The sequence below is a fragment of the Polyodon spathula genome, chromosome 18, assembly GCF_017654505.1.
Source record: "Polyodon spathula isolate WHYD16114869_AA chromosome 18, ASM1765450v1, whole genome shotgun sequence".
In the NCBI taxonomy this organism is placed as follows: Eukaryota; Metazoa; Chordata; class Actinopteri; order Acipenseriformes; family Polyodontidae; genus Polyodon; species Polyodon spathula.
Genome location: NC_054551.1, coordinates 10,403,135 through 10,547,313, shown reverse-complemented (window position 1 = coordinate 10,547,313; position 144,179 = coordinate 10,403,135). Strand labels below are relative to the sequence as shown.

General features: G+C 40.3%; 1 protein-coding gene across 1 annotated transcript; it reads left to right on the top strand.

Annotated features, from left to right (window-relative positions):
* The first annotated feature begins 37,306 nt into the window (after positions 1 to 37,306).
* Positions 37,307 to 118,200, top strand: LOC121294164 (netrin-3-like). Its single transcript, XM_041217767.1, has 6 exons — positions 37,307 to 38,432; positions 75,165 to 75,353; positions 81,374 to 81,523; positions 95,647 to 95,703; positions 112,323 to 112,397; positions 113,392 to 118,200. The coding sequence occupies exons 1-6, from the start codon at positions 37,409 to 37,411 to the stop codon at positions 113,718 to 113,720; spliced, it is 1,824 nt and encodes a 607-aa protein (XP_041073701.1). The 5' UTR covers positions 37,307 to 37,408; the 3' UTR covers positions 113,721 to 118,200.
* Positions 118,201 to 144,179: the final 25,979 nt, after the last annotated feature.

Sequence of the window (144,179 nt, the reverse complement as noted above, 5' to 3'; positions counted from 1 at the left end):
CTGACTAGAGCTAGAACCGAGAGCTCTGTACTAAATGCAAGGCACGCTCATTTCGTGGAGTGGTTAACTACAGCCTAAGATACCGTAATACTTAATATGAACTCCAGCTAGACTCCTGAGTTCATTACAATTTCATCATCCTCTGTGGATTAAATAGAGTACTCCATGAACCGTCATGAAGTATCCTCTGTGTATTGTACAAACTGGTGCTGCTGCCTCTCTCCCTCAGTAGTAGATTGAATGAATGGGCATGAATGAGATCTGCAGCCCGAATACTACTCGGCAATAAAGTGATGCCACCAAAAAATAAAACAAGGCAACCTATTAAATTATTCCTGCAGGAGCCACTATTCTTTTTTCAACTATTGCATTTTTAAACACGATTCACTTGGATTTATTTAGTCATCCTTCCTTAACGTACGTGTTATTTCTATAAACAATGTTTTCACCTGACCTGATGAGAGCTCTCTCACCGAAGTACTGTCAGAAATTGCCACTGACATGCATATTCATGGGAGTAGGGAAGTGCTGCGTGTGCAACTCACAATAGACTCATTATACACTACAGCCAGATCACATAAGGGTGATGAATTTAGATACCAAAACAAATTTCACTTCATAACAATAACCTAACCGTAAACTTAAGGTTTGTGGGGTATTAATTCTCACATGGTATTCAGTATGCTCAATGTAGTGCACGCAGCACTACCCTATGTGAGCTCCATGCGAGAGCTGCACTGTGTTAGCCTTTGTTTTGTAATGATCTACTCTTGGAATTTAGGTATTTTTAATGCATCTTGATCTGAAAAGAAAAAAAAGTGGTAAACTTTTACAACGCGATTATCACGGTGTTGATCAGCAATGATTATAAAAGTCATATCTTTCATTGGATCCCACACTGCATAAAATGATACATGGTTGGTTGTGCTTAATTCCAAACCTGTACAGTAAGCCGCCCCCCCCCCCATCTTCTCTACATATACTGTAGTATAAAAACAATAAGTCAACATACTATTTCATATGCTTGAGGTACTACATTTCCAAAACATAATTTTTTCCCCCCCCACTGTGAGAAATAATGAAACTTGGCTGTTTTAAATGTTTGTTTCCAATACCATACAGTAACAAATCCCCAAATTATTTCTACATACAGTATAAATATTCTACTAAAAACAGAATCCAGTCAACGTGCTATTTAATATAGCAGATCTTGATCTTGCCTTAAATATATAGGGTTAGGAATATATACATACTGTACAGCAACACATACATTGACAGGTTTTGCAACACGCATACAAAGGGCAGAGCAGAGAGCAGGTGAGGTGACACATATTGATTTAACCACAAGCACTATGGCTACTAACAACACATCCACAGTTATCAACCAACACTACAGCAACCAGCACATCTACAGCTTTGCGAAATGGAAAGTCTTTGGGCAGGCTGGCCGGACAGTTCATTTCCAGGGTCGGGAAGTCGGTCAGCCTGGAAGAAGGAGAGACTCTGTTGCAGGAACATGTTGACCTGGAGGGTAAACAAGGTCGCAGCTGCAATTGTTTACCAAGAGGTCATGCGTGACAGCTTGGGTTTGTGGTTATAAACTGGAAGGACCATGTGAGACGCAGAGAAAAGCGTACTTGAAATATTCGTGAGTGTTTTGTTTGTTCGTGTCTGTTTAAGTAACTGTCTGTGTTTGTACATCACTAGACGGTTAAGCGCGTATCCGGAGCTATCGCCTTGGGCCAGCACTAAACCGGATTAACACTGCACTTCACTCACCGTTTAAAATTGTTAACGCCCAACACGAGCACTACAGCACGCACCACAGCACTCTTTACCTCGCTCCATTAAGGTTTCTCCTGTAATCAGTACTTTTGTTTTCTACATGTTAACCACTCCCTAATCCATGTGCATACATTTCCTTGAATCCCTACTTCGTTCGGTTTGAGAATTAATCTTATGCAGTACTTTGTCGAAAGCTTTCTGGAAATCTAAATAAATCATGTCATGTGCTTTGCGATTATCCATTGCCGATGTTGCATTGTCACAAAGATGGCTGCAGTGGGTGACGTCAGACCAGAAACAGGAAATAAACGACAGAGAGAGGTGGAGTTTGGTGGATCTGAGCGAATGGTTTCGCTCAGCATTTAATAAATGAACAGACAGCCAGAAAATAAACGGTTGAAACGAACACAAAAACACAGGACATGGCACATTTGCTAAAACGAGACAAACAAAATGGACTAACACTACACAAAACACGGTGAGCAGATATTTTAACTTTACGTTATTTTACTATTACCTCCGTCTCCAATCCCGTTCTCCACTCACCGAACACCCAACCCGAGTGGATGAAAACATGTAGCTTTTATGCAGCTGTACCGAGACTCTATTGCTAATCAATCATTCAATTGGAGTCTCGGTTCAACTGCACGTGAATTAATAAAGTGCAATTCCCCGTGCTCACATACGTTTTACTTGCACGTGAAGTGCTGTGAAATCCTCGTGCCTAAATACAAATATACATTTTAAACACTCATGTTACACAGACCCGTTTATATCCCGTGTACCAATGACTATCTCCCTTTCCTAAAACCATGCTGACTGTATCCAAGGATATTGATCCCAAAAGGATTTTTTTTTTCATTTTGGATCTTAGTTTCTGTTAGTTTAAATATAATAGAAGTCTTATTGGTCTGTACTTAACTGGTTCGATTTTGTTTCCCTTTTTGTGGATCGGCATTACGTTTGCAATTCTCCAGTGTGTCACTACAGCTACCAAACACTACAGCTATTAAAAAACACTATAGATACCAACAACACATCTACAGATGTTATGTATTTAACAATATGTAACAAAGCTTGCTTTTTTCAGATTGATGTATTATAGATTCATGAAATCATATTAATACTAGAGTAAAAATACAACAATCTTTAATAATTACTATAAAGAGATTACACCATAAACTATCAAATGTTTCAAACTTCTCTTCCAGTGTGTTGTTCTAATATATATTATATGCCGATTTCTATAAAATGCACAGAAAAAAAAAACAAAAAACAAAAAACTATGGTACAAATGGGAACACTTGATTTTGCTTAACTATTGTGCACAAAAATGAATATACACTGTGGAAATGATGAGTGGCTCACCTCTTACCAGTAACTGGTAACTTGCCGTCACTGAGGCTACAGACGGTGCAGCTGTTTCCACACCAGACAACCAATGTGAAGGCTCCCTGTCTGCTTGCAGGAATCACAAGCTTTCCTATTTGCTGAATGCACAGGATTTGAGGGCACCAGTAAACCACTCACTATCTGTAGCACCCAATCACAAAAAAAGTACAGACACATCTAGGATAGTAATATAAAAAAAAAAACATATATTATCCTTGATCTAGGGGAGGCTTTTCGGATTTTCCCCAGCCCACACCCCCATGGAACGTAGTTCCGCCCGGGATATTTACACTGCCTACTTCCTTACTGTCTTGCTAAGAATGTTTCCAGCTTGCTATTCATTGTTGTGGTATCTACTAGGGACGATGTGCAGTGAATCGCTAACTGAATAGCCAACTGGCTTTTTTGACTTATTTCCCCAACCAGCTAGAACGACCAAACTTGACATGTGATGTACTCGATGTCACCTACATTTTGGTACCATTCATAGAATGGTAAACTAATGAATGACTTAAAAGTTTTTACATTAAAATCCACTATCAAATCATTACATACAAGCACCTCTATGCTGGTTTTTTTTTTTTTTTTTTTTTTTTTTTTTAAATTCTTATATCAGAATAATGTGCCAGAGCCCTGGAGGAGAGGGGTATTGCAACAGTAACACAGGGACCCAGTTACCATGTGCATTACACACATGCAAGTACAATGTGGGGCAGTTACTTTGTTAAACCTCTTGACAATTTTAAATACCTTTATTAAGTCACATCTGGCTCTCTTCCTTTCTAGGCTCTGAAAGTTTCTGCATCTGTAATCTGTCTTCATATGACATGCCCTTCAATCCTGGAATTAATCGTGTTGTTCTCGTCTACTCTCTCCATTGCCTTAATATCTTTCTCATAATATGGAGACCACAACTGGTCACAATATTCTAGGCGTGGTCGTACCAGCGCATTGTATAATTTTAATATTACTTCTAGATTTGAATTCAACCGTCTTGAATGTATAACCTAGTATTCTATTTGCCTGTATTTATAGCTTCTTCCCACTGTCTAGTTGGCTTAAGAGGTTCATCCACTACTACCTCCAAATCTTTTTCATACATAGCCTTCTTTATTTCATTACTGTTCATGCTGTACTTGCCTATAATGTTTTTGCACCTGTAGCAGGGTGGTAGGTGCTATTTAAAGTTATTTGTTTATTTTAGAACAGGGTATCCCCCTCCGCCCCCGTCTTATTTTGTGTAGATTTTGTTTTTGCAGCGTGGATGGGAAGCCATCTTGCACTAACTATCATTCCCATGTCTGAACTGCTCTCCGAGGGCATGTGGGCCCAGTTTATGTTTGAGAAGTTAGTCTCCCATAATGAAAGTGCTCCCTTCCTTATCTTTTTTTTTTTTTGATGCTTGCATAGGAGTTTTCATTTAATGATTCATCAGAACTTAGGGAGCCTAACAGACTCCCACTATTAAGCCTATAGATTAGATTTTGTTTAAATTAATCCATATTGATTAATTTGTTACCACTAATTTGCAGTATTTCCCATTCCAAGTCATTTTAATGTATATTGCAACCAGACCCCCTCTTATGTCTATCTTTTCTAACTAACCTATAACCTACCATGTTAAACTTGTCTTCATTTGGAGTTAACCAGGATTCTGTTATCCCTATAATATCATAGCTATTCACATTGACTGCGGCTTTTAATGCTAGAAATTTATGTAATATACCGATTCCATAAATGTAATGCATAAGATTGGGCAAGTTTTTAGTTACGATCGTTCATGTAATTGAAACTCATTCTTAGTAGTTATCGTTTTTATTATTATTATTATTATTTGGCCGACGCCTTTATCCAAGGCAACTTACAAGTGTTACAGGGAAGTACAAGAACAATATTTAAATGCAGTAAGTTTACAACGTGCAAAGTATAAAATAAATACAAGCCAGTTAGCTATTCACTACAGCGTCCCTACAGCTGGCACAGCGATATGACTGGTACCAAACAGTAGGTGACGTCAAGTACATCTCACGTGCCAAGTTTGGAGGTTCAAGCTGGTCTGGAAATAGGTAAAAAACTTGTCTGAGGACGCAGTCATGGTATTGGTGCAAGGTTCCACCTTCAAAGGGATAAAGACCCAACCTGCCTGTCCAAAGCTTACAGGACAATGGACATGATGCTTAAAAAAAAAAAAAAAAAGAAAGTATACGCGTCGGCAGCTCTGTCGATGCGAGCAGTGAATGCCATGGCAATAATGGTACTCTACCAAAACCAGTTGGCAGAGAGGCTGCAGGACAGAGCTACAGAGGCAGACAAAGGGGAGCTCTAGGAGGTGGCTAAGGAGATGACTGACCTAATGGGGGAGTTAGGTTAGGCATCAGGGAGGTCACTGGTGGCGATGGTGGCCGCCCGCCAGCATTTGTGGCTGACACAACCCAAGATCGTGGAGACCGAGAAGGTGGCGCTGCTGGATGCCCCCATTACACCGGGGCAGACTTTTGGGGCAACCATTGATACGAGCCTTGAGAGGTTCCACAAGGCCACGGAGGTAGTCTCGAAGTTTTCGCACCTTCCGGCTTACAGTCACTGTCCAAGGTGGCATTCGCAGCTTGCTGGGGTAAAAGAGTCTAAATGTCACCCTGCACCAATTAGGCAAGCAGAGGCAGAGCCAGCGGCAGGGGACCACCGGAGTTGGGGATTACCAGTTTTCCGGCTGGAGACAGAGGGCGGGGCCCAAGAAAGACTCACCCCCTCCCAAGCCCAAAGGAGACCACCCCCAAGAGGCCCCGGCTGCCACCAAACCCCCCCACAACCGGACTGATCAAACGTAACAACCCATGACAAGGCTGCACCCAGGACACCTGGGTGCTATCGACAATGAGACACGTATACACTCTAAAATTCCGCTTAGGTCTGCCACCCTTCAAGGGTGTACTCCTCACCCCCAGAGCCAGCGAGGGCAATTCTCCTGTTGAAGGAGATCGCTAATCTTCAAAGGAAGAAAGTTGTATGCTTGGCAAGTCCAAGCAATGCCCTCAGTGGCTTTTAGTCCAGGTACTTCCTGGTGCACAAAAAGGACAACGGTTTCAGACCAATTATGAACCTCAGGGTCTTCAACTTGTTCCTCAAACAGAGGAAGTTCAACATGTTGACAACACAGTGTATCCGCCAGTCTGTCCAAGCAGGCGACTGGTTCACATTGATCAACCTGCAAGATGTCCAGATCAGTCCCACACAAATATCTGCACTTCGCCTTTCAAGGCAACGCGTATGAATTCTGTGTGCTGCCATTTGGCCTCTTGCTGGCGCCCCGCACATTTTCGAAGTGCATGGATGCAGCACTGGCTCCACTCAGGTTGGGGGGTATGCGGATCCTAAATTATCTGGACAATTGGTTAGTTTGCACACATTCCAAAACACACGCAGTGTGCACACAAAACAGGTCATAGATCATGTGGTAAAGTTAGGGCTCTCAGTACATCAACAGAAGAGCTACTTCATACTGTCTCAGTCCACAGTGTTCCTGTGATATAAAACTGAACTCTGAGCATGCTTGCCTCACTGTTGGAAGATGGGATTCGGCCACACACTCCCTATTCAGAGAAGACGCTCTCCTACAGGTCAAAGTATATCAAAAAGGTTGTTGGGGCCGATGGCAGCTGCCTCGAGAATCCTTCCTCTTGGGCTGCTGAGAATGCGCCCGCTTCAAGCCTGGGTGAATATGCTCAAGGTGCACCCAGGTCCGAGATAGGTACCGACTGGAGCAAATGTCCAGACAATGCCGGAAGACACTGGAGTGGTGGCTCCATCCCGGCAATCTGTGCCTTGGATCCCCTCACAGAATGGAAGTGATCACCACAGATGCCTCCAGCCTGAGCTGGGGAGTGGTCTGGAACGCAAGAAGAATAAGAGGCCAGTGGAAGGGACATTGGCAGCAAGCGCACATAAATGCGCAAGAGCTGCAAGCAGTGAGCCTGGCGTTATCCCATTTTCACCAGCAATCAGTGCACAAATATGTGCTGGCCCAGACGGACAATACCACAGTGGTAGCCTACATAAATCACCAAGGCGGCATACACTCACCGGGCCTTCACCATGCAGCGCACAGAAACTTGCGTTCCATCAGGGTAGTTCACTTCCCCGGTGTGGACAACAAGGCAGCAGATCTCCTGTCAAGAAGAGCTCCAGACAGTTCGGAGTGGAGGCTGTATCCTCAAGTGGTGAAACAGATTTGGGAGAGGTTTTGACTTATACGAGTTGACCTCTTTGCCACAGCTGTGTCCACTCACTGCCCGCTGTGGTTTTCCATGGAGAGAGACGGGGGTCCCCTGGGAGTAGACGTGCTAGCTCACCCCTGGCCACAGGGGCTATTGTGCGTGTTCCCTCCATTACCATTACTACCCCTGACAGAGAGGATCAGGGTGGAGAGAACACAGGTTTTGCTGGTTGCACCCAGATGGCCGATTCTCCCCTGGTTCTCTCTCCTCTCCGACATGTTGTCAGATCAGCCGTGGCAGCTCCCGCTGCGCAAGGACCTCCTGAGCCAAGTGAAGGGGCTATTATGGCACCAAAACCCAGCCCACCTCCAACTCTAGGTCTGGCCGTTGAACAGAGCCATCTATTCAGATGAACACTAGAACCCAATACACATAAATGGAAAGTTTTCCAAGAATGGTGACTTGCCCGATTGAGACAATGTTAACCTTCTTACAACACTTGTTTGACGCAGGAAAGTCAGTGTCCACTTTGAAGGTATACCTGGCAGCAAAATCAGTGTGCCATGAAAAAATTTACTCTGTATCCCCTAGGGCACATTTCCTGGCAGTGTAATTTCTTAAAGGGGCTGGGAGGATTCATCCTCCTATGAAAAGTATAGTCCCCAAGTGGGATCTAGAACTGGTACTGCGGGCCCTTATGGGTCCCCCATTTGAGCTAATGGTGTCAGCAGAATTGCGCCCTGTTTCACTGAAAGTGGCATTTAATAGCCATTACGTCTGCCAGACAAGTAAGTGAGCTCCATGCACTGTCCATCGATGACACATGTATGGCTTTCACTGGGAATGACTTGAGGGTAACATGTCCATCCTTTTTGCCAAATTCCATATTAACCAATCAATGTTTTTAGAAACTTTCAGACCTCCCCCACACAAATCAGAGGAGGACCGTAGAAAACACATGCTATGCCCAGTTCGGGCTCTGCACCGTTATTTGGATAGGAAGGCGTCCTGGAGACAGTCCAACCAGCTATTTGTCTGTTATGGGTCCCGCTTGAGAGGTCAGGCCCTATCGAAGCAACGTCTAGCGCATTGGGTGACAGATGCGATATGCTTGGCCTATGAACAGATACTCTGTTACCGGGGGACATTATGGCCCATTCTACCAGGGGCCAGGCAACTTCATGGGCTTTCCTTCATGACGCCTCCTTGGATGAGTTATGCAATGCTGCTACATGGACAGGTAGTCAGATGTTACGAACCGAACGAGACCCTCTAGGCTCCAAGGTGTTGCATGCAGCATGCCCTTAGGCATCATGAGGGCTCTGAAGCTTTCGCCGTGGGTCTGTACGGTCGGTAATCTGGAGCTACGACAACTTTGGAACAGCTTTCACATCCGGGAATGGTTGTCATTCGAATTGAAAGGGAACATTAGGTTATTACCATAACCCTGGTTCCCTGAAAGAGAATGACAACCATTACCCTTCAAGGTCGTGTCCCCAGCAGTTTTTGAAAGAAAACGGCAATGTGCTACTGTGAGGACGTCCCTCTTCAACAGAAGGTGGGAGGGACTGTCCCCTCCCAGCAGAGCCCTGATAAGGCAGCTTTTTTTTTTTTATATATATGCTCAATGATTGACGATCAGAGAGGCTCTTCTCGTTCGGTAATGGTTGTCATTCTCTTTCAGGGAACCAGGGTTATGGTAATAAGCTAACTTTAGCTATTCGGTTAGCTAGGCACTGCACAGCATCGCTAAATGCCAAAGCAATGAATAGCAAGCTTGAAAACTAATAGCTAATAATAACTAATAGGAAGTAGGCAGAGTAATTACCCCGGGCAGAACGATGTTCCATGAAAATAGGGCTGGGGAAAAATCAGAAAAACCTCCCCTTGATCAAGGATAATTATATGTTTTTATATTACGATCCTAGATGGGTCTACTTTTTTGTAATTGGGCCCCGCGAATCCTGTGCATTCAGCCAATAGCAAAGCTTGCGATTCCTGCAAGCAGACAGGGAGCCTTCCCATTGGTTGTCTGGTGTGGAAAGAGTTGTACGAGCTGCCAGGGAGCTGCACGGTCTGTAGCCTCAGAGACAGGCAAGTTACCAGATGAGATTGACTGGGAAGTAGTAAGAGGTGAGACAGATGCTCATTTCCACAATGTATATTTATTTTTGCGCACAATAATTGTAAACTTAAGCAAAATCAAGTGTTCTTGTTTGCACCATAGATTTTTATTTTTTTAACATGCGCTTTATACCCCCCCCCTCTTTTTAAAGTGGAAATCTGAAAATATTGTTTGTTCTTTTGAGTTCGTTTTCATCTACAGTTCGAAAATTTAAGAAAAAACAAACGTCAAACCGCGGTAAACTCCATTTAGGTTTTTTTGCAACAAAGCAAACAAAAAAAAAAAAAGTAGTAAACTGTAAAAAGCAATAGTAAGCTGTAGAAACGAATGACAAGCTGGAAAAGAAATAAATCGCAAATTAACGTGAGCTGCAATTGCGAACTGTGAACCGTTTGCTAACTTCACTAACGTGTTATTCCTGTGCCCGAGTCCCGCTGTGTTCTCCAGCACTACCACTGATATGTGCTGCAATTTGGAACAAATATTGAGAACAAGACAAAACTAATTCTATAGCAAAATAAAACAGCACATTTACACCACTGATTTTCGACAGTACACTCGGCCTCCTGCGTTGCTCAATACATGAAACCCTTGATTAAAAGTAACCTTTACGAAAGATTTTGCAACCCACACAGTTCGTTGCCCCTTTAAGACGTAGACCCAGGGTTGCAGTTTATGCACTGGCGCGCGCGCTATTTTTTTTAATAACAAAATAAACAAAACACAAAATAAAACACCTAGCTCTTTCTAAAGCCCTAACTAAATAAACAGGAACCTAAACTATAAAACAGGACAGCTAAGCTGTTTAGATGTAACCCAAATTAACAAAAACTAAATACCCCAACAAGGCTTTACACGATACCTTTTCTTCTTACTGTTAAACGCACCATCAATCGGGCTCGTCACACTGCAGCAACCCTGAACAGACTGGCTGCTTTCTTTAAATACCCTGCACCTGGCTCTAATTTACAATGATAGCCAGGTGCAGGGGATAATTAACAATTAAACAATTGCCAATTAAACAATTAACAAATTCATAGACCTAACTTTAAACAAAACGTGCGTTTGCATTTGTTTTCAGGCAGGGCGGAATCTGTTCTCTCCCTGCTACCTCACACCTTATAAAGCTGTATTTTTCTTTTAAAACACATTTTAATTTTATTACATGTAAATACTGTTCAGAAAAATCAAGCGTTCACGCACTATTGCGATCTTGACGTAGGCATCAAATCTAAGGGGATAGAGAATTCTATGGAATTACAGAAATTTGGGTAACACCGGCTTTCGTCGGCCACAAATAATAAACAGCAATGTTTATTCGTCCGTCCGCACAGAAATGCAATAATAATAATAATAATAATAATAATAATAATAATAATAATAATAATAATGTACGTTTATGTTTTCTATTGTAAAAGCAGCCGGAAAAATGTAATGCAAGTACAATCTTGGTCTCTTGCATTTTGTGATAATTCTGTATTACAAAATGCATCAAGTAGCGTACTTCTTATGTTCATATATCAACACCTGTAAAACCATCTTTCTGTTCCAGTTATAAGATGCAGAGTTCATGTTGTCATCAGGTTTCTGGTAAAAATCTGCGATGTCCCAGCCCTAAGAAAGTTTTATGAAACGCATTTTTTTTTTTTTATTTGTGAAGTGCATGCGATTGCGAATCGTCGCAAATTGCTTTTGTGAAGCGGGCCCCAGCGTCTTGCACTCACAGAAATAAAAATAATTCAGTGCCATCTCAACTCCGCCCCCTGGTGGATGTTTTCGACTCAACACTTCAAAAATAAATATTTAGTCACTTTTGCATGTTTCTATTAAATCAATATTAAAAATAATCTTAACTTAGTGTGCAATCAGTTATACATGGTTCTACTTTTGTGGTCCTTTTATTGAGGTAAGGATAGTTAATAAAAAACATGTTTTTGCCCTAAAATTAGTTTGACCTGGATTATAAATGCCAAAAGGCCCTTCAGGGCGAACGCATACGTCCAATATACAGACTTCTCGGGGGGCTGGGCACTCGACTTCGTCTCATGCCGCACACCGCCCTGAGGAGTCTGCATATTCAACCTATTCAGAATCCCTGTCGGGCCTTATTGCAAACGTAAATACAGTTGTAGTCAAAAGTTTACAAACCCCGGTGAAAATTTGTAATTTCTCAAAAATTCTTGAAAACAAAGAATTTTAGGAAAAAACTTTTGTAGCAAAAGTTTTGCTTTTGTGGATGAGGAAAAAAGTTACAAGAAATAGATGTCTGCAATTGTTTATTTCAGCACATTTTTAGCAAAACTGCAAAATTGCTCATTCAAAATTATTCATACCCTTTTATGCTATGATACTACTGTCTACAATGTACTATACAATTCAATATGATAATCTAGAAAAGTCCAGGAAATGCTGGATTGTAGGTGAACATTCTTAGAGAGAATTAAAGGGTTAGGCATTGGATGATTGCTGCCATTAACAATAAGACAAAATGGGGAAAAAGTGAAGAGCTATCTGAAGAACAAAACAAAATAGCAAAATAGTTATTTTACATTTGTAAATAGAAGTTACAATCAGAATGGTGGCATAGCAATAGGCTCAAAATTAGGTATGCATTTTGCAAGCAAGTATATGGGCAAATGAGAGGAAATGTTACTAAACTAGACAAGAAACCATTAGAATACATAAGAGAGGTGGATGACATATTTGGAATATGGATACATGGAGAAGAGTCTGTAGTACATTTTCATAAATTAGCAAATGTGCGCCACCCGCACATATGTAACTGAGATGGATTTACCAGTGAGCAGGAGGATGATGGGAAATTTAGTTGTGAGCGGTCCATGCAGGTACATGCAATTTAAAAGTTTAAAAAAGTGGTTAAAATGTGAAAAAAAAAATTAAAACAATACAGACAACTTACATAAACAGCTGTAGCAACACATGGGAACATGTAACACAATACAATAAAAAAAAGGTCCTTATGTACCCTTTAAGGGGCATTGAAACCTGTTAAAGCGTGTGTAAAATGTGCAAATATATTGGTAAGGATAAAGTGAAATTACAAATAAAGAAAATGAATATTAGTCTTAAGAAATGCATCATGCAAGGATAACAACGTTGTATATGTTACATTTCATGCAAAATATACCACAATAAAATATGTAAAAGAGACAGGTACATCATTATAAAAAATGAATGCAGAACTACCTATCAAATATAAGTAATAAAAAACAAACAAACAAATGAATCAATAGTTCAGCACTTTAAAGGAACAGACACCTCACGGATGACCTAAAGTTCGTGGTTTTAGAAAAAATAATTAGATAATGTACAAGACTGATGAATAATAAATGAAGGATAGATAGACAAGATTCCATGATGCCTGATGGTTTAAATAGAAAAGAACAGTAGATTGTTAGATCATTAGCTGTACTGTGAATGACATCATAAGACATTAGGTGGTGTGTATGCATCATACTGCCATTAGAGTGCGCACTTGTCACACAGAACAGCAGACAACAGAATTCCAAATGAATATCTAAAGAAATAATACTGAGATGAAAACGAGAATCAGCGGGTGGCATTTTCTTAAAAGTATCCTCCTCAGGGAGCCCGTGGGAGGATGCGAGACGCGTTCTCCTTAAAGGTGAAGAAGCATATGGTAAACAAGACAGATAGATAGATAGATACATAGATACCGCTTGGTAGATGTGCACAGTTATTTTTTGATAGATATATAGATACTGTAGATAGATGGATAGATATATAGATAGATAGATAATTAGTATATCTCATAGTAATTGAGATATACTAGCATAATCATAGAAACAAACATAGATAATAAGAAGAATAAGAATAATTGGCCAATGTCTCCTAAAGAGCTGAGCTACATTGCAAACTTTAACAACAAACCCTCTCATAAAAAATATTATAGTTATTCCACTAATTCCTTTATCCAGAGTTGCTGATTCAGCAATAATTGATAAAGGAATGTTGATCTTCTTAAGTTTAAATCCAGTGTCATGAGAAGCTAGATAGATTTCTGTAAAATAATTCTGCAACCAAACTGAATTCTGGTTAAGCTTTCTCTCACTCTAACCCTACAGTCATTGCAGTGAACACGACTGTGCAGTTTTGAAACACATGCAAATATGAATTCTGATTTTAAAACGTGGTATCTGGCTATTGGTAGTTTATGTGGTTTATTCACAAGTAGGATACTTGTGTCCAGATTAGCTGTTCACTGGACTCTGCTGGCTTTTACTATACTGTACTTAACAAGACATCAAGCCATCAGTAAGTTTTAAGTACATTTGGAAAATGTTGTGGTGATATGGTATTACTTCATCTGACCAGCAGGGGTCAGCATTACTTGTCACACCAGACACAACCTGTAAACTGAAGGCGGTCTAACCCCACTTTCCACTGCTGCATTGCAGTTTACAGTGACACAAAATTCAAAACACATGTTGAAGGTAGAACACTCTTTTCTGAAAATGACCCTGACAAAATGTATTACACAAGGGGCCTAACAATTATTCTATAATACATAAAATGTTCGCCTTTCTGTTGTAAGTCAGTTTATGTCACAATGTCACAATGACCATTTTTAAAGCTTTGAGTTTGATCATGAAAAAGGACTTGTAATTGCTGAATGTAATAATGGTTCTCTGCCAAACACTTACTTTTTACGTGCTAAACAAAAAGATCTTACATATCTGTACAGCTATGGCCACAAGTTTTGCTTTATAAAGTTGAATGAAACCACTGAATAATGTGACGTTAACATATTGAATTATCGCTTTTCTGTTTTCCATATATACTTAACGAAAAACTAAAATGAATTAAAATTAAAACTAGTAGACTAGTAGCTGGGGTATTCATTTCTAACATCTAAACTAGTAGAGTTCAGATAGCTTGGGTATTCATTTCTAATATCTAAACTAGTAGAGTTCAGATAGCTGGGGTATTCATTTCTAACATCTAAACTAGTAGAGTTCAGATAGCTGGGGTATTCATTTCTAACATCTAAACTAGTAGAGTTCAGATAGCTGGGGTATTCATTTCTAACATCTAAACTAGTAGAGTTCAGATAGCTGGGGTATTCATTTCTAACATCTAAACTAGTAGAGTTCAGATAGCTGGGGTATTCATTTCTAACATCTAAACTAGTAGAGTTCAGATAGCTGGGGTATTCATTTCTAACATCTAAACTAGTAGAGTTCAGATAGCTGGGGTATTCATTTCTAATATCTAAACTAGTAGAGTTCAGATAGCTGGGGTATTCATTTCTAATATCTAAACTAGTAGAGTTCAGATAGCTGGGGTATTCATTTCTAACATCTAAACTAGTAGAGTTCAGATAGCTGGGGTATTCATTTCTAACATCTAAACTAGTAGAGTTCAGATAGCTGGGGTATTCATTTCTAACATCTAAACTAGTAGAGTTCAGATAGCTGGGGTATTCATTTCTAACATTTAAACTAGTAGAGTTCAGATAGCTGGGGTATTCATTTCTAACATCTAAACTAGTAGAGTTCAGATAGCTGGGGTATTCATTTCTAATATCTAAACTAGTAGAGTTCAGATAGCTGGGGTATTCATTTCTAATATCTAAACTAGTAGAGTTCAGATAGCTGGGGTATTCATTTCTAACATCTAAACTAGTAGAGTTCAGATAGCTGGGGTATTCATTTCTAACATCTAAACTAGTAGAGTTCAGATAGCTGGGGTATTCATTTCTAACATCTAAACTAGTAGAGTTCAGATAGCTGGGGTATTCATTTCTAATATCTAAACTAGTAGAGTTCAGATAGCTTGGGTATTCATTTCTAATATCTAAACTAGTAGAGTTCAGATAGCTGGGGTATTCATTTCTAATATCTAAACTAGTAGAGTTCAGATAGCTGGGGTATTCATTTCTAATATCTAAACTAGTAGAGTTCAGATAGCTGGGGTATTCATTTCTAACATCTAAACTAGTAGAGTTCAGATAGCTGGGGTATTCATTTCTAACATTTAAACTAGTAGAGTTCAGATAGCTGGGGTATTCATTTCCAAACTCTAAACTAGTAGAGTTCAGATAGCTGGGGTATTCATTTCTAACATTAAACTAGTAGAGTTCAGATAGCTGGGGTATTCATTTATAACATCTAAACTAGTAGAGTTCAGATAGCTGGGGTATTCATTTCTATTATCTAAACTAGTAGAGTTCAGATAGCTGGGGTATTCATTTCTATTATCTAAACTAGTAGAGTTTAGATAGCTGGGGTATTCATTTCTAACATCTAAACTAGTAGAGTTCAGATAGCTGGGGTATTCATTTCTAATATCTAAACTAGTAGAGTTCAGATAGCTGGGGTATTCATTTCTAACATCTAAACTAGTAGAGTTCAGATAGCTGGGGTATTCATTTCTAACATCTAAACTAGTAGAGTTCAGATAGCTGGGGTATTCATTTCCCATATTTAAGTTGCTTTTTAAGTAGGTGGAAATCATTTGTAAGACTGGTGTGATTGATATAAAACAGTGTGATTTTAGCAGGTGCTGGTTCACTCCCATTATTTCTGGAGATTTCAGTGTGTTGATAACAAGTTAACATTACCAGTGATGTTAAACAGGTTTGACTGTATATATTTAGGTTAAAAAAAACAACAAAACAGGCTGCTAGCACTATGCTGTCAATGGGACCCTTTGTGACAGTTGTTTATCCACACTGTACTGTTAAGCTAGATTTGCGAAAGGGTCTATAGAAATAACAACCAGTGTCTTGAGTAATCTGACACTGCTGTGCACTAGATGGTGCTGGTGCTTACTAATATAAAGACACTTTGGATGATCTAAATCATCAAATCAATCAATGTTATATTGGATGCTAAATCCAATATAACAACAGGGAACGCATAGGAAACCTCAAAACTGCTGTGCAAATTAACCGTGGTAAACTATTAATACCTGGGAGATGTGGACAGTGCCGCCACAGCTGCATTCAACACTGGCTTGATAAAATACTTTACATATTCTTGAAAAGGAGACAGTTATCTTTTCAGAGTGAGAAAGGGGTCTGAGTAGAGTAAAACAGGGTACACATACCCAGTTTCTTCTGTTTACTTGTACTGTAGAATTATTTTATAATATTCATATTAAACAGTAAAGTGGGATTAGAGATAATAATTAGGGCCCTGCTTTTATGAAATTATTTGCTTAAAAGTGTACTGGTAAATTAAAACCTATAAATAATAATGTGTTCAACTTATCAGTTGTCAGAAATAATATTTTTTTAAAAATCATTTTGAAATCATGTTATATTAGGTAATCACAGAGTAAGGGTTACATAAATGTCAGTCGCCATCTACAGCTTTCTGATTATTGATCTGCTAATACATACTTTGCAATAATGGTTAACGTAATTGGATGATTGTTTAATGATTATTACGCGGCTTACTGTGGCGGATAGAACTACATCTTGTGACGGTAGGACTGTAAATTACAGGTTAAAAAAAGCAAGTGAAAAACGCAAGACCCTAATCATATATAACTATAAACAAGTAAACAAACATACTGAATACAATATAACAAATAAACAAACATACTGAAAACAAGACCAATTAATCACAGTTTAAAAAAATAACAACCAAAAAAAAAAAAAAAAAACCCACGTATGTCACTCTTCAGGCTTTAACTTAATCGCATTCAGGTTGGTGACGGTTAACGAACCGGGACGCTAGTACACTTATTTAATTTAAACTGGAATAAATAAATAAATAAATAACCGATTCAAGTCGTGTCAGATCGATCGTGTCCTTCGCGTGACAGAACTCCGCTGTAGTTCCACCTGACTTCGCTAGAATAATAAAAGGGTGTTATTTTACCCCAGGCTCACTGGTATTTATTTATTTATGAGCTCTGGCCCTTTTCTAAGGGTGTGAAATCGGGGAGCTTTTTGTTAACATTGCAACTCCCCGTCTCGTTTCCCAGAATAGGGTTGCTAATATAGCAGGGGGGTGTGGGTGCAAGTGTGTGTTGTGTGGGGTGACGTTTCCCCAGTCCTGGGATCTCTGGCTCGTTTTTGTCAGAACTTGGAGGGAGAAATAGGTTCGAAACACTTGACTCAACTTTTCTTTTCAATCTGTGTGGTTGAGAGTCCCAGCCAAGGGACTCTTGCTGCAATGTGATTCAGTGTTTTCAAAATCTGGAATTGATTTTCATGGGGAGTATCCCTTTCCTTCGCTCCAACCTATGGATTTATTGAAGCTTTCTTACTCGGCTTGAAGGCAGGAGCCGATCGCACTTTCTCACCTCATTGGTTTCTGCCCCTCTTGGAATTGCAATCTCTCCCTACTCCACTTGGCAGACAGTGGGAGGTTTTGTACCGGTGCCTGACAAGGGAAGTGGCCGCTTAATGTGCGCTTTGAGACGGATACAAGTCAAGACAAGACGGGCGGCGTATTTTGATTTGATTTATATATGCATTCATTCATTCATTAATTTGTTTATTTTTTAACAAAAGTTTTGGATTTCAGTCGCTGGAGCGTTACATTTTTTTCATTTATTTATTTTTTTTCATACGGATTTAACTCGGATTGGGTAAGTTTTAATTTTTAACGAGTTTCATTAAAAGTATTGCCTGTTTTGCGAAATTGATAGACATGTCAAGAAAAAAAGAAGTTGTCAAACGTGAGTTTGGGTTATTTTAACAGCTGAGGTCATTGATAACATGGTTTGCCTTTTATTGGTTTAGGTTGGTTGATTTACTTTTTAGAAATGTGCCAGTTTTTACTTTACGTTGAGGGTAATTGATACTTGTCTATCTTTCATTGCACATTGTTTGATAAAGCTGTTTCAGTTGCATATGCTGTCGTGTAATTACGGCAAAACAAATACATTTAAAATGTTTAACACTAGCCTATGTGGGTTCAATATCAATCAGCCACCTTGGGGAAGAAATCATTGCATCCCCTGCAGACAAAATGACACAAATATCCGTGCATATTGCGCAACGCTGCTCCTTTTTATTAGCCGCCTGTTATTTATTATTATTTCCAATAAGTACAAGTCATCGAGTAAGACCCGTGCTCATTATATGTCCATATTCTTGGTCGTAATGTTCGAGTCCGTCCTTGGTGAGTGCTGAGCGGCTTTCTCGTACAGTTGTCAAGGACAGGTGGCTATTGATCTCAGTCAGAGCCGCTAGAGACTCACTGTTCACAGGAGGGCTTGTCTGCTCACTTGCTCGGGGAGAGGTTCGGGTTGTGTCTGTTTTAGAAATGTACCACAAATTTGCTAGAGTACATTAGCCTTACATGACTTGTGACGCCCTATGAATGAAAATACAACTGTTAATATTACTAATATGTTGTACTGTTTTTTTTCACGTACTTATGCATATATGTTTGCAATTTGATAAACTACAGTGTGGCATTTTTTTTGCCAGTGCTATAGAATATTTGTGTAAGAACCCCGCCCAATTCAAAGTACAACGCTACCACAGCTCTCGAATAGCAGACATAGCATTTTTTCCACACCACAGACCCGCATACGCACAGCACCTTGAAATATCTGTGCTAGATTCCACCCTCCCTCCCTTGCAATGAGTGCTGCCCTACTCGCCCCTGGCTACCATCTCATTGAAAATGCGCACTCGTTCGAGAGCTTGTGGAAATATGCGGTAGAAGCTATGAAAGTGACTTTGCAGTGCGCGCCTGTCTAATCCCAAAGAGCGGTTCATTTTCACTTCACGTGATAAATAGCCTTCCACGACCCAAACTCATTATTTCATACCTTCATGCACTATGTAGGCTACTGCTTCGGTATTTAACATTCGAGACACAACATCTAAAATAAAATTCTCGAATCCTAGCTGTATATTGTTATTTAGCGGGACTGGTTATCATTTACTTTCATGTACGTTACTATACTGTATGGCAGACTAGTGTATGAGAAACTGCAGACCAAATTAAAGCGTTTGAGATAAACAGACTTGGGTTCAAAGTCAGTTTCTTAAGGGCACGATATAGGGCAGTGGTTCCCAATCCTGGTCAGGGAAACCCCTGTGTCTGCTGGTTTTTATTCCAACTGAGCTCTCAATGACTTAACTAGACCCTTAATTGAACTGATAATTACTAAATTAGACCTTTTTAATTGTTTTCAGCTCTTAAACAGTTGCAAACGCAGGGGGTCCCCAGGACCAGGGTTAAGAACCATAGGGTACCGTACTGGCAACAGCAATACTGGTGTGTGTGTGTGTGTGGTGTTGGGGTGTGGGTGTGGTGTGGTCTGCGTCATGTCTGTCCTGTCTGTCTTATCTATATCTGTCTGTCTGTCTATCTATCTATCTCTCTCTATCTATATATCTATATATATATATATATATATATATATATATATATATATTATATATATATTGCGAAGCATAACGGAGACCTGGCAAGTTGCCGTATTAGTCATTTCCGAACAGAGTAATTAAGGGCTTTAAGTAAAACAAACAAACAAACAAAAAAAAACACTGAGTGCTTCGCTTTAGACATCACAGTTAATGTATTTGACCAGCACAAGTACCATAAGCACATTGCATGCACATAACTACGTTGACTGTACCGTAAACAATGCCATGTCATATATTTGGTATATGTACTCTTTTGCCACACAGTCGCAGTTGACATGTTTATTTGTTTAACGTTATCTTTTTTCTCTATACCCTTTTAATAAATGCATTGTAATTAGTTTAAGTTGACCTATTCTTACATGTTTTAAATGACTGCAAAGGAATTACTTGAGAAAGTGTAGCAGTATCTCATTTTACTCATGAGTTATCAATGTGGATTCAAGAGCATGTTTTTCACGGGGAATTGGTCTCACAAGTGCAGTGGCACGACAGATGGGCTTTGTTATGTTAACCCCACACATACCTTTCTACGAAGGTGGTTGCCAAGTTTGGGACCACGTGATCCCAGGACAGGTTACCCTTGGGTGTTGCTCACAAAAAGGTCATGCGTAGGGATAACTAGTCGACTTTGTACTGTATTGCTGTTATTATTATTTTAATTACAATTGTTTTAAATTTGAAAAAATGTAAATAACATTTAATAAAATCCATCAGTTTATAATTCAATTAACGATTTATTATTGAATTGGCGTTTTAGTAATGTGAAATAATGCAATCATGTATATTAAACATTAGGGAATATTTGAACGGTTCACCGATATACACACAGTACAATTCATTTTCCATATAAACGAGTGAGAAACGTTTCATGAATTGAGAGCTAAATCATTTCGATAGGCCTATTGTATGCCAGTTAACTTTGCGTGTGGAACTCAGATTTTTGACTTGTGTTTTGCCAATTTTCCATTGTAATTATGCAATTAAAGGCAAATTCACAGAGAACAAACCAGTGATATGTTCAATTTAACTATGTAGTTTGTGCAATTATCAGATATAATTGAGTGGGAAAACACTGTGTGAACACAGAGGAGCGAGTCTGTGAATGTTTGAGACAGTAAGTGCTTTGATCAGTGCCGTTGTCACTATCCTAAGTACTATTGCGTTGCTTAATTACAAACTGACTGATTTTGCAAGCCAGCTATCATAAGACGGGTGGCATAATGCACAGTTAAGCCAATTGTTAGGCCTATGGTTTTTGAGACTATCCTATAGATCGTGCAAATTAAATGCAGTTAATTTAATTGCGTGATGTCAGCAGGTGGTGGCAAACAGGTGAAGCGCCCTCATGCTAAATAGACCGCAGAGCCAGCTGAATTGGTGGAATCCTTTAAGATCAGACTTGACAAAGGTTTGATATCAATCATCTACTTGGAACCAGACGAGCACTGAAGGAGCCGAACAGCCTCTTGCTTGTAAATTTCGTTATGGGCGCCAGTGGGGAAAAAAAAAAAAAAGAATGACAATCAAAGAGACATACCCTCTTCCCATGAGTAATGATAAGAGACACATACCCTCTTCCCAAGAGTAATGATAAGAGACACATACCCTCTTCCTAGGAGTAATGATAAGAGACACATACCCTTGTCCTAGGAGTAATGATAATCAAAAAGACATACCCTCTTCCAATGAGTAATGGCACATCTCAAAAGATTTATTGCAGCACTGTGGCTGGACACAAGGACATCAAGATACAATCAGTCATCACAGATCCCCGCGTTAGGCTGCTAATGCTGGCCAAGGAGAAGTGCCTGTACAGTGCTAATGGAAAGTGAACTGATGAATTCTGTGCCAAGACCTCACATGTCCGCACTGCAGATTTCCAGCAGATGCTCCTAAATTCAAGCTGTGTGAGATCGCTCATTTGTCTCAGTCACACATTCTTTGTTCCATACTTTATGGAGACCACAGGGAGGGCACTTGATTTAATGATTTAAACAGCGGTTTGTGGATGTTTCATATTTCAAGATGATCTTGCTTATAAATGACTGTGTTTTCAAGTGAAATCAGGTTTGGTTAAATGAGTTCAATCAGGATTGCACAACCACAAGGGTCAGTCATGCGGCCCCCATAAGCCCACCCTACAGGAATGCTTGGTTTTTGTTCAAAAGAAAAAGTTGGCAAATCAGGAATGAGGAAGACTGTCAAGTGCGAGGCAGTTAGAATTCTCCAGACACGCTCAAAGCAAGTTCAAAGCCAGAGTAAGACAGATATAGAGAAAAAGGGTAAAAACTCAATATTGGAGCAAAGAAGCCAGACCAACTAGAAATGATTGCAAACTCCATAAGAAGGGAAAGGGGAACAGTTAAAAATGACATTTGTGGCTGTAGTACATTTTTATCATTTCCCAATTGATGTGGTATTTGTTTTGTAAAATGGATTACACTAATGCCTACTGGGTCCTAGTTTGAGACCTGAGAAGCCATATTCGAACCCTGATCTCCAGAGGTTAATGAATATGCCTGCTGGATCAGCAAGCGTCGACAGGTCTTATTTATTGTTAAACCTGGAGCTATCCGCCCAGATATCAGTCTGTTGTTCATTCTCTGTGTTTTAACGTGAAATGTTTATTTTTGTTAATTCAGTATTGTTTTCTAAACAAGGAGTGACAATATTAAGCTATTTACATTACTTTATTCAGAACAAATTTAGTATTTCTTATTTTATACTAAGCTGTACAAACTTTTAATTTTCACCATACTGATAGCTCTAATTTTATATTTACAGACAGACTTATGTAAATTTGGTATTTGTGATGTATAGCTCTGGACAAGGGTTTTTGCCCTATAGAATTAACACATTCTGCTTCAGAAAGTCGAATAAAACCTACTGAATTTTGTTACGTTAACATATTGAATTACATACCATTTTGTAGTTTTCCATATACATAATGAAAAACTGACAAATTGAAAAATGTGACATTTCAAAATCTAACGTGAAATACTGTACTGCTATTATGGCTTCTGGTAGACTTTTGCGATATCATTTTGTAGTTTCTTTGATTACATGATGTTAAGTAAAAGTTCTACATTATGTTATATAGTTTTTTCAAAAATGTTTATTATGTCTAAAATACTAGTTGATGCTAAACTTTCGACCGTAGCTGTAGTTCTTGAAAATTCAAAACATACGTCATAACTAACCATAAAACATAATATAGCTAGTTATTAACATTTAGACCAAAAAAACAAAAAACTAAAGCCTCATGATTATAATCTTTCCTTAGTTTTTTGCAGCTTGGTTTAAATAACGAAACACACTGACGGACGCACAAGAAACAACACGGAGAGAGTTCTGCTTTAATGAGCCAAACCTGCTGGCTCTTTTGATGTGTGTGTCAGTATTTGAACACTTAATACAATTATTAGTGGTTTCTCCCAGGAGTTCAAAGAGGATTGCTGACTCTCTGACTGTCGGGAATGGAAAATGAACCTTTCTTGTTTGAGCCACCGCAGTAGCAGGATGAAAGACCTTCAGTCTATTATTCTATCACTGAGAAAACCAAGTCTTAAAATAAAATGCACCTCTTTTTAGCATAATGACCTTTATTGTATTTCTGTTGATCTGTTTCCAAATTTTATTTAGATTCACGCGACGTAGATTTTGCCTGACACAACACCACTCCCTGTGTAAAACAAAGTGTCTTCTGCCATCTGTCTCCACCTCTTTCCAACTGTTTCCTCTGTTCCTGGCTGTTGTGTTGTGCTTAAAGCATTATCCATGTGCTATTTTAAAAGTGAAACAAAAGAAGTCGAGAAGTCATTAGCAAAACCATGTTTAGAAAACAATACTGAATTAACAAAAATACAGTATTTACCCAAAAGTAAGTTGCTGCTTTATCCAAGTCCCAAATTAAGAAACAATTACCCTCAAAGCAAGTTGCATTCAGCTAATATCCACTGTTGTTGCTTAGAAGAGACATTCAAATAACCAGTTTAGTAAAAACACTAGTTTAATAACTAGAAAAAAAAAAAAAAAATGGGAAGAGAAAAGTAACATACAGGACTTTGTAGCAGTTTAGTTTAGGTGCCAAACTGGAAAAGGGTAAAATACTGCAGTTGTTGTTAGTTTTATATACAGCTCCATTATTCTAAATGAAGACTCCAACCCTGTTTAATGCAACTGATACAGACCTGTCGCTGACCTCAAGATGGCTGCCACAAACACCGCTCTGCGCACACAAATACAGTAGTTATTGTTATTTATATAACTAGTATAAGAAATCAGTCAAAATTCCAGTACATATTATTTTGTGTACAGGTATCATCCCGTGAATTGAACATAAAAACCAAGTTAAAAAAGAAAAAAAAAAACGCTTTTTATGATTAATAGTAGTTCCTGAGTAAAAACTTTGGATTTTGTGATTTGAAATAAACTAATATGTTATGTGTAGGGTGTCTCCCATTATTACAGGGATCATTACACAGTTTGAGCACCAAGAAACTGTTACTGCTTCACATCATTGACCACCTCAACAGGCTCTTACAGGTAAAGCATATTATTGGCTGCAAAGCATGTCAGTCACTAGAGGAAGCAGCTGGTTGGTTAATGACAGGGGTGAAGACATCGAAGGGGAGAACTACTAGTATGTATGTAACAGACTTTTTAAATACATGTTTGCTATAACCATTCCATTCTCACGCCTGCTTAGTACTATAGGTACTAAGGTGTAATGCCCTTATTTAGTATGTAAGGTAGTAAAATAGAGGCAATGTTGTTTCACTGCCATGGTATTGATCAAAAATGTGGTGTCATACCTTAAACATCAGTAGATGTCGCTATTACTAACACTACTTAGATTTAATTAAGTGATATTGTGAATTAAGTGATATTGTTCATGCAGTATGATTTTTATGGTACTAATTAGGCCTAACCCTAATTCTAACACCATCTTAGTTGTTATGTACAGTAACTATATCATGTGTATTAAATAATACATTATATACATGTTTTAGTTCCGCAGCATCTTAGTAGAATACATACTAAATAAGACGATTTCACTTTAGTATTTATTGTACTAAATAAGTGCAGAGTGTGTTGGCTATAACATGACGCAGACAGGGGGTGTTCAGGTCGGGATTGAGGTAGTCACTCTCACAGGCAGAGCTATGATGGGAAACTGCCTGTACCCAGTGCCACTGTCCCTCCGCTTTCATGAGTATTCATAAGCATCTGATGCTGCATATCAAATGATGCAGTTTATCAACAACTTCTGCCAACCAGGACTGAGTGCAGGACCAGTTCAATACATTACTCCTACTTCAGATTGGTTTCCCCAGGAAATTTGCATAGGGGATGTCTTTACTCTAAGCTCCCCACTGCTTCTCAATTACACATATTTTGAGTACATCCCCCGACATCTAAGGGTTATTTTCCGGGATAAGCGCTGTTACTACAGATTTCTATAATATCAATAAAGTAAAAGATTAAATACAATGACTAATAGTGGTTTCTGCTGCGGCGCATGTGGAAAAGGTGCCTGTCATGGGTTAGTGAGTGGTACAGACCCCCTCTAAGAGATGGAACTGTTCCAGGGTTTGACCCCGTGAACCTTATCCTGCTACCTGTGGAGCCTCAAGCTGGAGGGGCGGTGCAGCTGGGGGCCTGCTTGGCTGTTTATAGTTTTTTAACTGCATGCCACGCAAAAAAATAAAATAAATAAATAACTGAGCTTTTATTGAGATTTGAGTTCCACAAATAACTTCCTAACTGCAGGTGCGAGGGGGAGGGGAGAGAGAGGGTGAACGAGACAGAAATTGAGTCAGAAAGGTATAGACATTTCAAAGCCCCAATCTTATGTCCAATTGACAGCAAAGTAATTTCCTGTATTTCTCTTACTTTGTATGCTGTTTGCAATCATTCTGAGCAGTCCTGAGTTCTGGTCTCCAATATTGAGTTAAAATGTTTATTTACCTGGCTTTGAGTTTGTCTGGAGAATCCTAAATGCTAGGAATTAACTGCCTTCCTCATGCCATTCAAATCCTGTGACAATGTGACTTTTTCAATTCTGCCAGCCACTCAAGGTAAGGACAGATTCAGAAAAAAATACCGAACCACTCCAGACAATAGAATAATTGCAAACAGCATAAAATAGTAAGGGAAATGTAAAAAAAAAAAAAAGAAAATGAGAACTGAAACAACTTTCTTAATTCTGATAAAATTGACCTATCAGGTCAATAAATAAGAGTTGAATTTTAAGCAATAGGGAAGAGAGAGTGAAAGAGAGGGAGGGAATAGAGAGGGCAAGAAAAGAACTGAACCGAACTTGCTGTCTTTCTCAGCAGACTATTTTCCTGTGCTGGTTGTCCCCCCCTCTCCCCTCCCCCCTATCCATTGACTACCAGGAACCGGACATTGATGGGCAGAATGGCCTCCTCTCATTTGTAAATATTTGTATTATGTTTCTTTTTTCTCTGCACATAAATAAGAGAAAGAGAGAGGGCACCTCAATGCTGACTTAAACACCACCAGTCTACCAGTGTTGGGCTTCTGTCAAATAGTGTGAAATGATGTGCTGTTTTAGGATGTGGATGACACCATTGTCCACTGTCTGGCCTGAGCAGCAAGATTCAAACGAGCCTCTACAGGTAAAAGACATGAAAGCTTTGTAAATTAGCCTCCTGTCTGTGCCACCCCCCCCCCCCGGGGTTTTAAAATGGGAAATTCTTCAATAGTTCTAGTGCGGCCCTCCTGCTCTACCAAGTTTCACAGTTAAGGTCAATTGACTTGCTCCTGAGGTCAATGAATCACAAAGTGTTTAAGGGTAATTGGGATGTTGCTTTAGTGTTCCCCTCACATGCCAGAAGGACTGGTGAGAGTACACCCCAAGGGCATAAGCAAAGCAAAAGCCAGGCAGATAGATGACACAGGCCAGTAAAACACAGAAAAATTACTCCAATGACAAATATTACTGTCAGTGTAGAAATGTACCTTGTGGAATTGCTTTGGTGTAGAATGCAGCAGAACTATTTCAGATAAACAAATCTTTTTCCAGGTAAAATGGTTTATGTTGTTCTACATTTTACTGTTTGTACATAGCAGTGTCAATTAAAAGGTTTTTTCCCTACTAAGAATAAGCAGTATTGATTTGTTTTACAAGTCAAATTTGGGCTGGATAAATGCCAGATTGCCATTATTGCCTGTCAGCAGTACGGTTTTGGATGCTGTTGTGCTCAGCAAAAAAAAAAAAGTAAATAAAGGAATGAAGACATTGAAGGGGAGAACCACCAAGTGGTCATACTTTTACCAAGGGAGGCACTCGGGGGCCTCGTGGATAAGACTTAATATTTACTGATCATGTGCGCATTTTTCAGATTTTTGGATCGTCAGAAATCCTGGTTATATCTTTGCGATGCATGAAGTCAGTAGAATAAAACACCCAAGTGTGATCTTTGCTGTCTGTAAAGATCACGAGCAGCTGGAAACCATGGCAGTCAGAACATGGCCACAGAATGAGTTGAGATTGGTCAGATCTCCCACAAGAAAAAAAAATACACTACAATGCAGTTCCAGTCTGGATTTTCAAGGAGCCTATCTAAAATTAAAAGGTAAAGTAGTGGAGAAGAGGTTCTATGTTAACAGTGGGCAATACCAACAGTGTCTGAGAAGCCTGTGAAAAGACTTGGGATATGGTATGATGGGGACCTAAAGGACATAGTTTGTGTGGGAGAAGTGAGACAACAAGCAGTGGAAGGATTGAAGAGCATAGACAGCAGCGCTTTACTGGGCAAACTTAATAATAATAATCTTTCATAGTGGATCACCATCACAAAACGCTTTACAAGATACAAGACTAGGGTTTGTGAACGATGCATCAGCTGCAGAGTCACAAGAACGTCTTACAAGAAAGACGGAGCACAAGGAGGTAAGTGACTTGCTCGGGGTCACACAATAAGTCCGTGGCTGAGCTGGGATTTGAACCGGGTTCCTCCTGGTTACAAGGATCACTGGAAGAAAGTGGACGGCAAAGGAAGCTGTGGAAGATACAAACGCTGCCCTTTGTATCAGTGATATCATGGGGCTAGTACAGCATGGAAGAGAAAGCCTTGGTTCAGTTCCTCCTACATGGTACAAAGCAGCCCCAGCTCAACAGAGGAAGCTGGTAGTTAATGGAGGTGCAAAAGCAGGAGGAGAGGATGAGGTGCGTAAAGGCAATTTCCCAGGCCAAGCAGGGTGAATGGAGGAGATGGGAGAGTGTAGAGCAACGCAAGATTGGCTTGCGAGATCTAAGGACAATGGAACAGAGCAGGATTAGTTTCCTCAAAATATGATGTTCTTCCATTACCACAGAACCTTAATCTATGGGCAGGAGAGGATCAGTGGTGTGATGACCAGGTGCTGCGATGTATGATCTCAACATTGAAAGACAAGCACAGCATGACCAACAGGTTGACACCAATTCTAGTAATATATCACACAAGGAGAACAACATTCCTTCATCCAGGGAAGCAACCACCAAGAAAAGGTATTAAAACCCAAACTTGTCTAGGACATCTGGAAGCTTCTAACCAGACATTGTCTTGTGGTCTGGATAAGCACGCCTTGTTCATCTGGTAGAGTTAACACTGCCATGGGAGGACACTGTGGATGAAAAGGAAGAAACTTTGGTATGCTCAACTACAGTAGCTGCTGAAGCAGAAGAGTGAGGATGGAGAGTTCAGGTTTACCTGGTGGAGGTGGGTTGTCGAGGATTTGTGGCGCACTCCACAACCTGGTTTCTCAGAGACATCGGATCCAGTGGTCAAGAGTTGCAATGCATAGTGAAAAACTTATCTGAAGCAGCAGAGAGGAGCAGCAACTGGTTCTGGTTGAGACGAAAAAGATTCTGGTTGGGGACCTCAAGCACATTAGAAAGAAAGCAACGTCGATGGAAAGGAAGGTCAGTAATCTGGGCTTAGCTGAGTGAGGGTCGGAGAGGAGTGATGCTGGGATTCCAGAATCACTGTCGAGTCCTCTTAAGGTGTCGTTGGCCAGTCGACAAAACACCAAAGATGTAAGGTGCCCACTTGAGGACCCCAAAGAAGTACCCTACTCAGCTCAGTCCAGACAGTTGTCATGCTGATGCGCTAGGGAGGCCACACTGTGGTTGATCCCTGAAGCCAGCATTACACTTCAGCCATCAGCACCAGTCAGAAGAATATCTACATCATCAGATGTAAGAAAACGCAGCTGGATCACATTAGTTTACAGTAAAAGAAGCTATGTCTTAGTTGGTGCTTATCTTGGCAAGTGATGAGTCCAATATCAGCATGAAGTTTTTTCACAACACAACGATCAATCATTCCTTCAGCCCACAGCCCAAAGTAAAAATGTATAATAAAAACACAAACCAATAAGAGTGCAAAGAAACACACTATATATGTATATGTACACACACACACACACACACACACACACAGTACCTATAGAAAGTCTACACCCCCTTGAACTTTTTTCATATTTTGTTGTGTCAGTGCCTCAGAGTTTCATGCATTTAAATGAGGATTTTTTCCCACTTATCTACACACCATACTCCACACTGTTAAGGGGAAAAAAGTTTTTATTGAGAAAAAAATGATATATTAAAAATACCAAACTGAAAGATCATAAATGGATAAGTCTCCACCCCCCTGAGTTAATACTTGGTGGAAGCACCTTTGGCAGCAATTACAGCTGTGAGTCTGTTGGGATAGGTCTCTACCAACTTTTTACATCTAGATTTGGCAATATTCTTTTCAAAACTGTTCAAGCTCTGTCAAGTTCGTTGGGGAGCATTGATGGACAGCAATATTCAAGTCATGCCACAGATTTTCGATTGGATTTAGGTCGGGGCTCTGACTGGGCCACTCAAGGACATTTACCTTTTTGTTCCTTAGCCACTCAAGTGTAGCTTTTGCTTTGTGCTTTGGGTTGTTGTCATGCTGAAAGGTGAACTTCCGTTCCAGTTTCAGCTTTCTTGCAGAGAGCAACAGGTTTTCCTCAAGGACTTCTCTGTACTTTGCTCCATTCATTTTCCCATCTAACAAGTGTCCCAGTCCCTTCTGATGAGAAACATCCCTATAACATGATTGCAGCCACCACCGTGCTTCACAGTAGGGATGGTGTTCTTTGGCTGATGCAGTGTGAAGGGTTTGCGCCAAACATAACGCTTTGCATTTAGGCCAAAAAGTTTAGTTTTGTCACACCACAAAACGTTTTGCCACATGGCTACAGAATCTCCTGAGTTTGTTTATTGCATACTTCAAACAAGATTCAAGGTGGACTTTCTTGAGTAATGGCTTCCTTCTTGCCATCCTACCATACAAGCCAGATTTGTGGAGTGTTTGGGATATTGTTGTCCCATGCACACTTTGACCAGTCTTGGCCATAAAAGCCTGTAGCTCTTGCAAAGTTGCCATTGGCCTCTTGGTAGCCTCTCTGATCTGTTTCCTTCTTGATCGGTCATCCAGTTTGGAGGGACTGCCTGATCTAGGCAGGGTCTTAGTGGTGCCATACACCTTCTATTTCTTAATAATCATCTTGACCGTGCTCCAGGGGATATTCAAGGCCTTTGATATTTGTTTATACCCATCCCCTGATCTGTGCCTTTCAACAACTTTGTCCCGGAGTTCTTTTGAATGCGTCTTGGTGCTCATGGTTGAGTCTTTGCTTTGAAATGCACTACCGAGCAGAGGGAACCTACAGGAATTGCTGAATTTATCCTGAGATCATGTGAATCACTACAATTTAACAGAGGTGGAGGCCACTTAACTTGGTGTGTGATTTTGAAGGCAATGATTTTAATTAAGTTTCTGCAAATTTCTAGAATATTTTTTTCACTTGGAAGTTGTGAGGTAGGATGTGTAGATAAATTATATATATATATATATATATATATATATATATATATATATATATATATATATATATATATATATACACACAAAACAAACGTGCAGTAGTATTATCAAAGTAATATAATAAAATAATAATACCAGACTTGACAATAGAGGGAGAGAGGAAAAATGGTTACAAAATTGTTTCTACAAAAATTTTATAATATTAAAACAAAGCTTTATTTCCTGCTAAAATGCTAAAAAAAAAACTACTAAAATGTCAATAATCACAATTTAATAACACCAAAAAAAGAAAATAAAAACTATTTTGTCTGAATTTAAAATAAATAACACCACAAGCCAGAATCTAGCTCCTAAAATAGATCCATCTGAAATAACTAAACTGCATGATTAATTAAAGCAAGAAAGAAGGTTGTGCTTGATGCACAACTCATCTACGCAATAACAAAAGAAACAAGGACTTTACTTAGCTCCACAAGAATCACAAACTCCAACTTCTTCCTTCTTCCTTCCTCCTTCCTCCTTCCTCCTTCACAGTCAGTCTCTCACTCTCTCCCCCTCCCTGAACCTGCTATCTACAGAGATTATAAAGGCTAGAGCACATATCAGCACAGGAGTTGCTAATCAACTAGCCAAAAACATAATTACTGCCCTTCCCACATCTCACTCATCACCCAGTAAAGAGACAACAAAAATACAGCATGGATTACCAGATGAAGCACAAGGCAACATACGAGTTGCTTTATGTGGGCAAGCATTACATCGGTAAGGGAAAGTAACAGAAAAACTGTCATTTGAGCCTCTTGATCTCTTTTAGGAACAGCATACAGTTTCATTGTCAATAGTAAAGCCCATGGTTTCCCTGATGAAGCACAATGAAGCCAGGATTCATTCATTCATCAATTCTAATAGACTTCTATATACTCTGCTCACATCTTAACTCGCCTCAGTCTTAAACACAGCCCTGCAGGCATCTGTGTTGTAAAGAAGAGAAATAAAAAAGAATATAAACAGAAAAGAAAGAAACAAGAATCAGGGTATTAAACAGCAGGGGAAGATTTAAGTAAAAAATAATTTAAAAAATGGATCAAGACGAGGAGAACTACAAAAAGGGAAGGCACGAATGGAGTGAGTGAGGAAAAATAGGCTTAGAAAGCATTAAAATAAACAAAAAAAAAAAAGCTGACAATACTGCAGCCTCACCATAGCACACCACAAACAAACAGTACTGCAGCCTCACCACAGCAATTCCATTCAGATTTGTTTTTTTTGTTTTTACAAAAAAGGAGTCTCTAGAATGTCCTGGGGACCCCCTCTCTCTATTTGTCTCTCCCTGTTTCTGCCCATCTCACTCTCACAACACGGCAGTCACACATTAATGCAGTGATGTTGTCTGAGACTTCGAGAATGGTAATTAGTTGCTAATTATACCAGCGGGGACCCGAGCCAGGCTGTAACTCTCACTCCAGTGTCCTGGCTTCGCTTTAATGGAATAACTTCGAAGCTGCTTAAGAAGCAATCTCTCCTTCTAATCTGGGCATCATAAAGAGGCCTCTACGTCTCTCAGTTGTCCAGTTTTTGTACAGTAATAATGCACCATGCTATCCCCAACACCAATCTGAGGGTTATTATAAATCACAGATGAGAAATCAAGCATAAATGAGTGTCCAAACTCCAGTCCAGTATCATGTTCAATAGCAGCTCCTGAGTGCAATCTTGTTTTTTTTTTTGTGATTTATAATATGTTAATATGTTGTGTAAAGGGTCTCTCTCATTAGGTGCACAGTTGCTGCTGCCTCCTTGTACCTAATCGCTTCATGTGCTGTCTCGGCTACATTATTCGTCCCCAAACATCCTGTGTGATGAAAAAGGTAGATTGTCTTGGTATTTCCATTTTTTACCTTGATTTTGAAACAATAATTCAGTAAACAACACTTTCATAACTAATTTAGCTTGAGGATAAATCAATGGTAGGCATGTAACACAAGGGGCCATGCCAAAATTGCCATGACTGGTTATCCACTGGAATGCTGGTCCAAGCTATTTGCTGGACCAACATTCCTCGACAACATTTTGGACAATGATTAATCTGACCTGAAATTATTAAAATTACATTTCAAATTCAATTTTGCAGGTTGTACACTGACTGTCGCGGGTTTGGTTGTAATGTCAGTTTGCCCATCTGACCCTCAAAATGCAGGTCACTTGGGTGGTCTGTATACAGAGGGAGTAGATGGGGCTGACAGAGTTGAAAGGTCACATTGTCACATGATTTAGAAGGAGGAAGGCTGTTCAGTCCCGGCCCTTTCTCCAGACAAGCTCAAAGAAGCTCAAAACCATTAAAGGCACATTTAGAGAAAAATGATGCTCGAGCAACAAAACCCAGCACCGCTCAAAATTATTGTAAACACCATAAACAGTAAGGGCAAGGTACACATAAATAGCATTTGAAGCTACATTCTATAATTGCTTCCAAATGATTTGTTTTAAACATTCATTAATTTGCAGTCGGGTTTAATAATAATAATAATAATAATAATAATAATAATAATAATAATAATAAATAGTGACACAGCTGTTTCCCAAAGACACCTGTAAACTAAGTTCATAGTTTCAAAAGTAGACACATAACTCCCAAGGTCGCTTGCACTCTAACATTTTTCTTTGAGAAACTTTACCTTTAATTTACAGTATAGGCAGGATTTCGAAACGTGCCTTTCAGTTTCTTTATAGACAGGCACCACCTTGGTGTTTAGGGATTTTCCCAAAGGAGCCACATGGTAGAGCACTGTAAAATGCAGTGTAGTAAATTCACAGCAAAGTTAAGTGTGAAAAGTAACTCGCACAGATTGCTGTGTTCCAAATTGAGTTTGAGACATTTGAAATGCATGGTTTAGAACACCAGAACCGAAACCAAACAAAACAGAAGCATATTATGCAGCTGGTTATGTTAACACATAATGCTAGGGATGCAGGTTTAAGGGCTAGTCCCACTGCAGCGTTTATTCACGGCGTTTTTCGTTTTGAAAGTCGAGCCTATGGAGTTGAATTCTACCATTCATACTTGAGCGTAATCGCTGCGACAACAACAACAACAACAACCCAAACCCCAAAAAACAGGTTCGATTTCTGGACGAAAAATGCTGCGATTTCCAGAGTCCTACATTTGAAGGCAGTATGAATAGCGTGCAGGTTGCTGCATTGTTCCTATGAAGGAGAGAAAAAAAGGGGGGTGAATGTAGGGTTCACTTTATAATAAAATACCACTGATCTGCGTAGACACGCAGCAGACAAAAAATACTGATGTGTAAAACAAACAACTAATAAAATAAAGAAGAGGTAGCCAATTTGATTTAATTTCTTTAGGTAAATAAGACCTGACACGGAGGGCATTACCAGGGATTCGCCGTTTGGGTAATGGAGCCCGAGCCCGAGTCGAGGGAGGGTGTATTACAACCAAACTGTATAATGCCTGATATATGCCCGATGTGGAGGGTCTTATTACTTTTACAGCAACATTAACTAAAGTTTGTATTTATTTTAACTGAATGCGTTTCATTTTTTCTCTCTTTTGTATGTATCCTTCCACATAAACACGAAAATAACCATTCTAGAAATAATGGGCTCTATTCATTATTAACAAGAGTTCATTATCAGGGTTTGCGATATCACTTCGCAAATCTCTTTACTCGTGATTAACTAATTGAAATAGTAAATTAACGCCAATGCGAACAGAGTTTCGTGAATCATATTTCACCACGTGGGAATGCCCAATCCGCGGCTAATTAACATGGAAGCAGCTATATTTAAAGAGCCCACACGCCTAATTAAAGGAAACACTCCCGAAAGAATCTGTTCTTGATGGAGACGAACAAGTCTGACAGTGACAACTAAAACTATATCTAGAAAACCAAAATTCAGGTCAAGTGAAAACGACATTTGGAGGTAGTAAAACACCGTTCCATTTTATTTGGACCAAAATCACTTATCACCTGTAGGAAGAAAAACAAATAAATAAAATATGCGCCCTTAGTGTGTACCATCGCAGTGCCGCCGATGTACAAAGCGCTGGCAAGACTTGACAGGTACCATTTAAAAAAAGCTGTGCAATTAAAAAAGCATCTTCCTTTCTATTAATGAACACGTTACCATTATTAGATGGTGCCCTTATTGGTATATGCGAGCAATCGATTGCCCTTAAAACATTAGGCATGCCTGCAATATCGTAGAATCACTGCTTTATAGAATTGTGTTCCCTTGCATTAAGCGGGAAGGAGATATAAGTAGATATTCTAGATAGCAATACATTGGTAACTTGTTCTACAATCCTACTCATTGTGGACTGACTGAATCCAAATGCATCACTGTTCTTTCTTTTGAATGATCCTGAACTGTAAAACAGCAATGCAGCTAGCAATATATCATTAATCGCAGCAATGGACTGGCTCCTTCTTGTTTTACAGTGAATATCTGTCTCAAGATCCCTGTACAATTCCAATATTTTGCCTTGGCTCAGGCGGAACCTCTTTTTTATTTCTTCATCTGTAAGTGTCATATAATACAATTTGTCTCGGATGTGTGGTTTTCTTCGCTGGCCGTGACCATAATAGCGGCGATGTACTGTCCCTATGAAACAAACTGATGCTCGAAAAAGACGCGTAGCGACAAATATGTGGTGGATTTCATACAGGTTATTTATCGGTCATATAATAATAGTTAATTAGCGCAATTTTAATTAATTAATCGCTCAGCAACTGTGGGGGGTGTCAATAGTGTTTAATAGGTACACGTTACGTTAATTAAGGATCCACGTTGGCACACCAACAGGTTCAAAATTAGCAAACAATGAATCGTTTTCGGTCGTTATTTTTTCAAATGCGTATTGTGACGCTAGCGTTATCTGTGAAAATGCAATAATGAATAGGGCCCATAATCCTCAATTCGTCTCTACAGACAACATTGTTTTTAAAGTCTCTACGTCGCCGAGACCGAGGATGTAATGTAGGCTACTTGTATTATTTTTCGTTTAGCCATCCATTGATTGACATACGAGTAGGTGATTTGCTTCAACAGTAAAATTTTATATAGCCTAGACGTATTTTTTTATTTTTTTATTGATCAAATGTAAACCTGCTATTTGTTTTTACCGCTACGCAAACTGTCCCTCTTTAACCAATGTTAAAGATTTAATAATACAACGCATTTTCACGGGTAAAGCAATTTATTTATTTAAAAAAATTAAAGTGTTAACTATTGATTTCATCACATGTTCTCCCATATTTTCCCTTATTTTTTGCATGTTGAGACATGTATTGTGCTGCTTAGAAAGAACAACCAGACGTTCCAATGGACATTTGAAGAGAAAAACTCTCATTTGAATACACAAATCGCTGCGAATCGGCTGCCGTAAAAAACGCAGCGAATAAACACTGTAGTGTGTTTAGCCCTTTATTGAAGAAATATTCTCATAGCACTATGTTTATACAATGTAATGTACTACTGGCCAGTCTGCACTGTACTCAGATAGGACAGTAACTGACAACATCTGATTGTTGTAGATTTTTAGAGAAATGTCACCGAGGGGGCCACTAAACGTAACCATGGCAATATAACACTTGAATGAGGAAGTGTAAGAGAAATGAGTTCTGGCAACTTTTAACTGTTTTGAAAATCCCAGTAAGTTATCAGTGTACTTTCCCAGATCAATAAAACAAAAAAATGTGCAGCCTTTTTTTGCGTGTGTCCGTCCATCTGCCAGTAACACGTTGCATGCTCAACACGATGGCATTGATTTTTAACCAAACGTTTATCGTACTCTCGTAGACTCCTGCAGACAGTTCGGGTTGCATTTGGCTAGGATCCGATAAAATCTCAAATTTATGCAAATATGTTTTACCTTTTATGTATTGTGTATATGTATTCATGCACAGGTCTGAGCCTTAAAACTCAATGTGTTTTTAGCAGTGTGTGGGGAGCACAACTTGGGATCATGGTCAGTCAAGCCCTGTAAGCAAGGAGCCTAAGTAAGGTAAAACCGACAGCTGACACCTCCACTCCTTCTGCATTTAATAATCTGCAAATTACTTGTTATTTTTCATAAATCAACGGTTATCACAAAAATAATAATCTTCTCAATGCGTATTCAAAATCTGAGACCAGCAGAAGAGGAATGAAATTACTTTAAATTAAAAACACATTTTTAAGAGTACTAATTTTTTTAAACAACATATTTCTTCCTTTTAAATTGCTCCCTGTAAGTGAAGGAAGCACCAGATTAAGGGTAAGAGAGAGAATTATGTTTGAGACGCCAGTAGCCTGAAGCTACCATGCCACCTTGGATTGTGAACTCTGAAGCTAAGCTGGATTTGGCTTGGCCAGCACTTGTTAGGATTCTGCACTGGATACAGTATTGCAATGCGGTGTTAATGGTGACTCCACTCAAAATTGCAGACTGGTCATATATACAGTATGTCACACTGACATTTCTATATCTATAGCTGTCATAATAATCTCCTCTGTCTTTCTTGCAGGCATTTCTTTCTCTGTTCTTTTTCTCTTTGTTCCTTTCGTTTCCTCCTTCTGGTGGAGCTGTGGTCTTGTGATTTTGGGGTTTGAGGAACACCAAAACTCCCCCGGGATGAGCCGAGCCTGGAGGTTGCCCCTGAGTGTGTGCCTGCTGGCCACAGTGGCCCAAACCCTCAACCCCTTTGTGGTGCAGCAGAGCCAGCCAGACCCCTGCTACGAGGAGAACGGAGCTGCCCGGCGATGCATCCCAGAATTCATCAACGCTGCTTTCGGGAAGGAAGTCCAGGTATCCAGTACCTGTGGCCGCCCGGCTTCCCGCTCCTGCAGCATCATGGAGCGAGAAGAGCGCCCGACGGTCCGGTCTTGCCAGGTATGCGATGCCTCGGAGCCCAGAAGAGCCCACCCTGCCTCCTACCTCACAGATCTCAACTCTGCCCACAACTTAACCTGCTGGCAATCTGAAAACTTCCACCACTCCCCACACAATGTCACCTTGACCCTGTCTTTGGGAAAGAAATTTGAGATCACTTACGTTAGCCTCCAATTCTGTTCCCCTCGTCCTGAATCCTTAGCCATCTACAAAAGCATGGATTATGGCCGAACCTGGACTCCGTACCAATTCTACTCTTCTCAGTGCCGGAAAATGTATAACCGTCCTAACAAGGCAGTGATTACCAAACAGAATGAGCAGGAGGCACTCTGTACAGATGGGCACACTGATCTCTACCCACTTTCCGGCGGGCTGATTGCATTTAGCACCCTCGATGGTCGCCCATCTGGTAAAGATTTTGACAACAGCCCTGTGCTGCAAGACTGGGTGACAGTGACGGACATCCGAGTGGTTTTTAGCCGGCCGCACTTCCCTCGGGAGCTCGGAGGAGGAGGGGGAGGGGGAGGGGGAAGGAAGGACGAGCACCCAGCAGCCGGATCCTATTTTTATGCGGTTGGGGAATTCCAGGTGGGCGGCCGCTGCAGGTGCAATGGACACGCTGCCCGCTGTTTGAAAGAGAAGGAGGGGAAACTGGTGTGCAACTGCAAGCACAACACAGAGGGACCCGAATGCGATCGCTGCAAACCATTCCACTATGACCGGCCCTGGCAGAGAGCCAGCAATCACGAGAGCAATGAGTGTCTGGGTGAGTCTGTTCTTCTTTTTAAAACAAACAAATACAAGGGTAGTTACGGGTCAGCTAACTAATGTATTCTTCTTGTTTCACTACGTGTTTCATTTTCTGTTTCAATTATAACATCCTGGTGACTTTTAAAAAATGTTAAAAGCACCCCTGTGACCTCAATAGAGCCCTCAAACATGCCTTTTCGAAGTACAGCTGGTAACCATTAACCTGCCCTTTGCAACACTCTGCCCCCACTGGATGTCAGAACAGGCCCAACAAGGGAAAGACCTTGTAATAGATTCATCACTGACAGCAGCCAGACACTATGGGGAAGCAATTTAAAAGGCAAACAGAATGTTTGGGTATATAGTCCAAAGTAATCAAAGGAGGTTATGAAGTTATACAATACACTGGTGAGTACTGTGGAATTTGGAATACACTTGAAATACTGTGTTCAGTTCTGGTCACCACATTACCAAAGGGACATTGCAGCCTTGGAGAGAGTCCAACAAAGAACAACCAGACTAATCCCAGGTTATAAAACAATTAAATTCTAAAGATAGGCTGAAGGAACTGCATTTATTTAGAATAAAAATAATTAGGGGAACTTGGCTGAGTTTAACCCTGAGCAATTGCTGCACAGAAATCAGGACCAGGGGACGTAGTTGGAAATGAAGTGGCAATAACCTTAGAAGAGAGGTAAAGACACTATAGAGATGGGTGAGGGGTTGGAATGGGTTACTTAGAGAGGTAGAGACTCTACAGAGATGGATGAGGGGATGGAATGGGATACTTAGCCATGTTATTGATGCTGAATCATTGGGATCCTTTAAGACACAACATGACAAAGTTTACAGATCAGTCAGCTACTAGGAGCCGGATGAGCATTGATGGGCCAAATGGCTTCCTCTTGTTCGTAATTTATCTTACGGAATTCTAGATTTGTTCTTGATTGAATCCCCTAAAAAGTGTCTTTAGTTCAGTGCACCTCCCCTTTATTTTGTGTAGCTTATTCCCTACTTGAATGAATGTCAGATACAATAATGAAGCACATAAAGCTCCTCTTCACTGGGCGATCACCAAGGCTTAAGAGGGTCTTGATGAATGGAAGTTTATGCTTGGATTAAGTCCTGGCTCTCAATATATATCATTTGGTAACTCATTTTAGCCAAAATTACAAGTGTGCCATTGATGATAGAAAGAAACCTATCAGGTGTGATTTTGTGAAGTGTGCTGATTTCCAGTGAGGTCGAAGAGGAAACCACTGAATTAATTTCGCTTGTGACCTATGCCAGAGGTCAGAGAGCACTGCCATTCCAGATGGAGCAATTTGCAGAAGATTCAAATCCAGGAATAGTTTGTGGCTTTAAAAGGCATATTGAACTCCTGGGACACCTTCAAACCCATATTAAATAGAGTGGAGATGTCCATATGTAGAGTGTATTCATAAGTCACTGTTGCATTTTAACATCCATCAATTGAACCATTTATCCTATTGTGATAGAACAACATTCTTTACCATTAGTTATTGAGAGCCTCTGGGGATATACAGTATGGAGGTACCTGTCTGGCTTTTTTAAATGGACATGTATGTCCTATGTCACACACAGCAGTAAGATGCACACTGACATGACGACATTAATATAGACACGCTACACGAAGACATTGATTGTTGACACGTTTGTCAAAAACCTACCAAATGACATTTTCTTCTGCTGTCATTTCTACTTCTTGTAACTTTTCTTAGTTACCTTTTGTTTAGAAAACCTTTCACCCTCCCCCCTCCTCAGGTTTCACAGCCGTATCATTTGTCTACTTAGTTATAAAGTTTTACTATTTCTTAATACTTGCGTCCTGTGATGACACCTTACTTGACATACCTCTTGCATTTGAGATTTTTAAACGACCACAAGCACTGTAACCTGAGACCAGTAGCAAAACTAGCCACGGAGGCTCTACTGTACCTCACTGACAGTGTTGTGGCAGGTATTTCTGAAATCTAGCCACCTGTGGAAATCTAATCTCATAGTTTTTTCAGAATTTAGTATTCATTAAATGTATACCAAAAAATAAGTTTTAATAACAATAAGATGTTCACTTTTCAGATCACTATAATTATTAATGGTTAAGGTGAACATCAAAATTGTGTGGGAAACAGTTTAAAAGCGGAATTAGGATTTTTGGCAACACTGTTAATTTCTGTTCCTGCACTATGCAATTCATTTCAATCAGAGACCCAGCATTGTTGCAGGAGGAAGCATGATCTGGATACAGTACATATGAACAATTTTGTTCTTCACGGCAAACAATCTCAAGATGTATTTCCAGCTGTTTATGACTCTTAATGTGTGACTAAAAACACATCAAAACAATTATGTTTAAAAATATATCACTGTGATACAGTCAACAGCAAAAAAAAAAAAAAAATGCATTGCTTGTAAATCGGGTGCAACACTTAAAAACTGAAAATAATCATAATCATGCTACAATTTCTTTCTGTTAAGAGCGATTTTTTTCACTCACATGAAGCAACAATGGAAATTTTGTGGGAATAAAAAAAAACGACCATAAATCTAACGATATTAGAATCGCGAAATTCCTTTACATTTTTAAAGGCTGCTAAGCTTTCCGTTTGACATTGTTTCTGTGCTCAAGCTTGTCCCCTATCAGGTGCCAGGAATGGGGGAGCTGCTTTTTCAAGTGAGCAATGCCAAGTCAGTTACCAAGAGGGATTAGGAGGTGGAAAGGTCAGGGAGGGGGCTGGGGAGAGACTTGAATATTTATTTAAATTGGATCTTGACTGGCTGTGTTGAAAAGAAGGCCTTTAAAAAAAGAAAGAAAACGGATCTTTTTGTAAATGAATAAAAAATTAAGGAGGGGGTTACCAAGCAACTGTTTCGGCTTGGGCTCAAGTCCTTGTTAACACTTCATGCACCGCTGACAGTCTGATTGACCCTGGGAAACGATATGGGCTTGTCTGAAGACAAAGGGCCAGGATTACTACATTCCCACCAAACAGACTTCAAAAATGACAGCTTACAATCTGAGCTATCAGTATGACAAAAAACAAATTTATGACCATGAAGTATATCATCAGTATGTTGAATAAGAAATAATTATTTATTAAGAAATAAATACATTGAATAAGAGGTATGTCATTAGGTGAGCAGCTGAGGTATAACTGTCATGGTGACGGATTTATAGTATGTGGGATAACTACTTTGTGTTCTGGAGATACATGTAAAAATGTAGCATAACATACTGATGGATGGATGCACCGACAAAGACACCCCCTATAGCCACAGTCTGATAATACCTTTCAATACCTTATGCTAAAAATTTAACCCCAGTTTCCATCACTAGTGAATATGCGGTTTTCCAGACATATGGGGAGATGTAAAGTTTGACATGTGGAAATACTGACGTACAACTGCTTCCGTTTATCAGATACATGGCTATTTTAACTGGTGACTGTTTTAAAACAAATAATAGTCTCACACTTTTTTTTTATGGATTTATTTTATTATTTAGTTCTTTGGGAGAAGTGTGGCTACAAAATCTAATTTTGTTGATGAAGAAATTACATTTCTGTTTTTCTTATATATCAAGCGCAGGTTATTTATTTATTTATTTATTTTAACCGTTTTTCCTTTTCTGGGCAGTGGTTAGGGAAAGGAAGCGGATTATGAGCAGTTCCTACCTTTTAAATGGTGTATGTTTGTCTTGTATTCATTATTGGCATTCCTCTGTTAGAAAGTCATAATTCAGAAAGTGCCAGATTTCTGAAGGGAAGGAGAAAGCTAGCCAATCTGGGATTTATAACAACCATTAACCCACTCTGACATCATAGAAAACGTTAAAAACACTGGGCTGACCTCAATTACAAGATGACCTGAATTTGAGTGATTAGTGTGATAAGCTGAGAAGTTCCACTTTATTAAAGTTTATAGAACAAGTGTGTCAGTTACAGCCATCCTCCACTATGGCTCTAAATTAATAATTATACAACACAATGATATAACCACAGTGTATAAGAAACAGTTTAATGAAAACATGATGTGTTTAAGACTTAGATTGTGTAAGCACATGGGGTTTTAGTATCATGGTAAAGGATAATACAATTACAGTAAGTGGAATTACCTCTTGTGTTAGATCATTAAGAAAAACAGAAAGGCGCTTTTATACTCTCTTAACAACCTCCCTCTGCTGTGTGCCAGTGGATCAGAGAAATAAAAAAGGGAGGCTCTTTATATTCTCCTCACAGCCTCCCTCTGCTCGGTTCTGTTCTGGTGGAGAAAGAGAAACTCTTATAATTGCTTAGCAGCCTGTCTCCACTCTGTTATAGAGCCATATGCGCTGGGCATTGAGACAGCAGTGACCGAAATCACAATATTATTCTGGAAGGCCCCTTGGCACCAGGAGGATTGATTTGTGGGGCTGGTGACCTTTGGCGAGTGATGACAGGCCTAGCTGACATAGAGAGGCCTGGGTGAACAGGGGGAGTCACAGACAGGTGGTCTCAAACCTACCGGGTCAACAGCAAGATGCTTGTTCCCAGGTCAGGAGATTTCTTTGTTAGTTTCTGTTACAGCTCCAGATGGACAGAGTAGCTTTGAATATGGAGTACTTTTAGAGTGTATCACTGCAAGGGTTTCAATTTCATTCTAGCACAAGCAGGGTTATTGCAGCCCCCATTTTTCATCTTAATGCTAATAAAGGCTTTCAATTCCATTTTCTCATCTCTGATTTATTCTAGCAACAATATCACCCTTGCCGTTTTCTTAACTCCTATCAGCACTACCAGTGTTGAAGGGGTGATAACCAAGGCTTAAAAATAAACTTTGGAACCTTGTATTAGTATTTTTCTCCATGTTTTATTTAATTTGTTTTGATCTTCATTTATATGTGTTTGGTATGTAAAGAAGTAAGAAGATCTAAGTGCTTATATTCTAAGAAGGTCCAAATAGACACACTGTAAAACATTAACTGTGATGAACTGACAGCTATGATTACAACAAAACTCCATGTTTTCCACACCTTGCTATCATTGCCCGTGACTCCAGAATGGTTTGGATACTCTGTCAGACTGCACTTGAAGATGTCAGTTTTTCTTCTTGCATTGATGGCTTGTTTTCAGTGGACAGCTATGGCCAAAAGTTTTGCATCACTTAGAATTTTAGGATTGCAACATATAAAAAAGCCCCCAAAAAAACCTATACAAACATTTTCTATATTTTATTTAACATCATGTAATCAAAGAAACTAAAAAATTATATTGCAGAATATCCATAAATAGCAGTACAATATTTTTGTCAGTTTTTCATCAAGTATATGGAAAACTACAAAGCAGTATGTAATTTAATATGTTAACATAACCTTATTCAGCAGGTTTCATTTAACTTTATGACGCAAAATTAGTTAATTCTATAGGGTGATGCAAAGCTTTTGGCCATAGCTGTACACTAGGCTGTTCCAAGTGGTAGGAAATGGGCTCATTTGATTCAAACGTGGAGCTGGCTGACCTAAGCCACTTTCACACACAAATGCCGCTACTGAGCCATCTCAGAGACATTTCAAAATTTCTTTAAAATACCCATTCACACAGCAAGAAATTGCGCAGTCTGCTGTTATAACCCTTTCACACATCGAAAGGGATCATGTGAGTAAAACTTTCAAACCTGTGAGTCAACAGATCATTTTCATGGCAATGACAATTCACCCATAAATTACAGCATCACGCATCATCCCTTCTATTAGTGAATTCACCTTCTTGTCAGCCCATAAAGTTAACAATTCCTGAACTTATTACTGACTCCAATTACTACTGCGGTCTTGATCAACTATTGTATTTGAAAGAAATGAAAGCGTGTGGTATACAGTCACGTAGGATGTTGACTTTCAATCCATGCCCACAATAGCGCTTCAGTGCCGGCATAGCTTTTCACACCGGAGTTAAGATGCTTCAGTGACGGTATAGGCAATTCACAAGGTGGTTCAGAGACGGCATAAACTATATGACGGCTCTATGATGGTATAGGAAACTTATATAGAGCAAAATGCCACATCAGTGCTGGTTATGGGGTGTCATAACTTGTCTGTGTGAAAGGGATACATGTCTATTTATTTTTGTAGATTGAAATCTGACAGGCTTAAAAGTGGTGAACACTAGCCAGTCTTTAAGAAACTGTATCAGCATGGCAGGTCTTCCTCATCTAAACTAGCAGAAATCAGCTTGTTTACTGTTTCTTATCTCACATCAGTATATAACTATATTTTCAGTGCTTTAACTCTATTGACTTTGCCAGAACACTGGAAACTTCAAAGTCAGTGGTGATGTTTAAGATTAATTATAACTGTACAACATATCTGTTTGTAACAGTAATTAGAAAATTATTCAGTACCATCAGACAATCAACTTCCAGCTCTAGTGTGCTTCTATAAGATGGTAGATGCCTGCACAGAATCAAATTTAAAATCAATCTGTGGAAGTACCAGATTTTTCATTTTGATTTGCCATAATGAAGCCCAGTTCACATCTATTGGACAGCAAATACTAAACAAAGACAATTGGTCCAAATAACTGTTATTATCCACCAAAACCAGCCAATCAAAACTTTGCATCGATGAAAGCAACCAGTCCTCTACCCACAACGGCCGAATCAGCCAATCACCTGTCAGCTCGACTGGTGCACAGCATCTTTTAACAACAACAAACCCGACACAGACAGCTCAGTAATATTGATCCATTAAAATATCTGGCACTGTTCAGATAAACTAGAAGCAGCTCTGACAAGTAAAACATTTTTCTTTAATAAAGTTGCTTTTTTCTCTTATTATGTATGTGATCCTTTATAACATTTTCAGGACTATTTTCCTATAACTTTTCTCAGCAGAAGGGTACCCGACAAATAAAAAAAAAAAGTATTTTAAAGGTTAACCCAATGCAAGCTTAAAACACGGGGCGGGGGGGGGGGGGGGGGGTATACCAAGATAGAAAAGGAAGTACACTTGTAGTGAACCAGTGGAACAGAATTCAGGTTAGATAAATAGTTCTCAAAAAGAATTCTCCTTTAATGGATAATACAGGGATGGTTTGAATCTCTATTCACTTCACATACTGACTCACACACTGTAGTTTCTGATGGTCCTGGATTGAAACACAAGTTTAAAGCCAGGCCCACACTGTAGAGCAACCAAACCGACCAACAAGATCACAGTGTGTGGATTTGTTGGGCACAAGATTATTGTTGGCAAACCATGTTGGTAAAGCAGACCAGTGTCCAACTTTTTGCGTCTTTTGCTACAACGAATTGGACCGCTGAGGTGGATTGTTACATCAATTCTTAGGTTATGTATAAAAAAAAACAGTGTTTGCCCTTATTAAAACGTGATATTCTTATTGTAATGTCTATAGAAAATAGCATTAATTATATTGTTCTGTAAAAGACCATGCAGCACTTCATATTTTTGGACTACTATACTATCTATTACTATACTAACTATTATCCAATTGTAGGCATACATCTAAATTGTGACCAGTTAAATTACATTTTCAAAATTGATGTTTTTATATAAATAGGTATTTTCCTCTGCTAAATTAGCAGGATTCATATAGTATTTATTTAATTTTTTTTTTTTTTTTTTTTATTTAATTTTTTTTTTTTTTGTTTTTTTTTGATATTATAATAGTTACTAATATTCAGCTTTAAATAATATCAGTTTAAATGCAAAAAGAATAACTAACATAATATTGGCAAAATGCGAAAATAATAGATATAATAACAAACCAATAAAACTTTAAACAGGATTTAATAAAATACAGCTATAAAAATGGCTAAAACATAGAAGTCCCAAAAAACCTGAATGATATGATAGCCAAGGATAATGAGTCAAAGGTTACATTCCAGAATAACTACATTTTCAAAATTGATGTTTTTATATAAATAGGTATTTTCCTCTGCTAAATTAGCAGGAGAAAACTATTAAGTGAAAAAAAACAAACAAAAAAAAAACAGTCCCAAACAGTTGCAAAGGCCAAATTATACACGGAAGTCTGAAAGCACCATTTGACAGCACAGGGTTAAACAGGAGTGCTCAGTGTGGATATAGAAAAGACTGGGAAGCCATTCCTGTGAGCATCCTGCTGAGCATCAGTGAAGCCAGGCCCCCTCTCCATCTGTGTAGGGGTTGAAGTGGAGGGTCTGGGTCTGGTGTGGAAACAATTAGCAGGAATTAAGAGTGAGATGACAGATGGGCTGCCTGGGAGCTTGGGGGCTCCAGACAGGGCTGCCTCAGACCAGCCCAGCCCAGTAGAACTCATTAAACTAGTCCAGACAGGGCTGCCTCAGACCAGCCCAGCCCAGCAGAGCTCATTAAACCCTCCAGACAGGGCTGCCTCAGACCAGCCCAGCCCAGCAGAGCTCATTATACCAGTCCAGACAGGGCTGCCTCAGACCAGCTCAGCCTAGCAGAGCTCATTAAACCCATCCAGACAAGGCTGCCTCCACCCAGCCAAGCAGAGCCATGCAGAGCTCATTATACCAGTCCAGACAAGTAGAGCTCATTATACCGGTCCAGACAGGGCTGCCTCAGCCTAGCAGAGCTCATTAAACCCATCCAGACAAGGCTGCCTCAGACCAGCCCAGCCCAGCATAGCTCATTAAACCAGTCCAGACAGGGCTGCCTCAACCCAGCCAAGCAGAGCCACGCAGAGCTCATTATACCAGTCCAGACAAGACTTCCTCAGCCCAGCCCAGAAGAGCCACCCAGAGCTCTTTAAACCCGTCGAGACAGGGCTGCCTTAGCCCAGTCAGCCCAGCAGAGCTCATTAAACCCGTCGAAACAGGACTGCCACAACCCAGCCCAGCAGAGCCACGCAGAGCTCATTAAACCCGTCCAGACAAGGCTGCCTCAGCCCAGCCCAGCAGAGCCATGCAGAGTTCATTAAACCCGTCCAGACAAGGCTGCCTCAACCCTGCCCAGCAGTGCCATGCAGAGCTCATTAAACCCGTCCAGACAGGGCTGCCTCAGTCCAGCCCAGCAGAGCCACGCAGAGCTCGTTATACTGGCCGGGCCCTCTTTAATAGGAAAGCAGCCAGGACCCTCGAATGATCCACATGGAATTAAGCTGTTTCTTATATATATATATTGTAAGTAAAGACACATATTATGATGGTGTAATCAGCCTTTTTCTAACCATTTTCGATTGCCAAATTTATGCCAAAGTATGTGCTGCAGAAGGCAGGTTTTTCAAATGTATTTTCTTTCTTCTCAACTCAAAACCAGCACAGCCTAGGGGCACATCTAAGCTTGACGCTTCAATTACTTAAACTGTGACATTTCGAGCAAAAAATAACACCCTTCTTTGCTTTCAAATAATTACAACACTCAGGAATGTTATTTTAAACTGGAGCTGTTTGTGTAGGAGGGCTGTGGGGCAATGATGAGGCTTGACAGCAGGCAGCATGGCTTGTTTAAAGAGACAGAGACGCTCACTGTTTATGGGGTTTGTAATAAGTTGTCAAGGCACGCCGACCAAAATTAGTTTTGGCCTACACTGATTTTAATGTGGTTTACTGAAAACAAAATATGAACGTGTGGTTTCTCAGAAGTATCTATTTAAAATAAATCTATTTCATATTTGCAGTGTTTCATATTTGCGGCTCTCACTTTATGATTATCAGTCACCCCACATGAAGGAGAACATATTGCATGTTGCAATATTCAACAATAAACTGTCTTCATAATGAGATTATTAAAGAGAAATATATCCTGTCTGATCACTTTATTATGATCTGTACCTGATCACTAAGGGGGGAGTCCATTCATTCATTTGTCATACTTTCCAAACCCCTCTAACCATCTCTGTCCTTTTACCATTACTTGTACACTCCTGACAGAGTGCTTCCATGTGGATGTGCAGGGCAGTCATTCATTCGTGCTTGTGGAGCAGCCTAACTAACGGAACTGTCCTTGCTACTGTGGCATCTGCTTAACTAGCATGCCTCTTTTGCATGCTGCTAGATCTTTTGCCATTTCTGGTAGACTGTTTACAATTGTGCTGCTCCCACAGCTTTAAAGTACTGTCGCTGGTCGCTTTTGTCAAAAGTAAAAAAAAAACATAACAAATATTTGTGAACAATGCATGCATAAAGACGTTAGGTTCCCGGCCTCAGTGCGCACAGCACATGACTATAATCTTTCATGTCTGCGCAGTTATCAGCCTCAGACCGCTTTTCGCACCGCTGTAGTGCCGAATTCTGCCCCTTGCTGAATTTTGCACTACTTTGCGATATGAGCGTGCATCATTGTTTCGTTCCATTTCATTATTTATTTAGACCCTCTTACACGTTGCTTTGCTGCAAAACACATTTCATCCCTCATTGTGTGCATACAGTGCTCAGAAATAAAACCTGAAAACCTGAAACCCTATATATCTGATATTCTGATGTATTTAGAAGCGTTTGACTTCTGCATTTGAAGTAAGTGGGATACTTCAAGGTTTATTTCAGACAGTGCGTGATTGACACTGGTAGTTGAGTTGAGGGTTGTGTCGAGTTCACTGGGCTGTGGTTTGCAAGGAGCCTCACAACCGGCCAATTTCATTAATAGAAGTCAAATGCATATTCATGAGTAGATGTCAGAATAGCCAAACTGTCTATCAGATCGACTGGTCAGCTGCAATCATCTGAACTACACACTGGTTATGATGGGCTCTATACTCAAAACTGTCAGTGTAAAACATCTTAATAAGGGAAGTTCAAGGCACATTTAACGAATGTTTGCGATACACAAAACACTTCTTCCCACACTCCAACTATTTAATGAAACTGTTTAGTATGAAACATCGCAGGTATTCACAACCCTGATGTTTGACTAAATTCCAACTGTGTGGCTTGTTATCTCCTCATTAACTGCTCATTTAGGAGTTCAGAGTGATACACAAAAGGTTAAATAATGTTTAAACTTTTCTCCGTCAAAGTTTAGGCATATTAGCCTAGTAATCACCATAGGAACTGGCATATTGTCATTGTAAACATCGATTTGTGCGCTGGTGTTGTAGCTTGTATGGATAGTGCTGCTGCTGTTGCTGGCGTTGTCACTATTGCACCAGGAGCTTGCAGCACTGCACTGTGAACAACAACGAAATGTCAAACATTTGCGAGCTAGAATGTATAGGCTATGCATACATTTATTCAACCTGCCTGACAAGGACATCATGCAACGATTCAGATTGGATCGGGCTTCAATATTAGATTAGACACGCATTGCTGTGCCTATGAAAATATTAATGGCATTGGGATTTTATGCAACAGGATCTTTTCAACGTGCCGAAGGAGACAGATTTGGGGATTCCCAGCCAGCCATGTCCCGTGGCCAAATGCTTTAGTTCGTAAGGCAGGCAATTATATACATTTTCCCACTGACCAGCAACAGCAGCGTCAAAAGAAAGATACGTTTTATAACATACGTGGATTTCCATTAGTGTTGGGGCAATTGATTGCATATATGTGGCACTTTGGACAACTTCTGAAGGAGCTGCAGTGTACATGAATTTGGGTGACTAGATTTTCAAAGTTCAAAACCGGGACACATTGTTAAATAATTGATGGTTATTTAAATAGCCATCTTCTCACTCTTTGTATTATCTTTTTGTTTTGTTTCTTTTTTCTTTTGCACATTTTTCAATTGCTCAGTTCTTGCTCACCCCTTAGGATTTTCACATATTTCACAAGTCCTAATAATAGATAAAGATAACCTGATTAAACAAATGACACAAAAACAAGATACTTCTTCAAGATTTATTTATCTACAAATTATTCAACATTCAATATCCATGTGTGGAAAAGTATGTGAACCTTTAGATTCAGTAACTGGTGGCACCCCCTTGAGCAGCAATGACTTCAACCAAGCGTTTTCTGTAACTGTTGGTCAGTGTCTCACGTTGGTTTTGAGGAATTTTGGCCCATTCCTCCTTACAGAACTGCTTCAGCCCGTGACATTTGCGGGCTTCCTTGCATGAACAGCTCGCTTCAGGTCCTGCCACAACATTTCGATGGGGTTTAGGTCCGGACTTTGACTAGGCCATTCTAAAATGTGGAATTTCTTCTTCTGCAGCCATTCTTTTGTAGATCTGCTTGTATGTTCAGGATCATTGTCCACTTTCGGTTCAGCTTCAGCTCACGGACGGATGGCCTGACATTCTCCTCTAGAATCTTCTGAGACAATGCAGAATTCATGGTTGTGTCAATGATGACAAGCCATCCAGGTCCTGAGACAGCAAAGCATTCCCAAAAACCGTCACACTCCCACCACCATGCTTGTGAGGAGGTTCTTCTGTTCGAACGCAGTGTTTGGTTTTTGCCAAACATAACGTTTCTCATTGAGGCCAAAAAGTTCTACCTTTGACTCGTCTGTCCAGAGAACATTGTTCTAGAAGTCTTGTGGATCATCTTTGTGCTCTTTGGCAAAACAGTACAGTGCATTGACATGCGTGCCCTTTTTTACACCTAAGATAAATAACATGTAAAACGTACAGAAGTGTCCTAGTGTCAATTAAAAATAAATATTCTACAAAGCGGCAGCAACGACTGCAGGAGGAGGAAAAGGACACAGAGGAGTTCCGCCTGAAGGCTAGGAATCCAGGGCGATACAACCAGCCGACGCCAGTGTGCCCCCTCTGTGAACAGGGGCATCGCTTTTCAAGCTGTCCCTTCCAATGTTATGAGCCCAGGGGGGAGGAGACAGAGCGGGGTATATGTGGCAAAGTACCCCGTCCCTGTGTGTATTTTGTGTGTATGTTGTGTGTTAATGTTGGTGTATAGTCATTGGTACATGGGATAAACAGGTCTGTTTAACATGAGCGTTTAAAATGGATATTTATATTTAGGCACGAGGATTGCACAGCACTTCACTTGCAAGTAAAATGTAATAATATGTGAGCATGGGGAATTGCACTTTATTAATTCACGTGCAGTTGTACCGCGACTCCAAGTGAATGATTGATTAGCAATCGAGTCTCGGTACAACTGCATAAAAGCAGCATATTTTCACTCACTCTGGGTTGTGTGTTCGGTGAGTGGAGAACAGGAAACGGAGGTAACAATAATAATACTAGTTAAAATATAAGCTCACCGTGTTTGTCTGTGTAGTCTGTTTTGTATGTCTCTATTGGCGAAAGTGCCATGTCCTGTGTTTTTTGTTTGTTACAACCTTTTTATTTACTGTTCTGTTTGTTCATTAAATGCTGAGCAAAACCAATCGCTCAGCTCCACCCAACTCCACCTCTCTGCTGTTTATTTCCTGTTTCCTGTTTCTGGTCTGATGTCACCCACTACAGCCGTCTTTGTGATAAAGACAAATATACAACTTTGCTTTTTAAATTAATGTTACCCCAGACCCTGACATGTGCAACAAGACCTGTTTTTCAACTGGTACTTGTCATTAGTAAAAACAAAAAATATACCCAGTCACAAGTATTGTTTTGAAACAGTTACGTCATAGCTCTTCGCTTTTGTTGATATTGTATCTGTTTTGGTATTGTTTTCCCTGGGAATTATACATTTTCTTTTCACTGATTGAATCCTAAATTGATTGATTGTTTAAGAGTGAATGTGTGCTCACCAATTTTTGTTAGGACTTCACGGTATTTGGATAATGAATTCACTATTAAACGTCATGCTCGATCGATAAGGATTTAAAACTAAGTATACTAGCTACAACAAATATTCTGGCATTGCTACATTTCTTATTTTCTTTTAAATTGAATTTGAATGTTGCAAAGAAAAAGATACTTATTTGCATTCTACAAAACAACACAGGTCCTGCAAACAATGAACCTCAGGTACTTGTAATTCTCTATTAGTGTCTTATTCAGAAAAAAAAAAGCCTGTTAACTAAACTTTTGTATTTAAATAAACAACATATAAGAATGTCCTCCTTTCTTTTTCCTTCTGTTATAAAAACGGGGAATGCCTTAGTGATTTTTCATGGCTGGCTGTTTTATTATTAATATGTTCCTCACAGTGGTTTACTGTGAGCTTTCAGTATTACAAGTGGAATGTATATTTTAGACATTTTATATATACAGTTGTAGTCAAAAGTTTACATACCCCAATGGAAATGTATAATTTGGACATTTCTCGAAAACAAATAATTATAGGAAAAATCTTTTGTAGCAAAAGTTTTGCTTTTGTGGATGAGAAAAAAAGGTACAAGAAATAGATGTCTACAATTATTGATTTCAGCAGTTTTTTTTGCAAAACTTCGAAAATGCTAATTCAAAAATATTCATACCCTGACAAGGAAAATGAAATTAATAGCTAGTTGAGGCACTTTTAGCAATAATAACATCTTTTAAATGATTAGGATATTTGTCAATGAGCTTTTGGCATGATTCTTTAGTGACCATTCTTCAATGCAAAATTGTACCAGTTCATTCAGATTCTGAGGACTTCTCTTGTGCACAGACTTCTTCAACTCATACCAAAGATTCTCAATCAGATTTAGATCAGGACTAGGCCATTCCAGAACCTTGATTTTATTCTTCTTTAACCATTCTGAAGTAGATTTTGATGTGTGCTTTGGATCGTTGTCGTGTTGGAACGTCCAGTTGCGCTTTAAACCAAGTTTTGTAGTGGAGGGTTTCAGATGATTGGCCAATATCTTTTGGTATGCTATGGAATCCATTTTACCATGTATTGGCACTATATTTCCTGTGCCATTAGAGGAAAAACAGTCCCATAGAAGGATATTACAACCTCCATGCTTGACAGTAGGTATGGTGTTCTTTTCTTTGCATGCCTCACCAGACTTTCTCCAAATGTAACGACTATCAGGGTGACCAAATAGCTTGATTTTTGTTTCATCACTCCACAAAACCTTTGACCAGAACTCATATCCATCATTCAAATGCCGTTTTGCTAACTTTAAGCGATTGTCTTTGTGATGTTTTCCTAAGAGTGGCTTTTTCCTTGGCCTACGGCCATTAAGACTTTCACCCCAGTCCCCAGTCCCACTTTGACTATCTTTGGCAGTCAATCTTAGATTGTTATTAACCTTCCTCACAATTCTTCTACTTTTTCTTGATGAAAGAACCTTTTTTCTTCCAGACCGAGGTTGCGTTATGACAGTACCATGAGTCTTGTACTTCTTGATAATAGAAATTGGGATACTTAAATACTTGGAAATCTTCTTGTTTTCTTCTCCAGCTTTATGACAATAAATAGAATTCAGAGAGTTGTTTACTCTTTCCCACTTATTGGTAATGACAACAATCATCTTATGCCTAACCCTTGTATACTGTCCAAGAATGTTCACCTACAATGCAGCATTTTCTAGACTTTTTCAAGAATTAGGTTCTGCATTATTGTATTGAAATTTCTAGCACATAGACAATACTATCATAGCATTACAGAGTATGAATACTTTAGAATTTTTTGGAGTTTTGCAAAAAAATTGCTGAAATAAATCATTGTAGACATCTATTTTTTGTAACCTTTTCCTCATCCACAAAAGCAAAACTTTTGCTACAAAATATTTTTTTCCTAAAATTCTTTGTTTTTCTAGAATAAATTTCCATTGGGGTATGTTAACTTTTGACAACAACTAGGTTTTGTAAAAGTGATCGTTCTAATAGGGCTAGTTTCCATTGAAAAAACGGTTCTTGCTGCTTGGATCATTAAAAAGGGGGGTTCGTTAGAGTGAAGTTAGACCACACACACACACACACACACACACACACACACACACACACACTTATTTCTACATGGCACGAGGGCTTTTGACCGAAACGTCCAGAAATATATTTTTCAATCATTTAAACTGTTTATGTACATCTGTAAATACCTTTTCATTTATTTGTTTACATCTTTCATTTTTGTACCCTGCAGTATACCTCTTACCACATGTGTGTGTCTGCATTGCCATGTTTCATTACTATATTTATTATGCTGAACCGTGCTTCTTGCTTATGTTTTGGTTTACTGAAACTCACGTTAGGGCAATTCCACTGAAAATATTACCTCAGGGTCATTTTTCTTTTCAGAAATCAAAAGCATTTTTCTCATAGAACCATTGTAGATAGTTTGAGGCATCATAATGTGCCCAAGTTTTGCCACAGTGCTGCTGTAATTTGACCTGGCGGTCATGTTGTATAGGTACCATGTGTTCCTGGAAAAAATTTCAAATTAATCCACAGAATAAATCACCAGATTCTTTTAGTTTGAGAAAGAAATTGATGAAGGAAAAATATTACTGTGCAAATCATATCTCAAAGATTATATATTTACCAGAATATGGATATTGACTGACCCACATTAATAATATCTGCCAAAATAAACAGACTGAATTGTTGTGATTTTTAATAAATCATTCTGTTGGGATGATGTATCCTTATTTTTAAAATTCTCTTAGTTGGTCCATGGACACGTAATTTTGCCCTATAGCAATGTAATTTGTTACACTAAAAAATATAATTTGCTTGTAACTGACGCAACATCCCTAATGTAACTGATGTAACACTTTTAAGTCTTAAGTAATTTACTTATGTATAAAAAGTAAACATAATAAAATAATATGTTTGTAAATGCACAGACTTTTTAAATTGTAGATAAAAAAAGCCTTTTTTGTTTATTTAGTTTTTGTTTATTATACAGTCAAGTAAGTACTTGTTTATCATAAATGCAATTATGAATAACTTTAAAATATTCATAATTGGAAGGTTGCAGGGCCTTTAAATCCAAAATATGCAAGATATTCAATCTTGCTTTGCGGGTATTCAGAATCAGTAGAAGATCACACTGATTATCTTCACTGAACTGTAATAAAGCAAAAAGGCATGACAGGGAAGGGGTTTACATGATATAGCCGCATACTTAAGGCACTATAAGACACGACGCAACATGGGTATTTAGTTAATATTTGTGTATGCATTTTATTAGATGATTACATGCACATTTACTATTTAATTTATGGACATACATATTTACAATTACATAAATAACTCTGATAAAACTTTTTAAAATTAATTTCAATTATTGATCAGTTTTTTTTTTTTTTTTTTTTTAATAAATGTTCACTTGAACTTTACCAGATCTGCATCCTGAATAAATCTGAATGAACTGTGTTTTTATTCACTACTATACTGACAGAAGTGGCGCTGCTACAGCTGATAATGTGCGCAGGGCCGGCATCGGGGAGCGGGGATCACGAATGCGACTGCACCCGGGTCAAGATCTTTGCCCAAAACCAATCCTTTTTTTTTTTTTTTTTTCCCTGAAGTCCATTATCGAAAAACAAAAACAAAAAACTGTTCCCATGGTGATTGAAAAATAAACCGTGGCAAAGTTGTACTGTCAGTCAAAACACACATTATCACTGAAACTTTATAATAGGTCAACAATTTCAATTAAAAAAAACAACAGACTCATAGGCGGCGCGTGAGTCTTTCGTTTGGGGAGGCTATTCCACACTTCCCTCCCTGCATTTATTGAACTCAACGATAAGATACACACACATTATATAAGACATGGATTAAAAAATATATATATATATTACACTGTTACCAGCACTAAGTTTCCTTCATTGTGTTGAGTTTGAAAAATAGTTGGTCTAACAGACACAAATAAAAGCTGCAAACCGGATTCATCCTCCTGCGTCTTTTTGAGAACTTGTATAATTTATACACAAAACAGACCTCGAAACCACTCAGGGATGCTACTTATACATTTGACATTGTTTTTTTCTAACATAAGATGGCCAAATAAATGAAGTTTAACATAGCACTAGCTTGTACTTGTTATGCCCATTTAAGCAAATTAGAAAAACAGTAAGGATAACAAGATGCACTGTTTTTAAAAACCTTTAAATCTGTTAACCTGTTCTGCAGTCCTACAGTACCTACAACAATTTCAAACACCATTTCCATCACTTCACACCCATTTAAACCAATCATTAATACTGACCAATAAGCTTCTAAACACACACTTTCTATCATACTTATAATCAAGGGGCATTCAACGTATTTCATAAGGTATATTTGCAACAACAACAACAAAAAAAAAAAAAACTGCACTTTTACTGTAAACATTTGAATATTTATATGGGCTTAGATCGGCGGGAAGAATGGACGTTAAACCAGCCAAGCATGTCTCCTTGAATGACACTGAAATGCAACTAAATCCTGTATTTTATACCTTGGTGATAGTGTAACAGGACCATCATAGCCTTGTTTACCTGTGTATATGAAAACAGTCTTTGTTAAGCAAAACAATTCATTTTCATCAGAATATTAAAATACGTTTTAATATTTAGAGTACAGTAAGCAGGCAGATGTGGTTTTCTGCTTTCCTTGCAGACACTTTTTCAGAAGACCCCACTTTCACTGAAAATGGAGTGAATGACTGGAAAAATCAAAAGAAAAAACTTCAGAAACATTCATAATCTGGCACCACAAACAGTGTTCTGAAAGGTGACATTTGTTCAAACAGTCGAAGGAAGTATTCTGACTGTAGCGTCACATGCAGTTATCAAATTCTCACAAAATGGTGGTGCATTAAAACAGACAGTATGCTATGAATATATTTTTTAAGTTCTGTAAAATCAGATTCGGATCAAGCTGTTTGTATAGATAACAGCAATTCAAATAAATGTAGAAATTGTGAAGAGGATGTTCCAGGCAAGGGAATGAGCGAAAAGGATTCAGAGTTTTCGTCGGCTGCCTCCTGCAGCGGTATGGGGGGCTCAGATCGGTGGGAAGAATTGACGTTAAACCAGCCAAGCATTGTCTCCTCCAATGACATTGAAATGCAACTAAATCCTGTATCTGTACTACAGTGTTGATTTTGATATCCCAGCTACCCTAGCGGTCTGGCGGTTGTGCAGTAGGAAAACGAGAAATATGTTTGTTAGACCTGCTTTGCGTGCTTGCGGGAAAAAAAAAAAGGATCTCACAAATATTTTTTGTGTTGGTCAGAACAATTTCTTGTGAGGGTTTGGGCAATTTATTTTGGGGAGGCTTAGCCTCCCCAAGCCTCTTATACATGTCGCCTATGAACAGAATGTTCATGAGGTTGCAAATACTTCTGAAAAAAATAAACACATAGGAGTATTGGTCAACTTTAATTCTCTGTGCAACTCGTATATCACACCCCAATTTTCTAATAGACTTGGTTTGACCCATGGTCTGCACTGTTATCAGCGATGTGTATGCAACAGAAGTCGCTGGTAGATTACAAAAACAATTAATTAAACTTAGGCTAGGTAGTTGTTAACTTAGCATGTTTTTATTCTCTATTAATTAAATTATATTCATTGAAAAAGGCAAGAGAGAAACAGATCATTTTTATTTTTATTGTTTTGGTTTAATATAATATAGCAGGCTAATGTTCCTTTTGAAATAGGCTACAATATATATTTTTTTCATTAAAAAATTGCCGTTGCTCTTTGTTGAAATTAATGTTCAGCTTTCATGTTTTGCTGTATACTACTCATTTAATCAAACCAAGTCGTGTAAGAAGTTGCTTGTATCATTCATGACGTTTTTCAAATCAAGTAAGCTTATTTGTGTTAAAAAAACAACAATAGAGTTGCAGCCGGTGTCATCTTACTTAAGGCACTCAAGGTGAAATCGTAAAGTAATTTAAAGTCGGCATGGCAGAAGACCGTCTCTTTAGAGCACGCAAGAGCTTGCAGACTTAATGCAACTGTCTTGTGATTTAAAAAAAAAAAGCATTTTATGAGATTTTTAACAACAGGTACCTGCGCTACGATTCTACACGTCCAGAGGTTCCGGGGCTGAGCCCTGGTACATATTAAGCACTGCATGCACACCCTTACCTACCTACGCTATAATGACATGGCATGTTGGCTTCGAAACCACACCTACTACTATAACGTTTCACACAGGCAGTTATGACGGTTCCCTTTCAATTCAAAGGTGGCCACCAAACATAGTTTATTGGATGTATGCCTGCCGATTGGTAGGTGTCACTGAGCTCTTACTATCAAAGCTGCCGATAGGCTCCCCTTCCCTCGATGACCTCCTTGGTCCCGCCTACCGAGGGAATAAAACCGTCACGCAGGGAAGGATTGACCTCTTTTCGCTTCTCAAGCTGGTAAGGTAAGACCATCTGTGTTGCATTGAGCCCTTTTAATTACTTAAAAAGTGCTGTGTTGAGCTTGCTGCTAGTTCCCTTGCACTTCGTGCTGAAAGCTGGCTTGCTGCTTTCACGGAATCAGTAGCTCCTAAATCATAGCCCTTTTTTCTCTTTCTTATACTGCCTTCAGCGCCTGCTCGCTTGCGTTGCAGGCTGCTTTGTCTTTACTGTCTGTCATCTGTGAGTCGACTGCCTGTGCAGTATTGATTTTAAAGGAGTGAGTGTGTGTCTTTCACCCTTTTTTACTTGGGAGAGTGCTGTTACTCCACTGGGGCTAGGTTTGCCTTGTCCCCTTTGTCGAGTTAGCCCGCCAGCCGCCTTCGGGCCACCAGTTGGGGCTTTGTTGTTTTGATTGTGCTGTGTGTCCTCATGCCTACGCAGAGGACTAGCTGCAGCGCGGCTGCTTACAGCCCGAACCAGCCGTATATTTCTCACCGGGGCCAACCCCTTTAAGTTGAGAAATCTCTTGCCGGCTGCGTTGGCCCACCACCACGTGTGTTGGGCCTTACAATCAAACAGATAGTGTTCTCTCCCCCATCTGTACTGTACTGTATTATTGTATTGTGTATTTTACTGTATTTCTGTCAATTGGTTTCGGCCCTTGTGTCCCCAACGCTACACGCTGCCCAGGTGTGTGACCACGTGGTTAGGGTGGGCACCGTTGCATAGCTGCCCCTGGTTCTACCAGAATGGGAAACACCAAATTGATCGGTGACTTGTGTCTGATTTAGGTTTTTTTCAAGAGCTCAAACAATTGCCAACTTTCTGTAGCAAGTGAAACCGTGGCGCATTTTGTCGTTTGTTTACATGCCATTTTGTAGCGATGAGGTACACTAATGGAAATCAATACAAAATAATTCAATTACATGACAGCAGTTCGGGAAAGATTTAATAAACCAATCAGTGTCACTGAAGACACTCTCGCGATAACAAGCCGCTTTCTTACAAAGCAGTACTGTATACGTTGTGAACGAATTACTAGCGGTGCCAAGAAGCTGTTCCTTTAACAAACTTCCTGTTCCTTTAGCCGGAGCATTTACACTGGGAAAAAATCTGTTTCACTACAAAGGTGTTCCTTAGGCGTAAGTGTTTTCTTAGAAGGTGTTCCTTTACACAGAGACCACTGCACTATTCTGCAACAGTTTTTTCCATTAAAAAAATTGAAAGTTTTCAATATTTGTTTCTCTGTCTGACATTTTTAAAGCCAGTGTTTACAGATCTTAAATGTTATAGAATCTGCAGTATTTTTCAAAGCATGGGGCCCCATGCAATTCACAATTCAGTTACTGTGGTTCAATATAGTACACTGCTATAGATGACAGCTTACTACTAATACTGTACTCTAATTACTATTACATGTAGTGTATGGTAAAAGGCAAAGGATTTATATGTTTAGATGATTTTAAATGCATCTACTTTCATTTTAGTCACATATTTCAAAATTACATGAGCGCATATTTCAAACACGCTCTTACTATCAAAGCTGCCGAAAGGCCCCTTCCCGTGATGACGCACTCGGTCCCGCCTACTGAGGGAATAAAACCATCACTCACATGATGATCCTCCTCTTTTTCACTCTCAAGATAGTAAGGTAATACCTCTGCGTTTAGCTGAGTGTGGATAAGGAAAGAGCTTCTCGAGTCGAATTGAGTCTTGTTGTATTTCCCTTGCATTTGTGCTGAAAGCCAGCTTGCCACTTTCCTGGAATTAACGACTTAAAAGTCTTTTCTATCTTTTAGCGGCCTCCTTGCTTGCGTGGTAGGCCGCCCTTTTTATCTGTCTCGTATGTGAGCGACTGTCTGTGCAGTCATCCATTAATAATTGTCTGTTCTTCCTGAGAGTACATGTGTCCTCCTCAGGGCTAGGCTTTGCTGTATCCCCACTGTCGAGTGACCTTCGCAGCTGCATTCTCCTCCACGGGGCTAGGCCTTGCCACATCCACACTGGCGGTGGTTAGGGCCTTGTACAAACGGTGTACTCTCTCTCCCTTTGCTATCTTTCCGTGTTTTGCCATCTGCTTAAACTCGCCCACTTCAGCTTCAGCCTTGAATCCTCCACCCGGTATATGCTACGCGCTGACTAGGTGTGTGGATTGACCACACTGTTAAGGTAGACACCTTGTGTAGCGGCCTCCCTGGTGCTGCAGTACCGCAGCGCACGCAGAGCCCATGAGATAGTTCTCCTGAGAGTACTCTGTGTTCTCCTCATGGCTAGGCTTTGTCGTATCCCCGCTGTTGATTTACCTTCCAGCCGCGTTCTCCTCCACGGGGCTTGGCCTTGCCTCATCCCCATTTCGAGTAGTTCTGCCAGCTACAGGTCTGCCAATGCGGTGAGTCGGGCCTTGTACAGAAGGTGTACTTTCTCTCTCTTCTCTGTCTCGGTGCTCAGTTGCTTAGAGTAAGTAACACATGGTGTCAGTGCCTCTACGGTAGCACACAATAACGCTACACGGTATGTGGTGCACTTAGTGTGATTGGTACGCACAGTGCACCTAGTGTACACATGCTAGTACCTCTACCACCTCTATCGATTACGCACGGTATGCAGTTCACGTACTGTATGGTAGCTGGTACTCATGGCGCTTGGGGCGCACAATGCACGTGGTGCATGTTGCGTTAGTTGCATAGGCACTGCTCAACCTAGCATTTAGCGTAGTACTGCACAGTACCCAGTGTTAACAGGGTACTTGTTGTGCACTGGGCTCGGCATACATGCCGCACTCATTGTACATAGTGCACGGTGCTCAAGTAAACTGGTACTACACTAGTGCTCATAAGGTGCCCACGATACTCAGCACATGGTGTTAGTACCCTTGCTGCAACGCTAGAGGATGTACACACCATGTTAACAAAGTCAGGCACATGTCGGGGTCCCATCCCTGTATGGCCTGCACGTACCTGCTTATGATACTCTGTGCGCACGGTGCTTGGTAAGCAAGTATCTAGAGCGTCAGTGCACATAGCGCTCTTGGGTGTTTGGTGCACGAGGTGCCTCATTGCCCTCTGCCTGTAGATGGTGCTCCAGTCCGCTGTAAGCTACGCGCTGCCCTGGTCGTGTGACTGCACGTAGTCCAGGCTAGACACCCCTGTCCAGTTACTACGTTGTGACTACTGTTTTTCTGTGTAACAGCCTACATCGCTTTGCAATTGCAGTCTGCTTAAAACCATACAGCGCTCGCTATTTTGTGTTTTCCTCTGCTATTGCAGTTTAAAAAGAAAAAGAGATGCGTGATCCTCCACCGGACCCAACGTTGCCGTGTCCCGCTGTGAAGTTGACTCTGCTGGAATGCCTCAGCCCGCCCTCTCGCTGCGCTTAAAAATTTCAGTTCCCCCCATGTTGCCGTGGTAACTGTTATTTTTACCCGCACAGCTTGTTGTGGAGTGTGTATGTATTCATTTTTTTTACTGCCTTGCAGTTTAGAAATAAAAATAATACAAGCGTGTTTCTCCACTGGGACTCAGCTCTGCTGCACCCCGCTGTTGAGTGGCTTCCGCCAGCTTGTTTCAGCCCGCATGTCGGCGCTCTGTTTTAAAAAACTGCTATTTTACCCTCACAGCCTTACTGTTGTGTGTGTATATATATTTTCCTTACTGCCTTGCAGTTTAAAAAGAAAATGTAGTATGATTTCCACCAGGACCCAGCTCTGCTGCAACCCTGCTGTTGAGTTGCATACACCGGTTTGTTTCAGCTCGCATATAAGCCTGTATTTTTTCCTATTACTGCCTTTGCAGTTTAAAAAAGCAGTACACTTTTATTCTTGCCTAACATCCTTGAGCCTGTGCTCCACTCTGGTATACACTATGCGCTGCCACATTGTGTAACTGTACACAGTCCCGGAACAGGTTATCGCTGCTCTGCACCATGCACTCCCCTGTACTCCTCTCCTGATTGCCTATCGCAGCCACTCGAGTCTGTGTATCCACCCCGGTATATGCTATGTGCTACCCTGGGTTGTGTTGACTTCACGAGGTTAAGGCTGGACACCTCTCAGTTCTTCTGCGGCCTTGGTGTTTAGGTGCTCCATGTCTTGATGGTTAGCACCACAGCATGTCAATAACACCTGCACTCGGTGTCCCCGATGCTTCGGTGCACCAGTAGTGTATTCTACCTTGCTCAGTGTCCTCGGTGCATCTGCACCCTTGATTGCCTGAGTGCTTCAATACATGGCTGAGCTATACACGGCGTTGGGAGCCCCTGGCCGGGCAGCAGGCTCAAGCCCTCACTGTGGCCCCAGCTCAGCTGATAACGACCCTGAGCTGACCCCACCTGTACCGGTGGTCGGCCCGGATGTTACAGAACCGGATTCCAGCTTTGCTGAGGAGAACCATTAAGGAGCCACTTTCCCATGTCGCGGCCTCATGGGAAAGTGGCTGCTTCTTTCAAAACAGCCCCTACCTCCCCTGACCATTACTTTGGACTAGCGGTTGAGGAATTGCTGCAGCGCTCCCACCGAGAACGCAAGGTGCCTTGGCAGGTAGAGAACAAGACACTGGCGTCCGCTGTACTTGCTAGGCTGTCTGGTCCGGCAAATGGTTTATCACACTGGACCGAAAGAACGTGGATTTCACGTTCCTATAGGTCCAGCGCACAGGAAGTATCTCCGCTCCACCTTACAGGGGAGCGTCCTGAGTTTTCCATGCTGTGATTCGGCCTCTCCTTAGTCGCGCCCCTGCACGTTTTCAAAGTGCATGGATGCCATCCTAGCTCCCTTGCGGCTGCAAGTGATCACAGTGATGAATTACCTGGACGACTGATTGATCTGCCCAGTCGCAGGAAGGAGCAGTGGCCCACACAGCTATTTGTGATGAAGCATATGTTTGAGGCTGGGTCTCACCCTCAACGATGCCAGAGCCAATTAATAGCAAGCCTACCTGTTGGCCCAGGAGAGTTTGGTTTTCGACCCAGTGCCAGCTGTTGCATGGCCAGCCCTGGGAGATCCACTTTGCTGGATCTCTTCAGTCAGGTGAAAGGCTCTTTTTTGGCAACCAGAACCGGGAAGGTTCCGACTATGGGTCTGACCCCTGAAAGGGACCGCTGGCTAGCCCTAGGGCTGTCGGATGTGGTTTTGGGAACGATGCAGAGCACTAGGGCATTTGTATACCTATAAGTCGAAGTATTTTCAAGCTTGGTGTCTGGCTGGGAACCATGACCCCATTACTTGCCCTTTGCCAGTCATTTTGCAGTTTCTACAAGAACTGCTCGATACTGGAAGGTCACCTTCCACCTTGAAGGTGTATTTAGCGGCTCTCTCTGCTTGCCATGCCCTTGTAGATTCTATGTCTCCGGGTGCGCATTTTTTGGCTATCGCACGGCAATTATGCCCTCCTAGGAGGACTTTTCTCACCGAATGGAGCCTTACTGTTGTACTGGAGGCTCTCACAAAGGCCCCGTTTAAGCCCTTGCACTCCATAGAGCTGAAGTACCTGTCTATAAGACAGCCTTCCTCTTGGCTATCACCTCCACTGCGGATCAGTGAGCCGCAGGTGCTGTCTGTGCACAGCTCCTGCATGAGTATTTGCAAGGATGGAAGCAGAGTGTCGCTGTGCATCAACCCTGCTTTCCTCCTCAAGGTGATTACAGCCTTCCACATTAACCAGACTGTGGAACTGGAATCTTTTCATCTTCCTCCGTTTGCTTCAATGGAGGATGAGAGATTAAATTTCCTGTGCCCAGTGCGAGCATTGAGATGCTACGTGCATAGGACAAGAGCTCTGCGTCAATCTGACCAGCTCTTTGTCTCTGACAGGACACGGCCACAGCCCCTCTCTAAGCAGTGTCTGTCACACTGGATTGTGGACACAGTCTCGACTACGTATAATGGTGCTAGCTTGCCCCCACCTGGTAGGGTAGCCACACACTCGACTAGAGGGTTGGCTACATCTTGGGCTCTTTTCAAGGGCGCCTCGATGTCTGACATGTGTACTGCGGCTAGCTGGGCTATGCCGCATACTTTTGCCAGGTTCTACCGTACTAATGTGGTAGACCCTGCCTTGCCTTCTGTAGGCACAAGGGTCCTTGAGTGTGTAAGTTCACACCACTAACCCCTGGGTTAGACAGTGATGTGTGTCCCTCAGTTGCTGCCGTTCCTTCCCCCTCATGACGTCTTTGGTTTAGGTTATCCCATACCTGTCTGGTGGTGGTCTTCGAATTGAAAGAGAAAGTTAGGTTACCTACCATAATCCTGGTTCCCTGAAAGAGAAGATGACCACCACCAATGAGGTCGCTTCAGTTGCCCTCAGGGGTTCAATGGAAAAAGAGGAGGATCTTCCTGTGAGTGACAGTTTTATTCCCTTGGTAGGTGGGACCAAGTGTGTCATCATGGGAAGGGGCCTTTCGGTAGCTCTGGTATAGAGAGCTCAGCAATACCTACCTGAAGGGCAGGACTATCCCATACCTATCTGGTGGTGGTCGTCTTCTCTTTCAGGGAACCAGGGTTACGGTAGGTAACCTAACGTTTCATTTAGTTTATTTGCAATGTGAATAAAATTATTTATGGCGGGATTTACCGCAGATACCAGGCAGAGTAGTGAGAGGCTGCAAGCACCTGAATCCACAGGGTTAAACTACAACAACGTCAATAAACAGCCATCCTGACGCAGTGAGTACAAAAAGAAATGTGTAAATTTATTATTAACGATGATCAACAGAATTTATTATTATTATTATTATTATTATTATTATTATTATTATTATTATTATTATTAACAAACTCAATAAAAACTAACACTACATATATACAATATGGCAACTTAAACTAATTTGCTACAAATTATACAACCGGGAGTGTACTGAAATTAGCTAGCTGCTTAAAAAAGAAAAAAAAAAAGATAATACTAAGACTATGGCCATTGAAATAACCATTAAATAGCCTATATTTAAATGGTTTAATTAGTCTTATAAATTATTTAACAATCTGTCCTGATTTTGAGCTTTGAAAATCTGGTCACCATATTTAGGACAAATGACAAAGTCTAACTATCAGAGTCTAGGGGTTCTATGGAGGTAGCCATGTCTGTCTATGTCAAACAGGATGATCTGCTTTTTCATGGTACTCAAGACTCAAGAATTTACAGACGTGGTGGGGGATGAATGTCTCTGACATGCTTGTTAATTTACTAAACCTAAAATAATTCTTAACAGATCTGAGAAACCAGAAATGTTACAGATTAATTATTAGCCTATTAATTAATCTGTAAAGGGCAGTTCATTACTGTACACCTATGGTTTGGAATTATCAAGTGTATGAATGTATGAGTCAATGTACCGGTAATTGTGTTCAAAATAAAACAACAATTATTTTAAGATGGAAAGTATAAATTAGCATGCATTGTACCCAGTTGGTAGTTGATGGTATAAAAAATGGGTAGTTGAAGGTAACTTAAAGGGACTGACGACTGAAATTTTACTGAACAGTGGTGGAAAGGCTGGGGAGCATAATATCAGTGACATAAGGTAGCTATTTTGGATTAACTCCAAGATAATCTTGTTAAAATTGCCTTCAGCCGGCAACGTCCAAGGGAGCAAGCCAAGACAATGCAGGCAGATCTAATGGGATTGGGGGGCAGTGTGAGGAAAGACCCCTGCTCTGTGTGTTTGAACCAGGCCGCTGGACAGGGGGCGGGGGGTGGCTTTGGTCCTTGCCTGGGCCTGTGCTCAGCCCGGTCTCTGATCAGAGCATCATGGCAGCTCAATGCAGTGTGAATGAATGAATGCCATCCATCTCCCACAGGGAAGCACTCTGTCAGGACAAATTCAGAGATGCAGGGCAATTACTGTCAACTGATTGGAGATCAGCACTGGTTCCTTCTGAGACCTGTGTGTGTGTGTGTGTGTGTGTGTGTGTGTGTGTGTGTGTGTGCAGTGCGACATTCAAATAGGACACAAAATTGATATAAACACCTAATTAAATCTAGCATTACAAATATTATGTTGTTGGGAGTCACAGGTTGGTGAACGGCAGAGGTTTGTGTGTAATAGCATCCCCAAATAAATATACCTTTACCATATCTGTATCCACGGTGTTACAATGATGTGTAGTGAGGTGACTGTTCTAGCTCAGAACGTGACAGCTGCAACTATATATCTCTGACACAAGGGATTTTTTTATCCCAGGAATCTATATAACAAAGAATTCAGAACTTGTAAAGGACTGTGGTGGTGTCTTTGATATTTGCATAATATTGAACCAGATTAAAATTAAGTAATACATTACATTTGTGTTGTTTTATAATAGAATTTAGGCACACGCCACAGCTGGCTATAGATTACATACTTTTGTTGTTCTCTGAGAAAACACACCCTTCAAGTTTGTTATAAGAAATAGCAATCGTTTAGCTAGCTGATAAAGACTAATGAATAAATGCAGCACTAGGATCTGTTCAAATAAAAAAGCAATGCAAGATTTTGCATTGAAAAACTAATAACCAGAAAAAACATGAAAAACCTTTAGTAGAATATGTGCCTGCCAGCCCAGCTGTGACCCCCTCCCTCCTCCCACGGGCACAGGAGGCTGCTGGGGGGTTATTGAGTTTTTGTTGAGGAGGGAAACTGCTAAGCTGACAAATACAGGGAAGCCTGAGACATAACTCACTGTGACAAGCATTGCCACACAGAGTGGGGGATCAAGCCACAGAGCAGGCAGCATGCAGGTGTGGGTGGGAGGTGGAGGGAAGCAGCCTACAGTAGGTCGAAGGCAAACTGGGTGCTCCAGTGGTTAAAGAAAAGGGCTTGTATCCAGGAGGTCTCCAGTTCAAGTTTCAGCTCACTCACTGACTCATTGTGTGACCCTGAGCAAGTCACTTAACCTCCTTGTTCTTTCGGGTGAGACGTTGTTATAAGTGACTCTGCAGCTGATGCGTAGTTCACACACCCTAGTTACTGTAAGTTACCTTGGATAAACGTGTCTGGTAAATAAACTAATAATAATAATAATAATAATAATAATAATAATAATAATAATAATAAATACAAGTGACACATAAGGCTCAGCGCCATTTTATCAACACAGATAAACTGGACTTTGCTTCCATCACCTCTCTGGTGCAGATGCTCAATCTGGCTATGCTGCAAAGGGACATCTCATGTCCAAATAACAATGCTGCATCACAGAAGTGATGCTGAAGAAGGCCTATGCGGCCTCTACATTTTGCACAGGACTGGGTAGCTACAGTAGCATATTGGTAGCATACCAGTCCAAAATGTTGCAGACTCTGTCCACTGAACACAGGCCCTCATCCCACTGGTTGGATGAGTTGAGCTTAGTCAATAACCACCTTTTCCTGTTGTCTAAGTGCAATGGGCAGGCATTGGGCAGGAGCACTGCCACATTGGTGGCATTAAGAAGGCAGCTCTGACTTTCTTATGCCTGAGTGCCTAACAAGTACAAGGTGTATTTGCTGATGCACCCGTTTCCCCGGGTTATACGTTTGGACGCCAGTGGGTGCGATGCTAAAGCGCTTTCACCAAGCATAGGAAACTTCCAGGGAACTGGCAGTGCCTCCTCCCCAAGCAGAAGCCCCAGCCTATAAGCTGGCAAAGCAATGGCGAAACAGGCACCCTCAGCCCCAGAAGCCACAGGCTCGTACAGCTCCTGTTACAGCTAATGTGCTGTACCGCAATTACCGGCACCCTGCTCCAAAGTAGCAGCTGCAGTTGCAAGTCCTGACACACGTCCAGGGCCCATTCTACCAGGCCCACCTCGGGTTATCTGACAGGGTCGTTGTCACCCTTAAGGATGCCAGGGCAGTGACTACCCGCTCCCAGTACGTCTACAAATGAGGTGACTTCCAGACGTGGTGTCAGTCGCGAACAGATGTATTGCAGTTTTGCAGGATCTATTTGATGAAGGGAAATCTCCCTCCATACTTCACCCTTAGTGGTCCCTTTATTCAGCGCTTGACAGGTGCGTCAGGTCCAATTTATTTTCACACACGCTGTTTGTTTTACACGTGCTGTTTAAAAAAATAGTTTTCAGAGTAAAACAGGTTCAAAAGGCACTGCATAGCAAAGGACACTCAGTAGTGCATCTCCAGCCAAGCCCCACCCCTTGTTCGCTGTATTTTTCACATATATCTTCATAGTCATGTGCATACTGATAAATCCTCTCTTGATCACTTGTTTTATCACCAAACTCCTCAATAATGCGATCCAAGTCATTATTTTATTACTCTAACATCTCAAAAAGCTCTGCAAGTGTCTCTGATATTCTTTGAGCGCTGGATGTGGAAGCAACTATTTTCTTTGTCTGTGTCCGTGTTATCTCTGTGGCGCAGGGGCTATGAGTATAGTAGAGTAGTAGCTCAGATATGCCCCTTTTTTTTCAGCTCCTTTCTGCTCCTATCGCTCACTCGGCCATTGAAAGGTTTTCTCGGCTTTTTCCGGACATAAAACCACTAGAGACCTGAGCTTGACATCTTTTTGATGAGGACTCGAAAGGGAAAATTGTAATGTCGGACATAGGACTTCAGACGGTTAAGGTATACCTGGCAGCTATTTCAGCTTGCCATATTAAAATTGACAGTCTCCCCAGGAGCACACTTTTGAAGGGTGCTCGTGGGTTAAGACCCCTAGAAAGTACCTTGTCCCTCGCTGGCGGCTCAATGTAGTGCTGGACACAGTTGCAAGACCGCCATTCAAGACCCTTCATTCAGCAGGGCTGAAATTCCTGTCCTTAGAGACTTTACTGCCAAGCGGGTAGGTGAAATACAAGCATCCTGTTTGTTTTTTTTTGCAGAGGCCAGAACTTAGGTTACTCGCTGCACTAATCCTTCTTTTCTCCCTAAAGCATTTCTACTTTTCATATCAACCAGTCAGTGGAATTGGATCCAAATATTAAACATTAAAATAACTTTTCATAATAAAGATAAACTAGAACAAATGTTACATTGCCCATTGGTACCAAGTATTGGAGTCACCCAGATTTATTTTAAAAGTTTGGTGTGATCTCTCCAAACTCCCTTCTTTCTCCTCGGATCTTCAATTGGTCATCTACCATCAGCTGATAAGGGCTTTACTAATATCCCAGCATGCCTTTCTTCTTAAAGTAGAGTCTCAATATGTGACATAAATCCCCCAGTATCTCATAACAAAAGGAATACAGTTTTTTTTTTCTTTTTTGGTACAATAATACCCTAAAATAATCATAATATTTTCTCTGCTATTAGAGATATATCCCATACGGTAATGGTTACATTTCTATTGCAGGGAACCAGGTTTATGATACTAACCTAATGTTACCAGACATGTTATTGATGCTGAATTATTGTGATCCTTTAAGAACCGACTTAATAAAGTGTTTTGACTTCATGGACTTCCAGAAAGACATCAAGGAAGCAAATGCCTTAAAGGAAACTAGAAAACAAAGTAAGGATAAGTAGGAAATGTGGGTTTGATATGGTAATGACTAACCCAGCAAGACTTCAAACTCTTGAGACTAGGGCCAATTAGGCCTGCTGAGCCCATTAAAGGAGTAAGCCCTGGAGAGCAGCGGGATTTCAAAGGAAGAGAACCCTTTCTTCCTAACGATATAGAGCTCCCTGGCTACTCTATCTTGCATATAAAAACAACTTAAAATATCGAAAGCAGTTCATTAGTGAAGGGTCTTCATTTACTTTGGGCTTTCGGTGTTATATAGATCTGAAAAATGCGGTTTTATGTCAAACGAATTTACATTTTGTCTTTATCGGAGAACTATCTAACCTTGCTTAGTGCCAGATATGATGATTTAATGTGAACATGTCTGCTGTTATATGCATTGTGTGCTTCTTTGAAATATGCACACGTACAGTGGCTCTCAAAAGCATTCACCCCCCTTGGACTTTTCCACATTTTGTTGTGTTACAACATTGAATCAAAATGGATTTAATTAGGAGTTTTTGCCACTGATCAACACACAAAAAGTCCATAATGTCAAAGTGAAAAATAAAATCTACAAATTGGTCTAAATTAATTACGGTGTGAGTTTTTGGTCAGTAATCAGTGATATTTTATTTATTTATTTATTTATTCGTAGACACCCTTATCCAGGATGACTTACTAGTGTTACAAAATATCACAGTAAAGATAACAGCAGTTATAAGGTACAGTAAACTCACTAGAAAATAAGATCAAATTCAAAGAAGAGCAAAATAAAGACTACAGCAAATAATTACATTTAAGAGCGAGTTTGACTAAGAGCAGTTACACTTATAGTAAAAATATTTGCTTATACGAGTAGTGTCCATTAAGAGCACGTAGTGAGTATGATTGATGGATCAGAACAATTTCAAATAAGAGCAATTGCAAAAAACGTGAATACGGATACCTATAAGAGTAAAATCAAGTACCAGCTACAGGAAGTAGTTATAATTAAGAACAGTAGCAGAATGCAGCAAGGTATGAAGCAGTTCAGTGTGAGTACAAGCTGGTGCAAGTACTGGTACAATTGGGTGCCATATAGTCCAGTATAGAACAATAGGCACTTGTATGAAACCACTTTGCTTTAATTAGGAATCTTAAACAACTTCTAAAAAGTCTCATGCATTTTACCATTTGTGGCTATGTGTTCCTTTTCTCTTACTATTTTACATGAATTGTATGTGTGGCCTATTAAAGTCATCAATTAAATTAGACAACCACTAATTTGCCTATTTTGACAATTTTCCAATATTTTCAGTTCTAGTGGTTTGATTTCATACGCACAACAAATCAAAACTACAGAAGCAATGGGGTGTTCACACATGTGCACAGTACTACATATAACCACCACTTCACTAGGTCTCATATTTTCCAAGATTAGAGATGCATACATTATATTACCTTTATTTATTTGTTTTAAATTGAATTTTTTACGTAACTGTTAGAACACCTTCAGTGCTGCATTATGTAAACCAGTTCTGAATGTTTAGTTTTTCAGACTCCTGAGTAAATTTTTTTTCCTAAGGAAAATGTGTCCCATTTATTTCCTTTTCAAGAACTCTCAAAAGCTTCACGCACGGCCTTGCCTTCCTTTTCCTATGAATCTGTCGACTGCGTTCCTTCACGCAAGCTCTTGAGGAACATTGAGGTATCTGTAAGGAGTGATCTATGGGATTTATTCAGGAATAGCTTTTAAAAAAATACAATTTAAAAATCGACTGTCTTTCCCATGGAAAATGTGGGGCTCCAAATAGGGCACCAGGGTGATTCACATATCAGTGAATTTTTAATCGATGAATCTATTATTCTCTAATGGCAAGACACATTAGGTTCTGGAATTTGTTGTTAGGTTTACTGACATTGCTTTGTTAGCTCTGAAACAAAACCCTTAAAACATGTGTTTATATGTAATGAGCTAATTGTTAACAGTCAATAAACAATTCCCTTAAAATAAACCATGACCCTTTCTGATAATAAAATGATTTAAAGACTGATGGCTCACATACAAAACGCAATCACCACAGCTGTTTAAGAACAGCTTTTACCTCCAGTCACAGTTTGTACTTGTAACTGTATATGTGCTAGAACAAAAGTGACCAAGTGGCTTGGCTTGTGTGAAGGGTAAATGATGTTTACCTTGTCCTGGAATGGGCTATAGTGAACTATCAGAATCCCTCCCGGTTAGAAAGAACGTGACCATGCGGATATAGAAGACACTAAACAACTAATCCTACATTCCCTGTTGCCTGTTCAGTAAGTAAGACAAGACAATGGAATGAGACAATGCCTCTACAAATATAATAAGTTTGTAGAAAAAGCTGCATTTATCATAACTGTCGGTATTATAAGGCAGTCACCAATATCACATAAACTTTCTGGGACTGACAGATATTTCTAGAATCTTTTCACAATAAAGTTGTTATGATCATACTTTCTAGGTTATTTCACCTCGGCAGTGTCTTTGGGGTCATGCCACTGGCTGCCAAGCATGTCAGTCAACAGCACCTAGTTGGCCAACGACAGGAAAAAAGATGTTGAAGGGATGGATGGAGAGAATTTAACTCTGTGTGAAATGACCTACCTTAAATTAAGGCATACAAACTGTGAACTTCCTTCAGTTGGAATGGTACTAGATTTTTTTTTTTAATTGAAAATACATGTTTTTGGTTGTTTTTTTTTTATCGACACATGCGTCATTTAAAACTGCACATGGCACCTTCATAGGGAATGGATGTACATGATATTTATGGATTTATTTCCTTAGCTAGAACCTCTTTAGGTTCTCTTCCAGTTTTATTCAGAGATTGTACAAGTGTTTTTGTTTGGAGGTGGTCGGTCGCTAAAGTGGCAACATCTGGGAGACAGACACACAGGCTGGCTGGCTGGAACACAGAGAGTCTCGAGGCAGGCCATGCTCAGAATGAAGAGAGTCTCGAGGCAGCCCATGCCTCGAATGAAGAGAGAGTCTAGAGGAAGGCCATGCTCGGAATGAAGAAAGAGTCTCGAAGCAGGCAATGCTCAGAATGGAGAGAGAGTCTGGAGGCAGGTCGTGCTCAGAATGAAGAGAGAGTCTCGAGGAAGGCCGTGCCTTTAATGAAGAGAGTCTCGAAGCAGACCATGCTCGGAATGAAGAGAGAGTCTCGAGGCAGGCCATGCTTGGAATGAAGAGAGAGAGTCTCGAGACCAGCCATGCTCGGAATGAAGACAGAGAGAGAGTCTCGAGACAGGCCGTGCTCGGAATGAAGAGAGAGAGAGTCTCGAGGCAGGCCATGCTTGGAATGAAGACAGAGAGAGAGTCTCGAGGCAGGCCATGCTTGGAATGAAGAGAGATAGAGTCTCGAGGCAGGCCATGCTTGGAATGAAGAGAGAGAGAGTCTCGAGGCAGGCCATGCTCGGAATGAAGAAAGAGTCTCCATGCAGGCCAAGCTCGGAATGAAGACAGAGAAAGAGTCTCCAGGCAGGCCATGCTCGGAATGAAGAGAGAGAGACTCGAGGAAGGCCGTGCTTGGAATGAAGAGAGAGTCTCGAACTAGGCTATGCTTGGAATAAAGAGAGTCTCGAGGCAGGCAGTGCTCGGAATGAAGAGGGAGTCTCGAGGAAGGCTATGCTCGGAATGAAGAGAGAGTGTCTCGAGGCAGGCCATGCTCGGAATGAAGACAGAGAGAGAGTCTCCAGGCAGGCCATGCTCGGAATGAAGAGAGAGAGTCTCGAGGCAGGCCATGCTCGGAATGAAGAAGAGAGTCTTGAGAGGCCATGCTCGGAATGAAGAGAGAGTCTCGAGGCAGGCCATGCTCGGAATGAAGAGAGAGTCTCGAAGTAGGCTATGCTCGGAATAAAGAGAGTCTCGAGGCAGGCCATGCTCGGAATGAAGAGAGAGTCTCGAGGCAGGCCATGCTCGGAATGAAGAGAGAGTCTCGAGGCAGGCCATGCTCGGAATGAAGAGAGAGTCTCGAGGCAGGCCATGCTCGGAATGAAGAGAGTCTCGAAGCAGGCCATGCTCGGAATGAAGAGAGAGAGACTCGAGACAGGCCATGCTCGGAATGAAGAGAGACTCGAGGCAGGCCATGCTCGGAATGAAGAGAGAGTCTCGAGGCAGGCCATGCTCGGAATGAAGAGAGAGTCTCGAGGCAGGCCATGCTCGGAATGAAGAGAGAGTCTGCTCGAATGGCTCGAGGCCCATGCTCGGAATGAAGAGAGAGATGCCATGCTCTCGAGGCAGGCCTTGCTCGGAATGAAGAGAGAGAGTCTCGAGGCAGGCCATGCTCGGAATGGAGAGAGAGTCTCGAGGCAGGCCATGCTCGGAATGAAGAGAGAGAGTCTCGAGGCAGGCCATGTTTGGAATGAAGAGAGAGTCTCGAGACAAGCTATGCTCAGAATGAAGACAGAGAGAGGTCTGTTGCTAAAGTGATACCAATTGGCCAGCTTTGCCAGAATGTAGTTGAATTGCAAAACAAATATGGATTAAAAAATACTTCTTTGTGACATAATCGATGAGCAAAACCTGATTCTGAAGGACTCAAGGCTGGTGGGGGGTTGTGCACTGAAGCTCATAGGTGAGGCATTGTGTAGTGAAGCCTGTGTAACACAAATATGTTTCCCCCAACTCCCACAGTCAACTGTGTTGAACATTTGTTGCTGTAATAGTAAGCCCATGTCAAATAATGCTGTCAGCAGAAACAACAATACAGCATCATACAGACACACAACATAGGATATTAAACAGGTCAGAGATTAAAAACCACCTGCATTGACACAAAACTTTTCTGTAAACTTAATAACATCTCTGTGTTAAAGACTCAACTGTACAAATAATACACTCATTACCTAGATACATGGAGATAAACAAAATAAATCAGTGGACTAAGCCATCACGCAATTCAACAGAACTGTCAGTCTGCTTAAAAGAGACCCAAGACACTCTCTCTCTCTCTCTCTCTCTCTCTCTCTCTCTCTCTCTCTCTCTCTCTCTCTCTCTCTCTCTCTCTCTTGCCTGCTTTCACTGATTTTTGATGAAAACTAGTTGTGGAGGTTACCATTGAAATTGAGCGGTATATTCTAAAACTCACACAGTCTGGTTATTGAAAATTTGACACTTATTTGAGAGAAAATATGTAAAACCTCCTCTCACCTGAAGGGGTCAGTGCATTCGACAACACTGTTTATTACAACTGACAAAGCTAACCTTGTCTCCTCTCTCCCACAGCCTGTAACTGTAACCTGCATGCACGCCGCTGCAGATTCAACATGGAGCTGTACAAGCTGTCCGGCCGCAAGAGTGGTGGGGTCTGTCTGAACTGCCGGCACAATACAGCGGGGCGCCACTGCCACTACTGCAAGGAAGGCTTCTACCGAGACCTTACCAAAACCATCACTCACAGGAAGGCTTGTAAAGGTAGGACTCAGCAAGGCAAAGGAACCTAGGGTACACCAGGAGAGCCTCTGATCAGGCCAGGCAGTGTACTGCAGTTTCAGGGTAGAAATCAACATGATGTGGGACACTGCAGCTTTAATATAATCTATTCTTCAGACACTCACTGAGTCTAAAGCATGTTGGGCACTGAACTTTTTAAAAGAAAACACATGTACACTAGTTTAAACACTGTATAATTTAAATATAAACAAGGAGATACATATCTGAGACACAAACAGCCAATATAAACACCAGAAAGAAAGTTTTGCTTTTCTTTATTTTTTAAATGTATTTATTTATTCAACAGTGAGAGGGATATAGTGGAGGCTTTCATGAAGAAACACATACAATTTGTCACAGTTGTCAGTTTTCACAGTTCTCTAGACACCTGTCAAACTGAAATGTATACTATATCTAATTTCTATTAAACTAAGGGCATTCTTTAGAAAGTATTTTGAGGGTGTCAGAATCTGAGAATATTGTATTTGGAGGCATCTGTGAAGCTCCTAAACAGGTCTGAATATGACCTACGTTTGAGCTAGTGCGCAAATACGATCGTAACAGCAATGTCTGGTTTGTCTTTATTAATGTTTACCCCTAGGGTGGTGCTCCTGGATTAGTTTGATATGAAAGTTTATGGTTCTGTCGACGCGGTCTTAGAAATCCAGCCCCTAAACAATGGAAAGACCAAAACACTTGTCATATCTACACTCAGAATCTTCAAGTACATGATGCACCCTGCAGTAATTCTCATCAAAGCCACAGGCTTCAGTCTTACCTATCCCTAACCCTGATCTATCTGTGGCAGTTCTGGCCCACCTTACTGTAAAGACATTACCATATAATACCACCTTGGCTGTTTTTATACTTACTGGTGCTACACTGTAAAACTTCAGAAATGTCAGTGCTGTGACATAAGATATGATAGCGTTGCTGGGCTGCCATTTTTCAATAAAGTTGGATCATCTGTTGGATATTCCGGAAGCTTTCAAGTGGTCACAGTTTATTTCCTTGAAAGCTTTGACTAGTGCTTCCACAATGCAATTTCAAACCAAGGCTTTGCATTGTATGTCTTGTGAGTAAACCCCAGGTGGTCCAAGAGTTTAAAATCCATCTTCCCATTGTCTTATCTCTTAATAGCGCTAGAAACCTCATAACCCCCTTCCGTGTTTTTCTTGTGTTCAAGATCTGTTGTTTCTTTGTTATTTTATATTATATGGTATATTTTATACTATTATAGATTTGAATGATAATGACATTTCCAGTTATCAGCTAAAAAGGATCACACTAATCACCATTATCTTAAATCTTTACTTCTATTAATTGAGGCTTTCTTCCTAGATCAGGCCTACCATATGACTATATGTTCACTGGGGGCAATTTTGGCAATTTAGTAATTATTTCTCTCTCACACAGTCTCTCTTATTTTCTGTGTCTGCTTTTCAAATTAAAGCTATACCACTGTCCTCACATCAGGGACACTTAAGACATATTGTGTCACACCTTCTAACCAAAATATTTATAGGCTTGTCAAATGCCTGGTCACACATATGTTATATATATATATAGATATATATATATATTAGATATATATATATATATATATACACATCTATATATACACACACACACACACACACACACACACACACACACACACACACACACACACACACACACACACACACACTGAGTGTACAAAACATTAGGAACACCTTCCTAATATTGAGTTGCACCCCCTTTTGCCCTCAGAACAGCCTCAGTTCGTCAGGGCATAGACTCTACAAGGTGTTGAAAGCGTTCCACAGGGATGCTGGCCCATGTTGACTCCATTGCTTCCCACAGTTGTGTCAAGTTGGCTGGTAGTGGCTGTAAGCTGAATTCACTGTTGTGTTTGTGGAACCATTCTTGGACAATCCTAGCCTTGTGGCATGGGGCATTATCCTGCTGAAAAAATCCATTAGCAGATGGATACACTGCTGCCATGAAGGGATTCACCTGATTGGCAGTGATGTTCAGATATCCTGTGGCATTCAAATGTTGCTCCACTTTTATCAAGGGGCCCAATGTGTGCCATGAAAACACACTCCATACCATCACACCACCACCACCAGCCTGTACTGTACTCATGCATGTACTCATGTGGTTTTCTCCATACCTTAGTCCTCCCATCAGCGTGAAACAGCAGGAACTGGGATTCATCAGACCAGGCAATGTTTTTCCAGTCCTCCAGTGTTTTCATTCCTTAGCCCACTGCAACCGCATTTTCTTGTGTTTTGCTGAAAGAAGTGGAACTCTGTTAGGTTGTCGGCTGCCTTACCCCATTTTTGTCAAGGCACTATATATGACTTGTGCATTCTTTTATGGGTCTTTCGGCACCAATGTTGTACTGGACTGTCAGTTGACTAACTGTAGCCCGTCTGTTGCTCTACACAATTCTTGTCAGCCTCCTTTGGCCTCTTTCATCAATGAGCTGTTTTTGACCACTGGGCTGCTGTTGGCTGGATATCCTTTGGGTGGTGGACCATCCTTGATACAAACGACAAACTGCTGCGTGTGAAAAACCCAGCAGCGTTCCAGTTCTTGACACACTCAAACCAGCGCGCCTGGCACCAACTACCATACCCCGTTCAAAGGCACTTAAATCTTTTGTCTTGCCCATTTACCCTCTGAATGGCACACATGCACAATCCGTGTCTCAATTGTGTCAAGGCTTAAAAATCCTTCTTTAACCTGTCTCCCCTTCATCTACACTGATTAAAGTGGATTTAACAGTTTACATCAATAAGGGATCATAGCTTTCACCTGGATTCACCTCATCAGTCTATTATAGTGTGTGTGTATATATATATATATATATATATATATATATATATATATATATATATATATATATATAGTGAGAAAGTGTAGTCCTGGGGAGCAAAGGACTATACCTGCAAGAAGGTCACAGGCTGAAAAGCTTTATTTTGTTTAATGGTATCACTGTTTACTTATCCCCTGCACCTGGCTATTATTGTAAATTTGAATCCAGGTGCAGGGTATTTAAAGAAAGCAGCCAGTCTCTTTGTTGCTGCTGTGTGTGTGTGTACAGTCGTAATACGTGAGCAAAGGTAAAAACCTTGTTGTGCCGTGTAAAATTCTGCGTTTTTTGTTTTGTTTTTAGCCGGTAAACAGCTTAGCTGTTCGGTTATTAGTTTAATGTTCCAGTTTGTGTTTTAGTTAGTGCTCGTGACGAGCTAGGTGTTTGTTTTGTTTCTTTTTGTGTATTATTTTTTAAAAAAATAGCATGTCAGCACATAAAAATCAATTTGTCTTTCCTGGGTCCTGCATTTTACAGGGGCAATGAACTGCGGAGAGTGCAGCCATTTTACAATATACCAATATATATTAATAATACTGCATTTGATACTCTCTGGTGCTGTATTTGTGAACGTACTGTTTTGTAATACTTTGCTGTTTGCCCACTATATTTTAAAACTAGCTATTAATGTTCCACAAAATGTCACTGATATGTTAATGGTTTGCAGCTACAATTGTACTTCTTTTTCTGACAGACTTTTATCTATTTGAACTATACAGTGCTATCCCTAGTACACAGAGTTCTTTTGACATGTATTATACCAGCAGACTCACTGATAGCACTACAAACTTATATTTATAAAATAACAGTGCACCACCATTAACTGTAAATGAAACTGACGTTTTGATAAAAGTAATTCTGCTATCCGAGGCATCTTACGAAAAGCAGCATGCCCTCAGTATCTCACCCAAGTTTGTTATAAATTCTATTTATATAGACAATCACTGGATATACTTTTAGGCCTCCATACATTTAGCTTGCATTTAGAAACAATCCCTTGTAAATATATTTCCTAAATAGAACTGCGGTAGACCTAACCTCTATTTTAAAATACGAACTCCCAACTTATTGAACTTCTTCCCAGTACAAAAATCAGGACAGAGGGTGGGAGACGCTTCTTTACACAGAGTGGTGAGGGGATAGAATGCTTAGCCATATAGTAGCCACTGGGGATCAGTCAGCTACTAGAAACCGAGCACCGATGGGTGGAATGACCTTGTAAAAGGGGTGTTCAGGTTTTATTAACACAAAGGTGCAAGAGGTTGCAATGGTTGGTGGCTGCCACTAGGGTACCAGCAATGGTAGCCCTAGTGCAGAAAAAAAGACACACATGTGAACATTATTACAAAAACACCGTGGGTAAAACAGCATCCAGTGGCTCAACGTTGCTCCCGCTCCAGGAACCTTCTCCCTGACACAAATAAACTGGGGTGGGGTTAAAATCCCCTGAATGAATCCCTACCCTAGCTGTAACAAGAACAGGAACAAACAAAGAAACTGGCTTTGTAGCCTCTTTTTAAAGGCAGGTGACCAGGGTTAATCGAGTATCAATTCTTCAATTGACACCTGACCATCTGCTGCAAATTCCTTTCAATTACATATATTAAACACACCTTTATTTAATTACAATCAAAACCACCACAAAAATACATTAATTTACAGGGGCTGGCCTCAGCCCTGCCTCAGACCTCCTTGAGTCCGTCAGCGTTCTTATTTTCCACAAAGATGTAGTCAACATATCAGGTCATTTCTTTGTGCACTACAGTTTTCATTTTGAATGAGAATGTAAGACTGGGTAAGTATAACTGGAAGAGCAGAGAGCTTTGGAATGTTTCAGTGAGCAGTTTAAAACAACGCTGCCTGTTGTTGCATAATGACCTGACCACTTCAAACACAGGTTTAAGAGCCAAATCAGCTGCAATTCGTTAGCATATCTGCAAACGTGAAGGGTGGGGGAGTACCAGGCATTCCCAGATGGGCTTTGGCAGCACCTGGGCACTTCAATTAGCTGCTCCAAGCAGGGGGGCACAGCTCCAGAGAGAGGCTGATTGCAGTGCCTACATCAGGAGTTATGATGTTGTAACCATGTGGCACCATTTTATTTTTGTTTGTGGTTCAGCCATGAACTATTGACCAGGTCAACCCAGGTTTTACTATAGTTAAAGAAACGCTTCAATTCAGTTTTTTTTTTTTTTTTTTACCTGTTGCCTTTTAATTATTCCTGTTCTTAATACCCAAATGTTCTGCCACAGTTGTAGAGGGGGCATGAATTACAGTAACACGTCCCTAGTGGTCATTTCTAAAACCACTTCACCTCAGAAATTTTGATTTTAAGGGTAAAGTGTAGATGATGTTTATACATTTAGTCTATTCTCACAGTACCAATGACTAGAGGCAGGCAGGCTGGCAAGCAATTTGTCAATTTGGAAACAATCACACAGTGCTAGCAGAAATTATAGAAAGCCTTACGAGCTGTTTGTTTTATTCCTAAACAATGCTGCTCGCCAACCCCTAGCATAATCAGAACCTTCAAGCTCTCAGCCCTGGGTTATTATTGTGACTGTTCTGGCAGCACACAGCTCTTCGGCTGCTTGCAAGACATTGCAGTCCAGCGCTGTGTATAGAGTGTCCCCACAGAGCCCCAGTAACAACCAGCAATCCAAACTACAGAGTACAGACACACTCAGCACAGCTCCCATTCACTGAGACATGCTGGAATACTGTGTGTGTGTGTGTGCGCCAGACTACAGAGTATAGACACACTCAGCACAGCTCCCATTCACTGAGACGTGCTGGAATGCTGTGTGTGCGAGTATGTACATGTGTGTGTGTGTGTGTGTGTGTGCATGCGAGTGCGTGCCTGTGCGTGTGTGTGCATGATATTTAAACTTGTCACTTCAAATTTAACTTTACTGTTGCTCGTATGATGTTTTAACCATGTTCAACCATGAACTGTGTACATGGTCAGCCCTAATGGTTAACCGTTGCCAGACCTGGTATTGTGGTTTACTGAATGAAGAGCTGAGAATGGAGTGTTTAGACTAGTGCTCATTATTATTATTAAGGTGCATGGTAATGACAGTGCTGGAGTATTTGAAGCAGCTCTGGGATATTTTAACTCTCTCCGTTTCTCTTGCAGCTTGTGACTGCCACCCGGTGGGTGCGGCTGGAAAAACATGCAACCAAACAACGGGCCAGTGCCCCTGCAAGGACGGTGTGACGGGCATCACCTGCAACCGCTGTGCCAAGGGATACCAGCAAAGCCGCTCGCCAGTGGCACCCTGCATCAGTGAGTACCTGCTCTCACCACACTATCCAATACCTTCAACTCACTAATGTGTAACCCTGTAACACTGGCTAGTTCACTTGCTTTTCATCTCGAGAGGCCTGGGTTCCAATCTGGCTTCTCAGATCACAAGGGCAGTTGCAACATGCAACACATATTTTAATGGAAATGTTTTTTCACATGGCACACTTGGCTATTATCCCTATTATGTATAACAGCTGCAGATCCCTGTTGAAAGACAGTGTAAGTGTGACAGCAGATCTCTCAGGCTCAGACGCATTTCTGATGTTTAAAAGGGAACATGGACTCAAAAGTCACAACTCTACATATTGTCCTTTTCATTTCTGCAGATTTCCAAGGTAATCATTGAGGAACAATTGAAATGATTGTAGCAAACAAAATAATTCCATTAATCACACCAGTTTTGCACTTTCTTAAGCTACATAGGTCTCAAATGTACAGTTTTGTATTTTCATTTTAAAACCTGAGTAGTCCATTGCATATCCACCCTAACCGTTTATCCGCCATGATCAAGCTCTTCAGCAAAGTTAGTTTATTATTGAACAAAGATTAGTTCAGAGATTGTAGATCACACCAAAGTTTTCGTACACTGTATGGTATGTACTCCGTGCGCTGCCATTGCTGCTAGTGTCACATGAGTTGTTCAGTGTGTTGACTTGATATGTAAATAAATCCTGTTTGCTTGCGGGGTGTATCAACTTCAACCTCCGTCTCGATCTCCTGCCTGTCACTCAGCAGCGAATCCACGCACCCACACAGCAGACAGCTACCCCGTCACAAGCATTAATACCATGTATCTTTCTAAACAAAGAGTTTAGGGGAGTTGCTTAAGAAAAGCTGAATCTCAAAACAATAATTATGTGAATATAATGTACCACTGTCCTTTTTCTTTGCGGCGCCAGCAATAAAGTCGCTGACAAGGTGAGTGTCGTTCAGTATTTTATTTATTAACCACAAACAGCTGTAGCTGGCTTCTAATCTAACACTGTAGCCTGGTACTGTCTTTCACTCAAAACTGTCACACACACTTATTTAATAGCTCCTCCTCCATTACTCAGTGCAATATAACTAACCCCATTCACTCCCGGGTGTATATACACACTCGCATGCATACTAGCTTAACAACACACACAACGCGTACAACACATAACACCCAGAGCAGCGGTCTTCTGAGCCCCTAGTTGTCTGGGTCGCTACAATAATAATTGTTACAGCTGTGTATAATGGTATTTAAAACAGGATTCATTAATCTGTCCCACGGCAGGTGGATGTGCAACGGATTACTGTATGTGGTACTACATTGTTAAAGAAAGTTCTCAGTTTTCATTCATTAGTCTCAGGAAATATGTTACACTTGGACTGCCTTGGTCATTTCACCTCAGCAGCATCTTCTGGATCTGAAAGAAAACAAGTCAGCCAATAGCAGCTGGCTGGTTAAGAAAATGGAAGATGCTATTAGAGGGGTGGGACAATATCACCCTTCAAGTGCAAGATACTTAAAAGCATGCTTGGCAAACATATATTTTTTTATTCTACTGCAGTATAAGATACACATTTTAAAATCAAAATACATTTGTGTACTGTAATGTGTGTCTTTCAAAATTAAACATATGAAAACTCTGTCACGAAAATGCAAAACAGGTAAGCGTTAAGCAATGATTTTGTCATCTGCATTGGCTTTAAACATCTTAGTGACAGAGAAAGGTTTCTATAATTGCAGTGTCAGACACAACGGTAACGCTGTTTCACTCCTATCAACTCTGATTTGTGTCTTTGCTGCTTTCATCACTGTCTGAAAAGCTGTTGCCCAAAAAATATATTTACAAGTAATCAAAAAGCGTGAAATGACATAATGCCCTGTGCTGGGATTACACTGAGAGACGTGAGGGGATTGCTGAGTAGGGTTCCTCACAGAAAAGCAGGGAAAGGTGTTGATAACCTTATCCAGCAAACTCGCTGCCCGGAAACTTGAGTCATAGCATTAAAAAGCAATAAAAGTGAATGTGTACTGTACTGTACTGCTCTGTAATCATAGGCCATGATGAGGCTGGAATGTATAACGCACTGGTGGGAACGCACTTAGAAGACTATATTCAATTCTGGTCACCACATTACCAAAAGGAAGTTGTGGCCTTAGAGAGAGTCCAAAAAAGTCTTCAAAATCTTAGGGGTTGACAGGGGTTAACCCTTACTAATGGCAGAGAAACCAGGACCAGAGGACAAACTTAGGACAGAAGGTAGGAGACGCTTCTTTATACAGAGAGGTTATGAAATGTGTTACCTAGTTACCTAAGGTCAGACTAGACAAAGTTTGGAATTTCCTTATGTTCTATGTTGACCATTGTGACAAAAAACAGACTTTTTACCTTTCATGCAATGCCTTGTCAAAGATGCCATTAGCAAAACAATTAGTCTCAAATTAGTGTGAGCTAAAGATGGCGATGTTTCCAATTTTTTGTCCAATACCCGGCTTATACCATGTGGAAAAAATGCTAAATGTGAGAGTTTGGTATCTGTGAAGTGTAATGCCACCAAATAAATGAGAACCAGCTTTGCAGCAGAAACCGTTGTCAGGGAGCTGCACTTACTAGAAAACAGATGGAGCAGCACAACAAGAGAAAACACTGCGGTTCAGCTGACAGACAAACACAATTCCAGTAGCTGGGGTCAGATTGTACCGTGCGTCACGCAACTGCGGTTTAATTTAACCACAACACTTATGAAGAATGCTCTTAGTAAAATGATGTGCCCTTGAAAGCTGAGGGACAATAGCACCGTGCCAGCAGCCAGATAAGCTGAGGGACAACAGCACTGTGCCAGGAGTCAGGCACCAGAAGAGCATCCCCTCAAAGCCCTGTAAGCGTCCCTCAATATATTTAGTCCCGGATCTTTCTCAAGGTAATTGTGTGGTGTTTTTTCCCTTTCAAATACAAAATATAACCATTACCGCATGGGTATTTACCTCACAAAGATCTAAGGTTACCATATGGCTCAGTGATCAGCGGGACAGTTCAGGCTTTTCAACTCACAGTCCAATTCATTCTGGTAAGCATAGTCCTGCTCCTCGTAAAGGAAAGAATGGTACCTGAGACAGATAAAATGTACCAGAATGCATTGGGTTGACAGGTAAAACGTACCAGAATGCATTGGGTTATGAGTTGAAAAGCCTGAACTGTCCCAAACTGTCCTGTTGAACACTTAGCCATATGGTCACCTTATAAAGACCCGAAACTTGACTAAGATGTATGAAAGCTGCTAGACGAGCCTGTGACACAGTCACGGCCCGCCCCCGAGGACATAAAAACACTGCAGTCACAGAACTCAATGCCATTTTTCTTTTCAAGAACTGACCTGACAGGACAGCTGTTTCAGATAAGTACGTGTTACTTTTTCGGCTATAGATTTTGCAATTATTGTGTTTTTGTGGCAATTTGACCAGTGATTGTGAACAGGTGTAGAGGTGATGTGTTGCAAAAGGAATTGCAAGCAATTGTAATCCAGTAGGAAAGTGGTTTTAATTGTAATCTGGGTCTGGTGCAGTGCAGTTCTGGCTTGTGATGGCCCAAAAGTGACAGCTCCGGAATGTGTTTAGCCGTCTAGTGATACAATAAACAAGACAATTACTAACACTCAAAACAAACAAACACTACAGCTCTCAGTCCTTCCAGGTTTCAAGCGCAAACCCCAAGCAAAGGAAAGATTAGCGTTTCTCTGGCCACTGTTATGCTACCCCGCATGATCCCTTGGTAAACAATTTCAGCTGTGTCTATAACTTGCAGCTGCTACCTCGTTTACCTTCCGGGTCAATACATTCCTGCAACAGTGTCTCGCTTCCATCAAGGCTGACTGACTTCCCGACCTTGGAAATGAACTGTCAGGCCAGCCCGTCCAGATACTTTTCCTTTTGCTATTTAGCACCTTCACAGGTCGAGAGGGAGATTTATAACCAGAACTCATTGTATTTCTTTCACAGCTTTACACAAATTATATGTCATATTAGAAATAATCCTGAGGTGGTGAGCCTTATTTGGGAGATGTTTGGGAGAGCAGAGATAGATCTCTTTGCCTCCCAGGAATCAACCCACTGTCCCCTCTGGTTCTCCATAATGGGAGGCGGGGACCTGCTGGCGGTTGATGCCTTGGCACACCAGTGGTCGAGGCAACTGTCATATGCCTTCCCACCGCTCGCCTTGCTCCCACTTTGTCTGCAGAAAATCAGGCAGGACCAGGCCAAGGTGTTTTGGCCCAGTAGACTGGTTTTAAACCCTGATGCAGCTCCTGAGCGGCCAGCTGTGGAGACTGCCCAAGCGCCGCGACCTACTCAGTCTCCTTATGTCATCCCGACCCTTCGAGCCTGCAGCTCTGGGTCTGGACCCTGAACTGCTGCATTTGAGCTGTATAGGGCTTTCTAATATATCCATTACAGAACGCCAGAGAACCGTCTACATGTTCCCAGTACCGGTCCAAGTGGGGTGTTTTTCAGACATAGTGTCTGCCTCGTGGGTTCGACCCTTCCATCTGTCCCATGGCAGTTATACTGTAATATTTGCAGGACCTGACAAGGTGAAATCCCGAGGTTTGACGAGGTGAAATCCCCCTCTACATTATATTTATATATTTATTTTAAAGTTACATTAAAGATACAGGGTCAGTAACTCCTGCAAATAAGTAGGTGCTAATCCATGGATTCATGAATCCATCCATTGTAAGGTAACAGCAACATCAATTCTGTACTGCACAGCGATCCAATGTAAAGAGGCCAAAACAGGGTTAATATGTTCACTTTGGGACACCACAAAAAAGTGCATTAACAACAATTCTAGATGAAGCAAAGGCATGCATTAGTCTCTCAGCATCAGGTGCAGAAATAATTGGTCTAAGTTTGGTTATACATCAAATTGTAAAAAGATACTTTTGTAAATTCTTTAATATTAGTCTCAAATGATAGATCAAGATGAAGCCCAAACTCTTAATTTCTAGTTTAAGTTTTGATGAGAGACTGCAAGGGTCAAGCTCATGTAATCCTGCATTTCCTTTAGTTGGTACTGTGATCCCACTAGCATAACCTCTGTTTTATCTGAATTCAACATTAGAAAATACTGTGACATCCAATGCTTGATGTCTGTAAGGCAAGTAGCTAATAACACCCAGGCAGAAGAGATTCCTAGGGACAAATATAGCTGGGTATGATCAGCATAACACTGGAAGTTCACTCTGTGTCTGCGGATAATGTCACTTAGCGGTAGCATATATAATGAAAACAGCAAGGGATGTAGAATGGAGCCCTATGGAACACCACAGACAACTTCCGATAATGCCGATTTTTACCTCTCCAATAGAGACAAACTGAAACCTTAGAATCATAAGATTTGAACCAGGATAGGACAAGGCCAGACAGTCCTACTGTGCTTTCAAGATGATTCAGTGGGATGGAATGGTCTACACTATCAAAGGCAGCACTTAGATCTATAAGAATTAATACTGATGGAAAGCCCAAGTCAGAACTTATCAGCAGATCATTCACAACTCTGACAAGGGTTGTCTCTGTGCTATGTGCAGCACGAAAACCAGACTGAAACTTCTCAAATATACCATTAAGAGTTAGACATTTTTGTAATTGAATTACAACAACTCTCTCTAGAAACTTATCTAAGAATGGTAGGTTGGAGATTGGCCTATAGTTATTGAGGACTTTAGGGTCCAAATTGTGTTTCTTAAGCGTAGGCTTTACCACAGTGACCTTAAGAGCTGAGGGAACTGTACCAGAGGAAAGTGAACCGTTTATAATGTTTAAAATGTGGGTATTAACAACACCAAGAAAATCTTTTAATAGTTCTGTAGGAATAGGATCAAGAGCACGTATCATATGTAGAACTAGCTCTGCCAGTTCCTGTAAGGTAATCAAAGAAAAAGCCCCCATAGTAGCCTTAATAGGTGTAGTTGATAAAATTCTGATGGAGTCCTCCTTAATAGAAGGTGTCTGTGGAATCTCATTTCTGACGTCTAGTATTTTATTTTTAAGAGATGTAAGAAGTCATTGCAGCTGTGAGAGGAGCCAATGTCAAGGGTAGGACTATTAGGGGAAGGTTCAATTAATTTATCTAGGGTAGCAAAAAGAAATCTAGGATAATTTTTATTTGTTTAAATTAAATTAGAATAATATGATAATCTAGCCAATGCCAGAGCCTTCCTATATTTAACCAAGTGTCCCTTCCATGCAATGTAATCAACGTGTAGTTTAGATTCCTGCCCTCTCTGTCCTAGTTTACGACCCTCGTATTTCATCTTACAAGTTTTATCATTAAACCACTGCGAGCTTTTTTTAAAAGACACTCTGTGTTTTGATTGGCGCTACAGTATCTAAGATAGGTATTAACCAGCTCATCTACTGATGAGGACTAATGAGAGTGGTAATGAGCTGAAGACATCAGAAATCTTAATAGCAGTTGAATAATTATTTACCCAGGATTTAAATGTACGTTCCACAGTCTTTGTAGATACTGGCAGATTAACCTAAAAAAAAATGGCAAGATGATCAGAAATAGTAAGATCTACAGTTATGACGTTCTTCACAGCTAAACCACGAGTCATTACCAGATCTAAAGTATGGCCATGATTATGTGTAGGACCTTTGAAACGGAGATATTATGGGGCAAGTTCAGCATGGAAAAGGAGGTTTTGGTCTCAGTTCAGCTCCTCCTACATGGCACAAGGCAACCCTGGCTCAACGGAGGAAGCTGGTAGTGAATGAAGTGCAAAAGCAGGAGGAGAGGATCAGGTATGTAAAGGCCGTTTCCCAGGCCAAGCAGGGAGAATGGATGAGATAGGAGAGTGTGGAACAACGCAAGATTGGCTGGCAAGACCTATGGACAATAGAACAGAGCAGGATCAGTTTCCTCATCAGATCAGCATATGATGTTCTCCCATCACCACAAAACTTAAACCTCTGGGTGGGTGAGGATCCCTCATGTCCTTTCTGTTCATTACCTGCAACATTAAGGCATATTTTGACAGGATGTAAGGTGGGTCTTAGCCAAGAACAGTTTACTTGGCTCCATGACCAGGTGCTGCGATGTTTGGCTTTAGCATTGGAAGACAAGAGTAATCTGACCAATAATTTGTCACCAGTTCCATCAAAGTATTACACAAAAAAGACAATATTCCTCTGTCCAGGAAAGCAACCACCAAGAAAAGGTGTTAAAATCAAGCCTCGCTCAGGACAAATGGAAGCTGCTAGAGACTGGAAGATGCTGGAAGATATTGGTCAATGGCTTATTTTTACCACTTTGCCACTACTAACCTTCGACCAGACATTGTCTTGTGGTCTGGATCAGCACGCTTTGTTCATCTGGTGGAGTTAACAGTGCCATGGGAAGATGCTGTTGATGAGGCATATGAGAGGAAGAAACTTCGGTATGCTCAACTAGCTGCTGAAGCGGAACAGCGAGGATGGAGAGTCTGAGTTTACACAGTAGAGGTGGGTTGTCGAGGATTTGTGGCACACTCTACAACCCGGTTTCTCAGAGATGTCAGGTTCAGTGGCCAACAGTTGCATTGCACAGTGAAGAACTTATCTGAAGCAGCAGAAAGGAGCAGCAACTGGCTATGGTTGAGACGGAAAGTCCCCCATCCCTGGATGGGGATCTCAAGCACATTAAAAAGGAAGCAACGCTGATGTACCGGTAAGTAAGCTGGGCTGAACTGAGTGGCGGATGGAGGGGAGTGATGCTGAGACACCAGAATCACTGTTGAGCCCTCTTGAGGTGTCGTGGGCTAGTCAATGAAACACAGAGGATGGAAGGTGCCCACTTGAAGACCCCAGAGATGTACCCTATTTAGCTCAATCCAGACAGTTGTCATGCTGATTTGCTGGGGAGACCGCACTAGGTTGATCCCCAGAGCCTGCATTGTAGCTGTTGTGTGTCCTGATGCGCTGGGGAGGCAAAATGAGCTGATCCCTGGAGCCAGCATTACCCCAGCAATCAACACCAGACAGAAGGATATCTACATCATCAGATGGAAAACAATGCAAATGGATGGAGATGCAGATGGATCACATTAGTTTACTGCAAAGCTTCGTCTTAGTTGATGCTTATCTTGGCGAGAGCTGAATTCAAATCAGCATGAAGTTCAACATCTACTCTAATGTAATGGAAATCATGACATGCAGGATATAATCTAAGGAATCCAGTAACCTCAAAAATTCCAAGGAGATCCAGAAATGCAGACTCCAAACAATTAGGAATGTGGTGAATCTGTGACGCTACGGCGTCCAGGGTTTTATTACAAATTATAATAATTACAAACAAAAGGTTTTAAACAAAACACACAAAACAGGACACGGCAGTTGAGGCAAAAAAAAAAAAAAGGTAAACAAAACAGACAACACTAAACAAGACAGTGGACGAACAGACAAACAAGTAATGTGCTGGCACTTCCAGCTCTCTGTAGCAATTGTTATTTTTAAACTTCAAAAAACTCCTGTCTCTCACCCATTCTCAACTCACGAACACACAACCCCGAGTGAGTGAAAACATGTAGCTTTTATGCTTTTATTTATATCCTGTGTATTTTATACATAAACACCAACATTAACACAGTACAGACAACATAAAACACTTAATAAACATAACGGGGTGGGACACTCTGCCACACAAGGTTAAAACTTCAAGAGATGAATAACCTTCAACAATTTGATTCTAAGGTCACTATGAAAAAAAAAATAGTTAGGTAGAGAAGCCTCAATCAGGGAAACATTGTCATCCAGTCCAAACCAAGTTTCAGTTAAAGAGAGAATATCAATGTTGTAATCCTGAATAAAATCACTAATTAACGGAACCTTGTTAGACAGACACCTGACATTAACTAAACCTAGGTGTAAATTGGTTCAATCAAGAGCATGTGATTGAGCAGGGGTAATAGGAATTTGATGAAGGTTGCTGTAGCACACTCCTCTGTGTTTACTCAGCAGGTAGTAGGAATGGCAGGATACTTGAACCTGAATTTTACATGCCTCTTTAGATTCCCTCCCCTCCCCAGTTCCTAGTTTAAATACCTTGCTAGGTGATGTTCGATGTTATCAGCTAGCCTGCTTGCCCCAGACCTATTTAGGTGCAGTGCATCTTTCCTATAATAACTATTTCTTTTCCAAAAGAAATCCCAGTTGTTTATAAATCCCAGCCCTTCTTGCACACACCAACCAGCCAGCCAAGTATTTAAGGCCATAATTCTACTGAATACTTCATCCATACCACCAACAATGGGTAGTAGACCTGAAAGAATAATTCTGCATCCTAACTTTTTCAGCTTTCTTGTTAAGGATTTTAGAATCTCAGATTTTCTGTTCGCTATGTCATTTGTACCAGCATGTACAGTGAAAACAGACTCTTTTTTGTGATACAATAATCTTTTCACTCTTGATTCAATTAAATGTCTATCTGGCAGCTATTTCAGTTTGCCATGTCAAAATTGACTTGGTCTCCCCAGAAGCTCACTTCTTGGCGGGGCAATTTTTGAAAGAGGCTCGGCGGCTTTGGCTGCCTAAAAAGGACATTGTTCCTCGCTGGAGGCTAAACGTGGTGCTTAGTGCACTCATGAAGCCTCCATTTGAGTCCATGAATTCAGCTGAGCTGAAATATTTATTACTCATAGTGGCTTTCTTGCTTTCTGTTACATCTGAAAAGCGGGTGAGTGAGATGCAGACATTTTCTATTGCAAAAGTCTGCTTCATTTTTACAGAGGCCAGGACAAAGGACCATGCCAATCCCACTTTTTGCCAAAGACGGTCTCGGCATTCCATATCAGTCAGTCTGTGGAACTGAAGCGTTTCCATCCTCCTCCTTTCCAGTCTGACAGAAAGCGATAGCTCCATATGCTCTAACCAGTTCGGGCTCTGGTTAACTATGTTGAATGGACGAAAAGTTGGAGGCAGTCTGAACAATTTTTTGTCTACTATGGGGCGATGTCCAATGGTCAAGCCCTGTCTAAGCAGAGGCTGGCCAGATGGACAGCAGACATGCTCACGACTGCTTATGAGCAAGCCAACTTGCCTCCTCCAGAAAAGCTCACTGCCCAGTCCACCGGGGGCATGGCAACTTCGTGGGCTTTATTCCAGGGTGCATCTGTCAAGGACATTTGCAATGCAGTGGTGTGGGCTTCCAGGGTTATGTTAATAGCACAATGTTTGGTGTTGTGGATCACACAAACTCTGTTAGACTAGCTAGAGTACAGTATGAGAAGCGACCTAATCCAAAACAATACAACAACCACAAGTCATCACTTCACCTAGCTACCAAAGCTATTAAAATATTAGTAACCAGTTTGTTAAAATTCCAGGATATCTTATGCTGTGTACAGATGTCATCCATAAAACATACAACACCATTTTAAAGTTTTAAAAAAAAACACTTTTAATTTTTAACAGTAGTGCCTGGGTACAGTCTTTGTTTTGTAATTTATAGTAAGCTAATATTTTGTCCCTTAGTAAAATGTCTCCATAATAAAAGCAGAGCAAAGTGTAATAAAGCAACGTGAAAGCATCAGGCATAGGTAAGCATTGTAAAGCCCAGCAAAAAACCCATAACAAGCCATGGTAAACTGTGGTAACTCCATAGTATAACCATGGCAAGTGCATAGGAAAACTGGAAAATTACTGTGCAAATGTACAGTGTTAAAAAGGTGTGCATAGGGTGGTTTTACAAGGTGTGCATACAAGAGATCTGCACAGTTTGAACAGTCATAATTCAAACTACTCAACATGACATCTCTGATACAATAAGAGACACCCTACGCACATTAACTGATATAAATCACTCATAGCCTCTAATAGACATGAAAAGTTAGCCTGCTACACAATCTAGTCCAGCCACTCATGATGTCTTGTGAACCTCCAGTGATGGCCTTCTGAGTTCCTGCAAGACATTAACCCAACAGGAGTAAACAAAATTAAAACAAAAGCAGAGAGACATAACCACAAGATGCTAGTGTTTATTGTTCTGTGGTGTTTGATCAGCCCCCACCCTCGTATCCACAGGGTAAACAATCCTGAAATGGTGGTTTTGTTTTGTTGTATCATTCCCAAGCGAGCTCTGGCCTGATGATAATGTCACTGGAATAAGATAATAATAATAAGCAATAATAAATAAAATGAAGACTTGACAGGGAGCCAGTATTTAAAACAGTTGCTTAATCATTTTTCAACTCTGGGAGTGCTCAGACTGCTGCTATCTTCAGGGATAGCTGTGCTGTGTCCAATAGCAACTCTGAAGCATTTACTAGAGAATGTTTGTCAAACTTGAGCAATGAACGCTTTAGAGCAGTGGTTCTAACAAAAAAAAAAAAAAAGAAAAATCTTTACTCAAATCACGGGTTCAGCAGTTAAACTCTGTAATGGCATATCACAGTTAAATGAATGCATTCTTTTTGTTGTTTGGATTTCCTTTGTATAGCATTTTCTGTTCCAGTCGTCACCAGGAATGCTAGTTTTATGCTATAAAAAACAAACAAGATTATCTGATTTATTTTTTTTTAATGTGTTTTTCTGGCATTAAAATGAAACACAAAAATGTAGTCTCTCCAGCCAAAATATTGCTAACCAAACAATACGTTAAAACAGCAATTATCACAGGGTGTATTTATGGATACACTTTATGACAGTAAAGCTTGTTTCATGAATTCTGTATACTAGAATGATTTATATTGGTAACTTATTTTCTGTTTAAAGCACCTCTGGCATCAGTGTATCTCTCTGAATCATGTCTAATCTTCCAGTACATCTGGTACACCTATGTAACCAGTAACCTGCCGCCCCCTAGCAACACGTTTTGTGAATGTAAATGAAAAAATCTAGTAATATTAAAAAAACTGACAACACAAGTCTTTCTCAGTGTCATCCTGTAAAAAAATACCACATTAAGTAAGGATATGTACAAAGTGATTTGCGACTGCAAAAGACCCATATTGCGGCCAAAATCTGTGTTTTGCACACGCAAACCTTGTTTAGCGGCTGTAAAGTGGGTCTTAAGCATCCACTAAAAATACCGGCATATGTAAAGAATGTTTTTCACATGCCGTTCTGCACATACCATCAGATTAGCAGTTTGCCATCGTTAATCAATTTAAGTGATATTGAAATGTATTCAAATGGTGAAAAGAGGATGGAATTGGGCGAGGACCTGGAATACTAAGCAGGTGCAAACATTATAAGGATGTAAGGATTTTGCCTTGCTCTTGGGCAATTGCTGACCCTCCAAAAACTTTTCACCTCCTCTTGCAAGGTGCAAACCATTGTAGAAGTGATTGTCTGGCTGCTGTGGTACACTTCCTGATGCGGTGACGCTTGGCTCTTGTTGAGGACAGGCAGGAAAATCTTTGGAGGAGAAGGGCAAGACAGAGAAGACCCCACATATTGAAATCCAGGGTCACTTTATTTGGGATGCTGGAGGATGTGGTGATGGCGTTATCGTCTCACTCTACAGGTCATCCTAGACCTAACAGCTGAATTTCACCTTTTCATCACCTGGTTGACTGTCCTCCTGGTAACAACGACAGCATTGACTTTCTCCACTATAGAGGACAATATGGACTCTATGGTCGCATAAGTGATGTTGGCTGAGGCTTTTCCAAATAATTCAACTTCATGCGGAGTGACCTCAGCTGTAAGGACTCTCAGCTCCTCCTCAGAAAACTTTTCTTTTCTGTGTGCCAAGAGGACTTTGCTGCCATTCCTCTGACATGTTTGTTTGTTTGTTTGTTTTCATACAGCACCTACTGCTCTCTGTACTCCTAACTCACCTCACCTCTGGGCTGTAAGTGCGGTCGGTTAATAGCCCGATGCACAAGTGATGCTAACTGAGACCCTCACTATCATGATTGCAGCTCATTATTCGTGCGGGTTGAGTAATTTGCATTGCTCTTAAGCTTACATAGGATGTAATGCAATTGTTTGCACCAAATCTGTCCTTACATCAGCCCCACAGTATTTAGAAAGTATGTCTTACATCCACTGGGGGCACAGTATTTCTATTAGGGGTGTTAAATCCAGCTTCTGTAAAGGCTGATTTTCTGGTGGCGAAGGATATTAGCATTGCGTTGTACACTGAAGCCCAAAGGTAAAGCACCAAAGCCTGCACAACACTATTATGCTTCCCCTCTTGAGGAAATCTGTTGTGAGGAGTCTTTTCAGAATAGTCATGGTAAATAAGCAGAAGCCGCTATAGAGAAGCATGCAGAACACACATAATAGGATATTAACTAGGTAAGAAGTTTGGAAAATGCAGATGATTTAAGTATCCCATTTCTGTTGTTTTTACCCAAACATTTTAAGCATGCTGACATTTCCCTCTGAGTTAAATATACGTGGTAATTCCTATCGCCCCTTAATGTGAATTAGGGTATTAATTGTCATTCATAAACACCACAGTAGTTGTGGTGGCAAGTGGGCCGTTTCCCCTCGAGACATTGCAGAACAAGCTATCAGCTGTTTGTATGAAGAGCGTTGCTGAGCTGCTGTAGAAAACCCAAGTCTGCATCTCGCCAGCATACCAACCACACACAAGCAGCAGGGGCACTACAGCATCCCACATCTATCTACTGACAGTTACAGTCAGAGTTCAAATAACTTTCTTAATTGTGTAAAAAAAAAAAAAAAAATATATATATATATATATATATATATATATATTATATATATATATATATATATATATATATATATATATATAATTATGAACTTGAACAATGGAACACCAAGGGCTGGATGTGAACCATGAACATTGCAACATTGCTGTTCAAAGAACATCTTCCCAGTTCTCTTGATGAGAGGCATGTGCAAGTTTTATGCTGGTCAGTGTTATTAACCTAGTCACCACAAGGAGGAGATTCATTACAATAGTAAAAAAGAAGAATATATCAGTTAAGATAACTGATGTTTTCTCTTTAAGCTGTTGTATGAAAGTATAACTGCTTTCTGTTCCATACTACACAATAATCTTGTAAACGTCATAGCCAGTAAAGAGAAAGGCAGTGACCGCTGGTAATACACTGTGCACTGGGGGAGTTAGTTGCTGTAGGATCAGTGCTGATACTCCCTTCTCTTCTCTCCACAGAGATCCCAGTGATTAGCAGCACTGAAGCTGTGGTCAGCAGTACAGAGGAGCCTGCAGGTAAGAGACACACACACACTGGTTTATATGCATTGTGAGAGCTGAGCTCACAAGGTTTGGATTGAGATCATTGTATTTACTGAAAGACCAATGCAAGTTGCATTCAACTTTCAATAAAAACACACAACTATTAGCCTTTCATTTCAAGGTAACCAACAACTAAAAACAGGACAAAACAGGAAACACTTACTAGAGTTGCATCTTTATAGTTTAGCTATCAAACTGGTACAGGTGAGGTTCTTATTATTGGTGATGTGACAGCAGCAAAGTTTAGCTAAATACAATTCATGATATTCTAATATATATACAATACATTAAAGATGTATCTAAATGCAAACCAATCACAGAAATTTCACATTAGAAGTAATTGAGTAACATAAAAAACACAAATTTATATACAATGTATTTATTGTAGTGAGCACAGGAGTAATTGACGCAGACACCAAAACTCTTTTAAGTACAATGCATTTTTTATTGGCAGCTAACAACAGTTAGCACCATACGCACGCACACACACGCACCAACCCCAACAGACAGGCATCGTACAACAGGTAATTAATTACATAAGAAAGTTTACAAATGAGAGGAGGCCATTCGGCCCATCTTGCTCGTTTGGTTGTTAGTAGCTTATTGATCCCAAAATCTCATCAAGCAGCTTCTTGAAGGATCCCAGGGTGTCAACTTCAACAACATTACTGGGGAGTTGATTCCAGACCCTCACGATTCTCTGTGTAAAAAAGGTGCCTCCTATTTTCTGTTCAAAGCAGGTCTAACAAACATATTTCTCGTTTTTCTACTGTACAACCGCCAAACCGCTAGGCATCTGGGACATCAAAATCAACACTAGTCAGATCCAGGATTTAGGTGCATGTCAATGTCATGTCGATCTGAGCCCTGTAAAGATATAAAAATAAAATTATGGTCAGAGTGCAGTTATTATTATTATTTTTTTTGCAAATATATCTTATGAAATACGTTGAATGTCCCTTCATTATAAATAAGTACGATAGAAAGTGCGGGTTTAGAAGCTTAGTAGTCGGTATTAATAATTGGTTTAAATTGACTGAGTGTCAGTGTTTGAGAAATTATGTTTGAAATTGTTGTAGGTACTGTAGGACTGCAGAACAGGTTAACAGGTTTAAAGGTTTTTAAAAACAGTGCAGCTTGTTATCCTTACTGTTTTTCTAATTTGCTTAAATGGGCATAACATGTTTTAAAGTACAAGCTAGTGCTATGTTAAACTTCATTTATTTGGCCACCTTATGTTGGGGGGAAATAAAAAAGTCAAATATATAAGTAGCATCGCTGAGTGGTTTCAAGGTCTGTTTTGTGTATAAATTATACAAGTTCTCAAAAAGACGCAGGAGAATTAATCCGATTTACAGCTTTTATTTGTGTCCGTCAGTCAATGAAAGAAACTTAGTGTCCCGACTTGCTGTTAACATAGTAATTAAAAATCACAGACGGCAAGCGAGAAACATGCAGCTTCAAGATCACAGTTAAGTTTTTTTTTTTTTCCCCCTGTTGTTTCCTGTGTCTTTAAAATGTGTTGAAATATATTTTGGAAATTGTAACAAGAGTGGATTTGAAGAGGAATAATTTAATATAATAATACACATTTATTATTTTAAAAATAATGATAATCTCACTATGATTTATTGAATTTTAATGTCAGAATCAGTGCAATATTAATGTCAGTAGTCACAGGTGACAGAACACGGTAAAAAGACATTTTTATTTTAAACACAGTAGTGGCTGTACAAGCCTACTAATAATATTATTAATCACATTAGTACAATCTTGTGTAACTAGAGTTGCGGTTGGACAGGTAGGCCTTAATATAAACATACACTAGTAGTGCTGTCTACTGGCTCAATTTTGCTTTACCACTCTGTAGTGGAAATAACACCGCGTCACAGTCATGTAAAGTATTATGCAGTACATGAATATCTCTGCAAATCTATTCAGAATTTAGGAAATCACGTTGGACTAAGTTTGGCATTTATTAAATGGGAATCAGAGTTATAGTGCAATGTAAATGTAATATTTATTAGTATTGTAAATGCTACGGTCTGGCATTTTTAATAGCTACGTGTTTTCAAATAAAATATGCATCTTTTTGCCTTGCTGAAACAGTATGTTTATAACTAAATGAAAGTCTTAGAGGGAACGTAGTTATGATATAATAATAAAGATCTGCAACGGTGTTGGCTGTTACAGAGTTCAAACTCGTCTTTGTGTCGCATACATTACACACACCAAACTAAACAACATGCTGTCAGAAGTTCACAACCAACCCATTGAAGAGTATTGAGAGCTGAAACAAGTATTTTAAGCAAACCAGTTTCTCACATAAAAGAAAAATCAACAATGTTTCACAGGATTATTAGTATTTTTTGGCCGTTATGCAAACTGAAAACACAGCATAGCGGCCTAAATGCAGCGTCATTTTTCCAGGTAACAACATAACAGCTCATTACACTCAACCGCGCTGGCGAGAACCCTGCTGAATCTCGCCCCCACAATGGGGGGATTGACTTTTACACATGGTCGACTTTTACTCGAGTGACTACAGTATATATCATCCTCTTTGTGCCTCGGGTGTCACATAAGGCTTCAATGAGAGAGCGCCACTGCTGTCGGTCTGCAGCCTGTCTGCTGATGGTCTCCCATGTCAGTCCACATGTCCTCATCTCTTTCTCTACTGTTCTCCTCCATGTTTCCTTTTGGACGACCCCTTTTCCGCCTTCCGTCTGGTGTCCACCGTAAGGCAGTTCTGGTTAGTGCGTCTGGTTTCATTTGACACACATCTTCGACACACATCATTCAACGCCATCTTCTTCTCTTAACAGCTAAGGCCTTGTATTTTGTTTTTTGGTGGAGCTCTTGATTTGAAATTGTTCTTGGCCAGACAATTCTGAGAATCTACCGCAGACGTTTGTTTTGGAAGGTGTTCAGCTTGTGGGCTATTCTTCATGTGATTTTCCAGCACTCTGCTCCTTATAACAGCACACTAAGCACATTGCTGTTAAAGATCTTCAGCTTTGTTTTTGTACCAACTTGTTTTGACTTCCAGATGTTGTTTAGCATGGAGAATGATAGGCTGGCTTTACTTATTCTTGTGTTAACATCCCTCTGTGTGTCCCCATCTATTGCTACTCTATTCCCCAGGTAGGTGAACTCACGCACTTCCTCTATGGCCTTGTTAATGGTCATGGAATTGCTTTTCTTTGGGTTCATTCACATCAGATTTGATTTGCTGATGTTTATTTGTAGTCCAAGTTTTTGGGCTGTCTCCTGCTTGTCTTTATGCCAACTTGAGAGTAGGCCGATGTCATCTGTGTAATCCAGATCTTCAAGACAGGTGGGGAGTGCCCATCGGATTCCCCTTCTATTTTCTGCTGTAATTTTTTTCATAAGCCAGCCCATGGAGAGAATGAAAATAAATGTAGATAGAACGCATCCCTGCTTTACCCCTGTGGTAACCGTGAAGCAGTCTGTGAGGTGATTATTGCATATAACCTTACACTCAATGTCTCTGTATAGGAATTTTATGATATTCACCATCTTTTGGGGAATTCCGTATTATCTCAGTGATTTCCACAGAGATTCTCGCTGAAGGCTGTCGAAAGCCTCTTCCAAATCTATGAAAGTGGCATATAAAGTGCTGTTCCATTCAGCTGACTGTTCAAGAATTTGTCTGAGGGTGAATATGTGGTCGACACAGTTCTTTCCTTGTCTGAACCTAGCTTGTTCTTTGCGTATGATTTTGTCAGCTGCAGCTGCAATTCTCTTGGGTGATTTTGCAGAAAACCTTGCCTGTGATAGATAGTAAAGTAATCCCTTTCCAGTTACTGCAATTTCCAGGGTTGTTACTGCAATTTCCAGGGTCGCCCTACTTTGGAAGTTTGACAGTAATGCTAGTTTCTTCAGTATCCCATATCACCTGAAAGATCTTGGTGAGGATCTTGAGTGTTTTATTTTCCTCTGCTTTCAACAACTCTAGGCAGATCCCATCTTCACCAGGTGCTTTTCCATTTTTTTTTGTGTTTTGATGGCTTCCTTGAGTTCATTTTCAGTATTGTGATCTAGGCTGGCATCAAGATATTGATCTTACTCTGCTTCTTGGATATTGGCTGTGCTTGTGGGCTCTGGTCTATTTAGGATACTATGAAAGTGTTTTTTTTCCATCTTTCACTCCTCTACGTTTCATTAAAGATGAGTCTGCCATCTTTGTCCTTTACAGGTAAGTCTTGGCTTGTCCCACAGTCCCTTTAGCCGTTTGGTGATTTTGTATAGCGTCTTCATGTCCTGTCTGCCAGCTGCAGCTTCAGCCTCAATTGCTAGTCCTTCAATTAAGTGTTGCTTGTCGCTCCTTGCCTTGTTTTTCACGTCATTGTCTTTTTTCTGCGTATTGTCTGGATATCCTCTCTTTTAGTCTTGGGGACTTGGTGTTTAACATACGCTTCTTGATTTGATTTCTAGCTTCAATTGCCTTCCAGGGCTGGGATATCCACTCTTCTTTATAGGTCTTTTGATGGCCAAGGATAGCATCTCCTGCTTTTTGCATGGCTTGGTTGAATGTGTGTATTGTCATTTCAGTGTCCTGCAACACATTGTAACTGTTTTTGAGTACAATGCTGAACTGGAGTTTGATGCCAGGGTTAGCCAGGCTTCCAACATTGGAACGTTTTTGTCTTTTCTCTCCGAGCTTGGCTCTTCTCAACTTTAGAGCTAGGACTGCCACAACCAGGCTGTGATCGCTCCCCGCATCTGCACCTCTCTTTGTTCTTACATCCTGTAATGATTGTCGCCACTGTTCATTTATGAGGACATGGTCAATCTGAATTTCCAGGTCAGCTTGTGGATCAGTTTGTGTTGGAAGAGGGTTCGTCTAGTCACTAGGTCATTTGGGTCGAGGAAGAGGACGGAGTCGACCTGATAGGCCTTGTGTCTTTTTGTGAGATTATGTAAAGCCCTTTATTTTAGTGGACCGAAAATATCACGTTTATATATTTTTTAAATGTAGCGACTTTTTATTCTAGTGTTTTTCACCTACATGTGTTTTTTCATGATGTGGTTTTGGACTGCACACTGTAGTTTTCAAGTTTACTGTTTGTTTTCTGAAAAGATTTGAAATGACGAAACAGTGGACATACTGCAGCAGCTTTGAATTGTATTTCACCAGTCAATAAATATGTTAACTGCACTTCTTGATTCTTTAGCCTGACTGCGTGCTGTGCTCTACTTTTGAATTTTAAGTATGCTTGTAAATGTAATGTTGTAATGCCTGTAATTCCCCCCCACCCCCCCACACTTTTGCCTTAACAACAACTTTACACTCCCTGGTCGTTGACTCGGCAGAATTCAGTATATATACAGTGCACCCTCGCTATAATGAACCTGTTGGGGTCAAAGCCTTTTGTTCGTTATATATCGAGGGGTTAGTAGCGAAAGGACATTCAAAATGAAGGATAAACTGTGGAGTAAATTAATGAGATGAGATTGTGAATAAAAGTACATGTACTTGTTCGTCTCATGTATTCTTCCTTTGCTTTATCCTATTTAAAACGCAGTTCAAAAAGCAAAAATTCCTGACTTGAAGCTAAACTTTTATCCAAATTTTATTTGACATGATTTGATTTATTTGATCGTTTCAAAGTACACCAGATCTTAATCCAACATGCAAGAATCCCAAACTGATCTTTTATTCCAAATCAATCCGACATGAAACGTTTGACATGAAAAGTTCATCAGATCCTCAAGTTTTTTTTGTTGCTGCTGTTTTTTCTTTAAACAATTTAATCCGGGTACCCATCAGGTACTTTTGATTTATTAATTTGAGATTAAAAAAAAAAAAAAAAAAAAGTAGAAAATATGATAATACAGTTGTCCAAAATATTGAACACCCTGTATTGGTAGATTTGTAAACACTAAAATAAACGTAATAAATTGAATTACAAAGTTTTGACAAGAAATCTTTTTCAATGTCGATACATTTGTCATTAAAGCAGTCTCTCAGGAGAGAAACACTGCTTTGCACAGTACGATGGGTGCCATATATTTCAGTCAGATCGCTCCAGCGCCCTGTGTATACCAGCCTTAGTTCCCAGCAGTGGGATCATACCCTTGTCCAGGTTATGCCCTGCAGGAAAGCACACCATGATGGCTTCAATCCCAGCAGATCCTGGTCTTTACCATGGGATATTTTCTTGGGGCACCTGCTTAACCCAGTCATTTCCTCCACTCCCCTGCATATCCCTGTTCCATTGCCACTGTCTGACCAAACTGGCACACCACGTACAAGTGTAAGGAATGTTTATTTGATGGACTTATTATATACCATATACAAACATATATCTCTGCATGAAAAATAAATTACACCAAAAATATTACTGGCATAATAATGATTGTCTGAACAGTCAACGAAAGGCCAAGTCCACATTCATAACCGCAATATAATAATAATAATAATACAAATAATAATTGTCATAATAGTCATTGTAAACTTGCAATAAAAGTATGTATTCACATTTAAAATCAAAGATGTAAAAGACAGGAAAGTCTACCATGCTGTATGCTATATCTCTGAGGGGTGACTGTATCTTATTGTTGTATTGCTGGATGGTCAGTGTGTATTTACCACACTATTTTTACACTATTTAAGCACTTACCACATGCCAGTCACCTAGAAAAGCCAATGAAACAGCTTTAAACCCAGAGACTGGTCTTTGAAAACAGAAGCAATTGTTTCAGGAGCTATGGTTACTGTTTATTCTTAGATCAGTGCCTCGAACAAATCGCTCCCCCTCCCTGAGTTTAAACTCTTCCAGTCTATCTCTGACTTTCCAGCTAGGAACCTTCTGCTCCGAGGTATTATCCGAATCTGTTGTGTTCAGCCAGGGGTAACAAGATTGGTGGCACACAAGCATGTTTACACACACAAACAACCAAAGTGACCTGTTTAACCAATTAAAAAAGGGGCCATATTACATTTAAAAAGGACGAAATTCCAAGTTAATATTCTAAAACTGAGAACTGGGTTTCTCCTTGAAACAAAGTAATTAAAGATAGCTTTCCCATGGTGTTGGCAAACACTATAAAGAGGTCATTCAGCTTATTCATTCAGCCTGGTTCTGAGTAGCTGATTGATCCCACAACGTTGTCAAGACAGTTCTTAGAGGAACCCAAATGAGTAACAACAAGATAGCAAGGTAACCAATTCCATAACCTCACCACTATCAGTATCAACAGAGAAAGATAGAGCACACACCTAAAACCTGACCTACACATCCCTCCCTATTTGGTGAGTCGAGCCAAATCGGGCTGAGTTGTGTGCTGGTGTTTGTTTTGTGGTTTGCATTACACACATGGTCTAGTCCACCAAATCTCTCTTTTGCCCCCACCCAGGCCTCCAGAGGCAGGGGAGACTGGCAGATTAAGCCTCTTGTCTGTGCCAGCGACGCTCCAGATAGGCCCAGATTCCTGAAGGGAAGTACAGGCAGTCCATTGATTGGAAGGGGGATTGCTTTCTTGCTCTGTTGTTTTTATAAGGGATCTTTAGGGTCACCAGAGAATCAGCTTGATTTGGCGGCTTGAACTACATTCAAACCCCCTTCCAGATTTATTGAAAACTGCAGAGAGCTGTGAGAAACAGCTGGCTCAATCACTCTGGTTACTGCTAATAAAAGCACAGCTCTCTGATAGCTGGCCAAGTCCCCCTAACATTTTTATAGGTTTTTCTTTTTTTTCTTTGTTTCTGTTTTGTAGAATTTGCTGCTGAAGTGAGTAACGATGTCAGTGACTACACGCAATGAACAACAAATCTATTTTCTTACTTTTCTTTTAATATTCGGAACTAGCCTGTCACAAAGACAGCTGTAGTGGGTGACTTCAGACCAGAAATGAATACACAGCACTGCGAGTAAAAATAATGAATGAATATGCTGCTTCCTGGTTTATTATTATAAAATAAAACAGGACAAAAACAGGACATGGCACTAGCAGCCAAAACAAAGAGACAAACAAAAACGAACTACACAGACAAACATAGTGAGCTGAATTCATGATTTACTTTACGTTATTATTTTATTATTACCTCCGTCTCCAATCCCGTTCTCCAGTCACTGAACACACAACTCCGAGTGAGTGAAAACATGTTGTTTTTATGCAGCTGTTCCGAGACTCGATTGCTAATCATTCAATTGGAGTCGTGGTACAACTGCATGTGAATTAATAAAGTGCAGTTCCCCCTGCTCACATATTATTACTTTTTACTTGCACGTGAAGTGCTGTGCAATCCTCGTGCCTAAATACAAATATACATTTTACACTTGTGTTACACAGACCCGTTTATATCCCGTGTACCAATGACCAACATTAACATACAATATATAACACAAAATACACACAGGGACGGGCACTTTGCCACATAGCCCCAACTGCATAAATCTTAAATGTCCTGCACTTTCATTCTCTATATAGGTCTCAAATGTGCACTTGTGAAATATTCAATTTTAAAGCATGGCACTTCATAATACACTAGGTTGGGGGAGCTGCTGGCTGGCTACTGACAGGAAAGAAGCCCTTTGAGGGGTGGGGACAATTTTACTCACCCAGTGAAAGGACCATGAAAGTGCAATGCTATCTGAAAGCAGGGCCTGGAAACACAATTCTTCAGCTTAGTCTAGTACCAAATATTATGTTATGAGAAATACGTGTTTGCTAAAACCTAGATTTCTTACAAAACTACACTTGTGAGACCTATATAGTGAATGGATGTGCTTAGTGTGGAAAATGTATGGCATTATAGTGTAAAAAATGTATGACATTATATTGTTAACTACAACAGACTAGAAAAAACTACAAGGACAAATATAGTATGAATAATTACTTCACCATGAATTAGTGCCCTATTCAGAGTACTGTGCATATGTATCACTAACACGTGCATGCTTCCAGTTGTATGTGACATCCTTCTTGAAAGTGTGCATTTTTTTGCTTCTTGCTTTTATTATAAATACGTTTTCACAATGTAGAGTATATTAATATGTATAACAATATGAACATACATTTCGCTTTCAAGTACAAAGTGTAAACATTACCAAATGGGTATTTACCTCCTAAAGACCCGAAACCTGAATAAGATGTATCAAAGCTGCTCAGCCGAGCCTGTGGTAGTTATGCCCGCCCCCGAGGGTATAAAGGACTGCATGCACAGATCTCAATGCCATTTTTCCTTTCAAGAATTGACCTGACAGGAGAGCCTATACAGATAAGTTACTTTTTCTGCTATAGGTTATTGTATTTATTATGTTTATACACAAATTATATGTGATATTAAAAATAATCGCTGTATTAGTTTTACTAATTTATGGCTTCATGCCGTGCATGAGCCAGTGGCTTGAGTCGCTCCTTCCCAGGGATCAACCAACGTAAGTTGGCTGACTTTGTGCTCTCACCCCAGGCTTCAGTATCTCTGTCTGCTCTGTTCTGCACAGCACTTTTCCCAATCACCCTCTGGACGACACACCCAGGAAAATAGCCCACGCAGGAAGCCTCCTCCATGGTCAGCCTCATGATCCTTTGCTTCTCTTTCTCCTTCCCTGAGGAAGAAGAGTCACTATTCTAAGCGATCGTGGACTTGGAGCAGGTGGAGAAGCTCTAGACAGCAATTTCCCACTATGGAACGGTGCTCGAAGAGTTACTGCGTATACGTTCGGCACTGCCTGCCCTGCCTTCCCGTTGGGGTCCTTCAGGGGACTACGAGCGCAGACTGGCAGCAGAGAGATGTGCTCTCTTTCTCCGCCTCTGAGGAGGTGGGGATCAGGAGCTGGCACTCCTGTCTCAGGACGTGGAGTCAGTCAGCACATCCACTGCCATTAAGCTCTCCCTGTCGGCAGAGCTTCTACCACTGATCAAGAGGGCCACTGGAGTTTTGCAAGTGCCCTGGCAAGGCAGTCTATCTTTGATGATGAGCCTACCACCTCTCCGTGTCCACCCCAGTGCACCCAGATCTTTTTGAGATCCAGTTGTCCTGTTGTTTCCTGGTCTATGGACACCCTATATAGGGTGCACAATGCAGAGAAGCTAGGCTTGGACCAATTTCCATTGGTGGAGGCTTGAGTGGCCCCGTTGGTACAGGCGCTTAATTTAGCCCTCCTGTCCAAGGGTGCTATCTGCCCCAGCAGTCTGTGCCAGGTCTCATAGGTGATCCTAAAGTGGCCTATTCAGCCAGTACGTTCGTCGCACGCAGGGTGGTTCAAATCAGGTCCCTAGGTCACCAAATATTTTAATATGGTAGATTTTACTGTAACGTTGCCACCTTGGCAACCTAAGCATTTACAGTATATACAACAGAATTTTGGTTCTGTAATAAAGGCTTTCTGCTTCACTGTCAGAATCTGCACCATCCTGTTGATCTTGCAGAGCCAATCCTTTCGTGGAATCAGCCCCCTTTTCTTGTTTCCATAGCAACGCACACCAGCCAGTCAAGTTCGGGTAGAACAGCAGAAATTAGCATTCTGAATTCATTCTGCATTATCTGCAGTTCGGAAGAGTCGGCTATTGCCAACTTAAAAAAAATTAAGACACTAAAAACTTTAAAAGCAAGTAGATTCCCCTCACTCCAACAACAACAAGGAATGAAAGGAGTGTTGAGGTGTCTGTTCTGTCTTACGTCAAAGATGGGGGTTTAAAATAACTGCACAGCTTTTAAATAATTCTCTGTGCTGCAGGAGCGCTGCAGCGCTACAAGCCATTGAGTTTCCCCAACTCGCTCGGTTGATCAGCTTAGACAGCACAGGAAATTAAAAAAAAACATTTTCTCTAAAAATCTCTTAATTACCCTAAATAAAATGTCAAAGAGACTGAAGCAACAGTCAAATCTATTTGCACTTGGATTTGGAAAATGCACATCTGGCCAACTCCATGAAAATGCGAATGTAACAGAAGATGAGGAGGAGCTAACAGTTAGTATTCTATCCCATTTGTCTGTGACAGTAACTGAAAAATAAAGAAATGTGTTCACTTCCCTGGAATTTTTATATGGTTATCTTCCCTGACATTTGACTAATCTAGTTCTATTTGCTGTTATTTTATGTATAAACTCACTCACTGGCATTTTATGCACATAGTAAATAGTTCACAGGCGTTTTAATATAAATAGATCCCTGGCATTTTATGGAGTTAGTTGATTGATTGTATTTGGTCCCCCTCAAACAAAGCATGCAAAAGCAGTGTGTGTGTGCAACATATACATGTCTGCTCATATTGTCCCTATTTGAAAATGTTGACCAAGTTAACTTGGCCACCAGGTTTTGAAAGCTTGTGGCCAAATGGCCAACAGCATACAGTGATTTGTCTCACCCTGGCCAGTGGCTGAGCAACTTTAAAAGTATTCTGGTAGCCTACCAGTCCTAGTTGCTGAGGTCCCTCTCTGACAGCCACAGGCCCTCAGCTGGATGAGCTGCACCTAGTTAATAAGAACAGCATGCAGGCAACTTTGGCTTTCCCAGGCCCGCGTGCCTGATGGGGACAAAGCACCACTGTTGGTTGCCCCGATTACATCAGGGCATACTTTTGGTCCCACGGTGGACAAGTTGCTGCAGCACTCTCACCGCACGCAGGAATCTACGAAGGAGCTGGTTTGCTTGCTTCCTAAGCGACCACCCCCAGTGCGCAAACCAATGGCAAACTGACACCCTAGGCCCCAGCAGCCTCCAAGACTGGCACACGTGGCTGCGCCTGCTGCCAGAAGTGGTGTTCAGAGCCAGACAGAAGCTTCAGGCCAAGCCACAAGCCGTGCAGCAGCCCTAGGGGTTTGCTGCCACTGGCCCAGCCCCCCTTTATAGTGAACCATTTAGAGTATTGGCATCAGTGCACCATGGACATCTGGGTGCTTACTACCATTCAGTCCGGCTACTTACTGCAATTCAAGCACCTTCCTTTCGGGGCCTGACTGTAACTTCAGTCATGGACTCACATGATGCCGCGATGGCATCTCAGGAGGTAGCAACTCTGCTGCAAAAAATGTCTATAAGCATGATAGACCCTTTCAGTTGGAGGAAAGGTTCTACTCCAGGTACTTCCTAGTGCCCAATTGGAATGGTGACCTCAGACCTATCCTCAACCTCAGACAGGTTAACCTGTATCTGAGCTGAAGGAGGTCCAAATGTTAACAATGCAACAGCTGTAGCAGTCAATCAGGCCAGACGACTGGTTCACCATTGCAGACCACAAGGACACCTATTTTCACATACCCATAAAACCAGTGCACAGGAAGTACCTGCGGTTCGCCTTTCAGGGAACAGCGTACTAGTTCCGGGTCTTGCCATTTGGCCTCTCTCCAGCTCCCTACTCAAAGACATCAGAGTACTCAATTATTTGGACAACTGGCTCATTTATGCCCAGTCTTCAGCACAGGTAGACGGTTGGGCGGTGAATCAAATGATGAGCCAGCGCTTTTTCTGACAGCTTCCTATCTAGGAGTGTGCTTGGACTCCAGGTCCATTGTGATGAGTCAAAAGGGGTTTCGGTCTGTGATTCAGCCTCCCGACAGTAGATGGCATCAAACCAACTCGGGACTTCCCTTACCAAGATCTCGTGACCATGGCAAAAGTCATCTTTTGAGGGGCGGCACCTTGGTGAGGGGCGGAAGTACGAGTATGTAACTTCCAGCCACTGGAGTCAAGTGAAGGAGAAGGACACGTGTCGGTTGGGGATTGGTGTTCCACTGACTACAGAGGCGGGACATTACATACTAAAGGGAACGTACTACTGTGTTCGGGGTTGGTCCGAAAGTAAAGTAGGAGGAGTAACGGGTGGAGGGAGAGTCTGGTTTTGTGCAGCGGGATTTTTGAAACACTAACATTTCTTTTGTCTTTTTTTTGTTTATGTATGGTCACCACGAAGACAAATTAAAGACGAGTCATCACAGTTTGTTTTGGATTCCACCCCTGCACTCCTTCCCTCACACCATTTTGTTTTTCGTTTGTTATTTAATCCTTTTGTTGTGTATAGAAAATAAAAATAAATTATTTTATTTCTGTACACATAAATTACTGTCTGGACATTCCATTTAATACACTCTCGCCTCACATCCATGCTGTCCACTCTGTCAGGGAATAGCCTTTTTAGAGATATTTCAGCTCAACAGAGTGCTCATGGTAGTGGCTTTACAGAAACCTCTAGGCCTACCTTTGGGTCTGCTTCGCATGCACCCTCTGCAGGCCTGGTTCAACAGCAGGGTTTTGAAGACCGCGTTGAACCACGACTGCCTATTTACATTGTCTCGCCACTGTCTAAGGCACTTTCTTGATGGAAACAGCCTGCTCATCTATGCCTGAGCGTAGCTTTTGGCAGTGTCACCAGAATGGAGGTCATCACCACGGACACCTCTAGTCTGGGCTGGGGTGCTGTGTGGAATGGCAGGGCTACGCAAGGTGTGTGGAATCCCCCATGACAGGGTCTCCACATAAATCTTTTGGAGCTGCAGACAATTTCTAGGTTCAAGGGAGACGTGCTTTTCCTTACGGACAACACTGTGGCGTACATAAACCACCAGGGTGGCCTCAGGTCTCCTAGTCTCCATCACGTGGCCCGGAAAGCTTTTGCTCTGGGAACATGAGAAACTCCTCTTACCGTCCCGAGCAACAGACTGGGTAGCAGACCGCTCAAGGGGATTTCCCAGCGCTCCAGAATGGAGGCTTCACCCCCTGGTGGTGAGCCTAATTTGGGAGAGGTTCGGGAGAAGAAAGATGCTTCCCAGGAATTGACCCACTGCCCCATCTGGTTCTCCATAATGGGAGCCAGTGACCCACTGAAGGTAGATGCCTTGCCATTGGCCGAGGCAACTTTTAAATGCCTTCCTATCACTCGCCTTGTTCCCGCTGTGTCTGGAGACATGGTACCAGCCTCGGGGGTTCGCGCTCATTATCTGTCTCATGGCAGTTATACTGCTATTTTTGCAGCACCTGTTTGATGATGGGGAATCCCCCACTTCATTAAAGCTTGCCATGGCAAAATTGACTCTGTCTCCCAAGAAGCTCACTTCCTGGCAGGGCAATTATTAAAAGGAGCTCGGTGGCTTCAGCTGCCTATGAAGCATTTTCCTTGCAGAAGGCTTAACATGGTGCTTGATGCACTCATGAAGCCTCCATTTCAGCCCTTGTATTCAGCTGAGCTGAAACTTTTATCGCTCAATGCGGCTTTCTTGCTTGAACTCTCCTTCTCAAAGCAGTTGAGTGAGATGCATGCATTATCAATTGCAAAAGCCTGCTTAATTTTTGCAGAAGCCAGGACAAAGGGTACACTCCATATCAATCCTTGTAGCATTCCAGCCATTCAGCAATCTTGCCCTTGCAACGGCTTGGGTATACTGACCCATTCAGTAATGGTTACATTTAGTACTTGAAAGGGAATAATTGGGTTATTACCATAACCCTGGTTCCCTTAAAAAGAAATATAACCATTCACCTTCAAGGTTGCTGCGTCCATGATTGCAGAAAGGTTGTAGGAAAAATGAAGCTGAGATCTGCATACAGTCCTTTATATCCCTCGGGGGCGGGCATTACTGTGTCACAGGCTCGCTCGGCTGAGCAGCTTTGTTGTATCTTATTCAGGTTTTGGGTCTTTAGCAGGTAAACAACCATTAGGTAATGGTTACATTTCTATTTTAGGGAACCAGGGTTATGATAATAACCTAAATTTTCCTTTTTTTATGAGGCGCTTGGTTGCCAATTGCTTCAACTTGTCTAACATTTGTCATTCAGTTTATTTAGTGTATTTTCATATTTCTAAAGCACTAGTGTTTCATAGTTCTGTTTTGAAATATTCATGAATGTAGTTGAAACTAATACGATGTTACTTATAACCAGGGATCCTAGTTTTCTGCAATAAAACAAAAAAAAACAACTAATTATCTGATAAACAAAATTCAAAGTCTGCATATTCCATGAATAAAATAAAAGGCTAAAATTAGTTTTCCCTGCCACGTAAGACACACAAGAAGTACTACTGGGTAACAGTTAACACAGGAAGTATTTATTGTTGTTCTTGTTGCACTTGTTGTGTCTCTATTTTGTATTTTAGTTTAATTGAACTGTAACCTTGTATTACAGTGGTGTAAGTCACTTTGAATAAATAAGTCTGCTAAATAAACAAATAAAATACATATTGTTACACCTTCAAATTCTAAGCAAGTTACAAGCTTACCAGTGCCATTAATCATTAAAACAAACCACTATCAGTATCAACAACAAGGCTAGGTAACCCATTCCATACCATCACCACTATCAGTATTACAGATTAATTCCTCCCTTAATTATGGATTCAAATAAAAATACACACCTCTCCGATTCCTGTTGACATTGTTTGAAACAAGTAGGTAAAGCATTCGGCATTTTAATCTGTTGCAGTTTTCCAAAGTAAAATTATACAGGAAACACCTTCAAATAATGATAATGTAAACTGTGTGAAATATAGTAAAGATATAAATTGTAACTTCATGTTATTCTTTTATTAGCAGAAATGCTTTGTCATTATTAGTTCTAAATCAAACGCTACATTTCGAGGTAAACACAGCTGTTCTGTGCCATTGAAGGTCAGATTGTTCAAAATTCACTCAAACACACCAGGACTGGGAAAGGAATAGCATCATTTACATCATCAGATACTTTAAAACGGCAAAAACAGTAAATACCTACAGTTGTGTGCAAATGTATTACAACACCTCAAGATTAGTCATTTATAACCTTTATATACCTACGTGCATGAAAACCCCTGGGTGTGAGAATTTCAATTTTTGGTCAGTAATCAATGATATAGAAACAATAGGCACTCGTGTGAAAATTTTAGACCACTTTGTGCTAATTAGGCATATTAAACAACTTCCAAAAAGTCTCATGCATTTAACCATTTGTGGCTATATGCTCCTTTTCTCTTACTATTTTAAATTAATTGCATGTGTGGCCCATTAAAATCATAATTACATTAGGCAGTAATTTGCCTATTTTGACAATTTCCAACAAGTGGTTTTGATTTCATATGCACAACAACTCAGAATAACAGAAGCAATGGGCTGTGCTAATAAATCTGCACACTGCTGTAGAGACATTGTAGATCTGGCAGATTCTGTTCACTTCCATTGAAACTTTAACAACAAACTCAGTTTGCTTAGACTTTATTTGGATTGTTTGTAATCAAAATCGATTATAAGAAGCCTGCCAGTAAAGTGCTGTTGATTTACTACATTTACAATATATAGTGCTGTTGATTTACAACATTTACAATATATAGTGCTGTTGATTTACTACATTTACAATATATAGTGCTGTTGATTTACAACATTTACAATATATAGTGCTGTGACTACATATGTATAGACATACTGCATGTACAGTATATGGAAAAGACTGAATAAATATGGCATATGAAATAGAGGTTACTGCCTGGGATCACTTGTATTCCCTCAGATGATGATGAATGACCAAATAGCTTATGTAGAGCTGTTCAGATCATTGCACCAATATGGTGTTCTGGTTTGAGTCCATTGCTTCAGTATTGTGAGCAGTGGTGTGTTTCAGTAAAGTCAACAAGGTCTTTCTTTACTTCACCTGCAGATTGTGAGTCGTATTGCAAACCAGTCAAGGGAAACCTGAAGATCAACATGAAGAAATACTGCAAGAAGGATTATGGTGAGGATCTGTTATTAAAGAGCATGCAGCATTATTGTAATAGCTGCTTACACTCCTGGTTTTATATTGCTCCAATACTGTTCTTCTAATTATTCTCTGTCTGCCTTTACCTGGCTTTAAACTGCTTTGAGTCTGGAGAAGTGCTGGAAGTGAACAGCCTTCCCCCTTCCATACAAATCATTAGACTCTCCTAAATGTTTTCTGAGAAAATGCAGTTTATCCTTTGGTTTCATGTAGAAGAACCTGTCTAAGTAAAAGTGACATAATGTAAAAGTGATATAATTCAAAATAACAAGCATGGGGATTAAGATATTAACATTCCTACATTACTACAAACCAGCATGGTAAACTGAGAGAAAGTCTACATTAAAGCGAATGGATTTTTGATAGATTTTTTTTTCTTTCTACTGTTTTTTAAAACTGTCTTGCATGCAAAACGGTGCACTTACCTCTCACTGTCAACGCCTATTTGCACAGTTAAACAGTATAAACGAAAAGTGCAGGTGGGCTGATAGAGTTGAATTGGGAACAAAAAAATATTGGTACTGTCCAGCTGGCAACTAGTTCAGTTTGGGTCTAATTTCACTGTGAAGCATTTCTATGGAAGGTATAGGCTCAGTGATTCATTTCAATGGGGTATGTAGGCTAAATGACTAATTTCTATGGAAGGTATAGGCTCAATGATTCATTTCAATTGGAGATATAGGCTGAATGATTCATTTCAATGGAATATGTAGGCTAAATGTTTAAATTCTATGGAAGATATAGGCTCATTGACTAATTTCTATGGAAGGTATAGGCGCAATGATTCATTTCAATGGGAGAGATATAGGCTCAATGATTCATTTCTATGGAAGGTATAGGCTCAGTGGTTCATTCATTTCAATGGAAGATATAGGCTCAGTGATTAATTTCTATGGAAGGTGTAGGCTCAATGATTTATTTCTTGGTTGATGATGAGTAAAAGAGCCTCTCTCTCGCTCACATGTTGCAGCTGTGCAGGTGAATGTTCTCGACATGGAGACCGTAGGAGACTGGGCCAAGTTTTCTGTGAACGTGGTCACTGTCTACAAGAGCCGAGGCGACTCCATCAAGAGAGGCGACCACTTCCTGTGGATCCACATGAAGGACCTGGCCTGCAAGTGCCCCAAGATCCAGATGAGCAAACGCTTCCTGATCATGGGAGCCACAGAGGGGCCATCGGAGCGAGCAGGGCTGCTGGCAGACAAGAACAGTCTGGTGATCCAGTGGAGGGACATTTGGACGCGCCGACTGCGCAAGTACCAGCGCAAGGAGAAGAAAGGCAAATGTGACAAGGCGTGATGAAGCCCTTGCATCCATCCATCCTGCGGAAAGCTAATATTCAGAGGGACAAAGATTGACTGCATGTTGCTTGCTTTAAGGACCACTGTGTATATTGTATCATTGTACTTGTGTTTGTTTTTTGATTTTTAAATGGGTCTGCCTTGAAAAGGGACCTTTTTTAAAAACAAAACATTCAGAGCTTCTCGATTCCCCTTTGAACAACATAAGAAATCTAAACATTCCTGCAACGTTTACTTTTCTGTCCGCGTTTGGATTGGACTGTTTTTACAAGGGCGACTGACTTTCAAAGGGGCATGAACTGAGATACCCAGAGAAGGGTATGGATTCCGAATAGTAAACCTAGAAGCATACCCCCCCCCCCAAAATAACTTAGAAGTGTCCGAGGAAAGTCTTATTGTATGTGAAACACAAATCTAAGAGCAAGAAGTACACATATGAAATTCAAATGGGTGCTTTTCCCAACAGCACCTTTTGATTTTTCAAATGTCACTTCAAAGGGATTCAGCAATAACTGTGACAATTAATCACAGTTGGTTTTATCAGTAGTTCATCAATACTCACCAATAAAATAAATGACAACACAACACTATATTTATACAGCAATGCTTTTTACTGCAGGTATTGCATTGATTACAGTAGTGTTCATTAACACCATTTCTATTCAATATTCAGTAAACACACACATTGTACTGTTCTGTATTGCCATATTGTCCTACCGTACTCTACATGTTGGAACATTTCAATACTTTGCAGCAACTTATATGTAAACTTCTAATCTTTTTTTTTATTTCCCAAAGTGATATTGGAGTGGGATGGAGATTGGAATGACTGCTAAATGTGATATTACTTGCTACTTCACGCTACATTATATTTATTATTCAACGTTATAAAAGATGTTTGCAGTGTTTCAGAATGTGGGTTTTGAATTCCTACAACATCATTAAAAAGATGAAGGGAAAAAAGAAAAAGCCATTAAAATACAATTTCTGTGCTTCCTGCTCTTTAAATATCAGTTCCTGTGCAGTTATACTTGGAGACACGCTAATGAGTGTTAAGTCAACATTAAAAGAACATAGCTTGGCTGTGCCTATAATGAAAACAGATTTATTACTTAGTATTCATGACGATTTTCATTTGGGTAAACTGAACTATGCTAGATGTACGGTATTAATTGTGATTATTGATAGAATGCTAATTTACTGACAAAGCCCCCCTGTTAAAATGTTACAGAATGACTTTTTGTATAAATAATATGTATATTTTTACAGTTAGTTGCAAGAATGCCAAGGATACTTGGGGCGCCAAGCTGATCTTTTAGTCAACTTCTATGTCAATTACCAGGCCCATTTATGAAACAGATTAATTTTAACAGAATTGTAGCCATCTCAAGCATATGAAAATACTGTTTGGTAATTACCTTACAAGTGGGGATTAAGCAATACATAATACACACAGGAAGGTAGAACAATTAAATCAGCACACAGATGCTTCTGTGGTGGAGTGCAGAGCATTCAGAAAAACACATGACTAATTTGCATAGAACAATATAGTACAAGTATATCATAGAAAATCCCATGCTTGTAACTTCACCTGAATTACACTTATTAGGCTCAATTCAGTCAATTTTAACTCAAAAGTTACTTAATAAATGTTTTTTTGAGTCTGTTTTGACCAATTAAATCCATTTTGATATTCATAAAACTGTTATAGCTGCTGTGGTTACCAAACAGTCTGGTAAAGTTTCATTTAAACAAGTGCCTTAAAGAAACATTTAAATAACTCATGAGTTTTGTGATTGTATTTTTAGTATTATTATATATCTTACAATTGACTTAAAAAAAAACAAAAAAAAAACAAGATATTGGATTGTATTAGATTCCTGCTCTATTGCAATGCAGACATGAAGCAATGCTCTATTAAATTAACATCCCAGTCCAATGATCATTTCTCCATTTCTCAATACCAGCAGTAACTTTAAGATTGTTCTTTTGAATAAGGTGCAGTTGCTTCAAATCTGTCTTGATGTCTGTTTCCCAAGCCCCCTCGATATTCTCACACGCATGGAAGGGTTCCGCGGGGAAACGATACTGTTGCAGTGTATTCCTAATCTCCCTGAACTTCTCACAAACTACCTGTGGCTGAAGAATGTTGCAGACAGACAGAGATTTGTGAAACACTCAGGCAATGCTTTGACAGTGTTGGTTAGGCAGCACTGCAGTCCACTTGACACTCTGTTAATATGCCACTTGAAGCAACACCCAGCTGAAATAGAACCCTGATGCGATGAATCACTGCAATATGAATCAGCCACCCTGGTCCCTCAACCACTTTAATACAACTCTAATCTATTCGCCCTCCTCCTCGGATCCCATTTTGACTTTTGGATGTACTGTTTTCCTGAGGCCTTCTTCAGTATCAACTAACTCTTATCTGACAATGGCACAATTGCTTAGTATTATGTCAAATAGGAAAATACTACCATTGTGGTACCACTTCTATCAATGGCAGCCTCATACCACAGTAGATGCTGCTATCACTTGCCCTTAGTACCTCAATACCTTTTATTTTTTCATTAAGAATTTAAAGAGAATTCTGCATTACATGAGATTGTAACATTCAGCTATGACTGGTTTTCAGTAAAATACCCATATGTCACTTGTTTTTTGCTACTAGAACAGTGTGCAGGGGCTACACTGCAAAAAGACAAGCTCATACAATGCGGATGACAGCATCTTTTTTTAACCTACAGAGGCTCTTGGAGAACTATTCTAGCCACCATGCTTGGCAATTTCAGTGACAGCTGTATTTATAGTAAATCATTTCATTAAGAGTGCAGTATTGTCTTATTTAAAAATAATGAAATTGAGACCTAGCCCAGGTATGTACAGAACCTACGTGTATTGGTGTGGATACCAATTTCACTTATAATAGAAAACTAGGCAGTGATGCTAACTGCTTTGTTGTACGTGTATTTTCTACAAATGTGTGCTGCCCTGTGCTCAGGGCTTTAAAACAGTGACTAGGGGAAGTGAACCCCAGTGTATCCGCAGCTTGCCTGAGTTACAGTGTGAGAGATGTGTTTCTGTAGGTGTTGAACAAAAGGTCTCCAACTAAGTGAGCAAAGATGTTCAGGACAGGCTGGTGATAGAGGAATATTACATTTATACCACCCACCCTTCTGCTTACTTGGGAATGTGAATGCATTGATCCAGACACTGGCGGATCTTACTGCAGTGCTCCCCCTTTGTAGTTGGGAGCCACAGTTAAGAGACCGTTCTATTTGGGTTCCATCTTATAATGAGAATTCATGTGATAGTGGAAGAGATTTATGTGGAAAATGGGAGTCATGACCATACCGCCTTATAATCTGTGGCCTTATAATGTACTGATATCTTGAAACATGTAAACATGCTCAATAGGGGGCTTTTAAATTATATTTAGACAGTAATAAGGCGGTTGCCCAAGCTGAAAACACAAGTAACAAATAATATAGAATGAAGTAGCGGCAGTTAAGTATACCACCATTTAGATCGAAACTCATCCTTAGACAGTTCAACCTACTCCATCTACATATCAATCTCTAGACTTTGTTTCCATTTCAGCAATGGTGCCCAGCCAGTAATCCCCTGCAGAAATGGAAACTAACAAAAGCAGCACCATTTTAAGTAAGAGGAGTGGAAGCAATAATCCAAGACATATGGATGGTATCTAGACTTGCCAACCCCTGTACCATGGCTCACACTCTGCAGAACCTTGCTGTTGGAATGTTCTGTATCTAAGAATAGTTCTTAAAGAAAGAAATCCTCTTCTGCACGCAAAGATCAGCTTATTCATCCCAGCAAGAGGTCAGACCCAGAGCAGACTTCAGGGTTCCTCTCAACTGTCCAGGACAGTTCTCAAACATTTGCCTATCGCTATTCTGTTTTCCTTCTATATGTGTTTCTGGTGGTTTAGAACCACTTGACAGCACTGGGAGCTAGAATTAAATTTGATTTAAGAAACAAAATTGCCTTATTTTAGAAGTATCAAGATGAGTACTTTTTCTGAGCCTTTTAACACTTGCTGATAAGTCTGCGATGTTGTAAATATATACTGATATTAATCGTTTAAAAACAAATAAGAAAATGTCTGTTTTGCGATTAGGTGGGGCAGTCCCAGACTAAAATCTGAACCCAAACAGTCTTGAGACCAGTTATAAGTTATGGTTTTGACTATGGTCTGAACCTGACCCTGTTAATAGTGATCTTGTGGGACCTCAGTTTAGAAGCCATTCCTGGTCCTGCACTGCTTGACCCCTGTGCAAGTACTGCCTTGCGCAGTGAGGTGCCACTAGCCCGGGGTTCAGTCGTCACTAGCTGGCCGTTTCTGGAAAGACGAAAGGGCTTGTTTGTTTTTTGGGTTCAGACAGTCTGCTTCCCTCCCCTTCTTATTTTCTCTTTGTAAATGTTCTCAGATGCAATGACCACTGATGTTTTAATCTTAAACAATAAATTATTAGTTAATGATAACCATGGTCTTGTCTCTTTTTTTAATCTTATTTTGGTTTACAGGGATTTCCTCATGAATTCCCTCTTAAACCCAGATTTATTATATTATTTTTCATTCAGTTGCAACTCCATTCCCAAGGGGAGTAGGTCTCCCTTTAGAATTACCCTAAAACCTTTCCAGGTGCTTGTACATAAGAACATAATTAATAATGGTTATATAAACTGTAACTCACCTGTCACAAAAATGCCAAATGTGTGGCTGTAGCAAAGTGGTTGATTGTGTACAGGTGCAGGAGTGATGCAAAGCGCAATGAACAGAGATTTGTAATCCAGTTAGAAAAGTGCTTTTATTTATACAATCCAGTTCTGGTGACCAAATAATGATCCCCGGCAATATTCGGCAATGTGTAGTGCATGGGCTAAATAATAACGGGTTTGCAGTCCCAAACAAGAAATACAAGTACCCCTCCAACTATGTACAAACATGGTCACCAGTCTTGGGTGCGTGCTGTAGTGCTTGTGGTAGGTGATACAGTTTAATACGTGACAGTAGTGAAGTGCTGTTCTGGATTTTGTGCTGGCTCTTGGCGACAGCTCCGGATTGTGTTAGCCATCTATTAATACACAACAAGCAACAATTATAAACAAAACAAAACAAACACTCACAATACTGCACGGGTCTTTCCAGGTTATTTCTCGTGACCAAAGCAAAGGAACAGATTACGATTTTCCATCCCCTTTTATGCTGTCACACATGACCCCTTGGTAAAAGCGTACAACCGCCTCTCCAATCTGCGGCTGCCATGTCGTTTCCCTTCTGGGTTAATGCGTTATTGCAACGGAGCCTTCCCCTTTCCTAACTGGCTGACTTCACTTGAATCCTGTGAAAGAACTGTCAGGTCCATCCAAGGAACTCTGTTCTTGCTGCTTAGCGCCCTAACAGGTCGGGAGGGTGATTTACAACCAAGAATCATTGATTTCTGTTACAGTGGCATAGAACTTGAACAGGGTCTTGGTCTTGTAAAAGACTCATCGCTGTCAGCAACCAGTCAGTGTGAACCCAAACAGCAAAGGAACAAGTCCTTTAGAAACCAACGCTGTACTGTCTCCGATAATAGCTGACCTTTTCATGGTAAACTTCAATTAAGCGTATGTGTTTAGCCATCCATCTCTTGATACGTTGCTATTTTCATTTATTGTTTTGTCATCTTCATTTTTCTATTTAAAACTGTCCATTGATTAATACAGTATCTAACCCCGACCTGAACTGGATTTGAACCATTTCCCCTTCTAGGAAAGCCATATAAGGCTACTGAAATATCCCTCCACAAAAAGCTCCTGTGTCAGAACTAACTTTAACATCATCTATAAGGCAAACCTGCAGCCTTTAACATCGTATATGAGGCAAACCTGCAGCCTTTAACATCGTATATGAGGCAATCCTACAGCCTTGCCAGGCAGTGAATTAAAAAGAGTCGTTTAGCAACTTTACTAGAACACGTCAACACGATTGGATTGAACATCACCCTAAACTAGAGATGCCATAAGATAATTTGATGTGATAATCCACAAAGATTTACACCAGATACAGAACTGGGCAGAAATGTGGCAAATAAAATTCAGTGTCAACAAATGTAAAGTGTTACACACCGGTTACAAAATACCAAATACCAAATGGGGGATAGAACTAGAACAGGCACATGAAGAGAAAGACCCTGGTGTGGTAATAGATTAATTTTCTCCAGTCGTGTGACACATATGGGGCTGCGCGTTCATGTACCTTTCTGTCTGTATGTACTAAATATTCTCACAAAGCATGGAATGCGGGATTGCAGAAATAAAGGAGATATATTACACCTAGAAGCCCAGGAAGCAGTCACATTGACAGCCACACAGAAAACAATTGTCTTTGGATTATACAGAACAGTATTCTACTTTATTATTTTTATTTACCAGTCAATCTGATTGTAATCAGATTAGTCTCTACTCTCTGTCTGAGTGAATGACTGACAGTCTATTGTTTTCAATCAACCTTTTGAAGGCTGGCACCTGCTTGCCAGCTGCGCTGCTTTGGTCAGTCGATTAGCATTGGGACTAGTGAAAATAAATACCAGAGGCTGTGCAGTTTTACTATGCAACAAAATATGGAGTTGATGTTTTGGATCAGATGGCATGGAAGTATTCCATGAAAGCTGGCTCCCAATGGTGGTCTGTTCAGGTGTTTTATAATGTATTGGACCTAGCAGCCATAAACTCCTGGGCAGTTTACGAAGAATTTACAAAGGAGAGAATGTATTTTACAGTTAGCACAGAAACTTTGCAAGAAGCATTTGGAGAGGGAGACTGCCAAGCGTGTATCCACAGCTGAAGCTGGCAACCCTGTTGAGAGCCGCAGGAGATGCCAATGCCAGTTTGGCAAGTGCAATAAAAATAAAACTTTGGACAGCTGTACCCTGTGCAGAAAGGCGACATGGAGAAGCGCATTATCTGTGTTGATTGTGAACAACCTTAGACTCAAGGTAAAGGAATACCCTTTTGTCAAAACAAGGAAGAATAAATTAGACTTTTTTTTTTCTAACTTCATGTGCTGCACGCTTCTTAAAAATGTTTTTTTCTAAGTTTATTTATCTACGTTGTTCAATTGCTTTTGCTCATCTGATAATAAACCAATTGCTGTTGAGAAGTAAAAAATGTATTACTATCGTTTCAGTTTTATAAATATGTACCGTATGTTGTAAACCAATGTCAGTTCAGATGTTTATTTATTTACATTTTTTTGTTTTGATTTGTAAAATAAATATATATACAGTGGTTCTCAAAAGTATTCCCCCCCACCCTTTTCCACATTTTATTGTGTTACAACGTAGAATCAGAATGGATTTAATTAGGAGTTTTTGCCACTGATCAACATAAAAAAGTTAATAATGTCAAAGTGAAAAATAAAATCTACAAATTGTTCTAAATTAATTACAAACAGAAAACAGAAAATAATTGATTGCATAAGTATTCACCCCATTTGCTATGACACACCTAAATAAGCTCTGGTGCAACCAGTTGTCTTTAGAAGTCACATAATTAGTTGAATGGAGTCCACCTGTGTGCAATTAAGGTGTTTCAAATGATTTCAGGTTAAATACACCTGTCTCTGGGAGGTCCCACAGTTGGTTAGCACATTTCCTAACAAAAACTACATCATGAAAACGAAGGAACATTCAAAGCAAATCCGGAGTAAGGTTCTTCAAAAGCACTAATCAGGGGTAGGATATAAAAACATTTCCAAGGCACTGAATATCCCCCGGAGCACAGTGAAGTCCATTATTAAGAAATGGAGAGATTATGGCACAACTGTGAATCTGTCTAGAACAGGGGGTCCTCAAAAACTGAGTATCTGGGCGAGAAGGGCACTAGTCAGGGAGGCCACCAAGAGGCCTATGGCAACTCTAAAGGAGTTACAGTCTTCCACGGTTGAGCTGGGAGACACTGTGCATATGGCAACAATAACCCTGGTGCTTCACAAAACTGGCCTTTATGGGAGAGTGGCAAAAAGAACGCCATTGTTGAAAAAAACTTGCATTAAATCTCGGCTAGAGTTTGCCAGAAGACATGTGGGAAACTCTGAGATCAAGTGGAAGAAGATTGTATGGTCTGATATGACCAAAATAGTGCTTTAAGGCCTCAACGCCAAGCACTATGTTTGGCGCAAGCCTAACACCGCACATCATCCTGAGAACACCATCGGTACCATGAAGCATGGTGGTGGCAGCATCATGCTATGGGGATGCTTCTCTGTGTCAGGGCCTGGAAAGCTTGTGAAGATAGAGAGCAAAATTGATGCAGCAAAGTACAGAGAAATTCTGGTGGAAAACCTGGTGAAGTCTGCAAGAGACCTGGGACTTGGGAGAAGATTCATCTTCCAGAAGGACAATGGCCCCAAACATGCAGCCAAAGCTACACTGGAGTGACTTAAAAACAAAAAGGTCAATGCCCTGGATTGGCCTAGTCAAAGCCCGGACCTCAATCCAATTGAGAATATGTGGAAACAGTTAAATTGCTGTTCACCAAATGTCTCCATCCAACTTGACGAAGCTTGAGCAATTTTGCAAAGAAGAATGGGCAAAAATTGTAGTGTCCAGATGTGCAAAGCTGGTAGAGACTTATCCAAATAGACTCATGGCAGTAATTGTTGCCAAAGGTGCTTCTACCAAATATTGACTCAAGGGGGTGAATACTTAAGCAATCATTTGTAATTAATATAGAATAATTTGTAGATTTTATTTTTCACTTTGACATTATGGACTTTTTCTGTGTTGATCAGTGGCAAAAACTTCTAATTAAATCCATTTTCATTCCATGTTGTGTGTGTGTGTGTGTGTATATATATATATATATATATATATATATATATATATATATATATATATATATATATATGGTTCGGTTGTTCAGATGTTTGTGACATACTCAATAAAAAAAGAAAAAAAAAACTAATTACATCCGAGTGTTTCTCCTTTCGTTATACTATTTACAGTGTTTTGAATACAACCGTCAGAAAGACTGCTGCGGGGCTTCTAGGTATAAGTATATCTCCGGTCCTTCTAGTGTTAAGCATTGTACAGAAACCAGGACCAGAGGACACAGTTGGAAACTAAGTGGAGATAAACTTAGGACAGAGGGAAAGAAACACTTCTTCACAGAGTGGTGAGGGCATTGAATGGGCTACCTAGTTATGATGTTGAGACAAAACCGTTTGGATCATTCAGTTCTGTGATCACTCAGCTACTAGAAACCGGACAAGTTTAGATGGGCAGTATGGCCTCCTGTCATTTGTACATTTTCTTATGTTCTAATTTTCCAAAAAGGACCATCTTGCATAACTTGGTTACAAAGAATATCAGGTATGTAGTTAATAAGATCCATATTAGATGTTATTTAACAGACAGCTTCTGCAACGTTGATATTTAAAAAAATGAAGATGACAAAAAGTCAAAGCAAAATAGCAATGTGTAAGCATTTCCATAACTCTTGTCAGTACTGTATTTGTAAGGAAGGAGAAATTAGAGATTGATGAATGGGCGGCTATGCATACACACACTCACTCAGATGTTTACAATGAAAGGTCAGCTATTTTCAGAGACAGAACAGAGCTAAGGTGTGAGATGTGAGCTTGTCTCAATTTGCTCTAATTTGTCTTGGATTCCATACCAAGATAAAAGGGAGCACTCTGCTCCCAGACCAGGGTAAGAGCTCTGTAAATAAACACTGAGCAACTCGACACCCTATAGCTGGGCTTCTCGCGCTCGCCAGGAAGCACCGCTTACTCCCTGCCTTCTCTTCCCACCCTCTAAGCAAACAGCCTGCCCAAGCACAAATGGCAAATTACAGGAAAGCTGGGATTTACAACCCCCGCCACCTTTACTTCATACAAGACAGACAACCCCAGTATTACCCCCTTTAATGCAGTTAATAACGAGACTGTTTGAAACACAGACACTGTTAACAGGGTGTAGAGCCATCATGGACAGCCAGTACCACTGATTCGATAGGCAGTGTGCATGATGTTCAGATGAGGGGCCAGTGCCACTGATTCGATAGGCAGTGTGAAAGATGTTGACATTGCCCTGGAGAGATGAACATTCCTCAATCATTACCTCCAATTTCAGTGGTGGAAATCTGTAGAAAAGTCTGTTTTCAGAATGGCCCATATACTTTGAGACTGTTACTTGTGAACCATTAGTAATTTGGGTATACAGTCATACGTACATACGTGTCACATGCTTTTCTATATATATGTACTGCTTATCCTGTTGTAAGAAAACCTAGTTTAAAGTAAATCAGATTCTGGGGATATAGTGGGGTGTCGTTCAGTCCACACAGCTATCCATCTGTAGGTCACACATTCATTTTTGCATATACAGTACACCCTCACTATAACGCCCTTCATTATATGACTCTTCAGCTATAATGAGTCTGGACCCTGGACCCCAAAAGAAAAAAAACAAAAAAAGATAATATAAACACACACTGTCAAGATTCTGGTCTGTATGCACGGTATACCACCTCCACAGTGAAGTCTTAATAAAAAGTATGTGCTGTGTAGCTATGCCTCCAAAACGAAAATCATTTTATGTTGCAACAAAGCTGGAAACTATATTGATCGTTAGAAAAAATCAGTGATGAGTAACGCAGGCATATCTCTTTCGTGAGTACAGGTTGTCAAAAAGCACTCTTGTTCAACAACAATGTGGCAAAGCAAAACTGATTGAAGAAGAAACAACAACAAAAAACTTCTGATGAACTTTTCATATCAAACTTTTCATGTCGGGTTGATTTGGAATAAAAGTTCAGTTTGGGATTCTTGCATGTTGGATTAAGATTTGGTGATCTTTGAAATTATTCATGTCAGACTGATTTTGAATAAAAGTTCAGCTTCAATTTTGTACTGCATTTTAAATAGGATAAAGCAAAGACAGAATATTGCATACACGAGACGAACAGGTTCATGAAATTCTAGTTGTATTCACAATCTCATCTCATTAACTTACTCCAATAGTTTAGCGTCCATTTTGATTGTCCTTTCACTATAACGAACCCCTCGTTATAGTGAAAGGACAAGGCTTGGACCGCAACAAGTTCGTTATAGCGAGGGTGTTCTGTATGTGGAGAATGGCTAATAAAATTCTGATTAAACATTTATTGCCATTATATTATATGTCACGGTTATCAATGTTTTCATCATACTGATAGCTCTCTATTTGAATTTTCAGCAGTGGCAGATGGTGTAGTTACTGGCATGCTGGTTGCATTTGAGAAACTTCAGACGGGCAACCAGGGGTATTCCAGGATAGCTATGAGGGCAAATAATGAACCCCTTCAGTCTAAGAAAAAAGATAAGGATCTGGTACTACACTTGCTTAAATACATCTCTATTTGCAAGCCATACTTTCAGATAGTTACACTTGCTTGGTAATGTCCACGCCCCTTCAATGTCTTATTTTCTTGTAATTAACCAACCAGCTTCTTCCTTATTGACTGACATGCTTTCAGCCAGTAACACGCTTTGACCCAGAAGACACTATTGAGGAGAAAGGACCTAAGAAGTCCAAGTGTAACATATTTCTTGAGAAAAAGGCACATAAACTTTCTTTAACCTCATCAGGTACCAGATATCATTTTATATAATTTTATCATTTTAAAATGAAAATTCATGTATAAATTGTGATGCATTTGAGACATACAGCCAATGAAATAGGATCTATGAGATTATTTTCTGAACAACAATTACTTTAAGGTATTAGCATTAAAACACTGGGATCATTAAAAAAAAAACAACCTTTGAATTGAGACCAGCATTGACGGGCCAGATGGCCTCTTCTTTTTCCTACCATTGGTAATGTGCCTACGTTCTTATCAGTTATTATGTAATTAGCCATTGTTATTGTTAAACTAACGCAATTGAATTATCTGATTGGTTAAAGGCCAGTCATGACTTGCCAGCACATGATCTGCTCTAAAACTGAAACATACACAGCAGGTTATTTATTTATTTATTTTTTTAAACTTTTTTTCAGTATTGATGTTTTTTCATCTAAAATAAAGAAATATTTTTCAATACAGCACTGTCATCGCTAAAAACTATCAGCATTTCACTGTCCTCTCAAATCATGAATTTGTTAAAACATTCATATTCACTATTTCTGCCAGGAAACCTAAATAGGGATAAAATGATTGCATTGTTTTTTCTGTTACAATACCTGAATGTAATAACGGAGTAAGAATGTATAGCGCAACTGGCTGAAGCCAAAATGAGGCAGACAGGGAGATTACGATACGTAGCCAATATACAATGTTTTATATATGCTTTATTATCAACAAATAGTTGCAAAATACTCAAGCATTCAAGCATTTTATTGAGCATGTACCAGCGTGTTGCCATAGAAACACGCCAGCGCTGTGAGTTCTGAACAGTCTTGTGTGATTGTGTAGAAGCAGTTTTATTAGGTTCTTTCAAGTACTACTGTATTTCTTAACATTGAGTGTTAAAAGTTACAAATGTGATGTAGTTTTCTCCATTTAGACTTATTAACTTATTAATTACATAACCTATAACCTTTTTTGCTGCCAAGCTAAATAAATATTACTTCTCCAGCTGTTGTCACAGGCTTGGAGGTCCAGTGGTTTGAGTTTCAGTGGTTCAAGGGGCTTGTTACCATGAGGTTCCAGGTTCAACCATTGACTCACTGTGTGTGACCCTGAGCAAGTCACTTAACCTCCTTGTGCTCTGTCCATCGAATGAGACGTAAAACTGAGGTCCTAATCTAAAGCTCCTTTTCACAATGGCACTACCTGGGTCCCGACTCAGGTTCTGGCTACCCGGGTCACAATCCCGTGTAGTGTGAAACCACACACCTGGGTCGTGCCCGGGTTGATGGTCAACATGCTTCAACCAGGGATGAGCGAGACAAAATGCATGATGTCCATTCGCAAACCAACAAAATAACAAAGCCACGCCTGCGTGAAGGTTTCACTTCCACAAGGAACATTTTAGTTTATTCTGTTTTGCCATATTTATGTTGATTGAGACACACCATGAGTCAGATTGCAGCATGGATGAATAAACATTTGCTCCAATTAACATTTGGGTCAACTGTTCAATCCAGAGAAGCTTGGGTGGAAACGCCTGTAACAAGCTGCTTCCAGGGCACCGATATGTCCATTGTGTGCTTGTGTCTGTCACCCAGGTCAACCCTGCTTTATCAAAAGCATTGTGAACTCTCGTAGCTGACCCGCATGACATCGGGTTCCAACCTGGGTAGAGCATGCCAGTGTGAAAGGATAGGTCGTGATGCATGGTTCACCCCCTAGTCTCTATAAGTCGCTTTGGATAAAAGAATATGATAAATGATAATAAAAAGAAGCAATTTTACATTGTTCTGTTAAATTATTCTTAAGTTCTAAGTGAAAACACTTTGCTGCAGTAATATAATGTTGATTTGGGACAGGATTTCAGAAACAGCTGCTAGTCTCATAACGTTGCATGTTCAGAAACAGTGCTGCCAATTCCTAGTCGCTTACTATAAGTAACTGATTATGTTGCAAAATCTCTCCATGCGTTTCATACATTTTTAAGGGTTAGATTTCCTGTCATATTTGTTTTTCTAATGAAAACCACTGCTTGCAGTGGTCTGTAAACTTGTGTCAGCATATGCCCATAAAATTTTATACACAAAATGAATTCCAGGCTAAATTTCTCACACAGTGCATGAATCACATTGCCATAGTAAAGATCCGTTACTATGTTGTGTGTAGGGTTTCTCTGACTGTAAATGTGGTACCATCTTGTGCAGTTTGGGAGAAATTCAAAGCAAAGGTGATACAGTAAGACCTCACTTTTTGACATGGAAATATAGAGTTAGTTATTTAGTTATTAGACATGTGAGTTCGTCCTTGATATCAACATCATCTAAACAACATATTTTATCTACTATCTAAACAACATATTTTATCTACTATCTAAACAACATATTATATCTACAAACAAATGTTAACACTTTAGTTTAAGTATCTGTTATAACTGATTAAATTGCTTTGCAATTGCAAAGCAGCCCCATACAACTGGTGAGACAGATGTATAAAGACAGACAAATATAAAAAGGACAGGCAGACAGACTATATCAGTTATAACTGATATAAAACAATAGCAAAAAAACAATGGCAGAAGTGCATAATACTAGTCTTATTGTTTATAGTCATATTCTATAATTGTTAATAGCATAACATGTTTATATATTGTTTATAATCACTTATAACAGATACCTAAACTAAAGTGTTACCAAAACTATCTGATATCAGTAATGTAATTGTTGATCTCAGGGTATATTTGTACAGTAGTCTCTGTGTATAGGAACAACTCCTAAGAGAACACTTTGCCCGCCCCCCCCCCCCAGCTAAGTAAAACCAGTACTTTAAATCTGTCGGTTGATGGAACCATGCTTGAGTTCAGATCTAAAATGAAAAATTTGGGAGTGATTTTCGATCCTGGGCTAACTTTTGAATTGGATGTGCTGAATACTGTCAAGGTTTTTTTTTTCACCTTAGAAATATTGCCAGACTGAGTCCCATGCTTTCTCTACCTGCAGCTGAAAAACTGGTTCATTCTTTTGTTTTCTCCAGGATCGAGTACTGTAACGCCCTGCTCACTGGGGTGTCTAATGGCATCCTCACTAAAATTCAATTTGTTCAAAATTCTGCAGCCAGAATTTTGTCTCGGTCCCGCTCAAGAGATCACATCACTCCTGTCTTGGAGGCCTTGCACTGGCTGTCTATCAGGTTTAGAATTGATTTTAAAATTTTAATGCTGACATATAAGGCTCTTCATGGGCTAGCTGTGACTTATCTGTCAGATCTGTTATCTTTTTACACTCCCACTCACAACCTTCGCTCTGCTGACCTTAGACTGTCGTGGGTTCTGCTTGCTCGCCTGTGCTCTATGGGCGACAGGGCCTTCTGTTGCTATGCCCCCAAATTATGGAACTCTATTCCTCTACAGATCAGGGACTCAGCTTCTTTGAGTGTTTTTAAAGTTAATTTAAAGACTTAAATTAAAGGGTGCTATACAAAATAAAGTTTATTATTATTATTATTATTATTATTATTATTATATTATGTATTTATTCATTTCATTTCATATGCTGATGCACGTGTGCATTGACAAGTAATACATATGTATTTATTTTTTGACCGATTCATATTGTGTATGGTGGCTAACTCCATCTTAGAAAACATTTCGGCTTTAAGAACACTTTGTTTGCTTCCCGAGGGGTGTTTGCAGCAGGTTGCATAGGAAGGTGCGACGCTAGGTGACCTACCCTGATCCCTCTGTATTTGTGTTTGTTCTTCCTTTGAAATGCCACATTAAAAATGAGGAAAACAAGCCATCTGGCAATTGTTACTGATCTCCTTCCAGTGACCTGGATTGCGCAGACTAATATAGACTTGATCACTCTTGGGAATGTTTTTGCATAATAGCAAAATAAGCCCCTTGATCTTGACTCTGGGGACAAAAGTGTTTATGACCATTATTCTTTATTAACTTGCCAAATCATTTAAAAGGATTTAAAAAAAAACAGTTTCTAGCCTTTCATTAGCATAACACCATACTTACAAATCCTGTATCATCAGGCTAACATTTTCCAGACTTAAATTTCACTTTGACTCAGGTAAAGCCAATTTCTCTTCCCTTATGAAAATGTACCACTTAAACCAGGAATTGTGCAGTTTTCCCATGCATTCCGCTTTTCCCAGGTTGTACTTTTACTAATGTAGATTGCCATGTGTTCTTTAATATGCTGAACCATAACTCTCTGGGCTTTACAGTGGAGACCCATGCTTTTCCAAACTTTTGGCTTTATCACACTTTGTTACATTGTGATAAACTAACCACACTAATAATTCCACTTCCTTCCAGTGGTCAGGTGGTGGGACCCACATACAAATGGTTTGATCAGCCTACTCTAGTGATTAAGCCACAGCTTGGATATTTTAGAGAGCATGGCTGTGGCTTATCCTAAAGAAAGAATTGTGAACACCTTTATACAGTTTATTAATTATCTGGTGGCCTCTTCGTTGACCAGTTTAAAAGTAAACACATGTATAACAATATATTTACCTTTTTTAACTTGAGTGTGTTCATTTTGGTTTATAAAGGATATTTCTGTGAGGTGAATATAATTTTAGTTTTGTGTTTGAAAGAATCCTGCCCTAGGTTTAGGACAAGGTAACACGACCCTCCATACTTACAGAACAAAGGGGGGAGGGGGAGGGGGGGGGGTTATTCTTTAAAATACGGCATAAATAAATGTAAATAATCTATTTTTCTTGGTGATTGTAAGTTTAGGATGATATTTCTTGCAGATTTTGGGGTTATTTAGATACAGCTTTTTACATAAAGTGTTATTTAAATGTATTACTTTGGAAGTAAAATACAAATATATTGATTTGACAGGACGGCTTTCTACGAATGCTACGAGTGAAATTGCTGGTGCACATTTTTATTAAAAAATGTTAAAAAATAAATAAACAAAAACAACGCTCTCAGAGCAAAAATACAACTTTAAACAGAAACAAATCTTGCACACTAAATCCCTCCACCCAAAACAAGTACCGAGCTGGTGCTTCCAACACACAGAGCAATTGAATTTTCAATTTACTTTTCTTCTCCCTCTCGCTCATGTTCCTCCTTCCTGAACACCCACCCTGACTAGCAAAAGCCACAGGTCATGCGATGTTTGGCCTTAGAACTGGAAGACAAGCGTAACCTGACCAGTAAGTTGCCACCAGTTCCATGAAAGCATTAAACACAAAAGACAATATTCCTCCATCCAGGAGAGCAACCACCAAGAAAAGGTGTTAAAACCAAGCCTCGCCCAGGACAACTGGAAGCTGCTAGAGACTGGAAAATGCTGGCAGATGTTGGTCAATGGCTTATTTTTCCACCTGAGATTGCCATCACTAACCTTCGACCAGACACTGTCTTGTGGTCTGGATCAGCACGCCTTGTTCATCTGGTAGAGTTAACAGTGCCATGGGAAGATGCTGTGGATGAGGTGTATGAGAGGAAGAAACTTCAGTATGCTCAACTAGCTGCTGAAGCGGAACAGCGAGGATGGAGAGTCCGAGTTTACCCAGTGGAGGTGGGTTGTCGAGGATTTGTGGCACATTCTACAACCCGGTTTCTCAGAGATGTCAGGTTCAGTGGCCAACAGTTGCGTCGCACAGTGAAGAACTTATCTGAAACAGCAGAAAGGAGCAGCAACTGGCTGTGGTTGAGACGGAAAGATTCTGGATGGGGATCTCAAGCACATTAGAAAGAAAGCAACGCCGATGTACAGGTAAGTAAGCTAGGCTGAGCTGAGTGGGGGATGGAGGGGGGTGATGCTGGGACGCCAGAATCACTGTTGAGCCCTCTTGAGGTGTCATGGGCTAGTCGACAAAACACAGAGGATGGAAGGTGCCCACTTGAAGACCCCAGAGATGTACCCTACTTAGCTCAATCGAGACGGTTGTCATACTGATGCGCTGGGAAGACCTCACAGGGTTGATCCCTGGAGCCAGCATCGCAGCTGTTGTGTGTCCTGATGCGCTGGGGAGGCAAAATGAGCCAGCATTACACTTCAGCAATCAACATCAGACAGAAGGATATCTACATCATCAAATGAAAAACAACGCAAATGGATGGAGATGCAGGTGGATCATATTAGTTTACTGCAAAGCTACGTCTTAGTTGGTGCCTATCTTGGCGAGAGCTGAGTTCAAATCAGCATGAAGTTTAACATCTACTCTCATGTAATGGAAATCATCTTACATGTGACCATCTCTGGATTAGCAATACAGTAATCAATCCGGAGATTGTCATATTATACACAGGAGTTTATCACTCAATAATCACTAACTGCTGACCACGGAGAGAAGAGTCAGGAGGACGTATGTCTTACTGCTCTGCTCCTCATTTACTTTAGCGCTATGGCTATCTGGAAGGGTGGTGGGCAATTCACTGAACTTTATTTGTATCGCCGCTCAGGTGCACTGATTTATTTCAACCCGCAGAGGGCGCTGTTTTCCATTATTTGAGTATAACCACGGTTATACAAATCCAGGTACACGGTCCAATGCAAGTGCACTCTCAGGTGCTCTGAAAATAATAATCACAAAGGACAAAAGGCGAAAGAAAAAGGGAAAATAAAACACAGTAATAAAACTACAAAATTAAGGTGCTGCACTCTGCAGCATTCACCCCGATCGCCGCTACTCGTACGGTCCGGGTCTCTGTTCTACGCTCATGCGTTCCCTCGCTACCCTAAACAATAATCGGGGTCTGCCCAAGTTTTTTCCACACTGCAAAAATAATATTTTCTTTCTTCTTTATTTATTTATTTATTTTGCTCGTTCTCGGGCCGACAGCATAGTTTCCGCCAGCTGGCAGGCTTGTTTCATCTGAGAGGGGGCAGACCCGAGGGAACACCAGAGCATAATTTTATTGGTGCAGCAACCCCCAAAGCCCGCCCCTCAGCCACTCAGAGAGGGGGAAAGCCCACACACCCTCTTTCCCAACTGTCTGTGTCAATGCCGTGATTGACAGGCGGATATTGTAGGGCTGCTGCCCTCTTCCTTCAGCACTATGGATGTGCCCAGCAAGTCAGTGCAGGTCTCCCCTGTTACAGGCTACTTTATGCCCAAACTTGTATGTATACCAAGGGAGAGGAACCTAGTTATGTGTTACTCCTAAGTTACAATAAAAACAACTAAGAAGAGGATTCCCCTAAATCCCTGTGTCAGTGTGTTACAGACGAACTTCCCTTTGATGAACACTACCAACTAACAGGATTCATCACCGTGGCATGGTGTTATTAAAAAAAAAAGTTTATTAACCAGCACGTTTAGCAATTATTATTTCTATGTTTTTATTTTATTACCTCCTCTTCACGCTCGTTCTCCACTATGAACCCCTTCACTGAGTGCAGCCAAACTGCAGTCTGTGTGACTTTCAGCTAGTTAAACAATGGGCAGCTGACAGGCATGCATTCTCACAAGGTATTTAAAACACTAAAACAGCACCTCCCTCGTCCTTGCCAAACAATAAATTAAAAACACAGCTTTTCGCCATCGTACATATTATAAATCATAATACAAATACAACAAATCATAAAAACGGCACACAAATATACATAGGGGTGGGGCTCCCCACCACAATTGTACATTAGCATATCGATATTCAAATTATTTTGATTTAGGATTGAAAGAAGCGCTGCCCATGCCAGACGTAGTCAACTCTTGACACCAGAACAAGAACTGGCCATTGTAGATCTGATCTGTGCCAACAATGAAATCCACCTTGAGATGAGGATGTTTTTTCATGCTGTGAATAACATAAGTGTGCCAAACAATGACCACGCTCTCAAGAGGCACAATGTGAGTATGAAGGCAATCTACGGAGTTCCATTTGAAAGGAATAGTGAAAGGGTGAAGGGAGAACATCCGCTGCAATGGAAATGAAATGGTGGCCAGACCGAGCTGGGCTGCTTAGTAATGTAGAATGAAAATATAATTGTAATACCAGACATTCATCATGCAAGTTTAGAACGGTTTTAATTATAAATTGATGACTTACAGTTTTTCTCGATTGCTTGGGGACATTTGTCCAAACAGAATTCACTTTTTTAAAACAATTAACAAGCAGCCCCAAACTGAAACACACTGGCCAAAATGACACATTTAATTTGCAAAACACACTGACTCTCAAAACATTAAATACATGACACAAAATCAACTACCTCCATAAAAACATACAACTTATTATCTAATGAAAAGTTATTTCAATCAATCGTTACACAATGGCCCAATAAATACAAACTACAACTACCAATATACCCTAACATGGTTAACCCTCTTTTATATGTATGTGCCATTTGATGATACTACAATTATAGTATGTACAATAAAAGGCAAGTAAACATATTATCACAGCATAGGCTGTATTCTTTTTTCCTAAAATGATTTTAATAAAGATAACCAATGGAGAAAGAATGTCACTCAACAGCATGAATATCCAGAATCAAAAGGCTTTATTTTACCTTTTTCCATTTCGTCCTTTACAAATTGAATGATGATGGATATTCAGAGAATAAAAATTAAATACACCAAGCTAACAAATCACTGCAAAAACAATGTCAAAAAAGGCAACACAGTATACACCACATTCAGTCCATTCGTTCCTGTCGATCAGGCCACATGTTTTCATCAACATCACACTGGATATTTTCCTTCGCAATACAGCGAGGAAAAAATCTTGCATGGCGCATCCACGCTTGGCAGTCCTTTGCAGTGATTGCCAGACAACCGGCATTCATTGTGTCTAGGAGGAACATCTGGTCATGTGGACGGTAACTTTCCACCTCCACGCTGAGAAGAATTCCTTGATTGGATTGAGAAAAGGAGAGTATGGAGGGAGAAATTGTATCATCACTTGCGGGTGGGATGCAAACCATTCAGTAACCAGACGGGAGTGGTGGAAAGCAACACTGTCTCAGTGACGAATTGGGACATGTCAGGCCTCACCAGCCCTCTTCTGGTGATACTACTCTCTGGTGCAATGCATCATGAAATGTGAGGAGACGTTCTGTATTGTATGGGCCAATAGCAGGGATGTGGCAAAGAACACCATCGCTGGAGATAGTGGCACACATGGTGATGTTTGCATCCCTTTGCCCTGGCACATTTACGCTGACCCTCTTACCAATGAGGTTCCTCCCTCGTCTCCTTACTTTTGAAAGGTTGAAGCCGGCTTCATCCACATAAGTGAATGTATGGGGTGTTGCGTTTGCTTCAAGCTCCATTATTCTCTAAGATAAAAATACAACAGAAACACAGTATTTATGTATACATAAATACATTGTAAAATATTCCAGCTGCATGCAATGTTTTACTGTAAGAAATGGCATTACAGTGACAAACCCTTACCTGTACATACTGGAGTCTAGTCTCTCCTTCACACTGTTACTGTTTCTTTGGAATGGGTAAAGTTGTTTCATTCCCACTTTGTGTCTTTTAAGGACCTGATCAATAGTGGCCAAACTCACACTGTTGACATTTGTGAACATGTTGTGATCTTGAATGACTGCTGTCTGGATCTCTCACAATCTTATGGAATTGTTGCAAAAACCATATCCACTATGGCAGCCTCCTGTGCCGCAGTGAAGACTTTACCTCTTCCACCAGCGTGTGGTTGTCTTTGAATTCTATAAATACAGTAAACATGTACAAACTGTGACATTTTGATGGTCACATGAATGGCATTGACAGAACAACTGTTCTACACATATACTGCACTGTACAGTACAGTAATCCTGAAATACAGTGTGGTATAGCATTGTAACTTACTGTGGCAAAGTGGTGAATACCTGCAGGTGAGTGCAGTGCAGAGCGGATTAATCACACAGACAAATGATTTACAGGTGCAAAGGTGTTTATTAATGATTATAATGTCCAGAGCCTTATGGCAAAACCTGCAAACAATAACAATGGTGGAAGTGGTACAGCTGCGTGTATCACTCCTGTTTGTAATCCCACGGGTTTGACCCGCATCCAAAAAGTCCCGTCTTTTCTCACCCACACAAAACACAGACATAGACACTGTTCCGACAGTGCGTGATTTTAGTGCTAGTGGTGCAAAGACAGTTCCTGTAGTGGAGAAGGTGACTTGTGATATCCAGGTTTACGCTGGCCTGAGGCTGCAGTTCCGGATTGTGTTTTAGTATTCTTTTCGTGAGAAAACAAACACCACAAGACACCCGGTGTTAGCATACAGACTGACAAAACACTCACAGCTTTCGGTTTCACTTTATACAGGCTCCTTCTAGGTCGTTTGGTATAACCATATGCAAAGGAACAGATCATTGAAGCTACGCCCCCCTATTTATACCCTCGCCCATGACCCCCAGATTAACGAGAGTATCCGCTCCTCCAATCCTCAGATGCCACGCCGTCTACCGTCCGGGTCAGTGAGCTTGGGTGCCGTAGCTCTGTCCCCTTCCTAAATGGCTGACTTCCACCTACCCTACGGAATAAATTGTCTTGCCATTTGCTTAAGATTACTTTGTTTCTTCTTTGTAGTGCCCTTACAGGTCGGGAAGAAGATCTAACACCAAGCATCGTTTGATCTGTCACATATCCCACCGCTCAGAATGGAGCCGAAGAAACACTTGGAAAATCTACCTTTCCCATTGCTCCCCCCCTCCCAGGAAAAATAATCAGCATTTTGGTGGTCTTTCCCTGCACGGTGTACCATGTGATACATGAAGAGCTGCAATGCCAGATACCACCAAGGTATTCGGGCATTGCTGTCCTTCATTGTGCTTAACCACTTGAATGGGGCGTGGTCAGTGAAAACATCAAATGAGTGCCCCAGCAGGTAGTAGCTTAAGGAGTGAGTAGCCCATTTAATAGCTAAACACTCATTTTCGACGACGGAGTAGTTGCGCTCCCGAGGAAGCATTTTCTTTTTACTAATGTACAGTATGGGATGTGGTGACATCGGTGTGGAGGAAGAATCTCTTGGTGAAGTTTGGAGTAATGAGAGTGGGGCCTGGGTTTCTGCTTGACAGTATAAAATGACCCCTGACATTCTGCTGACCACTTAATTAAATTCGGTGCACTCTTTCTGGTGAGGTTAAGGGATTGATCACTTTGGCATACTCAGGTATAAAGCGGCTGTAATAACCAGCCAACCCCAATAGAGACCTCATCTGAGCCTTGGTTTTGGGGATTGCCACGTTCACCAAGGCCTGGACATTGCTGACAAGGGGTTTCACCCTCCCATTCCCCATTATAAACCCCAAATACTGTGTCTTTTTTTTTTGCAAACACACATTTTTGCATATTGGCTATTAGCCGGGTTGCCCTTAAGAGACTGAAGGACCGCTGTGATCCTAGCCAAATACTCTCACCAGGTGGAGCTGTAAATGACCATATCGTCAATATACGCTGCCGCATAGTCACAATGTGGATGTAAAACCTGGTCCATGAGTCTCTGAAAGGCAGGGGGTGCACCATGTAGCCCAAACGGCATGGTTGTGAAATGGAACAGCCCCTCTGGCATTGAAAATGCAGTTTTCTCTCTGGATCTACGAGTTAACGGGATCTGCCAGTATCCTTTCGTCAGGTCCAGAGTGGAAATAAAACCTGCCTTCCCCAGTCTATCGAGAAATTTGTTGACCCGAGGCATGGGATATGTATCAAACTTGGCAATGGCACCTACCCTACAGAATAAATTGTCTTGCCATTTGCTTAAGGTTACTCTGTTCCTTCTTTTTAGTGCCCTCACAGGTCGGGAAGGAGATCTAACACCAAGCGTCATTCAATCTCTGTCACACTTACCTATTTTCATTCTTGAATATTCTTGATATTGATGCCACAGTTGATCTCCAGGGACTGGGCTGGACCCGCTGCCCAGCCGCTCTCATGGAAAGGCCATGATTGACAACATGGTCAATAATTGTGGCACGAATTTCATCCGAAACATTAGCTCTTTGCATCTCCCTTTGAGCTACACCATCACGCATCTGAACTCCTCTTCCTCTGTGGGCCCCTCCACCTCTCCTTTGTCCTTGCCCTCGCCCTCTTTGTCCATTCTTGCAAACCGCAACTCAGAGGTGACCTCTTTTATGCATGAATAAGGACTGAATGATTGCTGATTGAACATCTGCAGAAGAGGTTCACACTCATGGGAGTAATTTGTATCAGCTGTGACCAAATGTTTTAATTTTGTTTGACATGATTTACTCAACTGAGTTTTGCGTCTTTTGTAGAGAGTTGTGTTTACTGTTTTGCAAAAATGTGCTGAGCATTTGCATTGTGTGTGAAAGCAATGAGAAATGACTTAGTTTTGCAAAAAATAATACTTTTGTGCTCATTAGGTTATGATGGAGATCAAGTGGACCCCAGTTTCATTAAAAGTGTCTTAGCAAATCGAGAAAAACTGTAATATAGTGTCCATGAAATGACAAAAACATTAGTTTTGTGTATACTGGTTTTTTGTTAGGTCATGTAAACCTTTGAATTGCATCATCTTTTTCCAACTGAAAGTTGTATTTTATTTTGGTTGAAGAGTTAAACGATATAACTCTAAATGTTGGAAGAATTGGTGGAAATATCAGGTTTTGCAAGAGGTATGAATACATGTGACATGTCTGCTTCGTTGTGCAATTGTATTTTGAAGTTTTGCAAATCACGCAACTGTTTTGGTGTTTGTGTTAACTGTTTTGAGAATTGTGCTAATAGTATGAGTAACTGTGTGTGGCAAAGTGCCCGCCCGTGTGTATTTTGTGTTGTATGTTATGTGTTAATGTTGGTGTATAGTCACTGGTACACGAGATATTAACCGGGCTGTGTAACACAAGTGTTTAAAATGTATATTTGTATTTAGGCACGAGGATTGCACAGCACTTCACGTGCAAGTAAAATGTAATAATACGTGAGCACTGGGAATTGCACTTTATTAATTCAAGTGCAGCTGTACCACGACTACAACTGAATGATCGATTAGCAATCGAGTCTGTTTTCACTCACTCGGGGTTGTGTTCGGTGAGTGGAGAACGGGATTGGAGACGGAGGTAATTATAATAATAATAGTAATAGTTAAAATCGAAGCTCACCGTGTTTTGTCTGTATAGTCTGTTTTGTTTGTCTTTTTGTTTTGGCTACGAGTGTAGTCCTGTGTTTTTGTTTGCTACAGCCTTTTTATTTACTGTTCTGTTCTTTCATCAAATGCTGAGCGCAAGCAAATGCTCAGCTTCCCCAAAATCCCACCTCTCTGTTGTTTATTTCCTGGTTTCTGGTCTGACGTCACCCACTACAGCCGTCTTTGTGACACTGCTTTAGCGACTGAGGGAAAACTGAATTGTTAAAAAATTCTTACTGGCTTTTGTTGTTCTTTTTTTAAATTAAATAAAATAAATACATATATAAAATGAAGGTCAAAAACAGTGAAAACATTCAAAAAAATAAAGGATTGAAAGTTTTGCTGATACTGTTCTTACGTTAATTCATATGTTTTTAAGTTCTGACTGAAATATATTTAAAAAAACTGCTGCATTATTTTTTTGGATGAGGGGTTAAATACTATATAACTTTCAGTTTGATGAATTGATGTTACCATTATGTTTTGCCAGATGTGTGACTAGATCTAACATAATTCATTTTGCAACTGTATGATAAGTTTTGGTATTTGAGTTAAGTGTTGTTTTAGGAGTATCCACAATTATTACCATTACCAAACCATGTTAAACTCATTTGTATTTTATTGTCAGACCATAGCATTTAAAAACAGGGCTGCACACCACAGCATGTCTCTGTTACATAAAGAGGGAACATCAGCAATCACTGTTCAATGGGTTAACAAATGTCTGATCCAACCCCCCCATACATTTTAAATCCTGTTCCATGCACCTCATTGTGTGACACATAGGTCCAGATTCCTGAAATTATTTGAGATTATGGCAAAGTGGTTGATAGTGTGCAGGTGATCAATGAACAGACATAATTGTAATCCAGATGCAAAGTTTGTTTAATGATATTTATTTCCAGCGCTAGACAGTAAATACAGTAAACAATAAATTATGTTACGTAATACAGCTGTGTGTTACTTAATTTTTAATCCCCGGGTTTGTCCAGAAATAATATTCTCATTTTTATTATACACCCACACAAAACAAAAAACACATACACAAGTCTATTAGTGCATGAATTAGTGCTAGTGGTGCAAATAGTTATTTGTGATGCAGTGCTGTTCCTGGTTTGTGCTGGCCTCTGGCGACAGCTCCGGAAAGTGTTAGCTGTCTAGTGATAGCAAGCAACAAACAAACACTCAAGATACGGATACACAGAACACAGGTCCTTCCGGATCACTTTTCATAAACCAAAACGAAGGAACAGATATAATCGTTTTGACCCCTATTTATGCCATCACTCATGACCCCTTGGTAAACGATTGCAGCTGGTCCTCCAATCCGCGGTTGCCACATAATTTTCCTCCTGGGTCGATGAGTTAGTGTACCGAAGCTCAGCCCCTTTTCTAAATGACCGACTTCCTTTTAACCCTCAGAACGAAGTGTCAGGCCAAGTAGTCCAGGGTACTCTGTTCCCATTACTTAGTGCCCTCACAGGTTGGGAGGAAGATTTGCCACTAAGAATCATTGTCTTTCTGTCACAAGATACTAAAAATGTTAAAATAGTAAAACATGGTGGTCCGAGTGGCTTATCCAGTTGAAGCACTGCGGCTGGGAGCGCAGAAAGAGTCACACAGCTTGGACAGCGCCAGTTCACGTCCAGGCTGTGCAAAGAGGCCGAACTTTGCTGGGGCTCCCAAAGGCCTCTGATGACTCTACTAATCAGACACAGCGCACATTCACAGTGGATAAAAAGCAGGGCTGATTTCTGTTCTCCGGGATTGGTAGTATACCCACCTCTGCCCTGGACTGCTCGGCGTAAAAGCGATTTTCGCTTTAGGCTCATAAGATTGGAGGACGCTCACACACCCTCAGAATGTCTGTGTGGTGTGGGGACTCGCTGTGGTGAGGAGACAAAACTTAATTGGACATTCCGAATCAGGGGTAAAATAATTCAAATAATAATTGGTCATTCTAAATTTAAAAAAAAATAATAGGAATGCATACTATGTGGTGACCCCAGTACTGAAGTTGAAAGTACTGGCAAATTGGGATAATAGCACAGGGTGCAGTTTGGTGTGAAGTATGTGATGATCACAGAGAAAAATTGTTGAAAATCCAATGGTAGAAGCTGAAGGAGATGATTGTAATATGAGGCACTTGATGGGGTTTCAATGCCAGTACAACACAAAATCCCCTTCGCTTCCAAACTGAAACAACTGGAAGGCTAGAACGGAATCATAAATATTCAACTGTGAGTTTTTGCTTTTTTCCATCTTTGAATAAAAACAGCTGCTAAGGAAGATATCATTAGGGACTGATAGCATGCAGCAAAAACATTAGCCATCTGTGTTTTATTTTAATCAGGATTTGTTTAAATTTTTAATTTAATAAAAGAGGATAGACCAACTCATTGTCTTTCAAAAGCATTAAATATTCAAGTCCAAATTCTTGACTTCATGCTATCCTGCAGACATTTATATTTTTCACAGCTGTTATTGCTAGGAATTTCGAACTTAAGTTTCGTGATTTAAAAAAATAATAATAATAATAATAAAACATACATTCATTTGTTATTTTCTTAGGGCTTGTATGTTTCTGTAGGACTTGCATAACCTTTGACCACTAACCCAAAGCCTATTGCATGTTGCATCAGTATTAGTCTGTTCATAATACTACAGGGACTGATTTAGGATTCTCATTACTTAGCAGCTTGAGCCAGTCCAGCTTTTCTTGTAACCCGTAACTGTATGTTACATGTACAGAAGAAGCATGTCTTGTGTCAAAACTAAGTGCTACAGAAACACATTACTATCTATTTATATGAAAGAATATATTTTTAAACATAATCCTGATTGTTCTGATGGACATCATAGTGCATCCAGTTGATTCTCCTGGATGATTGAAATGTGTTGTACTGCAGGAACAGAAAGGAAAAAGCAGCATTGTAAGACCTGCACATGCCACAGTGCTGACTGATGAAATTCAGTTTCAAAGTTGATTAAGCGCAACTTCTTCACACAAAGAGTGATGAGGGTTATGGACCATATTACCCGGCCATGGTGTTGATGCTGACTCACTGAAGACCTAATCTCGCAAAGTTTTGATATCGATCAGCTGCTAGGAACCAGACTAACACAGATGGGCTGAATGGCCTCCTCAGGTTTGTTCATTTTCTTATGTTCTTATAAAATGGAAGCTGGTCTTGACAGCCATAATAAATAAGTCAAAGTAGGAGTAGAACTGATGTTCCAATTTATATCCTCTTTAGTAGAATTAATTAGATACAGGCATCTTTCACAAGGTACGGTGCAGAGGCTGTGATGTGCTGAGTTGTCACCGTTACTGATGAAGAGTGACCTATATGTGTGTATTCCAGTATGGATGAGCGTAATGACATTGATGTGTAGTTGTCTCCACACTATCCCGGAAAGAAAAAGTTACTGTATAACCCTTTTAAGTAAGCTTTAGTTGGATTAGGCAAATATAACATACCAGACTTCAGTTGTTTACTATAAGGGAAACTTGTTTTTTGCAACCTGGCTGCAGTTTAATATGTTAGAGTTTTGTCATGTACTTTATAATCCAACCCTGAAGTGCCTTCCATGCGTGACAACAGAAGATTACTTCAGCTTGGATATATAGTAACAGAACAGCACTTGACAAAAAACAGATGAAGCTTTTCAGAAAATATAGCCTTTTGACAAATGGGAATCTCTAGTTCTAAGTCCAAAGTATTTGTGCTTCATAGAGAGGGAACGTGAGGCTATGTGAAATGTTTTCTTACAATGCAGGAATTGACTAGCACAGAAGACGCTAACAGACAAGTATACGAGCTTCCATGTGAAAATCTGACTAAAATCATTAATATCAGAATTGCAGGAAACACAAAAGATTAAGAAAAAAGTAATGTTCAAAAAGTGCAGTTACCTGGGAAGGGAAGAGTCATCTAAGCATGTGAGATGCTACAGTTTGTGCCGTGCTTCTTCTAATAATGAGAGAGAAGAGCAGAAGTACCTGTGCCACCCTGGCACTGCCATCGAGTCCTACCAGCTCAAGTGGACCAAGAACTCCGAGGAGGTGTGTCCTCCATTGTGCTTGAGGATGATGCCTAACCAGATGTGATGGAGGCAATGGTGTGAGGGGAAGAGCCCAATCAGGGCTGCCAAGAGATGGCTCCTAAGCCCTGTACGGATCACCAAGCTCCCCGATATGATTCTTTTGATTTCAAGTGGACTTAAAGTGACTTAAAGTGCTTGAAAAGACTACAAGTCTTTGTCTGCGAGTACAGACAACATGCATCAAAGCTGATTAAACCTTTTCTAGATTTTCTGTTTTCTATTCAGTCAACATACATTTTTTGTCTTTTAAATTTTTTATTGTTAGTGTGTGTTTATATACACTGCAAGGCCGTAGCCAGCTATGAGGTACCTGAGGCACAGGCCGCAAAATAAAATCAATTTCACCCCTCGTTGTGTGCATACAAGCCTCGCTGATATCTATATCCAGTGCTCTTCAAAATCTTTGTCTATTTACTTATGTTGAGTAATTGATGTTTTTAGTACGCTACTGTCTATTTCAATGTATTATTGCTATTTAAAATATATCTTATAGTTTCTACCTTTAAATATGTTTTTTGCCAACTGTTTTTATAGTGAATGTAGTGAAATCAGCCGAGTAACTAAGACTTCTTTCGGAATGAAGACGGCGGAAGAAATGTATAGGTAGAAAAATAGTTGAGCTATCATTTTTCCATGATTAAATTAAAAAACTGAGATGGCTCAGTGATGCTAATTACAACAAAGGCAGGCAGAGCTCTCAGAAATAAAACCCGAAAACCTGAAACCCTATACATCCGTTCTTCTGGTGTATTCAGAAGCATCTGACTTCTGCATTTGAAGTAAGTGGGATACTTCAAGATTTATTTCAGACAGTGCGTGACTGACACTGGTAGTTGAGTTGAGGGTTGTGTCCAGTTCACTGGGCTGTGGTTTGCAAGGAGCCTCACAACTGGCCAATTACATTAATATAAGTAAAATGCATATTCATGAGTGGTCAGAACACAGTGAACGAGCCTGTCAAATTGACTGCTTTAGCCAAAAAGAAAGATCGAGCTGCAACCCTCTGAACTACACATTGGTTATGATGTGCTTACAACTCACAGGTAAACTCTTTCCATCTTGTCAACCCAGTTAGGCTAATTTTATTGCTGGATGTGATTTTATAATTAACATCAGACAAAACATTATGTATGCAAGCACTCATGTCTTCTAGGTATTTGGATAATGACATCACTGTTAAAATTCAATTTTACGAAATTAAGATTTAAAACTAAGTCTAGTGTCTACAACAATTATTCTGGCATTGCCACATTTCTTATTTTCTTTTATACTGAATTTGAATGTTGCACAGAAAAAGCTACTTATCTGCACTGTACAAAACTACACATGTCCTGCAAATAATGAACATCAGGTGCTTACAATTCTCGGAAACACTTTATATTAAGGTTCTGCTTATTCATGTTTTATAAATATATAATAGATGCTTAAGAGTGTTAATAACTAATTATAGTTGGTTTATAACCATGCAATAGCCATGTACACGTAACGCCCCTCCCACTCCTGTTAGTGTCTGGAGTACACAACACCTAACTCACTAAGTGGGGAGGCCTGGGTTCCCAATACTTATTTAAATTATAATTTGTCTGTTAGAAATATATGTGTACTGTTTCTTTAATGTGGTGCCTCCACCTA

Bases quoted from the DNA above. Each gene is read 5' to 3' on its own strand.
- LOC121294164 (XM_041217767.1), top strand. From the start codon at position 37,409: ATGAGCCGAGCCTGGAGGTTGCCCCTGAGTGTGTGCCTGCTGGCCACA. The intron at 75,354-81,373 runs GTAGGACTCAGC...TTTCTCTTGCAG, and splicing joins TCACAGGAAGGCTTGTAAAG to CTTGTGACTGCCACCCGGTG. The intron at 95,704-112,322 runs GTAAGAGACACA...CTTCACCTGCAG, and splicing joins CAGTACAGAGGAGCCTGCAG to ATTGTGAGTCGTATTGCAAA.